Source organism: Cervus elaphus, chromosome 20, assembly GCF_910594005.1.
Source record: "Cervus elaphus chromosome 20, mCerEla1.1, whole genome shotgun sequence".
Classification (NCBI taxonomy): domain Eukaryota; kingdom Metazoa; phylum Chordata; class Mammalia; order Artiodactyla; family Cervidae; genus Cervus; species Cervus elaphus.
This window is the reverse complement of record NC_057834.1, coordinates 51,308,764-51,452,942: the sequence shown is the minus strand read 5'-3', so window position 1 is coordinate 51,452,942 and position 144,179 is coordinate 51,308,764. Positions and strand designations below refer to the sequence as shown.

General features: G+C 41.3%; 1 protein-coding gene, 1 long non-coding RNA gene and 1 pseudogene across 6 annotated transcripts; 2 read left to right on the top strand and 1 right to left on the bottom strand.

Moving 5' to 3' along the window:
- LOC122676733 overlaps window positions 1-17,272 on the top strand; it is a 23,753-nt pseudogene extending 6,481 nt beyond the window's left edge.
- A 15,688-nt stretch (window positions 17,273-32,960) lies between these two features.
- Window positions 32,961-41,416, bottom strand: LOC122677476. 2 transcript variants are annotated; one of them, XR_006335801.1, is made up of 3 exons: window positions 41,295-41,416; window positions 38,219-38,319; window positions 32,961-33,081 (listed from the first exon to the last, which is right to left on the bottom strand). It is a non-coding gene; the product is annotated as an uncharacterized LOC122677476 (long non-coding RNA). The 2 variants fall into 2 exon arrangements; XR_006335800.1 differs by lacking the exon at window positions 41,295-41,416 and adding an exon at window positions 40,414-40,621.
- Window positions 40,663-143,596, top strand: SLC22A15 (solute carrier family 22 member 15). 4 transcript variants are annotated; one of them, XR_006335798.1, is made up of 13 exons: window positions 40,665-41,324; window positions 58,358-58,570; window positions 88,793-88,925; window positions 89,571-89,735; window positions 98,277-98,406; window positions 102,909-103,124; window positions 109,200-109,340; window positions 116,351-116,436; window positions 130,736-130,856; window positions 132,362-132,434; window positions 135,090-135,278; window positions 135,820-137,102; window positions 137,487-137,647. XR_006335798.1 is itself a non-coding variant. In XM_043877521.1 (12 exons), exons 1-12 carry the CDS (start codon window positions 41,238-41,240, stop codon window positions 135,907-135,909), a joined length of 1,644 nt encoding a protein of 547 aa, XP_043733456.1. In that variant the 5' UTR covers window positions 40,665-41,237; the 3' UTR covers window positions 135,910-143,596. The 4 variants fall into 4 exon arrangements, 2 of the variants coding, with proteins under 2 accessions (XP_043733457.1, XP_043733456.1); XR_006335799.1 differs by having other exon boundaries at window positions 40,663-41,324; window positions 132,362-132,438; window positions 135,820-143,596; XM_043877521.1 differs by having other exon boundaries at window positions 135,820-143,596.
- Window positions 143,597-144,179: the final 583 nt, after the last annotated feature.

Sequence of the window (144,179 nt, the reverse complement as noted above, 5' to 3'; positions counted from 1 at the left end):
ATTCATTTCAACTCTAGATTGATTAAACTATTACTCAGATTTTAAAGCACACAGCACACACACGCACACACACACAAAGAAAAATTTATAAGATGGATGATATGAACTAAAATGAATTTTTCCATATTATCAATCTTTCCTAACTGCACAACCATCCTGACACTTCTTTGGATTTGAGTGGTAGGATGGTATATGTGTGTTGGGAATGCAAGAAAATTAATAGGGTTATGGAATTCAGGAATCCTCTTAGGGTTTATAAAGCGAAGGAAAAAAAAAAAAAAGAGGATCATTGCCCTAGGCAATTGTATGTAGAGAACTGAGAAAAGAAAATTTACTTTGGACTTGGAGTGTCTTGGGGTTAAATCCCAGTCCTACTGCTTAAATAGTTGTGTGACTGTGAGCCTTGATTTCTACATTTGTGGAAACAGGCAGAATATTAAGTGCCTTTTAGAGCTTTTGTGAAAATTAAATGCTACTACTGAAATTAAATGAAGCTATAAGGATTAAATGAATAGGGCTGTTCTAAAGAGTAAATGTACTCAGTAATAGGTGTTCTGTAAATGTTAGCTTCCTTCTGAAATATATAGAGCAGGACGTCAACTTATGCAAAGAATGTAAATTTGTTCTGGTCATAAATGTCAATGCACTTTCTGACAATGCCAGTGAATTTGTAGAGACTACATGGATTATATTTCACCTTTTTGCCTTATCCTGACGTTAATACCAAATAGGAAAATGACACATGTGGGCAATTTTTTAAAAAAAAGAAATAAGAATGTCTGGTAACATAGAAAGGATTGTTTAATATACCCACTCATCAAACATGATGTAAACAATTAGATACCATTTCATCTCTCAGGTTGGCAAAGATGAAGGATAAGAATGCCTGCCCGCCATTGGTAAGGGTGTGAGTGGAGGGGCATGCTCAAAACGTGGAAGGGTGTTTGTAACATTGTAGAAAACAGGAGAGTTAACCAAAAGATTATTACTGTATTTGGGAGAAATATGTGTGTGTGTGTGTGTGTGTGTAGATAGATAAACACATGTATTTTAACCAAATATAGTATGTGTATTTTATGTATACATTATTGATGTGCTCTCTAAACTCAGTTTCTGACTGTAAAATGGGGATACTAACGGCACCTATCTTATAGCATCGTTGTCTGGATTAAATTAAATACATAAAATAATCTGTTGTACACAGTGTTTAGCAGTGTCTGGCACATAAGCGCTTTATAAATACCCACCATTACGTTACTCTAGGATGATGGCTAAGTCTCCTGTTACCAGCACTAGCTTAACTGTTCTTTTCACCTTGGGTATCTGCTGACCTGATTATGACTTGTCCCTTTAAGAGTAAGTAGAACGCTGCTGGAGATGGGGTGGCAAGATTACCAGGTATCAACACAACCAGTCATCTGAAGGCCGGTGGAAAACCCCGTCCGATTGGGAGTTCCTCCTGAAAGCCAGGTCTCAGAGTTCTTCTACAGATGTGTCCAATTCCAACTGATACGAGAGCCGTAAGGACAGCCTTGTGAATGCCCCTCAGAGACCCCTGTGGCCCAGATTCCAGAGCATTCTGGGACCTGCAGACCCAAGGAAAAAGTGAGGACAGAGCTGGTTTGCTTTCTTTGTGCTTTCCCTCCTTCACTCGCTATGGAGATATATCGCACAATTGGATGTAGCTTCATTTTTGCATTGTGTCTCTTCTTTCCCTGATTCCTGCCTGCCTTGCTTTCTGTTTCTATTTCCACTCTTTTCCAGGATGTTCATTTCCAGAACTGCTTCTGTGCTTTCTTCTCCGGGCACCAGTCTACCCCAGTATCTCCTTTCTCCCCTCCTTCCTTCCCTTTCTCTCTTCCTTCGTGTCTCTCTTGAGACAGGTCTAGTGGCCTGGTTGCCATCTGCTGCCTTTTTTTTTTTTTATGAGGTTGAGATCAGATGGCATCTAATCGATCGTCATGGTCTCCATGGTTACCAGGGTGACAGAGCACTTGGGAGAGACACGTTCTCCAGCCTGGGGCTGTCAGACCATTCCTGAGAGGGAGAAGGAAAATAAAACCTCTTCCATCGTATTTACACATTTACATCTTTCTCAAATGCAGCAGAACACAGACCCTGTTTATGTTTTACATAGCTACCTAGTGGCTTGAGGCCAGGGAATGCAGAGTGACTTTTTTCTATCCAAAAAAAAAAATGAATGCACAAGGACAAAAGTAAAGATTTTTTTTTTTTAATCTCAGAATACTCCCACCCCAACTCCCCACACACAGATTATCACCTTTTTTCCTTTTGCTTTTTAATGTCCGGGCATTAATTTCTTAATTCTAATGAGGTGTTACCCTTCCAATAAATCACAGAGTAGTTTTAAAACTGACAATTGACAATTATTTGCTACAGAAAAAGGAAGAGCCACTTATAAAATCAGCATCACTCTAACCTTTGATTAAAATCAGTGATGACATTAGTTGTGACTTGTTCTTTGGCCAAGAATTATTTGTAGTGCAGGAAGCCATTCTTCCCACAAACAGCTGTCACATATGATGAAATGTAGGCAAAATAACCCTTCTTAATGCAAAAAGGTGCCGGGGCATAACTGGTCAGTAACGCTTTAATGCACAGGGGCTGGCCAATCCGGGCCTTATTATAATAGAATATGCTGGCGTTGACGGCCCAGGTCTGGTTGAAAGAGATGTGAGAAAGGTCTTGGTAATAAGGATGTATAACTAATGGAACAAAGGCTAGATTTTTGGAGAATCTGGGAGAGAAGAAAACAACCAATCTTCATATCATTAAATAATGTTAAAACTGCAAGTGGAATGCGGTCTTTGATTTATTCACACACCTTTAATGCTAGACACAGATGACCTGGGGCTATCGGCTGTTTTACTTCCTCTCCTGGTAATATTTTATGCTTCATAACACTTATTGGAAATTCTGCTCTTTTTTCATCTTTGTCAGAGAAAACTAAACTTAAAATTATGACACAGGTCCAAGGCCTATAAGTAATTATTCTTCATTTAAAGTAAAAATATCACCTCGAATGACGGGCAGTGCCTGCTTCTTCCCTTTGTCTCTGATGTCACTTCAGACCTCCTCCATCTCCTCTGTACAGTATCTTAGTAAGATTCAGATATATTCATCTGCAGTGCCTTTGGCTGTTAAGCAAATATCACACTGATATTTGAAATAGAAATGATGCCATCAATTGGAGGAGAGACTTTAATATAAAGGGGAAGTAATTTCTTGTGAACACAACCCCTCTTAACTCGCTTCACACTTCTGCCCGTCTTTGCTAATGCCTGCTTCTCTTCTCTCTTTGCAATTCTTCCCACCCTCCCCTTTTTCCTGGTGACCTCTATAGGATAGCCAGGGGAAATGCTTTTACTTGAAGTCCCACATCCTCAGAAAAGCCCTCCCCCCAGGCCCCAAGGCTCAGAGACCTGTCGTGGCTTACGGTCTTGCTGATGTGTTTGTTATGGATACTGCTGGTCTCTTAAGCTCTAGAGGGGCCCTTGCTTCTGGCTCTTCCCTTACTTTCTACCTAGTTAGCCCTCACTAAGGTTTGATGAAGATGATGGCAACCTGTTTTATCTACCATAGTTGGCTTTCCGTTTTAAGGCCTTGGATCTTAGCATTCTTGATCTGCAGAGGTTTCTCTTGCTTCCTGGCCTCCCAGACTCTGGCATACAAACGTGCTGCTCAGAGGTGTGCTACCCCTTGGAATGAAATGAGTCGCTTCTTCCCATCAGGGCGACTGCCTCAGCATGGTGTCAACTCACTCCTGCCTTTGGTAAATTGAGTTTGTCAGTGCTAAGCCACACAGCTGAGTGAAATGTTGTGTGATGTGGGCTGTCTCCTGGGAGAGAGAAACTGGCATAAACCACATCCTAATGGGATCCAGAAACAAAGAAGCGTGAATGAAGTGTTAATTGCATTCATAAAGACATTAACAAAGGAATTAAAATGGCAGCGGCTTCCTCCTCCACTCAAGATTCGCAGGAAAACATGTGACCCCAAAGAATGTTTTAACGATAATCATCAAAGTGTATTGTTTGCCCACTGCAGAGATGACTCTCCATAAATATTAACTTATCAAAGAACAAACATTTTTTGTTCATTATCTTGAGTACATTAACTAGCACGCAGTTTAACGTACCCCACCTCCAATTCTGCCCTCCCTCCTTGCTGCCTTTGTATGATTGAAGTTTCCAAAGAATCAAGAGGCATTTTCAATGCTGCTTCATTAACCATAAGGATGTCTGTTAACAGTTTGAACCTAATCAATCCTACAGTTCTTATTAGAGCAAAATGCTCATTATCTGGGAGATTTTTTGCTTTTTAAAGTAAAATGATGACTGGGGGTTTGTTTTGCAGTCCTTCTTGAATATTCCAGAGATCATCCGCAGTGTGGGCAACCTGGGGCTCCCTCCCTCTGCCCTTTGGCAGGGCCCCCAGCTGCTGACAGCAGGGCTAAGCTGCAAAAGGGCAGAAGGCTGCATTTGACTGAGGATGGATCACATTGATGAATATTGCGCCTGCTTAATGAAGTTGAGGCCACAGATTTGGGGCCTTTCATGGTTCTTCTCACTCAATTTCACCCTCACAAACCACACCACTAATCCCCTGTATGTTTGCAACTGGTGACTCAGGGACTAGATAAAAGTAAATGAATCTCATCTAGATGACAGTGACCAGAAATCTCCTTCTAAAATGGAAACAGAACTGGAAAGTGTGTTCACATAGAGCATCTCATGTAGTGCACGCTACTCCAGGAGACAAATACAGGAGATATTCCTACCCTCGTCCTGCAGATAAGAAAACAAAAACCCAAAGAAATTAAGTCAAGTCCTGGGATTAGAATTCAGGTATTTTCGATCATCTGACTGCTCTTTCTACTGCGGGAATCTAACTCTCTTGGGATCTCATTTGATTCTCAGAAGAATCCTGTGAAGTAAGGCAGGCTGTATAAACAAGGGAGTCGATCTGCCAGCAGCCATATTAACGCAACCAGAGGAGCAGGTGCTCTTAAACCCTTGCCTAGAATTTGGCCAAACAAGTGTATTTTTCATTCTAGCCTAAGTTGACCACATTCATAGAAGGTAGCAGATTTAAAAGTGACAAAATTCTAGTCTGTTGTATGTGTCCAGGCTGATCAACATGGGTCAATCAGAGGAAGAAGCTCAGAAGTGCAGACAGCATCTTAGGAGAGCGACATTCCAGTCATCAGAATCAGACCCAGTGAGTCTCTGGTAGCTTCTACCTCTGTTTTGAAGATATGGCGGGTATTTCTTTTTGGATATTACCTGTACATTAAATTTAAGGATATCACAAAATTCCTCGAATAAAAAATTTTGGATTCTACATTGCGTTGTATTAGTTGTTCTTAGTTTCATATCTATATTACCACTCAAAAAATGATTGTCTTTATACAAGAACACATCATCTATAATATTGAACTCATAATCTTCAAGCAAATTTCACTCCAGTGTAGACATACCACCAAGTTGTTCGGGAGTCTGATCCAAACAGCAGTTTGAATTAGTTATCTAGATGTTATTATTTAACAGTAAGTTATTAATTAATTATTTATTTGCCTAAAAATGTTGACTGAGAATGTGAGAGTTTGATGCTATTAATATAAGCATCTACTGATACTCAAAACACCTAGGTAATCATCTAGTAAAATACCTGGTTTTTATAAATTATTTTCCTTTCACTTTGTCATTTGGATATTGAAAAGACACACCCTGAGATGTCACCCAAATCCTGGAGGGGAGGGGGAGTTTCAGGCTTTTATTCATTCTATTTATGTCAAAATTAAAAGAATTAATTCATACTTCTAAACCAGAATTGTGTCATTATCATAGAGTGATCATTTTGATCATTCATTCTTTTCCATTCATGGAAATCCAAATGGATGAAGTAATTTTACAAGTCTGTACTGTCCATTATGTGTAGCTACTAGTCAAATGTGGCTATTTAAATTAAAATTAATTAAGATTAAAAATTAAGAATTAAGTTTCATATTCTAAGTGCTCAATAGCTACCTGTGATTGGTGGCTACTATATTGGACAGTGAAAATTTATAGAACATTTTTATCACCATGGAAAGTTCTATTGGATTAAGTTGTTCTATAGCAAAAGATTAAAACCCACACAGGCCACAGAAATACATCCCATACCCGAACATCTGTTTTGTAGAACAATATAGTTTCACTGGGTCTTCCCAAGTGGTGTTAGTGGTAAAGAACCTGCCTGCCAATGCAGGAGACAAAATAAAAGGGAGTTTGATCCCTCGGTCGGGAAGATGCCCTGGAGGAGGGCATGGCAACCCACTCCAGTCTTCTTGCCTGGAGAATCCCATGGACAGAGGAGTGTGGTGGGCTCCAGTCCAAAGAGTTGCAAAGAGTCGGACACGACTGAAGTGACTGAGCACACACACACGCATAGTTCCGCTGAGAGTGACTTGTAGGACCAGCCTGCTGGGGCCTGGGCATCAGTGAGGAGGTGGCCTGCAGCCTTCTTTCTCAGAGTGAGAACTGGCCATGAGTGTCATGGGAGAGGATGAGTCTAATCTCTAGAGAAAGGGCAGGTGCAGATGAGCCATTTCCATTTTCCACTCCTGCAACTCCCAGAACCTCCAGTCAAGACCTGCCGCCAAGTTGTGCTCGCACAGAAGCCCAAACCAAAGAGCATTTTGGATTAATTTTCTGGCCGTTACTTCTTTGCAAAATCTATCTTGTGCCTTTGATTAAGGATTTTCTTTCTTTTTGCCATGAATTTAAATGAGCCTAAACCTAACAGTGTTTTCCACCAGCCACGATATTTAGCATGGGCATTGACCAAAAGAAAGAAGGCTTTGGACAAGCCAGGATTATAAGAGACTGAACAGTACAGTCTGGTGTTCCTGGGCTGATGTCTTTAAGTGAATACCATTCATTGACTCTGCATCATTGTAGCAAGTAAACCTATGCATAGATTGAAATTCTTCCTCTAAGATGGAAAAATGGGAATAATCCCCAGTGTTTGCTGCATTAGCCACTTAACTTTGTATAAACTCATAAAACTTAAAAGTACTACATCACCAATCATATCCTTTTCTCTGATGTATGAGGACTATCTTTACTATATCAAGAATGAGATTGAGATGGGATGTCTTTTATAAGATTTTCAGTCATTTGTAAAAAAACACACGAGATAGACAATTCTCATTGTTTTAATCACACACTTCTTCAAAGTGGGCTTATTGGGAACATATTTTATATTCTTGGTAGACTCTAAGTCCCTTGAAACTGCTAATACATATTTGTATCCCACAAGTACCTCATACAGTAGGAGTTTCTCAGAACCTTGGTTCAATTCCATGAACAAATATTGCATTGGCAAAAAAGTTCATTCGTTTTCATTTACTGAACAAACTAATGAATGAATAAGAAGATTATGGATGACAAATTTGTCTTGCCTGGTAACTTTTAGCTAATAGCTGTAGGAAGTTGGAGGGCATGGGGAAGAGTTTCAAATTTTGAGAAGAAACACAAATCGTGAGCTTTTTGAAAGTGTATCACTTCAAAGCTTCCTTTGACTTTCCGTAGTATTATAAGGGGAGAGAAAAAATTTAAAGGTCAACTGTGCTTCAATTGATGGAGCAGAAGTTGGGTGATGTGCATCTAGCCTATTCTCTCCTTTACAGAATTTCCTTTCTGACATTTTTCCTGGAAGTAGGGAACCTAAAGGAATGTATGAATGTGTTTTGTTTTGATGGCCAAATGACACAATAATGGAGTTAGCTGACATTGAAAATGATATACATGATTGAGCCCAAGCCCACACACTTTTTTGTAAACTTAATGAAAGCAAATTCAGAAATTAAAGTGATCGCAAGAGAACCTTGAACTGCATCCCCATATTTCTAATCATCCTTGATAAATCGGAATCCAACCCTATCTTCAACTTTTCCAAGAAAACAGAACCACAGGTGTATGCTGAAGGCCATAGAAGGGACTTTTAAAAATATAATAACCTCTTTTGTGTTTTAACAATGCCAGTCATCTATGTAAACACATTTTGTGATGAAGCTTTCTAGGTCATGTATCTTTAAATCACCATGACTCATATTTGTCTCTTGTTCCAACTATTTTTCTGGTTCTCTCTTGCAGAAATGGTTTCAATTAGAGCCTGGAAAGGGTTGATGCAGAACTCTTGCTCGGTGCTTGCCAACATGGAATTGGTTTTAAACATGGCTGTTTCTCATCCAAAAAAAAAAAAAAAAAATCCCCCTTTCCTGCCCTGGAGTTAGAAGAGATTATTCTCAGACAGGCGTTTAGCTGATTTTTAATGTCAAAGAAACTTAATTTGCAAACTCGTTAGAAACTCTTTAGTAAAAGCTGCCTAGTAAAACAGATGATTAATATTGGTAAGCTCCTCATTTGCATATTAATGAGTCTCCATACTCAACTAATTAAAACTGCACTGCCTGTTTGAGGACTTCAAGACTGCTGGTTTTGCTTCCATGTACAAACATGTATTTTAATGAAAATAAGGGTTAGTAATCATGTCTGAACTTTTCTGATGTACTGTTTCCACCTGTGACACTTCGGACTCCTTGAGAGGTCATAGAACCCTCTTGAAGCAGCCATTTCATTGGCCCAAAGGTCACTTTTGTTCTGGGATTTGTGTGCTCCTTGAGGTTTTGATGGGAAGACAATTGTTGGATTATTCATGATTGAAATAATTGAAAACAAGTAAGAAAGGTGTCCCATTGTATCTCAATATTTGTTTTCCTGAAGTCTTACTCTATAAATATATCTTTCCAGTATGGTATTTTTTGATATTGAACCTTAGCTACTCTACAATTTATTCTACTTTTTAAGAATTCTAATAAAGAATTACTGGGTGGGGAAGTAGGCTAATCTGTTTCAGAAAATGATGCTTGCAGAAAGCCTAGTGGCTTGGTCACAAATCCCTAGCTCTCACTGTTGAGAATGCATTGCTATTTTCACTGTACACAAAACAAGGCCAACGAGATAAACAAAAATACCTGTGAAAATGAAACACCTCTTATTACAGTGCCTTCAGATGAGAGTCATGAGAAATTATATTAGGCCCAACAATCAAGTGACATTGGCCAAATTGCTGAACTTTTCACTCATCTGTAAGAACCAAAAATAAATATGCAATGAGTGTCTACTCTGTCCCCAAATTGAGCCAGGTGCCATTGCTAGGTTCTTCCACAGCACTCAGTGCTGACTGTCTAATAGACCACACCCTGTAGTTTTGTGATCATATTCTTATTTATTTATTTATGCTTTTTACTGGAAAACTCTCCATAGCAAGACCTCTGTCTGTTTCATTATTACATTCTCCAGTGCTTATCCCGGTGATAACTGTGCATGCTAAGTTGCCTCAGTTGTGTCTGACTCTGTGTGACCCTATTGACTGTAGCCTGCCACGCTCCTCTGTCCATGGGATTCTTCAGGCAAGAACACTAGAGTGGGTTGCCATGCCCTCCTCCAGGGGATCTTCCTGACCCAGGGATCAAACTCGTGTCTCCTGCATTGTAGGCAGACTCTTTACCACTGAGTCATCAGAGAAGCCCCATAAGATTCTTGATGACTTAGCTTCAACCAGTCAGATGAATACTATGAAAACTGACTTTAAAACTAAGTCAAGTGGGAAAATAGGCAGTAGCTAGAAGGGCAACAACATTTGCTGGCGTGGATAATAGCAGCTGTGGCATAGCTCTGGGGACAGCAGTCCTGGTTGGAGTCATGTCCCTGATGCATGGCTTTGAAGGTATGATCTCAGAGTCTGCAGTGGATGTGGCATTTTCTAGACTGTTAGCATGTAAACTGTAGCAGAGGGAGCAGTTCCCTTGGCAGACAGCTTCCAAGGTGATGTTTGGAGCCATTTTTCCTGAAGGTCTTGTCTGAGGCTTGGCCATCTAGCCCTTTCAGTAGTTTTGTAGGCATCAAATTCCTTTTCTTTTTAAAACAACCAGCATACTTTCTGTTTTCTATACTGAACCCTGATGGGTAGATTTCTTCCCAGGATTATTATGGCATTTCCATGAGACATTTTATGTAAGTGACTGGCTCTTAGTGAGTATTTAGTAAGAATTTTCTTCTCCCATAATTTGTATATATAAAATCACAGCTGAAACAGGTGTTTTGAAAGATTCTGATGACTGTCTCTTAGTTTTCAGTTGACCTATAGACACAATCTTCAATCAAAAACTTAAGAGTCACACCAACACATAAACGTAGAAATATAGAGATGCAAAATACATCCTTCTTTTATTCATTCTTTTAGCAAAACCTTATTGACTACATATTAAGATCAAGTGCCTGATCCTGAACTTGGACAAATAATTTTCTCTCCCTGAGTCTCAGTTTTCTCATTTAAAAAAATGAAAATGTTGGACTATATCATTTCTAAGTTTTCTGTCTTCTTTGCTTCAAAATTGTGTGTTCTTTATACCACTAAAAAATTAACTCTCAATTTGATCTATGCATATGCAATCTCAGTTTGTCTCAGGGTTGTAGGTTTCCCTAGTGGTTTGGAATTACGTGAGAAGAGTTGAACATGTGTTTTTAAGTACTTGTTATTTCTCAAATCAGCTAGGACCACCACCCCCTTATCAATAATAATACATTTTCTTGACCCAGTGAATCATGGATCTAACACTCTTAAGCATAATTCTTCCCTTGCTTTTATATTTAAGAAAGCACTGTCATCCTCGTTGGTAACATTTATTGAACAATTACTATTTATTATGTGCTTTGTATTTTCTTACGCCCATGACTTAGTGCCCATTTAACATCTACAATGCTCTTTATACTTTTTTGATATGATGAAAGTGAGGCTGAGAGAAGTAAAGCAAGTTGCCCAAGATCATAGAACTAGTAAGTGGCAGAGCTAAATCTTGGCTACGTTTATTTGAACCTAAGGTCTCTTTCTTAACTACTACAATAGATGACCTCTCGATAATAATAGTGATGATGATACTACTAATAATAATTAGTAGTAGTAGCTTTGAAAATACTGCTATTTTATTTATTACCTTTATTGAGTATTTAATACCTTTATTGAGTGTGTGCATGCTGTCACTTCAGTTGTGTCCAACTCCTTGTGACCCCATGGACTGTAGCCCACCGGGCTCCTCTGTCCAAGGGATTCTCCAGACAAGAAGACTGGAGTGGGTTGCCATGCCCTCCCCCAGGGGATCTTCCCGAGGCAGGGATAGAACCCCCATCTCTTACATCTCCTGCATTGGCAGGCAGGTTCTTTACCACCAGCACCACCTAGGAAGCCCACTGTACCCTAAATGCCAAATACTCTGCTCTTTTATTCATATTCTCAATTCATTCTCATAATTTACAACCTAAAACCTATCATAACCTCCATTTTATAGATGAAGAAATGGAAGCTTATGGTTTTAAGCACCTTGACCAAAGTTCAGCTAATCATTTGTGGAGCTGGGCTGTGAGCCTAGGCAATATGAAACCAGTGCCTTGAGGCCTCTGGTGCTTTATGGCCTCCTGTTTCCTGTATCAATGGGGTTGAGGGGAAAATCTTGACTTTGCCTTAATTTATGGAAGATGTAAATTGTTTGCATACTTGAAAGTCATATAAGTAACAAGTACCCATGGCACTCCCCACAACTGATTCTGTTCATCTGTGTGATCTGACACCACTAGGACTGGTGACCCTTACAGACTTGTGAGCACAGAAAGAATGGATCAAGAGGTGTATGCATGCAAGAAGTGCTATGCCATGGACATGCACTCCTGCTTCTCATATTGGTGCATGACTGCTTCAACAATCCTTTTAACTATCCTTCCAGAGCTTTAGAGTTTCTGACTCTGTTTCTATCAAGGTGATGGTAATTATGGGAAATCACTTTATATTACTGTTTTAAACATTATTGTTAATGTTATATAGATATGTGTTTAAAATGCACATTTTTGCAGGGGGGAGAGTATGACCATTTAAAAATCTGAATCAATCTTATAAGTGACCTAGATGCTGGCTAAGAATTTAAGAAGGAGAAAAATTGCAAATCCAAGCAATTAATTATTAAATATTTAAAAAGCCAAGTATAGTACCTATGGGCAGAGAGGCCCTTTCCTTTGAGGAGGTAAAAACTAATTGCAAACACAGAGCTGTTGAGCAGTCACACTGTGAAGCATGGGGTGCACTTAGCAGTTATCGTCTTCTGTTGGCTGAGCCACATGAAAAGAAAGGTGGAGAGCCAACAAAAATGCATTTCAAACCCCTTGGGAAATTTATTCAATAAGTCCACATGAAAAGGAATAGATGATAATGAGAGCCAGGGAGAAAGGCAGACGGGGGATGTTTACTCTGGGTTGCAGGGAGATCTGTGAGTCCTGAGGCTTTCAATCCCTGAAAGAGACAGACCTGGCACACAGTAGGTGCTCAAAAATTATTAAAATAACTAGCAAATCAATGAATGGATGGATAACTTTCCCCCGTATATTTGAGAAAAGAAGAAATTTTATAAATATTATTGAAAAGGATACTTGTGATGGATTGAATGTTTATGTCCCTCTCCAATTCATATGTTGAAGTTCTACCCGCCATCAACATGATGGAATTGAGAGAAAGCATTGGCATTCCGGAGGTAATTAGGGTTAGATGATAGCATAGGTGTGGGGCCTTGTTCTGATGGGATTAGTGCCCTTATAAAAAGAGACACTAGAGAATTTGGCCTTCTCTCTCTCCCCAGCTACACAAAGAAGAGATTATGTGAGAATGCAGGAAGAAGGGAGCCATCTGTAAGCCAGGAAAAGAGTCCTTCCCAGGAAACAAAAAGCCTGGCACCTTGATTTGGGACTTCTCAGCCTCCAGATTGTTAAAAATAAATGTCTGTAGTATTTGTTATGGCAACCTGAACAGACTAAGTCCTTATATATCTTTAAATTTTACTCTACTTGAAGTTTTAGTCACTCAGTCATGTTTGACTCTTTATGACCCCATGGACTATAGCCTGCCACGTTCTTCTGTCCATGGAATTCTCCAGTCAAGAATACTGGAATGGGGGGTACTCTTTTGCCCCCTTCTGATGCCTAGGTCAGAAGCTTTCTCTATCTCCTTTATACTTTAATAAAACTTTATTACACAAAAGCTCTGAGCGATCCAGCCTCGTCTCTGGCCCCGGATTGAATTCGTCTCCTCTGGAGGCCAAGAATCCCGCGTCTTATCATTCAGCAACAACCTTTCATCTTGGGGGCTCATCTGGGATCCTTCAGGACAAGATGGGCCTGATAATCTATGTGAGCCTACTTCTGCTGACTCCAGAAATCCTGAGTCTGCCGTTTGATCCTCAAGACAATGCCTTTCCTGTCCTGGGCTCACTCCTACGCTGCATTCCACAATCGGTCTAACTGCTGGGTCTGCGGAGCACTCCCCTCTTCATCAGTGGAAGGCTTCCCGTGGTGGACATCTCCACTTCAAGGAAAGGACTTTCTCCAAGTCTGCAAATACCTTCAACAATCGCATGTGATGCCTCTTCTTAAACTGATGACATCTAACAACCTTAAGATGGACTGATGTAACTATGGACATAATGTGACTTATTTGATTTTAACTTGGTTTAATGACTATTTTGCCTTACATCTGTAACTGTATAATGGGGTTTTCTAACCGTCTTTTAGTTTACAAATAGCTGTCCGAGCTCCTATGAGTGCCACAGCCTCCTCCAACTATTACTTGGAGCCCCTGGATCAGACATCCTCACTACTATGATTAGGAGAATATGTTGCCTCACCAATTTAGGGACAACGCCCCTTGTCAGCTCGGAAGCAGTATGGAATGAGAACGACGCCCCTTTTCCCTAGGCAACATAATTCTCCTAAAAGAAAAGGGGGGAATGAGAGAGTCATTTCCTAGGCAGGTTGATAAGAAGTCTAGGGGTCCCCAAGGAAAGAGGTCTGGGATATTCAAGGAGGAAGAAAAGACAAACTTTTTTACTTTTTTTCCTCTACATTCCTTAGGATTATATAACAATAATGTATCCCGCCTGAGGACAGTCTTTGGATTAAACCCTCTGGCTAATTCTGTTATCTTAAAACATAAATTATGGGAGTAGGTCTGGTCTTTACAAGGATGTATCCTGCTTGAGGACAATCTTTGGATTAAACCTTCTGGCCAACTCTGTTATCTTAAAATGTAAATTATGGGAGTGGGTCTGGTGAGGTCTTTGCAGCCTCCAGACATTCTTTGGATTCATTGGAGAGTATATAACTCCATTGCTAATATTAGCAAAGGGGGTACTCTTTTGCCCCCTTCTGATGCCCATGTCAGAAGCTTTCTCTATCTCCTTTATACTTTAATAAAACTTTATTACACACACACACACAAAAAAAAGAATACTGAAATGGGTAGCCATTCACTTCTCCAGGGGATCTTCCTGACCCAGGGATCGAACCCACATCTCTTGCATTGCAGGCAAATTTTTTACTGTCTGAGCCACCTTGTAACTTGTATAGTTATACAATAGTGTGTGTATATATATATATACACACATATATGTATATGTATAGATTGATCATTTTAATTTTTTTTTAATTAGTTAATTTTAAATGCGAAATAACTTGCCAGTTGAATGAGAATCATAGTATTTTCCATGACTCAGAAGTCCATGTCCAAGGAGAAATTGGTACTCAGATCATAGGGCCAATTCCAGGGCCCTACAGTCAATGTGGTGGCATAATACCAACATGTAGGCAGCATACCAAAGAAGAAATTCTAGTTTCTACACTATAGCTAAGACATAAACTCACGTTGCAGTCACCTTCTCTTCTTTTTCCTCTCTTTCTTTCTTCCTTGTATTGGGCCTTTGGGACACATAACAGACAGAAAAGCAAACAGAGGCCATGGGGCGCTGAGACAGGGGATGCTGGATACATGCTAACTGCCGCAATAAGAGATTTCAGAGGAGACTCAAATCCCTCAGGGCCTGCTTCCTGAGGTCAAGTTTCTGGGGTTGCAGAGTATCAGCAGACATATTTCTTTCTCTCTCTCTCTGTCCTCCTCACAGTGCATACAAACCATTCCTTAACTAGCAAAGTGCGGTACTAGCAAATTTTAGAAAGTACTAGCAAATCCTGGTTATGAGAGTTCTTGCTTCACCAGTGGGAGCAGTCCTTTCTTTGGGTATACATAGCCAGGAGCTGATAGCTTTTCCTAAAATTTGTCATAAAGATGAAAAAGGTATAGTAAAAGAGCAGTTGAATCCTGGGGACTAGGGTTAGATCTCATGTCTATTTCTTACTGACTATGATCCTTAGTACCTTGCTTAACCCTTCTGAGACTTTCTCCTACTCTGTAAAATGGGGCTAGTAATTTCTTCCCTACCTGCTTCAGTGAGTTGATCTCAGAAACAAATGAGGTACATTTGGACATATAAAAGTCTTTTGTGAAACATAATATTCTATGCTGGTGGTGGGCAAACTCTGGTCTACAGGCCAAATCCATACATCCCTCTGCTTGTTTCGTATGGCCCGCAAGCTATGGCCGATTTTTAGATTTTTAAATGGTCGAGAAGATTTTATGACATGAAAATTATGAGATTCAGTTTCAGTGTTTGTATGAATGAGTGTGTATGCTCAGCTGGTAAAGAATCCTCCTGCAATGCAGGAGATCCCAGTTCGATTCCTGGGTCGGGAAGCTGCCCTGGAGAAGCCTATCTCTTGATAGGCTACCCACTCCAGTATTCTTGGGCTTCCTTGGTGGCTCAGACAATAAAGAATCTACCTGCAATGTGGGAGACCCAGATTCAACCCCTGGGTCAGGAAGATACCCTGGAGAAGGGAATGGCAATCTATTCTAGCATTGGACAGAGGAGCCTGGAGAGCTACAGTCCACAGAGTCGCAAAGAGTCGGACACGACTGAGCGACTTAACACACACACACACACATTCTAAGAACAGCACATATGCCAGCTTGTTTAACCCTTAAACTGGACTGGTAACCACCACTGCACACTGCCTATGACAGAGGAGAACAGTCCATCAAAAGCTCAGCATGGAGCCTCACTAGAAACAAAAGCAGGTGAGATTGCAGTGTGGTTCTAGGAGGTAAAGTTTATTTTCTGAACCAATGTTTTGCAGATAAGGAAGCTGGTTTGAAGACTGGTCACACGTGACAAATGACAAATAACCCAGATCTTTGTCTGATAACCAAGATCTGACCAGATCTTTTCAGTGTACAAGGTCACTATTTTCACCTACTTATGCTATCAGAAATTAAAGTGATAGATTTGACCCTACCAAATCTCCATAATACAACTCAGCCATACTTGGCATTAATATCAAAAGCATCTATCTTGGAGTTCATCCAAAGGATTTTGTTCTGGAAGGACCATAAAGACATTGATCACTTTTTAATGTAGAGTAAGGTCAGTGGCACAAATGCTGAGATGACCTTTAAAGTATGTCTCCAGGCAATGTACTCATTTTAACTGAGTTTCACCTGTGTTGAAATGGACTCATTTATGAAGCTGGTCCACCCACAAGCCCTTGAAGAGAAAGACCCACCTCCATCTAGTCCCTGTAACTGAAACAGACACTTATTATATTAATTGCACTGCCAATGAGCCTTGGACGATTTGCTCGAAGGCCACAGGTTTGGAGACTTGCTTATGGCTTTTGCAACCTGTCTTAAAAAGATGGGCCATGCAGTCCCGCCGCCCAGCCGCCAGCTGCACACCCCAACGCGCTGAGCTAGAAGACCGTGGGGTCGGTGGCCGACAGTGATGCAGCGGTGAAACGAGATAATGCACATTTAAACAACTCCTTGGGCTCTCCAGTTCAAGCCCGACATGTACTTCCCACGACTGATCGTGCCATTTTGTAGGCACATTAAAGGTGGCATGAGACCAGGCAAGAAGGTGTTAGTGATGGGCATTGTAAACCTCAACGCAGTGAGCTTTGCCATCAGCTTTATCTGTGGTGATTTGAAATATCCTCCCGGCGAGGTGGCAGTTGAACTCAAAGCAGTGTTCACAGACCAGCAGCTACTCAGCAATTCTTGTATATCTGGAGAAAGGGGTGAAGAACAGTCAGCGATCCCTTACTTCCCATCCGTCCCAGACCAGCCATTCAGGATGGAAGTCCTTGGTTAGCACCCAGGTTTCAGAGTGTTTGTGGATGGACACCAACTTTTTTATTTTTACCACTGCATTCAAAGGTTATCTGCAGTGAACACCATAAAGATCAACAGAGACCTCCAGATCACTAAGCTTGGCTGATGTTTAAACCACATCTGTTTCAGAGCATCAGGTGCAACAACTGTCTGACTGTTGGTCTGAAAACTGTCCTAGCAAGTTCTGAAGACTTAAAAAGAAAAAAAAAAAAGGCAGACTTCACTGTCTCTTCTTTCTGTGCAGTTTAAACCCAAATGACTTCAATGGTGGTTTGCCCTTAGGAAGCGGTCAGAACTTAGACACGGAGCCATTATTCTCAGAACAAAGTAATACATTTCTACTGGATTTTATTCAGATTTAACTGAAATGGATTTGTGATTTGGTAATAAGCTATTCATCTTTTCAAAGCAAGGTGATATTTAGAACAAAAGTGCTAAAGACTTAAAACAACAACAAATATGGTACACAGAAATCAACTCATTTCTGCACTGAAGTGGAATTGTGTAGCATAACTAACATTTTAGTCAGGGTATTTAACATAGAATGTAGGTTGGTCAAGGTTGTTTTTTTTTTTCTTTTCTTTTTGCGCAGCATAATGTTCACTTAGATTTTTTTAAGCTTTCTTGTAGTTATTTCTACTCAGTGTATGTGTTAGAGAATGATTAATGTCTCAAGAACAGTTAGTTATGAACTTTTGAATGTACAATTATCTTAGGTCTGAGTGGGGAAATTACCTATTACGGTCATGAGAAAGGTGAATTTCTACCTTAAAGAGTTGAGTCTTATCCTCCTACCCCTAAACTTAGGATCTTTTGATATAAATTGCTGTAAGTGTTTTTGGGAAAACTTTGCAACAGTTCAGTAAGACTGCTTTTCTAGTTTTTGATGATTATGTAAAATTCTACTTACATTGTTTTTTCTCCTTACTGTGAATTAGCACAGTATTGGCTTCATTAAGACTAACAACTTTCCCCTAGATCTACATAATAGCTCATCGAGTTGTTATTAATCTAATTGAAAACAGATTAATAGGTAATTGCATTGACAGTTTTAAAAATGGACTGTTATATACATTTTTTAAGGTATAGTATGAAAATGATTCGGGAATGCAATGGAAAGCAGAAGTAAATGGGCCCAAAGAACTTACTTGGACAGAATTTATATCAACTTAAGCTGTGAGCTCATTGTGTCACTTTTATTATGTGACCCTCGCCCATCCCTAAGCAATGACTTTGGAGCTTCAGAGTAGAAGATGCTTCCTACTGAGTGGGCTCTGCTGAGATAGTATGATAAGATAGGATCCAACCTAGGAAATGATCCACTTAGCTTATCTGAAAAGTTAACTCCCAGGACTCAAGGTCTTTGAGTGTGAATGCTCCAGTGAAGCTCTGGGATTTTCCCTGTACTTGTGGAACTGATTAGACCACAGGGAGTCTCCAGGAAAGCCTGCAGTGATACACATGTCATCACAAGGCAAGGGATGGCTGGAGTCCTAGGTGCTGGATTTCATAAACTGCATTGGCCTTGGAGAGAAGGACCCTTGGCATTACTCTGGTCAGCTAGTGGTGGCAGGGGAAAGGGGTGCTGGGGTGGGGGTGTGAAGTCGCTCAGTCTTGTCCGACTCTTTGCGACCGCATGGACTGTAGCCTACCAGGCTCCTCTGTCCTTGGGATTTTCCAGGCAAGAGTACTGGAATAGGTTGCCATTTCCTTCTCCAGGGGATCTTCCCAACCCAGGGATCAAACCCAGGTCTCCCGCATTGTGGGCAGACGCTTTATCATCTGAGCCACCAGGGGTGGGGGTGTATTTATATACAGTTTAGGTTTTGTTTGTACAGCATACTGTGTCTTGTTATGACACGTCCTTGTCCTGCTTTACTTTTTGAGTTTTTTTACACAACATGCAGAGGCACTGATGTGGTCATGTCATTGTCACATGTCAAGAATGTAGACAGTGTTTCAGTACCAAAGTATAAGAAAAAGCAAACTCAAACTGTGAATTTTTTTAATAGGTGATATATTTGGATTCTTCTCAACTTTGAAACTATTTAGCACAGTTCCATTGCGTTATGTAAGAAGATGCTTTATCCAACAAGACTGGCTGAGCATTGAAAAGCTTTATGTCCCAGCTGACTTAACCAGCCATATTCAGCCAGAAGGGCCGTGCTCTGGCTCTGGGTATTTGGAGCCCATGACTAACCTTGTGCAGCCACTAGATTTTATCGTGTTTTTAGAGAGACCTAGAGGGCACCCTGAAATATATCGGTAAGGGTTTTGATTCTCCTTGTGGTAGAAGACACCCCCACCCCCAACAGGAGGTTTTCTTTGAGTGGGCATCCATTCCCACCCACTGCATAATTCAGCAGAAACTAGAGTTGGGAGTATAGCTGTTGGAACTGACACTCTTCTCTCTACCTATCAGGAACTGGTTGGCAGCTAAGCCCTTAGGCAGCTTTGTGTAGAGATACACTGTAAACCCTTCATTGTTCTGTGGGGTCAGTGAGAACCTCTCCGTTAAACCTATTGAAATTAATCTGAATGATGTGATGGTCTGATTTAGGTATAATTAAGTTAGTGGGGGGCGAATCCAGCTGTACTAATTATTACCTGTAAACTGGAAACTGTTCACATCCTCTCATCAGCATGTGAGGTCTAAGGTGGGAATTCAGGATGAAAAGTACAATTTTAAGCTTCATAGGAAAGCATCTGGGTGTGTAAGGTGTTATTTCTGACCAGAGCCCTAATTCTGCAATATGACCAAAACCAAGGGACATAAATAACAATCAGGCTCTGAGGGAATAATAGGCAGGCTTTAGACAATCTGTTCATTTCTACATCAAAATTGGAGTGAATGTATGTATTCTACTTAAAAGTTAATAGAAGTGACTTCTACTTTCTGGGCTATCCCAGAATTGTCTTAAAATTGTTGTTTTCTTTTAATTTGAAACCCCATTTCAAATCATGCCAATGTTAGTTCAAAACCTCCAAAGAGATTGCTCTTAGAATTGGTGATTGCTAAAATGGCAAATCCTTTCATTCGTATTAAAAAGAAAATATCCAAAAAGAGGGAGGGAGCCCTTTTGCCTCCAGAGAAACAGCCTTGGCATTTTCCATCTACATTATTAATGTAGAAATAATGTTCCTATGATGACATATTTTCAAAGAAACACTTTCTTATTTACTGCATGGTGTCAAATGTTGCTAAATGTTTTCTTTCATTATGATGTCACTGCTGAAAGTTATTTGCACTATAATAAAGGAATTTTCTACCCCCCGCCAAAAAAAGGATGGGCCATGCAAACAGCTGTCATGGGAACCAGAAACTGGGAAACTGAGAGACTGAGCAATGCAGTCACAGAGCTGAAGGGAAAGGGAGGCTCTGATATCAAACTGATTTTAAAAATCCCACTAAAGCTAATGCTAAAAGGAGGTAAAGTCTGTGCTCTATAAAACAGAGGACATGAAAATTGGCTGGTGGAGAGAAGTAGATGGAGTATGGACAGAAAGACACAGAGATACTCAGAGACACAGAAGAAGAAAGTGGAAGGGCTGAGGGATGGAGGGGAGGAAAGCAGAGATGCTAAGAGAGACCCAGCCTTCGGATTTCCTGGGTTTTCTGAATTTCCCAGGAAACTTTGGTGAGTCTCTATTCCATACAACTACAAGATCCTGTTTGAAAAACTCTTTCTTGTCAATCTTTAAAAAGGAAACTTTTGGGGGCTTCCCTGGTGGCTGAGTGACAAAGAATTTGCCTGCCAGGGCACTAACACAGGTTTGATCTCTGATCTGGGAACATCCCACATGCCACAGAGCAACTAAGGCCGTGGGCCATGAATACTGAGCCTGTGCTCTAAAGTCAGCAAGCTGCAACGACTGAGACCTGCATGCCCTAGAGCCCATGCTCCGCAACAAGAGAAGCCATCGCAATGTGAAGCCCATGCACTGCAACTAAGAAAAGCCTCCACTCACTGCAACTGGAGAAAAACCCGTGCAGCAACGAAGACCCAACACAGGCAAAAATAAATAAATTTTTTTTTTTAAAAAAGGAAATTTGTGAGTGAATTAGTCCTTCATCGTTTTAGTTTTAGGGGCTTCCCTGATAGCTCAGCTGGTAAAGAATCTGCCTGCAATGTAGGAGACCGGGTTCAGTTCCTGGGTTGGGAAGATCCCCTGGAGAAGGGAATGGCTACCCACTCCAGTATCCCAGCCTGGAGAAATCCATGGACTGTATAGTCCATGGGTCGCTTATCCCGTTCTTCCTCTTGTGACCTAACTAATCCAAAGCCTAGAACCAAGAGAAAAGTGAAACGGGAAGCAAGACGTCAGGGTATTTCATAGACAGAAGACTCAGACTCTGAATGGTGGAACCTGATTACATTGTGCTGAGACTTGGGTTTTTATAACTGCTCTGCTCCCCTCTGTGGATAAAGGCAGAATTGAGAGTATTTTTCATCCTATAAACTGTAAAAGCAGAAGCAAAATGCAATTCTTTTTTTCCTCCTTCCATTTCAGGACTATGAACCAAACACATCAATCCACTTCGTTACAAAAGATCTTTTTTTTTTTTCTTTCTGATTTAACAATTTGCTCTACTTGCGTCTAAGGTATTCTAAACACCTGGACTCTTCTAAAATGCCAGGCAGGCGGTTCTAGTAGGAGAAGCCACAGTGAGCAGTCACTTCGCTATACGTGGTCTAAAAGACTGCCTCGTTTCTCCTTCACACTGATTTGCTTCAGACCAAAGCCATGTCAGTTAACAATGCCTGAGGGGCCCCTCTTCCTTTTTGAGCCCACAGCAATAGTCCGCTGAAACAGCCCAGCTGATAGAAGCACTAAGGATAGTTTCATGTTAGGCTGTTTGGCCATCAAACCTCTGTCAAACAATCCACAGAGAAGGGTCTCCCAGGCTCCCCGCTGAGTTCTTTCACCTCCTACATGTTGTAGTTCTACTTTGCTTGGCAGAGCAGGAGTTAGTAAAGAAGGCCCGTGGTGCAGTGCTGCTCCTGGACTCTAGACTCGAACTACTAGGCTTCCAATCTTGCCTGTGCCACTTAAAAATAGATAGCGCTCTCTGAACCTCAGTCTCCTCATCTGTGAGATGTGGATGATGAGATTTGTTTCCACTGTGGGACTGAGGGATTTAACATCTATAAAAGGTTCAGGATAGTCCCAGATACATGATGCACCATGTGCTTGCTAAATCGTTAAACAGACATGCTCCAAGGAAAGGAGATGACTCCTCCCTGACACAACAGCCAGGCTAGTGAAAACAGAGCTTGGCTTGAGAAGAACTGAATTGTGTTTCAGGTTATAAAGTGATTTTTTTTCCCTCACAGGAAATTTCCATTTGCTAATTCATCTCTATTAGATCACTGAACATTTTTAAAGTAAGACAGTGTTTCAAATTACAGGCAACTTGTTTTTAGGGGAAAAAAAGGAAATTAAACACAGAAATGCACCATTTAAAGAGAGGATAATTAACTGGCAATTTAGAGCATGGAAATCAGCAACAGGGAAAAAGAATGGAGGACTCTGAGGTGGTTCTGCCAAAAGACCCGGGCTGCAAGCTTTTAACTGCTTGACCCTTGGCAAGACCCTTCCCCTTGCTTAACTTCAGTGTCTACATAATGGGGATACTTATCCCCGGCTGACAGGGTGGTCGTGAGGATGAAGTAAGAAACACAGCCTAGTGCAGGATATAGCGTGTGGCACATAATGACTGAAGCAGTGCTTGAACTTGAAAATAGTTTCCACTGAGCTCAGACACACAGCCCTTCAATGCTGGGCTCAGGACTTAATAACCTCTTCTTCAGGCAAAATTCAAACCAGGACACCAGACCTACAAAGGAAGAAACTCACTGGCAGGTGAGAAAGGAGATAGGGCTGAAAGAGATGATAAATACATAAAGAAGGAGAAAGTAGAACATTTTATAAAAATAAGACAAAATGCCGAAGTTTAGTAGCCTGAGGTCTTTTACTGTACATAAAAGTAGCTCTCCAGACCTAAGTTGCCTCTGAGGGATTCACTGTCTCATAGTCTCGTGTAATGATTAACATTGACATGTCTAAAGCCCCTTGGCAACACACAAAGAAACACAAAGAATATCTCTGAAATATCCTGTTAGGACTGCACGTGCCTGAACCCCAGGGGAAAGGGACGTGGAGGAGGGAATCGCTGTATTGTCTCAGGTAATTTGAAAATGAACCGCAAGACTAGGAAAGAGCCTGCCTGAGGTTCCAGCTCCTCATGACAGGACCTTAAAAGATTTGAAAAGCCTGGGAGGAAACCCTTTCGCTAACTGCATAAGGGAAGAATCATTCTGAGCTTAGTTAAGATATGCTCCCATCTCCTGTACAGGAAACAGTCAAAGAGGGAAAGAAGACCCTTGAGAGAACAGGCTGTCTGGGAAGGTGGGAATGGTCCCACCCCAGGGCAGGTCTCCAGTAGAGATGCACGGGACTGAAGGCAGGCAGCCCCTGGTCACAGGTGGCTCCGTACTTGGCTGCTGGAGCCAGGTGTCTGGGTTCCAACCCAGGTCACCCTCTTATTGCTTGCATGACCTCCTGCTTAATCTGACTTAAGCTGCTCTTTGTGAAATAAATATCTGACAGTACTGTTGTGAGAACAATTATGTGAAAGCACTTGAAAGACTGCCTGGCACACTGCAACAATTTAGCCAGTGTTAGCTACTGTCAAGGGAGAAGGCAATGGCACCCCACTCAGTACTCTTGCCTGGAAAATCCCATGGACGGAGGAGCCTGGTAGGCTGCAGTCCATGGGGTTGCTAAGAGTCAGACACGACTGAGAAACTTGATTTTCACTTTTCACTTTCATGTATTGGAGAAGGAAATGACAACCCAGTCCAGTGTTCTTGCCTGGAGAATCCCAGGGACGGGAGAGCCTGGTGGGCTGCCTTCTATGGGGTTGCACAGAGTCGGACACGACTGAAGCTACTTAGCAGCAGCAGCAGCTACTGTCAAATGTAACTGGTATATGTTTTACTTTTCTGTACTTCTAACAATGAATGATTGGGTTGCCTCAGCTCCTCTTATCAAAAACAATGTTGTGATGAACACCTTCAGAGGTCTGCTCAATATACATTTATTGAATGCCTAAGGTATGATAGGCAATGCTTTTCTTTGGTCCTATGTAAACTAAACTCTGGGAAACTAACTCTTCTTATAGCCAGGAATGAGTTACTTACCTAAATTCACTGAACGTTGGTCACCCGCTCACAAGTTCACACTGCCAGCACATGAGGGCTCTTGTGTTTTCTTTGTCAACATCCAGTGTCATCAGACTTTGAAAATTTTTGCCAACCTGATTGGCAAAAACAGTATTTTAATTTTCAATTCTGAAGAGAGTGAGATTGAGCACATACTTATTAGCTAATCCTATATCTTTTCTGAGAATTGCCTATAGGTACATTTTGACTATTTTTCTATTGGGCATCCTATCTTCTTGTGGTTGATTTGAAGTTGTTTCTTATATATTTTAGAGATGTAGCATTTATTAATGTTGGATATTGGAAATATCTTCTCTCAATTCATCACCTTTTTATTACCTATGTTTAGATTTTCTTTATTGAACAGAAATCCTGTGGTATACTCAGCCCACTTCCTGACTAGACTGATTAACCCTCCATATCTATTGGCCTATTGACATAAATACTACCTATTCCAGTCTCACCTGTTTTTCTACACACAATGTCCAACATCCGATAAAAATGATAGGATATACATCAGAGAAAGACAAATACTGTATGATATCACTGATATGTGAAGTTTAACAAGTACAACAAACTAGTGAAAACAACAGAAACAAACCAGCCTCATGGAGAATAAACTAATCATTGGGGTGAGAGGCAAATGGGGGAGGGGGTTTGAGATACAAACTATTGAATATGAGGTAGGCTCAAGGATGTATTGTTCAACATAGAGGATGTATATTTGGTAATATTTTGTAATAACTGTAAATGGAATACAGTTATTCCATTTTGTAATAAGTGGAAAGTAACTTTAAAATGTCATATTCACATTAAAAAACTTTTTTTAAGTCGTAGAACTAAAAAGAAAAAATTATAGGGCATACAAACATTAAGGGGGAGAAAAAACAGTGTCAAGACATAAGCAATCAAAGAATCTGACCCAGATATTCAAATTATCAGAAAGGGACTTTAAATAACTATCATTCATATGCTAAAGGATCTAATAAAAAAAAAAAAAGAGGACAAGAAGCATGACAGAATTTCAGCAGAGATTCTGAATCTCTGAATCAGAGACTGTAATAATGAGTCAAAAAGTTATACATTCTATTTTTATTCTCCTAGTTGTTTCACCAAATTATTAAGTATTTTTTCCTCTTAGTAACATGAAAGTCAGACATTATTTATTATGTCAATGGTCACTACCCTGAAATATTCAGATTCAGACCAGGTATTTTAATATGTACTGAGCTTCAGTTTTACTGCAATTTTTCCATAACTCCCACTTCCCTTCATTCATTCGTTCACAGTTTGATGTACTAGACTAGTTCTTTTAATATCCTAGCCACAAGGTAGGGATTGTGTATGTGTTCAGTCACGCGGTCATGTCTGACTCTTTGTACCCTATGGACTGTAGCCAACCAGGCTCCTCTGTCCTTGGGATTCTCCTGACAAGAATACTGGAATGGGTTACCATTTCCTCATCCTGGGGATTTTCCTGGCCCAGGAACCCTCGTCTCTTGCATCTCCTGCTTTGCAGGCGAAGTCTTTACCACTGAACCTTTACCACTGGGAAAGGCCATGATAGGGATTATTTAGGGTTAAAAAGAGTTTTTTTCTGAAAGAAATGGACAGTGTTGCACATCAACCAGTTTTGCTCCATCACATTCCATCATTGGAAATAAAGAAAATTGGACCTGTGGAGACAGGACATTGAGATGCCTTCCTCTGGGCTACTTATCCATCAAGCACTGAAAGGATTCTACCTTCAGCTTCTGAGTTTTTTCTGGACTTTCAGAAGTGCTTGAGACCTGAAAAAAAAAAATTCTCTCTCAAATACCAAAGGAAAATTGTGTGCTTGATATGCTATGAAGTAGGGTAGTGGGGCTCCAAAGGAAAAGTACTTAGAACATGTGCAAGTCCTAAGTCAGTCTTGAACCTCTTGGAAACGGACTTCCACCTACTTTGGTTTTAGTTTACAGCTTGTTGATTGAGACCACTGGCTGATAGAGCACAATGGAGAATAACAGAGAATTAGAATATTTAATGCTGAAAACTACAGAGGAGACCATCTATTCAGATTTTCAGATTTGCCTCAGATGCAAAAGAAAGGTTGAGAGAGTAGGGCTCTGATTCACCCTGATTTTGAACCTCCGTCTCCTACAACTCCCTGCCCTGACAGCCATCAGAGAAGCTCCACTTGGATCTGTTCAATGTACCAGGATTTGTAAAGTTTTGTTTGGAAAATGAGTTCACTGCTTAGTGTTAGAAAACCACTGATCTATTCTGACTCCCCCAGTTTACTAATGAGTGCTCCGAGACTCAGAGAATTTAAGTGTTTTCCAAGGTCTCCCAATAGTTAAGAAAGAGAAATGTCCAATCTCAACTCAGGGCTTTTTCTTTAAGCAGAGATTGAAGTGAGAAATGGAGTATTTCCTGCCATATCAGTAAGCAAGGATGCCATAGTCATCAGTGATTCCAGCCCTCCAAATGTGAATTTCTGAGCACTGAGGGCACCTGGGATGGAGAACAATACCTGCCATCTGGCAGCCACAAGGCTGCAGCCACTCCCTGTGGTAAACGCTGAGGAACTCAGGATGTGAAAAAATGTGAGATACTGGCCCCAGGCAGCTGAGATGCATATGAAAGGAATGATTACAGTGAGCCCAGACTCTTGCATCTTCCCGTACAAAGAAACTCAGGAGCTGAAACTCCAATACTTTGGCCACCTGATGCAAAGAACTGACTCATTGGAAAAGACCCTGATGCTGGGAAAGATTGAAGGCAGGAGAAGGGGACAACAGAGTATGACATGGTTGGATGGCATCACTGACTCGATGGACATGAGTCTGAGCAAGCTCTGGGAGCTGGTGATGGACAGGGAATCCTGGAGTGCTGCAGTCCATAGGCACACAAGGAGTCAGACTTGACTGAGTGACTGAACTGGATTCACAGGAAAGTGCTAAATTCCTTAACTTGAGATATCTGGATTTCTTCAGCTGACAATAATCTTTTGATGTTCAGACTACCTGCCCTTTGTTGTAAGACTTCTATAAAACCTAGCTCCTTCCCTCGGCTCCTTGGAGCAGTTCTCTAAAGGCGACTTGAGATGCTGTCTCCCAGGCTAAGTCCTAAAAGTTTCCACTGAGCAAAACTCTCAACTTTCAGGTTGCAACTGTTTTTTAAGTTGATAGAGGAATCCCAGATGTAACAAGTTTATTTCACAGTCTGGTCCTGACCTTGTGCTGAGAAGGTGTTACTGCCATCCTGGGAAGCACATACGGTTTGCTAGAGCAGCTGTGATATGGCTCCATCACCATTTCCCATGTGCGTCTTTCAGACCAAGGTCACATTCTAAGTCTTGGAGGAGATATTTTGAAGGGCTCAGAGAGCATCTGTGAAGCTAACCAGGGAAATAAAAATCATTTTATCTCATTTTTACTACTTTTGAAAGGCACCTCCAGTGAAACCAAACTTAAATAAATATTTATCTGATCAAAGGTTTGTTTTAGACAGGACAAAAAAGAAAACTTCCAGAGATTTCTGTTAGGCAAAGTCCTGAGCAACATAGGGGTTATCCTATGGTTTATCCTCCGACTTTCATTAAGAAGTTCTTGATTCCCACTGGGGAAGAAAAAAAACACACAATTTTTTTTCTAATCTCTAGAAACAAAGGTTTGTTTTTTAAAAATAAAGATTTACAGCTAATAAGAAAACCAATAAGCAAAACTACAACAAAATCAGAGATGTATATAAAGGAGTAAAAGAGCATGTCATTGATGGCAAAGAGCCACTATTGACTTGTTTTATTGTTCAGTTGCTAAGTCGTGTCTGGCTCTTTGCCACTACATGGACTGTGACCTGCCAGGCTCCTCTGTCCATGGGATTTTCCAGGCAAGAATACTGGAGTGGGTTTCCATTTCCTTCTCCAGGGGATCTTCCAGACCCAGGGATCAAACTCATGTCTCCTGCATTGGTAGGTGGATTCTTCAGCAATGAGCCACCTGGGAAACCCAAAGTTTTGTTAGTCATCCAGAAAGACTATCTAACCCACATAGTAGCTGCTGAGCATATTGACTACTGAACACTTGAAACGGGGCTGGTTCAAACTGAGCTGCTTCAGAGGTGTGAAATATACACCAGAATCAAGACCTAATATGAAAACAAAAAAGTTAAAAGAATGTAAAATTTTGTAATAATTATTTATTTTATTGATTGGTATTAAAATGATATTTTGGTATGTTGGGTTAAGTAAACTGCATCATTAAAATTAATTTCACTTACTTTGTGCTGTTTTTAACATAGCTGCTAGAAAAATGTCAACTACATATTTAAATAGAATGTATTATATTTCTATTTGGACAGCACTGGGCTGGAAGTAACTAATTCATGTCCATGGCAACTGAGCTGAGAAGTTGCGTTCTTTCTAGGAATAGCTTACTGATCTAGGTCTGAAACTAAGGGCCTCCATCAGAGAGTAACTCCAGGCTCTGCATGCAGGCGCTCAAATTATGTGCCTTCAGGGAGCTATAATTAAAACTATTTCCATTAGAAACTTGACTTAACCTGGGGATATGTGGTTGAACAGGTATTCAGGGTTATGAGATAGTGGTCTAAAGGGTAAATTCCACTTAAGTTGCTTTTTAAGCACCACAACGGTGAAGTCAAAACAGAATAGCAAAAACGTCCCTACCATAAATTTCTCCATTTTAAATAGGTGGGACTAGATCTGTTAAGAGCAGAAACATTAAAACCTATGTTGCTCAGGACTTTGCCTAACAGAAATCTCTGGAAGTTTTCTTTTTTGTCCTGTCTAAAACAAACCTTTAATCAGATAAATATTTATTTAAGTGTAGTTTCACTGGAGGTGCCTTTCAAAAGAAATACCTGACAGAAAACAAAGCTGAAGTGTTTTGTTGGTTTCAGATATACTTCCTCTTTCTTATAAAAACAAAGTTTTGGTCTATGAGAAATGAAGAAAAGAACAATTATGAAGAGCCTGAGTTATAAAAATAAAGCAACTCAAACAAACAAATAAAGCACTTGTTTTTTTAAAGAGATAACATGATAAAAAATTCAAATTTGAAGTGGACCCAGGAGAGACTGGGCTTCCCAGGAGGCACTAGTAGTAAACAACCTGCCTGCCAATGCAGGAGATGTAAGAGATGCGAGTTTGATCCCTGGGTCGGGAAGATGCCCAGGAGGAGGGCATGACAACCCACTGCAGTATTCTTGCCTGGAGAATCCCATGGACAGAGGAGCCTGGCAGGCCACAGTCCATAGGGTCACAAAGAGTCAGACACAACTAAAGCGACTGCGCACAAGCACACGTGATAGACTGAGTAATGGCCCTCAGAGATACAAGCATCCTATTCCCTGGAAGCTGGAAACACGGCCTTATATTGCGAGAGGGACTTTGCAGGTGTGAGTAAGTAAGGCTCCTGAGCTAGGGAGATGATTCTAGATTATTCAGACAGCACCTAATGTAGTCACAAGTGTCCTTATAAGAGATAAACAGGGAGATCTGATCACAAAAGAGAAAGTAATCTGACCACAGAAGCAGAGACCAGAGTGATGTCAGCAGGGGACAGATGACCTAGGGATTCAAGGGTAATGGCAGACATAACTGGTCCCTTTTCTCCTGGTGAACAGCCAGGAAGTATCAGGAGATAGAAAGCCTCTAGCTAAGACATATGCCAGTGATGGAAGCCTTACCAGTAGAGATACATTCCGTTAGGTTTGGAAATTTTGTCTGAAATCTTCCATCCTCCCTGAAGCATTTTTAAACCATTATCAATGAATTCTTCAGTTGTTTTTGTTGTTGTTCCATCACTAAGTTGTGTCTGAGCCTTTGCGACCCCATAGACTGCATCATGCCAGGCTTCCTTGTCCTTCACTATCTCCCAGAGTTTACTCAAATTCTTGTGCATTGAGTTGGTGGTGGGAATAAGTTTTCTGGACTTGTTTCTTTCATTGATTTCTTTCATTGCCTTCTTGTGCCAGACAGTTCTGCTTAGCGTGCTACGTGTGTGTGGAGGAAGGGGGAGAGCCTATCCCTGCTCTCTTGGAGCACAGTAGTGGTAAAGTGCTGTGAGGGAAAATCACAGGGAGCAAACAAGAGTGGTTCATAGGATTCCCCAGAATGATCTGGGCAAAAGAAGAAGGCTTTAGGGAGGAGGTGGCACTTAGGCAGGAAACTGAAGGAGAAATAGGAGTTGGCCAGTTAGTGTGTATATAGGGAGGAACTGAAGAGGTGTATTCCAGGTCTGTCTAGAGTCCTATGGAATTAGCATGCTAGAGGAACTACTAGAAGTTCAGTGCACAGAGGTTGAAAACGAGGATTGGTAACTTCCCTGGTAGTCCAGTGGCTAAGACTCTGAGCTCTGAATGCAGGGTCTTAGGTTTGATCCCTGGTCAGGGAACTAGGTCCCATAGTGTTATAACAAAGGGTTCACAGGTGCAATTAAAGATCCTGTATGCTGCAACTAAGACCTGGGAGCAGATATATATATATATATATTATACATATAATATATATATATATATATAAACATTTTTTTTTTTAAGTGAGGCTAAAGGAGAGAGGATCACATGGGTAGTAATCTTGGAGGCCCTGGTAAATGAATTTGGACTCTACCCTAAAAACAAAGAGAAGCTGTTAATGGGTCATAAGCAGAGGAGTCATAGGCTCAAGTTTGCATTTCAAAAAAATCATCCACGTTTTGGTGTAGAGAGAGGGATTGGAAGTAAATAAGAGTGAAAATGACAGAACACTCAGAAGGTGATTACTGGCCTTTAGGCAAGAAATGATAGTGGCTTGGATGAGGATGAAAATTTCGTAATTGCAGAGCCTACTTAATCTTTGCATTTACACTTATTTATAATTTACATTAAATATCAAGTCTTTATCAATGAAGTTAGCCAGATACTGAGTAGAACTTTTATTCCTTTGCAAAGAAGTAGCATAATATTTTTATATAAGTGAAGTTAATTTCAGTTTCAAGCTGCATTCTTATAGAATTTGTAAGTTTTACTTCAGTCGCTTTAGGGGGTCTCGCCATCTCTTCTTTGGTATGGATCTGAACATGGGGGGATGGTATGCTGAAATCTTGCACAGGTGAACAATCTTGTCCCCTTGACGGTGTTCTGCTCTGAGACCCACCGACACATCCTTGGTCTCATCTGACCTATGGTCAGAGGTTCACCCAGGCTTCTGCTGCACCCTCATGTCCGTATCACTTTGCAATGCTGTGTTGGTTTCTGCTATACAACATGAATCAGCCATAAGTACACTTATTTCCCTTCCTCTCGGGCCTCCCTCCCATCTTTGTCCCATACTGATACCTCCTTATGTCCACTGATTCTTACATGTGTCTAAACTATTCTCCAAGGGAAAATGTTCTGTTTCTTCCCAAACAATCTGGCTGTGGACCATACTCGGAGGCCATCTCGGCCCTGCTACATCAACATGCCACGTATCTCTCTTCTGCTCTAGAGTCATGCTTAGTGTCCAGGACCGATCGTTTCTGGTTAGCTATTGGGAACAGATTCGAAAGATATTTAGAAGGAAAAATGTTTGTACTTAATGATTTATATACGTTGAGAAAGAGGCTTCAAGAATGACTCCTAGATTTTTTTTTTGCACAAGAAACCAGATGGTGCCTTTCAATGAGGCAGGAACCTTGGGAGAGAAGCAGGTGCAGAGCAATGGGCTGGAATCACACGGTCACTTTAGAACATGGTATGTTTGAAATATTCAAGATAAGAAGTGATTGGTAGTGAGGAGTCTGGGAGTCTGGAGCTTGAAAAAATTCTGGGGTTGAGAAAATACACAGTTGACTCAGTGGTAAAGAATCCACCTGCCAATGCAGGAGACCTGGGTTCGATCCCTGGGTCAGGAAGATGCCCTGAAGAAGGGAATGGCAATTCACTCCAGTATTCTTGCCTGGAGAAGCCCATGGACAGAGAAGCCTGGTGGGCTACAGTCTGTGGGGTTGCAAAGAGTTGGATATGACTGAGTGACTGAGCCAGCCGGTCACTTGCTGGCAGGGCCAGAGGAAAGCTCCAGGACTAAATCCATCCTTACCTTCTATATCCAGCTTCAAATAAAACATATCCATCAGCACATCTTCTCTATGTGCAAATCACTTCACTGAACAGAAAACTTCTCTGCTTAAGTGATGTCTCATTATCAGCTTGTATTTTGATATCCAACAAACTAAAAACTAAAGTTTTCAGTCTGGTGCAATAACTTTCCATTATATGTTATTTCAAGAGACATCCGTCTCCTTGCGACAGAGTGTGTTTTTATATCACAAACATACAGCTGAAAAGAGCAATGATAAAAAATAAAAACTTAGGGACTTCCCTGGTGGTCCAGTGGTTAAGACTCTGCACTTATAATTCAGGAGGCACAGGTTTGATCCGTGGTCAGGGAACTAAGATCCCATATGCTGTACAACACAGCTTTTTTAATTAAAAAGCAACCCCCCAAAAAAAAACCCCAAAAACATAAACACAAAACAACTCAGGTATTTTTTATCAAGTATCTTTATTGTTCATTATATTATTTTATACCATAAAGACATTTTGCTCCTAAAATGTCTTCTTTCACTTACTTTAGTTCATCATTTAATCCTCAACGGCCATAACTCATGCCTCCACCCTGGGAAGAAGATAGTGAGGAGAAGGCAAGCTGGTCACTGGGATGCTGTAAATGGCAATGACACATCATTAGGAACACAGTCATGTAACAGACCAGGCCGAGAATACATCATTAAGAACCCAGACAGAAGATCATCATCTTTCATCATCACGTGAAATTAAAAAGTACCTCCAAAGGAACTGTTTACTGCTTTGTCTGCAAAAAGTGCTCCAAATAGTAAACCAAAGAGACAAAACATCCTTTAGCGGATTGTTAGAGCACTTAAGGAGGTGTAAATTGTAATTAGCCATATGCTAGACTTTCACAGCCCAATAAGAGAGATGCCTGATGGTGTAAGATCTCTGTGGCCCAGTTTTTCAGGTTAAAAGCAAAGTGGCTGTTGAGTAAGGAATAATCCACTAAGGAAAGTTACGGCGCTATTCCATTCTCTGGCTTCAAACACAACAGATGAGAACTCCTTTTGCACATGTTAGAGATTGCAATCACGTTGCTGAGTTATTATCTATGCCCAACTAGAGTGTCTGGCCTCGGAGACAGGGAGGGAGGGCCCTATTCAGTTAAAGCCCCAACCTTAAAATCATGGATCCGGGGACACATTTATTCTGTTTACAAAGGAATCAGAGTGCAAATGTGTTAACAAAGATAATATTGTTCTGTATTAACATTTCCAGGTAAGAAAAAAGTGGTTCTGAGACGGGACCTGTACCAGAGAACAGCTTCTGTGAATAAAAACAAACAAACAAAAAAACCAAAAAAAAATAACCCACTAACTTTGGAGAACTTTGTTTCTTGTCCTGCTGTGCCAACTACGTGACTTTCAGTGCGTCCCTGAACCATCTTAAACCTATTATCTAACCTCCCACAGCCCTAATTTAACATTTTTATAACATGGGGAGTGGGCTCAGTGATTTCTAAAAAATGACTTTCAAAATCTGTGTGTGTGTGAGTATACCTTCTCCAGTACTCTCATTTTCCTGAGAAAAACCATTAATTTCATTGGGTTTGTACAAGGTCCTATGACTAAAAAAAAGGTAAAGGGAAAAGAAAAAAATAATGCTATTTGCAGCTACATGGATTGGCTCAGAGATTATCATACTAAGTAAAGTGAGTCAGAGAGAAAAAGACAAACACTGTGTGATATTGCTTATATGTGGAATCTAAAATATGACATAAATGAACGTATTTACAGAACGGAAACAGACTCACGGACATAGAAAACAAATGTATGGTTACCAAAGTGGAAAAGGTGCTGGGGAAAGATCAATTAGGAATTTGAGATTAATAGATATACACCACTAAATAGAAAACAGATAAACAACAAAGACTACTGTATAGCACAGGGAACTATATTTAATATCATATAACAGCCTATAATGGAAAAGAATCTGAAAAAGAATATATATATATATGAGTCATTTTGCTGTACACCTCAAACTAACATAAAATTGTAAATAAATTATAATTCAATTTGAAAGTTTCTTTATTAAAAAAAGAAAGGTGAAGGGGGTTTCCTTAGTTGAAGAATCCACCTGCCAATGCAGAAGACACAGGTTTGATCCCTGATCCAGGAAGAGCCCACATGCTGCAGAGCAACTAAGCCCATTCGCCACAACTACTGGGCCTGTGCTCTACAACCCACGTGCCACAACCACAAAGCCTGCATGCTACAACTCCTGAAGCCTGTGTGCCTAGAGACTGTGCTCTGCAACAAGAGAAGCCAGGGCAATGAGAAACTCATGCACCGCAACTAGAGAGTAGCCCCTTCTCTCCACAACTAGGTAAAGCCTGTGCAGCAACAAAGACCCAGCTCAGCCAAACAAATAAAATTTTTTTTTTTTTTTAAAGGTGAAGGAAGAATCCCAGGGCTAGCGAGAGGGGCAAATAAAACTGACAATACTCAAAATCTTGTGCCGGAACAGATAATTAACAGGAGGATTTGATTTGCTCTGTTTGGCTGAGAATAATATACTCATCTCATTCAAATGAAAACTGATGAAGACTTATTCATATAATTTAAGATGCAATATGATCTTCTGGCTCAAATAGCTAGATGCCAGTAATTTAAGGATTCACTTAGTTCTGAAAATCATGTGAATTTATGCACTAATGTAACTTTCTAAGTGACTTTCACTACTGTAGGGAGATAATAAGATTTGGCTAATTCTTCTTAAGGCAGATAAACATAGGGAGAAGAGCCTTTAGACTGAAGAAGACATAATGAATGTCATCATTCTTTATAATCTATTTGGTTCACATTGTTATCTTTTGATTTGGAGTCCATCTCATGATCAGATAGTAAAGAAAGCAAGGATTCAATTTCCATAGACTACAATTCCTCCTCCTTACTCTCACCTCAACCATCCCATCCAGTACAGCAACCAAGAATAAAGTCTTCACCAGAAGGCAAGGGCCACTAGGGAGAGGGAGAGGCTTTGTTGGTTTCACACTGTATTCCTCACACCTTGAACAATGTGCCCAATACAGAGTGGTTGTTCAGAACGCATTAGTTGAATGAATTCTCATGCTTAACAATTTTCAGAATGGTTTCAGGATTGGTGACTTCTTTCTGAGACTGAGTAGATCCAGTGGATCAAACTTGATTCTCTGAAATCTACTTTGGCTTCCTACTTTTTGAAGACAACGTAAATTTCTGGTTTTAATTTAGAAAGCCCCGTTGGGGGTTCAGACTGTTAATCTGCAGGTTACCATCATGTTTTTGTGATATTCAATCAACTCTAGTGTTTCAGGCAATTCCAATAGCATCCAGACTTCAATCCTGGGGAACTTTGGGGCAACTGGCAAATTTTTCTCCCTCCTACTGAATCATAGCCTCAGCTGATCGATCCCCAGGAGTATGGCAAATTCATCATTTCAGTCTGTATTGCCTTGCTGTAGAACTCGCCTATGTAAGTAGCAGAGCGACAATAACAGCAACAACAACCCCTGACATTTTCATTAGAGTTGGGCACTCAGGAATGAATCTGTTGAATTAAATGAATGTCCTATTATCTAAGCTCAGTGCCTCTTGGGACAGCATGTAAAATTAGACTCTTAGCAAGCAGAACACTCTACGATCTAAATTCAAACATAATTAATGGCTAATTTCCCTCATATTTCATCTTTCTCTGCTGTAACCTCCTGAATTTTAGTCCTAATTCTATTCATATTCTTTTATTGCTAAGGTTTGAGACATGGAAATGGCCAACCCCTCCATATTAAATTTAGATCTATTTTACTATACGCTTTCACCCACTTATGGATGATTTTTGAATGATAGCTGTTGGTTTGGGAGGCCAGATGACAGAGACACGTCCATCTCACTGCTAATTCCGTTTTCTTTTTGCTTTTCCTCGCTTTGTCTTCTTGCTCCTTCCTCCTAGACAACTGCCCTCAAAATCTGGATTCCTTGTGATCTGGTCACTCCCATCACATTCGCTGTGTTTATACCAACTTAATGTTGACAGAGGTATTTGCCCTTTGGCTATCTTTATTAAGGAATGTTGCTGTGCAATACTAACATAGTTATCCAGCATGAAGGTCTATGTAAAAGGAAAAATGTTCTTCAGATTTTAAAAAAAGACTCATTCTGGGTACATTTAGGCTGGTAAACATTAGGCTGGCAACACTGATACCAAGGATTTGAAGCAACACTTAACACACCTGAAGCCTACTATCTTGCAAAGCAAATTTTAGTAGTCTTCTGGGACATCAAATTACCAAAGAAGCAAAAGCCATGACAAAAGCCATGGTTAAGTGTAAGAAAAGAAAGAAGATAATAATATCTGGGTATATTTGCTTCAAGGCTTTCTATAATTTACCAGATAAGTTACCTTTCTTCCTCACATCCCAACAAGTGTATATTTGATAGACACAGTATTTTAAACATTATTTTAATTTTTTATTATTCAAAAAACCCCAGATGTTCATTACTTCTGAGTTATAAAAGGAAATGCAGGTACTATATAAAATTATGGTAGAAAAGAACTTGAGAAAAAGAAAAATGAGTAAAGAATGGTCAGATGGGGAAAATACGCTCTCAAAATGGAACTCTTTGCTAAGAGCCACAGATGCAATACCTTGAGCCTCAGGAGAGCCTTAATTAGGCCAGCTCTTCCTTCAGCGCATGCTCAGAAGCTCTGGCACAGACTGTAAATTAGGGCAAGGAAATCCAGCAGGGGCCTTGGTGGGTTAACGCGGGGGAAGGGCAGGATCTTAAAGGGGCAATGGCCATTTAAACGAGCAATGCCTCTTGGCCCCACCATTTGCCTGAGGCCCTTAGACCTATCACCTCCGTCCAACTCCACCTTCTGTTTCCCCTACCTCAGTTAATAATACTACCTCCATTTTCCCAGTTATTGACTTCAAAAACATAAGAATCATTGATGATTCCTCTCTCACGAGTCTGCAAAATGAATATCAATTTTTGCAGATTTTACCTTAAGTTTGACTTCACTTCTCAATCACTATTATCACTGGGTCCTGCCTGGGCCTTTACTGCATGCGTGCTAAATGGCTTCAGTCGTGTCTGACTCATTGTGAGCCCACGGACTGTAGCCCGCCAGGCTCCTCTGTCCATGTGATTCTCCAGGCAAGACTACTGGAGTGGGTTGCCATGCCCTCCTCCAGGAGATCTTCCCAATCCAGCAATCGAACCCACATCTCCTGTGTCTCCTGCACTGCAGGAGGATTCTTTACCGCTGAGCCACCAGGCAAGTCCCTGGGCCATCACTACAGTAATGGTGTTCTGTGTTCCCCACTGGTGTTCTGTGCATTTTCCACTGCTGCCAATCATCTTTTAAAAGTCACACCACTCAACCTTAAAGAACACTTCAGTGGTGCCCATCACCTGTAGGAAAAAGTTAAAGCTCCTTAGCACTGCATACCTGGTCTCTATCAACCCACAGACCTCATTTCTGATGCTCCCTAGGTTGTATCTTCTTTCCTCACAATAACCAATTGCTTTTAGCATATATGTTCCAGTATAATGTGAATTAACACTGAATATATAGAAAAGTTTCTGACTCATTTAAAATATATAAAATTTAATTAAGATGAAATAACCCAATTTTTACTTAACAATTTAATTTAGCTATGTATCATAAATATTGCTTTATAATTTTTCATTTTCACACATCATAATCTCAAAGGAAAATTTCAAAAGTTAAAAATATGACTCTTGTACCTTCATAGAATGAACCCTTGTCAATGATTTTATTTTAATTGTTGAAAGAACAGGTAGGATGGTAAAGCTGGTTCCAAGAGCATTTGACAAACTGGTCATTTCTAGGGGAAAAAAAAAAATATCGCTAGGTTAGATATAAAACAAGTTAATGTTTTACATGGCAATGAAATAATAGATTATTATCTTTCCTATTAAACATAGTTATTTACATCTCTACCAAACAAAAATCTACAAATTTACATGTAACTGCACAGTATCTTGGAGAAGGAGATGGCAACCCACTCCAGTATTCTTGCCTGGTAAATCCCATGGACAGAGGAGCCTGGTGGGCTACAGTCCATGAGGTTACATAGAGTCAAATTCATAGCAAATAGCCAGGTCAAATACAGGTAAATTTTCCTACTGAATTAAATACTTAAATAATTCCGGGGGTGGGCTTGTCAAATAATGCTTCATTACTGCACTGAAGGGACATGCAGTTCTCTTCTTGCTTTCTTATTATTTCTGAATGCAGGATAATTTTCCTTAACAATAGCTTTTTTTAATTAAAATACAAACACTTCACATTAGTCTTCTTTATCAGTGTTTTGGCACCACAATAGTTACTTCTTGAGTCACCTAACAAAGTTTTCCAGAACATAACATTTTATGTCTCCTATGTTTTCTCAAATAAACCATTCTTGGAATCTCGGGTAGTTTAAAAAGAGAACAGATATATTAAACAACTATCGACATGGTAGAACAGTATTTCAGTCCTGTAGATGTTAAAATGTTGAGTAACTACGAAAATAATAACAATAACAGTGCAATCTGTAGCTCCCAAAAGTAGCAGAAAGAGAGAAGGATCATATAAAAATGTCTTTAAGACTCCAATAGATGGCCAGGAAGCAAAAAGAAAGAAGATGGTAAACATTAAACAGGAAATACTAGAAATGAGTCCAAATGTATCATTCACAATAAATATACATAGACTTTTAACTTACCTGTTAAAAGACAAAGATTACAAAATTGTATAAACAAATTGAAAAAGCTTTCCTTTCATAAACATGTCTAGAATATAAAACTGCAAATATGAAATAAATAAAAGGATTACAAGGTAAATAACAACAAAACCCTGATACAGCAATATTAACACTAAACAAAAAAGACAAAAAGCATTAAAAGTAAAAAGAGGTATTTTATTATGATTTAATAGGAATAATTCAATTGGTACTTTTATAAACTTTCACAAATAAAAAGACAACTTGATAAAAACTCAAAAATGATAATGTCTAGGTCACAAGAAAATTCAATTTCCAAGATTTCAGATCATCTTCATGGTTAAAAAAGAGCAACAACCTTTAACTGGAAACTAAAGAGGTATGAACTAACAAACAGCTCATTGGTTAGAGAGGACATTACAATGTCACGGAATATTTAAAACTAAAGACAATGAAAGCACCACATGACAAAGTTGTGGGATAGAGCAAAGCAGTACTGAGAGAGAAATGCTTAAGTCTTATGTATAATTATTCCTATAAAAGGAAAATTGAAGGCAAAAAGCTAAACTTTCAAGTCACATGGGTAGTAAAAGAATTATAGACTAGCAAAAATAAGTAACAAAAATAATTCATATAACCAATAAAACAGAAAACACATAAATTTTTAAAAATCACAAAATAAAAACTGGTTCTTCAGAAAATAATAAAGTAGACAAACTTCTAGCAAGACCCATAAGAAAAGGACAATAAAAACGACTAATAAAAAAACAGGGCATAAATACAGCTAGAGCATAATTAAAAACCCTATGAAAACAAGATGAACAAGTTTATTCCCAAAACAATAGAAAAGTAGATAAAACAGTAACACTTCTAGAAAAAACTAAAAGTGATTCAAAAACAAAAGTCCAAAACATATGTGACAAAAATCTCCTTATATCTTTATCCATCTCTGTAATAAAGAGGCTCCCCCTGCAAAACAAGCCAAGCCTAGATGGCTTGAAGAGTTTTACCAAACAGTTGCAACTCATTTTACTAGGCTACGATAATCTTCCAGCCAAACCTAGACAAGAACTGTAACAAGAAAATGATAGGCCTATCTCACTCTCTTATGTGTAAAATTCTAGATAAAGCATTAGCTAGTCACCTTTTCTGTTCAATATCGTATTGGGCGGCATGGCCTGCAGAGTGGAATACTATGCAGTTGTTAAAACCAACCTAGGGTGGTGGCGAAATGAGGGGACTTAAGCCAGGTGGCCAGTGTCTCCAGGTCCTGCTGCATTTTTCTCCATTGCCAGCCTTTCAAATCGCTGTTTATCCTTCAAACATTTTAGCAGCCATCACGTCCTGTCCCACAAATGAAGCTTTCATATTTTTAACCTCGTGCCTTTTTACATAACCAAGTTTATCTCAGGGTTTTGCAAGAATTTGGTTACCTGTGGCCTGACCACATAGCTAGCAGGGAGCAGGAGGAAAGAAATGTTAAACAGCATTCTTCTCCGAAGGATCTAGAACCCACTTCCACTTCCTGTATTTAAACGATTTGTACAAAAGGACAAATTTTACCAGCGGTCACCGGGTCTCCCAACTGTCATTGCGCCCCAGAGCCCCCAAAGCGGGGGGCGGGCAGGCCGTGGTTTAGACGAGGAGGCCGCCCTTCGCCTTATTTCTCCATCAGAGAGGATGTCTACACCGGAACCCACTTCCTCTTTCCTCTCGTTTTAAGCCGCTTTAACCTCCGTTTTAACCCACCCTCTCAGAAGGAAATTAACAGATAGCTCCGAGGCCCGGGGAACCGGCGTCCCGCCCCAGACTCGCGAGCTAACGCGGCCCTCGGCCCCGCCCGCGCCAACGCGCCGCCCGCCCCGCCCTGCCCGCGCTCTCACGCCGCTCCTCGGGGCTCGCTGGCTGGGCCGAGCGGGTGCCTAGCGCACCGGGCCGGCCGGGGAGGGCCACGCCGGAGCCGGGCTGGCGGAGGGCGGGCCGGGGCCGCTGCCAGGATCCAGCTGGGTGCTGGGCCAGGGCCAAACGCTCGGCCCGCCATGGAGGTGGAGGAGGCGTTCCAGGCGGTGGGCGAGATGGGCATCTACCAGATGTACCTGTGCTTCCTGCTGGCCGTGCTGCTGCAGGTGAGTCTCCCGCAGCTCCCACCGCTCCCTCTTCCTGACCACCCAGCTTGGGGCGAGGCGTACCCCCCCCGTCCCCGGATCCCCAAAGCCCGGCCCAGATGCCAAGGCTCTGCAAACCCCCAGGTGTGGCGAGCCTCCCCCGCCTCCACCTCCACCCCGCGCCAGGGCGGCGTTGGGCTAGACGCCACGCTTTGGCCTGCGCCCGGGAAAGCCAAGGTCGCTGGCCGGCCTGTCAAGCTTTGTCCCCGCCCAAGCCTCGGATCCTGGCCCCGTAGGCGCCCTGCTCCCCTCACCTGGAGCAGAGAAGGAATGTGTGGGGGAATGAATGCTTAATCTGGCGAGCTGGTTAGTAAGAGATGCAAAATACCCTTGTTAGCTGGAATACGCTGTGGTTACGGAAAGGGAATTTCTAACCTGTGGCGCTGTCCCCTTGAAATCTTGAACAGAGAGGGTGCCCTGATCACCCGCTGACCAAGGCCCATCCTCTAGCTTCTGGTGTCGACTTACTATCTTTTCCTAGATTTGAGCGGGCTTCCTGTTCCAGGGGCTTTCAATGCATTGGGTTTCTTTCTTTCTTTCTGGTTTAAGTTCTGCTGGGTCATTCTGCCCAGAGCCACTTTGGGCTTGACACTATTTTAAGTCCATAGTACCATCTACAACGGGTGGTGTAAAAGGGAATCAGTTCTTCATGGTACAGATTTCTCCCAGACTGCCTGCACACCCCAGCCTAGAAATGTGAGTTCTGTATGCTCAAGGTCACTACAAATACACTTTGCCATGCATGAGTTACTCTTCTTTGCTTTCTTAAATGGCCCTTTTGACATTAATCACCACTTTTATTCTAGTGGCATTTTATTCATAGATCCTTTTTAGTATCTACTATGGGTTGGCCATTTTAGTTTTTCCTTCATTCAGCATATATTTAGTGAGTGCCTACTGTGTGCCTAGCAGGGGCTGCAATGTTTTATAAATTGAAGTCTCTTTCCTGTGAAGTTTGCATTCTTGTGGCAGTGGGGTGAAGCAGTGTGTGCTAAGTTGCTTCAGTCACGGCCCACTCTTTGCGACCCCATGAACTGTAGCCCGCCAGACACCTCTGTCCATGAGATTTTCCTGGCAAGAAGACTGGAGTGGGTTCCCATGCCCTCCTCCAGGGCATCTTCCCCACCCAGAGATTGAACCCTCTTCTTTCATGTCTCCCACAGAAGGCAGGCAGTTAAATAATTATAATTAACCTGTGATGGTTAATGGAATTAGTTATTCTGAGGTAAGGACAGGGTGGTCATGGATATAAGTACCAGTCCACCAGTTGCTTAAACCTTGCATAAGTCAACTGCTCAACAGGAAGATTGGGAGGGTTAGAGGTGAGGATTGACAAAGTGATTCTCTTTTCCATTAAAATGTTTGAAAGTTCAGTTGATTTCATCATCAGGCAGTAGAACCATCTAAATGATGCACTCATAAATTAAATCAGTTCTTTCTCTAGCAAAACAAGTTCTCAGTTCACAAATATGCAATTTTCTGAAGTTCCTTTAAGTGTGTTGTTTTAGCTTTAAATGCAGTTTACTGTGGAGAAAAAGTGTTTGTGCCAAATCATAAAAGAGTATTTAATGCCAAAAACAGAATTGTAAGCATGATGCCTGATGGGTGCTTACTGGGTTGACCAAAAAGCTTGTTCAGGTTTTTCTTAGCAACTTGTGGAAAAATCCAGTATAATATTTTCTCTTTGAGAAAATTCTTTTCCTATTCTAATCAGGAATTTCAGGAACATGACCCCCTCTCTGAGTAACCTTACCTCCCCATCCCTGCACTCTACCTCCTGTGTATTATCTTCTCACCTGACTAGCCAGGTATTCACTGACCTTGAATAACTTGTCTTGAGTGGAGTGTGACATTAAAAACGCCACTATTTTGTGTTCAGGACCTGTTAAATTTCCACCACTTACCTTTTTTGGGGGGATTCCCTGGTGGCTCAGACGGTAAAGAGTCTGCCTGCAATGCAGGAGACCTGGGTTCGATCCCTGGGTCTGGAAGATCCCCTGGAGAAGGAAATGGCAACCCACTCCAGTATTCTTGCCTGTAAAAACCCATAGACAGGTGCACCTTGTAGGCTACAGTCCATGGGGGTTGCAGAGTCAGACATGACTGAGCAACTTCACTTTAACCTTTTTTTTAGTGGTTGACCCAGGTGGTTAGAGTTTGGTACCAGAGTGATCTAAGCCCATGACTGTTCATTGAACCCTACTTGTTGTGTGGTCAGCATTCATCATAGAAGAACTAGCTCTTAGAGTGTTAGACATGAGTACCTGTTTATCTTGTGGGTATGGGCTGGGAAGGTACCCTGTAGCTGTGCTGATCCCAAAGGACATTAGATGCCCATCCAAGCAAAAGTGAACTCTTCACAGCTGTTACCTGTTTGTGAGGACTTAACTACCCCATAGAGCTATATCATCCAAATGGTCCTAGGGTCACTCATAGCTATCCTGGATATGAGAGTGGAGCTTCCCAGAGCCCATTCTACCAAGTCTAGTTGGTAGGCTTGATGATTTGGGCTAGGGGAGCTGGCCTGCAGAGTGTGAGAACTGGAGAGCCCCATAACACAGTTGTAATGCGATGCTTTCATCATTCATGTGGGGGTCGCTGTCTCTACCAGAGGGAAAAGTAGCCATTTTTAGAGTTGATTGACTTTAATGGAAGGAGGCTGATGGCTTGTCTGCTTTTAAAACTGAAGCCCTTGTCTTCCAGTGCTCAGTGAGGGTACAGACCAATGGTTTAGCAGCCCTGCCCGAGACGGGGAGTCCTGCACATGAAGACTGCATATTGTGGACTGCCAGGGAGAGGGACTGGGGTGGGGTTGGGGAGAGGGCCACTGCCTCAGCAGGAGTCTTTTCTGTGTCTGTGGTTTGGTGATGACCAGCTCCATCCAAGAAGCCCCAAGCTAGAGGGACAAAGATGGAAACCTTGCAGATCCCTTTGCATTTTCTTCTTTCTAGGATCATTTTTTTTTTTTTTTAAATGAACTCCCTGTACTTCAAACACATCCAAGTTAAAACTGAGAGGACAAAACCAAATTATAAACCACCTCTAAAGGTCTTTAGGTAAACTGTTTTCTTAGATTGTAGATACCATCATGTAATTCCTCAAACATTTTCTCAATATCCAATTTCCTTTGGCTGGGAGACCTACCTTCACTGGCTTTGCAAACACAATCTCTGAAATCCCCATAGTGGTCAACTATCCAATACATAGAGAATAAAAGCAGATTTTGTAGATTTCTTATCATCATGATGGGATCACATGCCCTGTCACAATAAGGATACTTGGTTTTAGTGTCTCCTGCATTGCAGATGGAATCTTTACCCTCTGAGCCATCGGGGAAGCCCACTTTTTCATAAGCAGAAATCTAGAGGAGAAAAATTGCTTTTTGTGAAATTAGTTGTGTTATAAACAAGCAATGAGATTTCTACTTTTTTAGCTAGAAAAATTCTTACCCACCCCCGAAATATACAAATCCTCCTTTGTGTGCGCTCAGTCGTGTCCAACTCCTTGTGACCCCATGGACTGTAACCCACCAGGCTCCTCTGTCCATGGGATTTTCCTGGCAAGAATACTGGAGTGGGTTGCTATTTCCTACTCCAGGGGCTCTTCCCAATCCAAGCTGCGTCTCTTATATCTCCTGTATTGACAGCTGGATTCTTTACCACTGTGCCATGTAGGAAGCCTCGCCTTCCTTTGGGTAGGCGGTAAATATTTGTAATATTAAAATATGAGTAATTCTATTTACTTTATTACCATTTCTATTTTCTAATCATGATTCAAAGTTGATGTTGTCATCACTGTTTTTGTGTTTGTGTGTGCTTATTTGCCAGACCATTTAGAGGAAAGTTGGAATACAAATCTTTGCTTCTTGATCCCTTTGGACATAAAGTAGAAAAGGACCCTACTTCTTTGTTCTGAGTCAGAGATTTCAGCTCCCTCGTTTTGCTCAGGATTATGAATCATAGGTTGTGGTATAATTTGCACAGAATTTAAAACACCCATTAATCAACAGGAACATGTAACCTGTAATAAGCCTTCGTTTCACCTGCAGAATTGAGATGCTGCTGTGAACCTCAGCTTGAGATACAGTACTCTGGTGTTTTGGAGTGCATTATTTTTATATAAACTCTTGATAACCTCAACGATACTTTTCAGCTCCTAAAGCTGCCAGTATTTTCATATCATTCATGCAATAAATATCTTTTCATGGTGCTTTAGAAAGTGGAATGACTGAACAGATATTTTGCAGAAGAGGAAACTATAATAGTCAACACATAAAAAGATGTCTACCTTCATTGGTCATCTAGGACAGGCATATTAAAATAACTATAAAATATGATTTCACATTTATCAGGTTAGCAAATATTTAATAACCTAACAATGCAAGTGTGATGAAAATGAGAAGTAGAAAGTATCCCACTTAGAGAACAATTTGGCTCTGCTTAGTAAAATTACAACCAGCGTTGGACTCCTTGGTATATGTGTGATAATATCTCTTGAGCTTGTGCATTAGCAGATATGTGTAGGATGTTTATTGCAGCACTGTTTGTAATGATAAAAACTAGTAACCACCTAAGTGATTGGTGGCTCAGAGGGTAAAGCATCTGCCTGCAATGCGGGAGACCTGGGTTCAATCCCTTGGTCGGGAAGATCCCCTGGAGAAGGAAATGGCAACCCACTCCAGTATTCTTGCCTGGAGAATCCCATGGATGTAGGAGTCTGGTAGGCTATAGTCCATGGGGTCTCAAAGAGTTGGACACGACTGAGCGACTTCAAAAGGAACTGGATAATTAAAATGTGATTTAAATTTGATAGAATATAACAGGTAAAATGAACACACTAGGTCTACACATGGCCACATGGATGAATCTTTTATTTATTTGTTTTTTTTGATGAATCTTTTAAAGCACAATGTGAAATGAAAAAAAAAAAAACCAGTGTGATATATACAGTGTGAAACATACTCTCATAACAAATTTTTAAAAATTAGGAAACAATACTCTATGTGGCTTATGAATGTATATGAACAATGTAGAAGCATAAACATGAAGTAGAAAGATCAACACACAATTCCTTCCCTCTTGGGAAGGAAGGGAGGGGATGTGAGAAGGGATGGATACAAAGGAGATTTCCTCTGTATCTGTAATATTGTATTATTAGAATCTAAGACAAATATGATAAATTGCCACTAGTTAATTGTGGTGGTGGGTTCATGAATCATTTTTATTTGTTCCACTTTTCTGTGTTAAAAATTTTTTTAAAAAATTAAAATGGTAAAAGAAGATCTGCATATCTAGGAGAGGATGTGGCAATATGAGAATAACAATTCACTCTTTTATTGCTCTTCCTTTAACCCATTATGACTGTGAGTTGTGGTCATTTACTACTCAGGAGTGGGGCTTCCCCTGTGGCTCAGTGGTAAAAGAGTCTGCCTGCAGTGCAGGAGACCCGAGTTCGATCCCTGAGTCAAGAAGATCCTTTGGAGGAGGGCATGGCAACCCACTCTAGTATTCTTACCTAGAGAATCCCATGGACAGAGGAACCTGGTGGGCTGCAGTCTGTGGGGTCACAAAATAGTCTGATGTGACTAAAGCAACTGAGCAAAAAGTAAATACTCAGGAGGAAGAGTGGGTTTTGTTCAGGATGCTTTATTGAACTTTTGTGTAGAACATCATCCCATCTCATGGCTCCTACCTGCTAGTATTATCTTTATGTCCCTTCTCCCCAGGAGATTCATAGGAAGACTGCCTTTCCATGAGGTGTCACTGAGGTGGATAGCTTATGGTTCTAACCTCTCAACCATAAGTGAGTGATACAGTCCACGTCATAAACCTTAGGGAAGACCTTATTGGATTGCAATCACTAAAGACCATCCCTTAGGGCCCAAGGAATTCTCACCACCCCCTGGTGTTCAGCCATGATGAGAACCTGTGGCATTAGAGCTTTTGTCAGGACTCCTAAGACATGGGACCTTCTACCAGAGATCTCTGCTAGTCTGAGCCAGTTTTATGCCACACTTACCCTCAAATTTAGTTCTGTCTGCCTTGAGACAATGGCTGAGAGCTTGGATGATAATCTAAGGAACTTTGCCTGGTGTTCCTTCCATCAGTTTGGGTGAATGGGTGATGGTAGGTCAAGGAGACCATAGTTACTCTTGTCCCCAGTATGAGTTCATGAAAACTTGTCTACAGACAGACACTGCCCCCTGGTGTAAAGCAGAGGAAGCTGCCGATTATCAGACCCTCCTGTTTCCATTTGGGGAGGATGTGGAGATACCAGGAGGCCTCCAGAAAGCGTGAAAGTGAAGGTCGCTCAACTGTGTCCACTCTTTGCTACCCCATGGACTATAAAGTCCATGGAATTCTCCAGACCAGAATACTGGAGTGGGCAACCTTTCCTTTCTCCAGGGTATCTTCCCAATCCAGGGATTGAAACCAGGTCTCCTGCATTGCAGGCGGATTCTTTACCAGCTGAGACACAAGGGAAACCCAAGAAGACTGGAGTGGGTAGCCTATCCCTTCTCCAGGGGAACTTCCCAAGGGAGCTCCTTAGAGCCTGGAGCATCTCAAGAGCTAGGATGCGCCTTGGGAAGCAACTGACATCATTGTAGCACCCAAGCCACCAGCAGCTTGCTGGCCAGGGCTACTTGCAGCTGATTGATAGACGCCCTGAGAGAAGGTGTTATACTCTAAGACAGCACAGAAAAGTCATTTAAACTATGAAGCCAGGCAGTGTGAATATGACAGTATAAACACTAGACTTAAAGGCTGTGACACTGCCGAGAGGTGGCTGAGCCAACTCATGCCGTTGACCCCTCAGCTTTCCTTGTGCTCTTGGAAATGGCTGGGTCATGAAAGTTTAATTCATTTGTTTTGCAAGGTCAGAACCTCTTAAAATTGCCCTCTGCCCATCAATTAGTTGGCTTTGTGTTAGTGTTGACTTTGGGATTGTCAGAACACTGGCTTGATTCATCCCCACAGCTAGAGGCTGCCTTAGAAGAAGTGAAGTGAAGTGAAGTAGCTTAGTCGTGTCCGACTCTTTGCGACCCCGTGGACTGTAGCCCACCAGGCTCCTCCGCCCATGGGACTCTCCAGGCAAGAATACCTGAGTGGGTTGCCATTTCCTTCTCCAGCCTTAGAAGAAGGAGCCATCAAATCCAAAGACACACACAGCTTAGAAATCTCCTTTCTTGTTTCCTTGACCAAACACTTAGCAGAACCTAACGTCTGCACTAACGGGAATTGTATGGTGCTCAACAAATAGTATATGGTGGCTGTAGAAAAAAGAGAAAATGTAGGAAAAAAATTACCAGAACTTCTGCCACCCAGAAGTAAAATATCCTTACCCTTTGGCATATAGATGAGCTTCCTGACTTTGTATTATATAAACATGTACATTTGTCTTTTGTGCAAAAAATTTTATCTGGACCTGATTTTGTCTCTCAATAATGTTGTGAATGTCTTACTGCACTCACAGATGAACAACCCCGTATTTTTTAATGGCTGCAGCATGGTGTCCCAATGTGTGGCCATGTCATAATTTGCTTATTCAGTTCTCTTTTGTTGCAAATGTAGATTGGTTGGTTTCCTTTTTCAGTGTTCTGAAACTCATGACTTTTGGGTCATCCTTTGACTCAGGCCTTCACTTCTTCCAGTCAGTTTTACCACTCTTTTTAAGCCCAAATTTCTGATGATTTGGTTCCTCTCATTTCCCCCAGATGTTCTTTGTCTCAGCTTGATGGATGAGATGGAGGTTACGGGTGTAAACTTCCTAAACATCCTTTCCTTTAACTTCAGAATTAATTTTTTATTCTTGTCTATGTTTCTCCACAGTGTCCAAGAGGGAAACATACCTCTGCCTTCTTTTCAGGGATATCCTCTCACTTCTGTTCTTGATTCTGTATTACTCTACATCAGTTATTTTTTTTAGCATAGAATTATGTAGACTTTATTTTTTAGAGAAGTGTTAGGTTCACAGCAAAGTTGAGCAGAAGGTACAAAGGTTTCCCCTGTATCTCCAGGCAAGAATACTGGAGTGGGTTGCCATAGACATTCCCTTCTCTAGGGGTCTTCCCATCCGAGGGATTGAACTCAGGTCTCCTGCACTGCAGGCGGATTCCTTACAGTCTGAGCCACAAGGGAAGACCTGAATGTATACAGCCTTCTCCGTTATCAGCATCCCCCATCAGAGTGGTACATTTGTTACAACTGCTGAAACTAAACTGATACATCCTCACCCAGTATTTCCAGTTTACTTTAGGTTTCCCTCTTGGTGTTGTACATTTTATGAGCTTGGACAAATTTATAACGACATGTATCTACTATTATAGTATCATATTTAGTCTTTCTACTGCCTTAAAAATCCTTTGTGCTCTGCCTATTTCTCCTTCCTAAGCCCTGGCAACCACTGTATCATTTATTTCTGATCTTCCAGCTTTCTGCCTTCTCTGACATCCCAAGGAATGGACTGCATGGTAGATTTAGGTGGTATATGGAAATATTATTAAAACCATTAATGCATAAAATAAGAGGGTTACTCCCTTTTGAATCCTTGAATCCTTTTGTTTATTTAAGAATAAAGTGGTAGCACTTCTCAAAACATTAGCAAATACCTCTTTTAACAAAGGGACTGAACCAGAATTAAGAAATGTTCAGACTTTGTATAAAAACATTACCTAGTTAGGATTGTAGAGCATTATTCTGTTTTTATTGCATTTATTATTCATTTTCTTTTTTTGTTTTTGGCTATGCCATGGGCTTGCAGGATCTCAGTTTCCCATCAGGTATTGAACCCAGGCCACAGCAGTGAAAGCCTAGGATCTTAGCCACTAGGCAACCTGGGAACTCTCCTATTACTCATTTTTTGTAAAAAAAAAAAAAAAAAATTTAAAAATTATGAAACATTTCAAATGGAATACAGAGAATAATATCACGAACACACGTATACTTACTTCCAGGTTTAGTAAATGCCTGTATTTTGCCATGTTTGTCTAAGGTTGTGTTGGTCATAGTTCAACCAGAGAAACAGGAAACAGGACTCCTAAATAGGGATATATGTTTGTATATATGCGTGTATCTGTGTTGTATATATGTATACGATTATATATGTATCGGTGAATAATTCGTTCTGAGGATTTGACCGTATACCATTGTGGGAGCTGATTTGGCAGTCTCTGTAAGGCTGTTGTCTCTGTGTTTGAAGCTGGAGCTTGAAGTCTGCAGGGAAGGCAGCCTGGAGCCCATCAGAATTGATTGGAATCAGTGTCATTCTCACGGCCTGCAACCTTGATGAAGCAAATGCTATCATGGAACGAAACACACGTCTGGCCCAGGAATCAGAGCAGCTGAAGGAGGGTCCAGGGGAGTATAGATCAGAAGCAGGTCCAGATGAGGCAAAGACGTGACAGTGGATGTGAGGCACAAAAGCACTGACCCCAACCTTCTGAGCATGAAAACCAACGGCCGCTCCTTTGCCTTCACCCCTCCCTGGCAACACTTGCCCCCAAATATCTCTTGTGTCCTACCTTAAATAAAAATATACTAGCTAACACTTACATTGTAACAGGGTGTTTATAGTTACGTCTGGATGGTTATATTTGTATTGATATGCAATTTTATTTCTCTGTGAGTTTACTTAAGTTAAAAAATTTGAGTCACTTTAAAAACAGACCCTTAAGTAAATAATAAAAAACAGAAATGGTCAGGTAGCACTCTTGCAGCTGGGGTTCCTCAGATGACTGAAGTTTGGCAAAAGCTGAGCCTGCCCTGTACTACTTCTTCAAAGAACACTAAGAATACGTTCTTTATTTTCCTGGCTCTGATTGGACTTCTTCTTTGGCTTAAGGATTATTTTCCTGGTTTCTAAAAAGTAATTTTATTTTTCATTTTGGCTGTGCTGGGTCCTCACTGCTGCTCGGGCTCTTCTCTAGTTTCGGCACATGGGCTTATGAGTTGTCGCTCCCAGGCTCTGGAGCGCAGGCTCAGGAGCTGTGGCCCTTGGTCTCAGCTGCTCTGAGGCATGTCGGATCTTCCGGGATCAAGGATAGAACCTGTGTCTCCTGCATTGGCAGGTGGATTCTCTACCACTGAGCCACCAGGGAATCCTTCTTCCTTGATTTTTGTTTTGACTAAACCCCTCCCAGTCTTTCCCTGCCTAGCTCGGATGTCACATTTGCAACCTTTCTCTTATTCCCTGAGTTAGAATTCACATCTGCTTTCTTTGTGCTCTCATTAATTTCATTTCTACTCTAGCTAATAGAGCATTTGCTAGATGTGCCTTGTATTTATATTTTTGGGCATGTTTGTTGTCCTCACCTGAATGTATGTGCTCAGAAGAAAACAACTGTTTCTTATTCATCATTGTGATCACCCAAGGCTCATCATGGTACACTGTGTTGTGAAGTGTTGGTGCTCACTAACATTCTTTTAAAAAGTAAACTAAAGTAACAGAAGGGAGTTGGTCAGGTGGTGGCATTTCCATTTAATTTGGGAGATTGAGAGTGAAGCAGATGCATATCAAATATGTGTCCAAAATCTTAATTAGTGGCTGGTCTCAGAATTACTGGTTTTTAACCCACTGTCATTTTCTATGCCACATTATGCAAGGATTTCATTAGCAAAATATATCTTAGACTGTTACACACACAGTAGTGTGTTGGTTTTTGTTTTCTTTTTTGTGTGTGTGTTGGTTTTCTTAAAAGGATATAGAAGTACAAGTCAGGGTTCCTTTTCTTCAGAAGATGATCAATCATTAGCAAAGGGAAAGGTAACTAACTATACTGTTTTTAAATAATGATGCAAAATAATATTTTCCCAGTAACTAATAGAGCCATTGAATGCTTTAGACATTAAAAAAAGAAGGGGACATATGTATACCTGTGACTAATTCACATTGATGTTTGGCAGAAAACAACACAATTCTATAAAGCAATTATCCTTCAATTAAAAAATAAATTAATTAAAAAAAAGACATCAGTGTGGTCCAGAGTGATTTGTTGAAACTTCAGGAGACTGAGCTCAAGCTAAACTTTGAAGGTTGGGTTTAGAGAGAAGCAGGAAGGTCATTACAGGTGGGAAGACATAGCTTTGGAGAAAGTATAGAAGAGGGCATACCCTAGACCCTAGACCCCTAGACCACCTACACAAGGTGTGGCCCAAGCCATCAACACTGATGTCACCAGAGCTTGTTAGAAAAACAGAATCTCAGGTTCTTTCCTGGCCTACAGAATCAGTCTCTGCAAGGTAGAGTTTGGGAGGCTCTGATAGGTGCTATTTGGATGGAGCTATATGATTTACTCTACATTGTTGGCTAAAGAAATATCCCCTTTGACCTTCAGAATAGGCTAGCTAGATATGAATGAGTTAGATAAAGATGTACTGCCAGTGTCCAGTCTTACCAGAAGGAAACATGAAGTTTAGAAAGGTTTTGATTTGCTGGAAATTTACGAGAGCTGCAGTTCAGACTCAAGTGTACAGATTCCATATACTTTTCACAGCACACCATGAAAAGTCCTATTTGGGGAATTCAACAGGCTAGTTCAGAAAGCTCGAATGTGGGCAAGGTAGCAATTGTGCAAAGTGGTGGAGATCTGGATGCTCGGACATCTATTATTTATCCATTAATATGATTTAACCAGAAGAGTTTCATGAAGACTGTGTCAAGGAGACCAATCTGATGGCATTATGTAGATAAGCGTTGGGGAAGAAATGGGACTTAGAGACACCAGTTATTTAGAGCATAATTAAAATTTTTAAACACAAAAAATAGTGTCAGTGGGACTTCCCTAGTGGTGTAGTGGTTAAGAATCTGCCTGCCATTGTAGGGGACACAGGTTCCACCCCTGGCCCGGGAGGACCCCATATTCCTCAGGGCAGCTAAACAGGTGCACCACGACTCCTGAGCCCGCGCTCTAGGGCCCACACTCTGCAGCAAGAGAAGCCCCCGTAATGAGAAGCACTCATGCAGCAATGAAGACCCAGTGCTGCCAAAAAATAAAATAAACATTTTAAAAAATAGTATTAGGAAATTCCCTGGTGGTCCATTGTTTATGACTCTCTGCTTCCAGTGCAGGGGGTACTGTTTTGATCCTTGGTTGGGGAACTAAGATCCCACAAAGCTGTGTGATGTGACCAAAAAAAGTATTATCAGTAAGCCACCCCACAGATGTTTATTGAACACCTACTTTGTGCTGGGCCATGGGCATTTAGTGCTGCCTTCGTGATGTGGTCATGCTCGTATAATGCTTTTGGTGGAGTCAATTAGATAACTGAGTACTAAGTGCATAAAATATTAACAGTGATGACCACCATGAAGTCACCTTTGTTTCCCCTCTCCCAACTTTTTCTCTGAAAAAAGTTCTGGCCTCAAAGTTGGGTGGCTCCCAGTCTCATCCTGGTTTTGCCATTAGTGTGTTACATAATCGTCCTGTGGCTCATCTTTCCTACTTAGAACATAAACATCACATTTACCATGACATCACAGCACAAGATATTGTGATGAGATAATTTATGGGAGACATTTTTTGTTTCCTGAGCATGATAAAAGCTTATAATGCTGTTAGTATAAAATTACTTCTAAAACGTTCACTTTTTGAAACTTTTAAAATTTCAATCCCCCAGTGCATCTTAGTCACTTTTCTAATTATAATTATACTGAGAGGGAAACAACAATCCTGCCATCTGTGGCACTTGTTTTCCTTCCCTGGAGGTAGCACTAGTGAGGATAATGATTTATTTGAGATGTTGTTAGTCCCACTCCGAGGGAGAGTGGATGGTGGTTTTTCATCATGGCCTTAAGGCCCATCTGTAGATGGGTGTGATTCTCTAGACAAGGCTATATGGTGAATGTGCACCGTGTCACAGCAGAGGGAAGACAGGAGAGTGTTTGTCCCCTGGGGAAGAAGCAGGATGAGAGCTCTGGGACACTGTCACAGCTGAAGAAGGCAAACCGAGGAAAACCACTCTGTGTTCTTGTGTAGGTGGCACATCCCTCTGAATAGCTAAGGGCTAAACCATCGTTGACTTCATAGGACCATGTGTCCCATGTCTGTGGCTCTCTTGTAAAGGACCTAACAGTAATCTACATGCAGAGTTTAGGCATCTCCACTTTTACCTAACCCTTGTATCCCTGTCACCTTTCATAGTTAGCATGCGTCATGCAGTGTCGTAGCTGCCAGGCTACTCGGTCTCTTTTACTCAGCAAAGCCAGGTGGCCATCTGTGTCAAAGACAGAAAGGCTGATACCGTGTTATACATAAGTATAACGCAGTGAAGCAAATGATACGGGTTCTAAGAAGGGCCTAGATGCATCTTTAGCGGGTGAGCAGAAGCAGGAGGGGGCTTCTGGAGGAACTGGAGCGGAGAGAAGGTGGTAGGAGGTGGGGTGGAGGAAGTGGCACCGGAGGAAGAGCTGCATGTTTCTGACCCTCTGGTGACACAGAGCCGTGGCCCTGTGTGTTCCCTGAGGGGGGGTGTGTGTGCGCGTGTGGGGGTGACGAAAACATTGTGGAGAGGTAGAAGGAGGGCAGAGAGAGTGAGAAAGGGGGAAGTATTTCATCAACCTGCAGAATGATAAGAATGATACAGATAATACCAGTTAACCAGGTTTTACTGCCCCCTGTGTTACATCCCTGTGTCACGTATCCGCTCCACCTCTTTTGTTTTTTAAGTCTTTTCTGCACATTGTAGTTTCTTCCAGGAATGATAGCCTCCACAGTGAAATGTGCCTCAGATTAGAGGACCCTTTGGAGGATTTCCTCCTTTACCTGGAACATTACTTACCCTAGAATAATCTGGATAAAAATAAGATGCATTAATGTATTTTCAACAAGCACTTAGAATGGTGCCTGTTATATAGTTAGAGAAGTGCTTGCTGCTATTATTAGTGTTCCCATTCTGGTCATTCATTCATCCATTGACTTGTTGAATGTGTGATATCATCTATTTGGGCCCTTAGTTTCTTGCTTCAGGAGCCTGAAGGTGAATCTGATGTAGATCCTGCCCTCAGTGTATTTCAATAGAAAAAACTAAAGCAAGCAAATACATAAATATATAGTGCAGTGAAGAAAATGATATGGGTTCTAAGAAAGGTCTCGATCGAGTTTTCAGGGTGAGTGGAAGCAGGAGAAGGCTTCTAGGGGATTGGAGGGAAGGTGGTAGGAGGTGGGGTGGAGGAGGGGTATCTGAGTTACATCTCAGAGGTGGGGAAAGATTCAGACATTGACAGCAGGAGAAACTGCTTTCCAGGAAAAGTCAGTGGTACAAATCAAAGCAGAAAAGAGCATATTTAGAGAGAAAATACCATTAGTTAGCTTTGCTGGATTGGAGGCTGTGCATTACCAGAACATGTGTTTTGCCTCATCTCCTGAGTTCCCTTTGCTGTATTTTTTTCATTTCTTTACCCATGAATTAAGTTTCAGCAGGTTGTAATCAGGAAGGGCAGTTACTAAAACGGGTGCAAGTGGCTTTGTAATTATAGCTGCTGCTAAATGCGTAATCTGTCTGTTCTTGCAATTATTAAGGTTTTCATTTTTGTAAGCTGATTGCCTCCTGTTCTGAAAACTTCCTTAATAATATGCAAATAGGGGCCAAGAAGCAATATAAGTCTAGAAACGTGTTTTCCTCTGCATTTACAGTAAGTCACACACAGGCTGACCTGTGGCGGCTTTGTGCATCTCCAGAGGCCCACAGTCATTGGACTCACGATAGGCTGGGACTGCTTGCATCCTCGCAGCCTTGGCAGGCAGGGGAAAAATCACATCTTGGGTTTTAGCTTTCTGTTATGACACACACACTGTCATGACTTCTTTTCTCTTTCCTTGACAGTAATTCCATCATCTGCTTGTGATAAATTACTCTGCCTTTGGTGCTTCAGCTTATCCACTTAACAGCTGAATATGCCCCTCTAGAATGGTGTGGAAGGAGCTGGGAGTTCCCTGGCAGTGGAGATAAATCTGTGAGCAAGTCTCTCCACCTTTGTATGCCTCGGTCAACTCATCCATCCAGTTAGGGGTTACTGTGTGCTATACAAAAATCACACGCTTTTGTTTTTTAAACACTTAATCTGTTTAAAGGTATTTTAAGACTTTAAGTTCTAAGTTAATAGCAGTAATTTTTTAGCTTAAACTTTTTTTTAAGTAGTAATAATTACTACTTATTCTAGTAGTATAATACTAGTATAACAATCTACTAGAATAAGATTGTTTCACAATGGAACAGACTTCCTGTATTTTCCTAATAAAATTTAAACTTGAAACAATCATCACAAGAGTAATATAAAATGGATCTATAGTAAGTCAGGTAGAGAAGGAGAAATATAAGACAATCCTTATATGCAGAATTTGAAAAGAAATGATACAAATGAGCTTATTTACAAAACAGAAAGAGACTCATAGAGAATGAACTTATGGTTGCCAGGGGGAAGGACTGGGGGGAAGGAACAGGGAGTTTGGGATGGACATGTACATGCTGTGATATTTAAAATGGGTAACTAACAAGGTCCTACTGTATAGCACAGGAACTCTGCTCCATGTTATGTGGTCTCCTGGATAGGGGGACGTTTGGGGGATAATGGATAGATGAATATGTATGACTGCGTCTCATCCCTGTCCACCTGAAACTATTACAACACTGTTCATCAGTTATACTCCAATATAAAATAAAAAGTTGTTAAATGGAAAAAAAAATGGATCTATAGCATAAAAAGGTTGCACAGGGCTAAACAGCTTACAGACCCAATATGGCTTTCTGAATAGCCATAAAGCCCAAAACATTCAGTGACAAATCTCATATATGCTCAGTAAATAATCATTGATTGAAGGAATGAAATATTTTTTCTTTAGAGGGAAGCTATGTTTAGATTAAACAACAATTACAGCTAAAAGCCTGGGTGAGTACCTAGGATTTTGAGTTGTTTACATCTTGTAAGTTGTGTAGGATACTTTAGTACCTACTCAAGTGCATATAATGCTTCCCTGCTTTAATCGAGCATGTGTCCTTCTCCCCCATGTGTGTGTATGTGTATACACACACACACAGACAATGGCTTATGGTGAACGGTGATCAGTGCTGCCAGATTCGTGGTCTCCCACGGAGAAGATTTAATGCCGGGACCAAAGGCAGTCTCAATCACTCAGAGCTTTGTGCAGATTTTATTAAAGTAACAGGGATAGAGAAAGATTCCAGTAAGAGGCCCTGGAAGTGGGCAGGAGAGGACTCGGCCTCACTAATTTAAGCGGAGCCTTCTGTACTTTTCTGGTAGCTGCTGAGAATAGGAAAAAAGTACCTTAAGGCTGTGAAAATTTTGCCCAGACCTTCTCTCATAGCGTACATCCAAAGCTCAAAAAAAGGCATGTCCTTGAACAAGAGATACTGCTGCCCATGAGGCCAACTTGTCTAAGGCAAAAGAATGTTTGCGTCCTCCTTAAAGGGGCCTTAGACTTGGACTTCTTATCAACCTGCCTGAGTTAACTCTCTCATGTATATATGATCCGCCTGGAGCCACTGTGTGGTCTTTTTGATTTATATATATGTACACACACATACAGTTTTTGGAAACATTAACTATGCCACAACATGTTTTCTTGTTTAGATCATGAATCCAAGACCAGGACACTCCTGTGCCCTGGTAACTGCTTATCTGGACTAATGTGTGGTGTTGAGGAGAAAATAACTAGAATGTTAGTCTAAGTCAGAGCAGGTGATATCCCTCCTCCCCTCCTCCCTGTGAGTGTGGAACCATCCTATGCTGTGTCCTCACATCTGATGTGTCTCAAATGCAGGAAAAAACCCTTGGAGGAGGTACAGGGTGCTTTACAGATGGGATAGCTGACGGTTCCGTTTGTAGTAGATCAGGAAGCTTCCTTCCATTTTCTCCTTTCTTTCTAAAGTGTCTCATTTCTGTAGCTCCTATAGACACAGAAGCAAGACTGCTCATTCAAGGTTTGTCAGCTTGCTAATTGCATTTTCAGCCTAGATGGTTCTGTGTGTTTCCTCTTTCAGCTCTACGTGGCCACGGAAGCCATCCTCATTGCGCTGGTCGGGGCCACACCGTCGTACCACTGGGACCTGGCGGAGCTCCTGCCCAACCAGAGTCACAGCAACCAGTCGGCTGGTGAAGACCAGGCCCTTGGGGCCTGGCTCCTGACGGCCAACGGCAGCGAGATGCACAAGCATGTGCACTTCAGTAGCAGCTTTACCTCCATCGCCTCCGAGGTAACTGCAGGAGGTGGGAACAGGCCCTTGTGACCACTGAATGGTCCACCAGGAGCCACTGTGTGGTCTGGTTGATTTAAATTTTAGCCCATCTTCAACTCGCTTTCTAGTGAATTGGAGAGTTAAAGAACATCCTTTGAAAACACGTTCTTCTTCCTTCTTACTACAAATGGGGAAAGTGTGAGTCCTAACCAAACTAGTTAGATTAAGTAAGACATGAACAGAAGGGGCCTGCCAGGTGGCACTCGCTGGTGGTGAAGAACCCAGCTGCCAATGCAGGAGACATAAGAGATGTGGGTTTGATCCCCTGGAGGAGGGCATGGCAGCCCACCCTGGTATGCTTGCCTGGAGAATCCCCATGGACAGAGGAGCCTGGCAGGCTACAGTCCATAGGGTCACAAAGAGTCGGATATGACTGAAGTGACTGAATACACACGCATGAACTCTAGAAGAACCCCATTTTGACTAGCGTGTCTTTTAAAAAAAAGTGAATTAAAACTTTCATTTCTTTTTCTTACATCAACAAAAATCAACAGAGTAAAGAGAGAAGTGTAATGATTCACCTTCAATATCAACAGTTCATGTTTAAGTGCAGTCCTGTGTGTGCAACACCTGGGGCTCCTTGACTGTACAACAAACAAAAATAGATATGGTACCACCCAGTGTGGGCAGGAAGCCTTATCTTCAAGGGGATTTTGATAGCGAGGAGGTTCTGGTAACAAAAGCGCCGTCTGGGCCAGCCTGAGGTAAATAAGCTGAGTCTACATAGTTGGGTGAGGGCTTCCCTGGTGGTGCTAAGTGGTAAAGAATCACCCAGCCAATGCAGGAGATGCAAGAGATATGGAGAAGGAAATGACAGCCCACTCTAGTATTCTTGCATGGAGAATCCCCATGGACAGAGGAGCCTGGTGGGCTACAGTCCATGAGGCGCGAAGAGTCGGACATGCCTGAGCAACTGAGCCCACAGTCTGGTGCAGAGAAACTTTGGAATAAGAGGCGCAGGGCCAGGACACAGCTGGTTGTTAAAATGTTGAAATCCTCAGTGTCCTTTGCCTGGTCGCACAAGCTATCCATTTGCCTACTGACACTCTGGCCCAGTGGGGTGTTCATGACAACAGTCCAGCACCCCTTATCCCAAAACCTCCAGTGGTTCTCCCACCACACACAGTGAAACCTTATATGTTGCATTCAGGGCCTTTAACCTCCCCAGCTTAATGCTGAGTATACTTTCCGGCCGCATTCTGTATTTCCCTCCGCCTCCCCTGCTTGTCACACATGCCCCAAGCTCTCAGACTGCACCTCTTACCTCGGTTAGGACAACCCCACCATTCACGCGCTCCTCTGCCCGGTGACATCTTGACTTACCCTCTCCCGCTCACATGCCATCACCTTCCCTGGTGAGTCTTTTCTGACCAACTGCTCAGAAGTAAATGCATTTTTGTTTCTGTTCCAGTAACATTTTGTTTGCACTTACATGACACACTCTAGTTTATGGTTCAACTCTATATTTTTAAGTCCTCTGAGCTCAGAAGCCTTATTTTGGTCACCTTTGTGTCTCCATGGCTTACTCGCCACCACAGCAATGACTGCCATCACCACGCATATCACCGCTACTCACCTATAACAATAGCAAGTAGCCTTGTGCAGTGACAACAATGGGCCAGGCATTGTAACATTTTACAGCCCTTGTTTCATCTAACTCTCAGTTTATGAAGTAAGCATTATTTCCCCCATTTTATAGGTGAAGAAATTGAGACATCTTGAGGTCAGCTAGTAAGGGCAGAGCTAGGATTTCAACCCAAATTTGTCTTAACCCAGAAGCCTATGCTCTTAATATTGTGCTTTTTAGGGGCCTGTCCAATCTAAATCACTGCAGATGGTGACTGCAGCCATGAAATTAAAAGACGCTTTCTCCTTGGAAGAAAAGTTATGACCAACCTCGACAGCATATTAAAAAGCAGAGACATTACTTTGCCAATAAAGATCCAGCTAGTCAAAGCTACGGTTTTTCCAGTAGTCATGTATGGATGTGAGAGTTGGACTATAAAGAAAGCTGAGTGCTGAAGAACCGATGCTTTTGAATTGTGGTGTTGAAGCAGACTCTTGAGAGTCCCTTGGACTGCAAGGAGATCCAACCAGTCCATCGTAAAGGAAATCAGTCCTGAATATTCATTGGAAGGACTGATACTGAAGCTGAAAATCCAGTACTTTGGCCACCTGATGTGAAGAGCTGACTCATTGGAAAAGACCCTGATGCTGGGCAAGATTGAAGGTGGGAGGAGAGGGGGATGACAGAGGATGAGATGGTTGGATGGCATCACTGATCCGATGGACATGGGTTTGAGCAAGCTCCGGGAGTTGGTGATGGACAGGGAAGCCTGGTGTGCTGTGGTCCATGGGATCGCAAAGAGCCAGACACGGCTGAGTGACTAAACTGACTGATTCAATCTAAATTAGTATCCACATCTTACTTCTTTTTGATTGGTTAACAAAAGCTGAAGGACTTTAAAATTATTTTATGTGGAAATAATTTCAAAATGACAGAAATTGCAAGAATAGTTTAAAGACTACTCTTATATCCTTTAGTTTCCTCTGTTGTTAGTTGGTGTTGGTAGCACCAATTTTACCTCATTGGTGCTATCTGCTTTTCTTAATTTTTAAAAGCTACTTGAAAGCTGCATGCATTGGTGTTTTTTTACAACCAAATGCTTCAGTATGTGGGCTTCCCAGGTGGCTCAGTGATGAAGAATCTGTCAGCCAGTGCAGGAGACACAGGTTCAATCCCTGGAGAGGGAAATGACAACCCCCTCCAGTATTCTTGCCTGGAAAATCCCTTGGACAGAGGAGCCTGGTGGGCTTCAGTCCACGGGGTCATACAGGAGTTGGATATCGGATACAACTTAGCAATTAAACAACAACAACTTCAGTGTGTATTTCCTAAAAATAAGGACATTCTCTTTCAAAGCCGTAGTACACTTATCAACTTCAAGAAGTTTAACATAGACGCTGATGTTTTATCAAATCTACTATCTAGACACTGATGTTTTATCAAATCTGCTATCCATCCCCAGTTTTCCCATTTGACCCAGTAATATCCTTGATAGTACTAGTTTTCCCCTCTTCCACTGAATTCAGTTTAGGATCACATACTACATTTAGTTGTCATAGCTGTTTAGTATCTTTTTATCTTTAGCCCTTCTTTCAGTTTTATGATATTGATACTTTTGAAGAATACATGATACCTTCCTTTTAAATAGAGTGTTCTTCATTTTCAAACTGTCTGATGATTCCTCATTCAGGGTATGCATCCACAGTTAGAAAAGCACATAAGTAATGTTGTGTCCACAGGGGATCACGTATAGAGATACACAATATTCATCTGCCCTTTTGGGGTGATGTTTGACCATCCATGCCAGATATTACCTGATTTCTCCCCTGTACAGTTACTGTTTTTTTGTTTTGTTTTGTTTTTAATTTCAAGAAGTAAGCAATCTATGGGGAGTTGAGTCACTAAGATTACGCTAATTTACTATTGTGTATCAGAACCCCCTCCATCCAATTTAGCCTCCGTTGATCGAGCTTCATAAACCAAGCTAGACTGTGATGGTTACAAAATTAACTCTAGTGCTTCTTCCATCTTTGCCACTTGTTTTTTTTTTTTTTTTTAATTGAGGTACAGTTGACATTTAACATTATATTAGTTTCAAGTGTACAACATAATGATTCACTATTTCTATCATTGTGAGATCACCATAAATCTAGTTAACATTCCTCACCATACATGGTTACAGAAAAATTTTTTTTTTCTTGTGATGAGAACTTTTAAGATCTATTCTCTTTGGAACTTTCAAATGCACAATAGGGTATTAACTGTGATCACCATGCTATATGTAACATCATTGTGACATAATTATTTTATAATCAGAAGCTTATACCTTTTGACCCCTTCTCTCATTTCATGTGTCCCCTCACCTCCCACCTCTGGCAACCACCAGTCTCTTCTCTGTATCTAGGAGCTTGGGTTTGTTTCTTGTTTTTCATCTTTTTGGATTCTACTGTAAATAAGAGCCATTCTCTTCTTCCTTGTCCATCTGTCTGCTTGTCTATCTCCATTTTTCTCTCTTTCTCTCTATCATTAGTATATACTAATGGCTTCCTGAAAGAAAGGGAAAGTGATAGTCACTCAGTCATGTCTAACTCTTTGCAATCCCATGGAGTCTTTTCAACTATTTATAATTTATTATAGCCTTCAATTATTTTGGTGCTCAAATTATTCCCAGTTTACCAGTAGGAACCTCTTTGAGTTGGCTCTTTAGTAATTACAATTTTTGTTTTGAGATAATTGTAGATTTACATGAAGTTGCAGTAAATAATACGGAGAAATTCCATGAATGCTTTACCCAGTTTTTCTCAATGGTAGCATCTTTTAAAATCATAATATAATATCACAACCAGGATAATGATGTTGATATGGCTAAGACACAGAACATGTCTATCACCGCAAGAGTCTGTTGCCATGTATATTTATATATAGACATACCCACTTTCCGCCTTCCCAAACGCTATCCAATTTCCCTGGTAACCACTGATCTATTCTCCTATACTTTAATGTCCTCATTTCAAGAATATTATAAAAATGCAATCATGCATGTGGCCTTTCAGGATTGGCTGTTTTTCACTCAGCTTACTTCTCTGCAGACTCACTAGGTTTAGTTATATTACTTTAGTTATATGATAAGTCTTTTATGCAGATAGATTGGTTTCTCTCACTTTATTCTTTTTCAAGATTGCTTTAGCTATTTTAGTTCCTTTGGCTTTCCATGTAAATTGTAGGATAACTTTTTTTCTGTATCTGCAGAAAATCTTGCAATTTTGATAGGAGCTGCATTAAACCTATATATCAGTTTGAGGAGAAATGGCATCTTTACTCTGTTACATCTTCCAATACATGAACACTGTATGTATTATTTAGGGATTCTTTGATTTCAGTGTTTCGTAGACTTTAGCTTTTAAGTCCTGTACATGTTTTGTTAGATTTATCCTAAATGCTTCTTTTTTTGTTGTTGAGCGATTGTAAGTGGTATTGTATATTAAATTTTGGTGTTCGTATGTTCATTGCTGGTTTGTAGAAATACAGTTGATTTTTGCATGTTTAATCTATGTAGTTATGAACTCATTAATTCTAGGAATATTTTGAAGATTCTTTGGAAATTTCTAGATAATTTTATAAAAAATAAGGACAGTTTTATTTTTCCCTTTGTAGGCGGCATGGCTTTTGTGTTTTGTTTTGTTGCTTTATTGCTCTGCCAGAACTTCTAGCACTCTGTTGGAAATATGGCATCCGTGCATTGTTCCCAGTCTTTCAGGGAGGCTGCAGCCTTTTATCATTAAGTTTAATGTTAGCTGTTCATGTTTGTAGATATTTTTTTATTATGTTGAAACCCCTTCATTCCAATATTATATTAGTTTTTATCATGAACATGTATTGAATTTTGTCAAATATACCACTTTGTAATATTCTACATAAGTTATGGTGATCATGTGGTTTTCCTTCTTCACCTTGTAACGTGGTGGGTTGCACTGTTTGATTTTCAAATACTGAACCAGCCTTACATCTCTGCGTGGTAGGTACTTCTTTTTGTGTATTGCTGAATTTTAACTGCTAGTAATTTGTTAAGGATTTTTGCTTCTGTATTCATTAGGGATATTGGTCTCTAGCTTTCTCTTGTTTTATACTTTGTCTGGTGTTGCTATCAGGATAATACAAGCTTCATAAAATGAATTGAAACACATTCTCTCCTTGTTTGTTTTCTGGAAGTGAGTGTGTAGAATTAGTGGTAGTCCTTAAAGCATTCGGAAGAATTCTTCAGTGAAATTATCTGGGTATTTAGTTTTTTTTGGGGGGAGTTTTAAAATTATGAATTCAGTTTTCTCAAAAGATATAAGACTAATTAAATGATCTACATTGTATTGTGAGTTGGGGCAGTCTGTGATTTTCAGAGAATTGATCCATTTCATCTAAGTTTTCAAATTTATGTGTATAGAGTTCATTGTATTACTTTATTATCCTTTTGATGTCTGCAGAGTCTGAAATGATATCCTCTTTTGTTATAGTATTGGTAACAAAATACCAGTACTGGTGATTTCTGTCCTTTCTTAATTACTTGTCATGATAGGATTTTGTCAATTTTATTGATCTCTTTAAAGAACCAACATTTTGTTTTATTGATTATTTTTTTCTGTTTTCACTTTTATTAATGTATATTCTTTTGTTTGCTTTGAGTTTCTCTTTTTTCGGTTCTAAAGGTTGTAGTCTGTTGATGAGAGTCTTCCTCTTTGCAAATATAGGCAATTAGTAAAGGAAATTTCCCTCTCAGGTCTGCTTTAGCTATGCCCCACAAATTTTGATATTGTATTTTCATTTTTATTTAGATCAATGTGTTTTTTTTTTTCTTCTTGAGATTTCTTCTTTGACCCAATGATTATTTAGAAGTATGCTCTTTAGTTTCCTAAATGTTTGGAGATTTTTTTGTTAGCTTTCTTTTTTTGATTTCTAGTTTGATTCCTTTATAGTCAGAGGACACTCTCTGGATAATTTCTGTTCTTTTAAATTTGTTGAGTTTTCTTTTATAGCCTGGGATTTGGTCTCTCTCTGGTGTATGTTCCATTGGCACATGAACCAAATGTATATTCTGCTGCTTTGGGGTGGAGTACTTTATAAATATTATTGAGATCCCGTTGGTTGATGGTATTGTTGAGTTCTTATGTATCCCTGCTGATTTTCTGTTCTGTTTTTCTATAAACTGTCAAGAGAGGAGTGTTTATGTCTTCAATTATAATTATGGATGTGCTGAGTTCTCCTTTTACTACTCTCAGTTTTTGCTTCATATATTTTATAGTTCTGTTGTTTGTTGTATGTATGTGGATTTATGATTGCTATGTCTTCTTGAATCCTGACCTGAACGATTGACCTTTTTATTATTTTATAATTCCCCTGATCATTTTCTTGTTCTGAAATGTGGTTTATTTGATATTATTATAGCCACTCCTGCTTTCTTTGATTAGTTTTGGTATGATATATATTTTTTCCTCCTTTTACTTTCAATTTGCCTATATCATGATATATAAAATTGGTTTCTTATAGATAGCATATAACTGGATCAAGTTTTAAAATCCAGGCTGTCAATCTCTGTCTTTATTTGTGTATTTAAATAATTTACATTTAACGCAATTCTTTGTATGTTAGGGCTTACCTCTTTCACTTTATTATTATTTTGTTCTCTGAGTTTTTGTTTATTTTTCTCTTTTATTTTCCCTGCCTTCTGGTAGATTACTTGAACATTTTTTAGAATTCTGGCGACTTATCTATAGTGTTTTTTACTGTATCTCTTTGGCTAGCTATTTTAGTGATTGCTGTTTGCATTACATTGTGTGTGTGTGTGTGTGTATGTGTGTGTGTATAAAAAATTATCACAGTCTACTAATGTCAAATCACCAGTATGAGTAACAAACAGAAACTTCACCTCATCTTATGTCCCTTTTCCCTCCCGTTTATAATTGTCTTAAATATTTTTCTATATATTTTTAGAACCATATTATAGTTTATAATTTTTGCTTCAACCATGAAACATAATTTAGAAAACTCAAGATGAGAAGAAAAGTCTGTTATATTTATCCCCATTTTTTGTTACGTTTTTCTTTCTTCCTGATGTTTCAGAATCCCTTCTTTTCTGTTTTTTTTTTTTTTCCTTTCTAGAAAATTTCCATTAGCCATTGTTTTAGTGTAGTTCTGATGGTGACAGATTTTTTTTTTTTTAGTTTTTCTTTATCCAATACTATCTTTTTAAAAAAATTTATTATTTTTAATTGAAGGATGATTGCTTTACAATATTGTGTTGGTTTCTGCCGTACATCAACATGAGTCAGCCATAGGTATACATCTGTACGCACCCCCCCGCCCCCCGCCACCTTTGAACCTCCTTCCCATTCCCACCCACTCCTACCCCTCTATGTAGTCACAGAGCCCTGGTTTGAGTTCCCTGAGTCATATAACAAATTCCTACTGGCTATCTATTTTATGTATGTTAGTGTAAATGTTTCCATTCTACTCTTATTCAAGACTATCTTGATTTCTTCTTCATATCGTATTTTCACTGATTAGAAAACTCTTGGTTTAGAATCTTTTTCTTTGGCATTTAAAATTTCCTGTTCCACTTCCTTCTAGCCTTTATGGTTTGTGATGAAAAATATGGTATTATTTGAATTATTTTTTTCACTCCTGTATTCAGTTCAGTTCAGTTGTTCAGTCGTGTCTGGCTCTTTGCAACCCCATGGACCACAGCACGCCAGGCCACCCTGTCCATCACCAACTCCCAGAGTTTACCCAAACTCATGTCCATTGAGTTGGTGATGCCATCCAACCATCTCATCCTCTATTGTCCCCTTCTCCTCCTGCCTTCACTCTTTCCCAGCATCAGTCTTTTCAAATGAGTCAGCTCTTCTCATCAGGTGGCCAAAGTATTGGAGTTTCAGCTTCAGCATCAGTCCTTCCAATGAACACCCAGGACTTGCAGTCCAAGGGACTCTCAAGAGTCTGGGTTTATCTTGCATCTTCCTACTCTAACTGTGGGACTAGGCATTTCTCTAAAAAGCTCTGGTTCTATTTATTGCCCCCATAGGATTTTGAAATGGGTGAAAGCCATAAGTCTGCTCTCCAGCAAATCCATTAACCACATTATAGTGAAAGTAGATTTCAGACCAGATTCCACCACAAGTATAAGTGAACTTATTAACTTATTAACTCAATTCTTATTCTCAGAGAAGTTCAAAATAATCTTTCAGGCTTTAGAAGTCTAAACTCTGGTTTTATAAGTGTTCTGTACATTGCTTACATGGCAGGTCACTACAGGCAAACCCCCATTTTCTATAGTCAGGGTACAGATACCTACCTTCCCACAGCTTCAAACACAGAGAACTTTCCAGAGTTCATATTGGCTCAAGACCAAAGAGGGCTTTTAACCTAGGGCATCTCCTCTATAGAGTACAAAACATACTGGGTTATCTGAAAAATTTATGGAAGCTGTGAGTATCTTTCAAATATGTTGAGCTAATCTGTGTATCTTGACTGTCTAATTTCACTAGGGATGGCCCATTTTTTTATATTCATCATTGCTAGTCAGCAGGCCACTATTTTAATCAAGAATAAGCAAAGCATCCTTTGTTGATGAGACAATGATGGAGAATGGGCTTTCAGAAGAGAAGGCCAGCTGACCACCACTGGACAATGCAACCTTGATGAGAATGCTTGTGGTACCAGGGCGAAGGCTTGACCTAAGTAATACTGATGCATAACGTCCCACTGGATGTGCTTAATACTTTAAAGTGAATTAGATAACACAGTGACGCCATGCTTCAGCATCGTAGACACACAACAAATTTCAGTGGGATTGAATTAAATTAATACTTCGGAAATCTTTAATAGGAGCCCTTTTAGATATCACTTGAGGGACACCACTCTTAGCAAATGTCATTGAGCAACCACTGCATGCCTGATGCCAGAGGAAGCCTTGATACAAAGAAGGAGAGTACTGTTAGACCTGTCCTCTGAGACAGCAGCAGTGGGCACTTGGTCAACAGCTGGTCCCCTGTGGCTGGCACCTTGGTTCTTGGGAAGCTCGCCTATAGCACAGCTTGACTAGAGACTGAATAAGAAGGGAAGGGACCCCAGAGGGCTGCTATTCCCAAAATAGAGAGTTGGTAGATGCAGGAGAAATGGAATTAAATATCTTCCCTAGCAAGTGCTGAAGGTCTTTAGAGCAGCTTGGAGAAAGAGGAGATAAAGAGCTGACTGAGATGGCCCTTTACCTCACCTTCCGGTGATAGTAGCCTCAGATCCCTCTTCTTATCACTGCTTGTGTCTGTGAGTCATCATCTCTCCTGCCATCTGTCTTTGTCACACTGCAACTCTGTCTGCTTCCCTTCCTTCCCTTCTCCTTTTCTTTCTCCTGTGTCCTGTATCCCTCTGTCTCTGTCATTTGGTCTTTCTGAGTCTCTATCCCCGCCTTTCCCATCTCAGTTTCTGTCTCTCTGTATTTATACCATTTCTTCATCTCTGCGTCTGTCTGCGTCTCTGTCTCATGGGCTGTCTCTAACTTGTCTTTCAGTCTCTTTCTCTGCTGTCTCTGTGTGTATCTCCATGTGTCTTCCCCTTTTTCTCTCTTTCTTCCCTGCCCTCTCTCCCTCTCCCTGGTTACTCACCTGTCCTCTTTCCCATTCCCACCTGTGTAACTACACTGAGATGTACATACTTGCATATACCATTATCCATCCTGATTATACATATATCATTGTAGATTTATAGACACACAATACTTTCCCCCATGGTATAGAGGCATATATTTGTGCCCATGCTCTTGCCAAGCCGTCAGAAGCTCAGAACAGTTCTCCACCTCAGAAATGTGTCTCAAGGACAAACATCCCCTGTGCAGAAAGTCACCTTCAGCCTCCACCTGGTGGTCCAGAACTACTGGGGGGTGGGGCAGGAGATCTAGGCAGCTGCGCAGCTTGTTGATACCAATATACCGCTCCGTGTGATTCCCAGGGGGTGTTCCGTGGAGACAGTGGGGTCATGGTTTAGGATGAGTTCTCTGAGAGCATCTCAGATGCTCAACCTATGCTCCTAGCCTGTGTGAGTTTGTGATGCTCTCAAGGGTGGCTGTGGCCTGCCCGCCCTGCTGATGGAGGGCCACACGTGGCATCTCTGGCTGCACAGTGAGACAGAAGTCCACGCTCCCCACAGGCTCCTCAGCTGCAGCAAGACTGTTCATGCTTTGCAGGGAGTTTGTGGGTGAGATGACGAGTCTTACAAGGTTTAGTCGGTAGAGGGGAGTCACGAGGCAGATGACCCCGACTGCTTCCCGGCGGGTCCTCAGAGAGGCTCTCCCCCAGGAGCCTTCCCTGTGTGCTGCCTGCTTACTCCTGCCAGCAGCCCCACGCTGTGTGCATTCAACAACTGACTTGAAGAGAGTTTTTTAAATTAGCCCTTTTTAATAAGCCACTGATCTGGGACTCAGTGAGCCAGCCCATGTTCTTCCCATTGTACCAGTGGTCTTCAGACTCCTTTTTTTTTTTTTCTTACAAAACAGAAGGCTTTTGTTTTGAATGGCATCTCGGTTGACATTTCAATATTGAAAAGAGCCGGGTGCTGTGCTGTTGCATTGCAGAGGAGCAGAGTCCAGGGCCCAACGCTCTGCCGCCGCCAGCCAGCCCCGCCAGTGCCACAGCAGTGGGAACAGGGCAGGAGCTTGGCTCTGTCTGGGAGGAGGCATGGGAGTGTGGGTGTGTGGGGCGGGAGAGAGAAGATGCGTGGGGGGACCGTGGGTGCACACGTGTTGGACTGAAAGCAACATAGATTCTCATCTTCCCCAGCTGCCAGTCGCCTGCTTGAAATTGCTTCTGACAGAGTAAATTCTAGGGGAGAGAGCAAACAATTGTAATGTTTGTATTGTGGCTGGCAAATTAAAAATGTAAGAGTGCACAGGTTCAGAGTAGCAGGACGACTTGGTGTCACAGTGGCGAGTGGAGGTGTGTGGCCGCTGATTTCCGTGGTCTTTCTCCAGTGGCATGTGACAGAGGCAGGGAGTCAGCCCACTTCGGAATCTGTCCTGGTCCGTCTTCTCTAAAGTGATGTGGCTATCAGGATATTTGTATCTAGTTCATGAGGAGCCTGGCAAGTGGTCCCACACAAACAAATCACACAAGTACTACAGAAGTAGTAATGATTCCATTCAGCCTTCATAATTGTCCAGCCCCAATAAACTTACAGGTGTCCTGATCTAACAAAAAATCACGAAGAATCAACTGAAATGAGCAATAACTCCCGTGCCGCTCCGCCGTTCACCTGCATACTCAGAACTCAGCGCCTGCTGCCCTGGTGTTCACAGGGTCACCCCATCTCTTTGCATGTGTCCATAGAGTACCAAGATGGGGCATGTCTGCTGTGTATTTTTAGTGCAGAATCTCCTATTTTCCCTGAAGTCATTTATTTCGAGGTCCAAAGAAAATGTCCCCCATGCACCCTCATCTCCAGCATTCAGAGTGTGTGAGTTCCATGTGGGTTCACAGGCTCCACTTCTGCCTTGGGCCCCGGAGCCCAGGTCGGGGGATGTTCCAAGTTTTGGAACAGGAGCAGGTGGTATGGGTGGCGTCCAGTTTTGTTGCTGCCTCTACCAGCGTGACGAGAGTTAGCGGAGCAACAGCAGCAGGGGCAGAATGATGAGATGATGATCAGGGGGCAGCGGTGCCAGGAAGGATGGTGGTGGTGGCCACTCTTCAGCCAGTATCCTTTAGAAACTGCTGCTCTGCACTCACTCCGAGGTTCATCCACAGTTACAGTGGTGGAGTGCAACCCCAGCCAAGCGTTCCGCATAAAGGCTTAAGATTCCTTTTTTTTCTTGACTGCCGCTTGGCATGTGGGATCTTAGTCCCCCTCTTTAGCTTTTTAGTTACTTTAGTTTTGATTACTACTCTGGTTTTGCAGTTATTCTTCCCAAACTCCAAAGTGATAATATTAAAAGCAGCACCCAAACTTTGCCAGTAAGTTGGTAAATATCCTTGGTATACAGTCTGTGTTTGTAGACAATATATAGTACATATTGAAATTATTTGATATAAAATGAGAGTTAAAAAAGCAAGTAGAGGGACTTCTCTGGTGGCTAAGTCCAGTGGCTAAGACTCTGGGCTTCCAATGCAGGGTCCCCCGCAGTTCAATCCCTGGTCAGGGAACTAGACCCCATATGCCGCAGCTAAAGATCCTGTATGCTGCAACAAAGATCAAACATCCCGTGTGCCTCAACTGATACCTAGCTCAGCCAAATAAATAAATAAATAAAAATGTAAAAAAGCAAGTATAAAGTCTTTTTGTCTTCTCATATAAAGTACTTGAAAATAAATATCAAGGTAGAGTCTGCAGAACTCGAGTTTAAGGAGATTGTCTTAAAAACACGCACTTGAAGACTCCTACCCTTATTACATTCAGGTCAGGCTTTGCAGAAGTTATTCATGGAGGGTTTTGAGGAAGGGTGAATAAAAGGTTATGTAGATGTGATTAACTTGGTATTAATGCAAAAAAACCCCCCTCTAATCTAGGAGTCTTGACTACTTTAAAATGAGCTAATAGCCATTGGGGTGAATTTATGTAGCAAATTGCTGTCTGCTGTATTCAAATTATTCCCCGAGCTCTGACTCGTTCAGAAAGCACCAAATATCACAGAGACACACAATTATCATGCTTAATTAATGTTTGCCACCAAAAAGAGTAAGGTTGGAATCTTTAATATCATTGTGGATATTGAAGAACTGAAATTGACTGATTATTATCTGGAGATTAATATATTTTCCCCAAGCCATACCCTGGGGTCAAAAGACAGAGTGTTAAAACTATTGGAAAAATTCACTGCAATAATTGCTTTAGGGGCTAATTTTTTTTTAATGTCTTGCTTCCTTACGCCTGTACTACTGATTGTTATCGGCTACACACTTCACCCATTAAGTGGTAATTCAGAGTGACAACTACATTGAAATGAAGCAAGTTAGTTAATCACCATGAAACTGTTCCTGAACTACCCTGTCCAAGCACTCCCTAATCACAGGAGGCCCCTGAGGACCTGACTTTCTACTGAAGGGAGATTTTCCTGTGTACAAAGCCGTAAATATGATATTTTCGTGGGATATACAGGACAGCGGAGGGCTGAAGTTTGGTTGGAATTGTTACCAGAACCGTTCAGAATTTTTCTCGGCATAGTACCCAGCACACCAGTTGTGCCGAGCCCTGGGGACGTGCTGTAGTGGTGTAGGGGAAGCCGCTGTCTGATTCAGCCCCAGAGCCTGGAGGTACTGACAAGTGAGGAGCCAGTCTGGGGGGGGCTAAGGTGCTGGTAATCTGACTTCTTTGTTGCTGTTGTTCAGTTGCTAGGCTGTGTCCAACTCTTTTTGACCCCATGGACTGCTCCATACCAGACTTCCCTGTCCTTCACTATCTCCCAGAGTTTGCTCAAACTCATGTCCATTGAGTCAGCAATGCCATCCAATCATCTCATCCTCTGTTGCTCCCTTCTCCTCCTGCCTTCAGTCTTTCCCAGCATCAGAGTCTTTTCCAGTGAGTCAGCTCTTTGCATCAGGTGGCCAAAGTGTTGGAGCTTCAGCTTCAGCATCAGTCCTTCCAATGAATATTCAGGGTTGATTCCCTTTAGAATTGACTGGTTTGATCTCCTTGTAGGGACTCTGAAGAGTCTTCTCCAGCACCACAGTTCAACAAATCAGTTCCTCGGTGCTCTTCTTTATGATCCATCTCTCACATCCATACATGACTACTGGAAGAAACATAGCTTTGATTCTATGGACCTTTGTCAGCGAAGTGATGTCTCTGCTTTTTAATACGATGTCTTTTCACCAAAGCAGGACTTTGGGTGACAGGAGCTTAATCAGTAACACATGCCCAGTCTTGTTTGGCCACCCAGTCAGCCCATGGAAGCTGCTTTAGTCTTAGTTTTTCTTTATGGTCAGGCAGGCTGTGTCCCCAAGTAGCCATGGGTTCATTTTCCTTTCTGGGGAAGGCTACATTGGATTAGTGATCTCCTCTAGGCCAGTGAGTGAGTGTGCCTTTTGAAAGGGACACAGCAGGTGGGGGGCTTGAGTGCCTCTCTCTGTCCTGCTGAGGCCCCTGCCTGGCGTGTGGGCTCGTTGACATTCTGTGTATTATATTCGGCACTGTCCTTACGGCTGTGTGATCCTTGTGCTTCTCTCAGGGGGTATCTGTGGACAAGGGAAGGTGCTTTCAGGGCCATACTGCTTCAGTCACTGGGGCATTGGGAAGTAGATGTTTCAGTGGCAGATTTTGCCTTGACAGCTTTTTCAGCCAGGTTTCCAGTACGCTACCATACTTACATTTCTTCTTAGCTTTCTTTCTCATTGATGTAGGACTAAGCTGGAACCAGAATGTTCCATGTGTTAAACTGGTGCTAGGAGAAAAGAAAACCCCTCAAATCCCAAATCTCTCTCATACATCAAATCTTTTCTCATACAAGAAAGCCATTCAGTGGCTCCAAGGAAATGATGACAAGCTAGGTGGTTCCCTGCCTGTCCATCAACTTACAACTTGATGCTTGAAGTCATGACTTTGAGATAGTGTATATGAAGATGGCTGTAAGACTATAACATTTCATGAGATAGTGTATATAAACTCCTATTATATAGATAATTCATCAGATACTTAATTTGTGCTGGTACTGTCAGTTAAGCACTTGGGATATAAATATGCGCTTAGGAGACTCACAGCATCATAGGGGAGAGACAAGTAAGCCAGTAACTCACCATACATCCATCACATGCTAAGTTGCTTCAGTCATGTATGACTCTTTGCGACCCTATGGAACAGAAGCAAAAATAGGAAAGAGATGGCAGAAGGACTAGAGTGGTCATCCCTGCTCCTACAAGTCAGGCAGGACTTCCCAGGAGAGGAGGAGAGATGAATAGGAGCCCACCAGGGGACCAGGTGGGGTTGGGGGTGGGTATGCGAGGCTGGGGCACAGCCCGCCCTAACCCGCCCTAAGGGTAGTCAGTTTCTCTAAGGTGGCAGGCTTCTCGGCAACAGTGGAGTGAGTAATGTTTGTTTTCCTTTGGGGAGCTCACCTGCAAGGCTCGGTCCTACATTATTCATGTGTGGCTAATGCAGAGTCATTCACCCACCGATGGCAAAAGCAAGGAGGACCAGAAGGTCACAGCCTCCTCGGGGAGGTACATGACCCACGCTCCAGAAAGCTTAGGAGAAAGGGCTTTTGTTTACCGTGCACCACCCCTTCCATTAGAGTGGTCTGTGGCTACAGCACGTTTCTCAACCCTTGTTTCATGAAATGTCACCATTCATGAGTGGGGAGAAGGGGGCAGCTCAGGTCACAGGAGGAAACTGAAGCAGAGGCGGACAGACTCGTGACGTTGACAGCCAATGAGAAGTCGCTCAGAGCAGGGGCTGGTTGTGTGTCTGAAGATCCTTCTTGCTCTAAAGAAGTCTTCCTAATATGTGTAACCAATTTAAGAAATATCTCTTATAATCGCATTCTAGGCCAGTGAGGAAGGTTAAGGCAGCACAGCCCTATTCACAGGAAGGAAGACAAGAAAGCAACCTGGGGATGGTTTGTTTGTATCCATGTGGCTATACCAGGGTGTCAGACAGTGTGTAAAGGATAAAAGTTCAGTTAAAAGTTAGAAATTTTATTAAGTATCTGTATTTAAAACATGCACTATAGAACGAGCTAAATCTACTCTTAAAAAAATAAATGAATAAACAAAACCAACTTGGAAGTTGACTTTCAAATGAATTATTCCTATCTCCTCACCCCCAGCCTTCTTCTCATTTCCCAAGTAGCCAGGCCACAGAACCTCCACTCCAAATCTGACATGCCATCTTCCTTTTCTACCTTTTCCCTCTCCTTTCTGCCAACCCCTGGTGCTGTTACCCTAAGCCACAAGGACCTGCTTATTTCTAGTATTCCTTCTAATGATCAGTTAATTTTTTCCCATAGTTTCCTGAATGGAACACATGCTAAAAAATAGCCTTCACCCAGCATGTTGTAGTCTCTGTGCTTGTCGTTTAACACACTCAAATATACCGTTTTATCACTAGTTAGCTCCAGAATTCTAAAACTTTTAAATAATTTGAGCATATAATGCTCAAGGAAGATTTTGAGGCAGATGTCTTGGCATTAGGACCGTAATCCACTGCCCTCTCTAATGAGATTGTGTCTGAGCTGCAGTTGGGTCATCTATAAATTGGAAATAGCAAATACCTATTTTGAAAGGTGGTTATTTGAGATTAGAGGAGAATATTATATAAAAGTTGGATGGTTACTCATTATCTGGTTCTAAGCAGCATACCTCCATTTGATACATCTTTTTTTAATTGAGCTATAATTGACATTCAACACCATAGTAGTTTCAAGTGTACAACGTAATAATTCAATATTTGTGCAATAATATTGTGAAAATACAACCACAGTAAGTCTAGCTTGCATCCCTCACCATATATAGTTGTAAAAATTTTTTTTCTTGTGGTGAGAATTTTTAAGATCTAGTCTCAGCAACTTTCAAACGTGCTGTCTAGCATTAACTATAGACATCATGCTATATATTACAATCCCATGACTTATCTATATTATAACTGGAAGTTTGAGCTTTTTGACTCCCTTCACCCATTTACCCCCCCTCCTCTGCCCTCTCTGCAACCACTAATTTGATCTCTGTATCTATGAGCTTTCTTTATTTTTTAGAGTCTGCATATAATTGAGATCATGCAATATTTGTCTGTCTGTCTTTCTCTGTCTGACTTACTTCACTTAGCATAACACCTTCAGGTCCCATCCATGTTGTTGCAAATAGCAGAATTTCCTTCTTTCTCATAACTTAAATAATATTCACACACACACATATATATATAAGATTTCCTTTATCTGTTCATCTATTGATGAATTTTAGGTTGTTTCTGTATGTTAGCTATTATAAATAATGCTGCAGTGAATTTGGGGGTGCATGTGTCGTTTCTGGTTGGTGGTGGTTTAGTCACTAAGTCGTGTCTGACTCTTGTGACCCCATGGACCGTAGCCTGCCAGGCTCCCCTGTCCATGGGATTTCTCGTTAGCGTTTTCATTTTCTTCAGAAAGATACTTAGAATTACTGGGTCATATAGTAGTCCTGATTTTAATTCTTTGAAGAACCACCACACTGCTCTCCCCAGTGACTGTACCAGTTATATTCCCAGCAAGAGTGCATAAGGTTTCCCTTCTCTTCACATCCTCACCAACGCTTGTTTCCTGATAACAGCCATTCCAGCAGGTATGAGATGATAGCTCACTGCGGCTTTGATTTGCATTTCTAGCACCTTTTAATATACCTATTGGCTGTCTGTCTGTCTTCTTTGGAAATTTGGCAGATTGTCTGCCCAATTTTTAATTGGATTGTTTGGGGGTTTTGCTATTAGTTTGTATGAGTTATTTATATATTCTGGATATTAACCCTTTATCAGATATATGCTTTGCAAATAATTTCTCCTGTCTAATGCATTGCTTTTTCATTTTGTTGATTGTTTCCTTTGCTATGCAGAAATTTTTTGGCTTGATATAGTCCAACTTATTTATTTTTACTTTGGTTACTTTTTTTTGGTGTCAAATCCAAAAAATTATCACCAAGACCAATGTCCAGGAGCTTAACAACACTGTTTTCTTCTAAGAGTTCTATGGTTTCAGGTCTTATGTTCAAGTCTTTAATCTGTTTTGATTTTTTAAAAGATCTTTGTATATGTTGTAAGATAGAGGTCCAGTTTCATTCTTTTGTATCTGGTTTTCTCAACAACATTTATTGAAGAGCCTGTCCTTTCCCCATCATGCATTCTTGGTTCCTTTCGTAAATTACCTGACCATATACATGTGGATTTATTTCTGGGCTGTCATTCTGTTCCGTTGATCTGTATGTCTGTGACATAGCTTTGATATATATTTTTATTACTCAGGTATTAATTTTGTTTTTAGGATTATATAAGCATGCAATCCATTTTAAAGCAATTATTTTTTCAAATTATATTGCTGCCATGTCAAAAAAAAAAACGATTGATTTGATTTGTAATGGTCCCTTAAGACATAAGGTTTGATGATATCAAGGGAATTTCTTAAAACATATTTTGTTACCACCTTTAAAACTTATCTCTAGTTTCTTTCAATTTGAGGTTGATCTCATCCATACTAATGGTATCAGATAATACTTGTTCATGGATGAGTCAGCCTAAGTATTTCCAGCTTGAATCTGTTCTCTTCTCTGAGGTCTCCACCTTGTCCAGACTGGCCTGGACCTCTGCAATGACCTTGACAGGTCTTTCCATACCCATGCTTACCATCACTCTTCCATTCTTTGGATTGCAGCTAAATCAACTTTAAAAAAAAATTATTTTCTTGAAGTATAGTTTATTTACAAAGTTGTGTTAATTTCAGCTGTACAGCAAAAGTGATTCAATATGAAGGAAAACATGCATATTCTCCTTTATATTCTCTTCCATTATGGTTTTTCAGAGGATACTGAATATAGTTCCCTGTGCCATATATAGTAGGACCTTGCTATTTATCCATTCTGTATGTAAATAGTAGTTCAACTTTTCTTGACATACAGTAATACTTTATCCCTTTTTGAAAGATGCCATTCTCAGTGTCTAATCAGTGAGAATCCTAATATTAAACAGAAACCTCCCAGCCGCTTCCTTAATACCCAGTCAGTGGTTCTGTCTCAGCTCTTCACTTCTGTGTACCTGCCTCTTTACCCTCTTTGAGAGCTTGGAGGCCTTGCCTGCCACCTGGCCCTGCACTCAATCTCTTATTTACCGTATTTTTGTTCCTTTCAAGATGCCTGCTTTTGGGGTCTGTTCCCAGGTGTGCCCAGTTTTCTCTCAGGTCTGCCCTCTTTAGAAGAGTGAATGATCGTACCAGTGCTGTTAATGCCAGGCCCCTTAAATCCTTTCTGAAAATGCAGTGTTATTAGCTTAAGAACACAGTATTATTAACTTAAGAACTCAATACAGTGATTGTGGTAAGCATATGAATAGAAATACAGATGTTGGTTATGAAATGAAAATAGATAGGTCAAACTGATGAACTGAAAATATGTTAATTTTACATTCTTTTCTGTATGAGAAAAGTAGATTTCCTGCCTTTTCAATTTGCAAGTGATTTTTCAATTTGAAATGAATTAGTATAGAAAGGAATATTCTGTAGCTTTAGAATTTGGCTTGTCATTAAAAATGAGAGGAGAGTCATCACTTATAATCTCTAGCCAATTAAGGGTTTGAGTGACTTATAAATTTATGACTTTTAAAATTTAAAGCCTCATAAAGAACACATTTTTCAAGACTGTCACAGTCATCATATTTAGGTTTCTTAGCATTTAATTTCTGATACCCTGGTTTGGGTTTTGCCTTGGTGCTAAGTATTGGCCAAAGGGCAAGAAAATTATTTAGTAATTTAGTCTAACTTGGTGGGTAATTTAGTCTAACTTGGTGGGTGACCTCTTTCTAAAACTGTAAGGGCTTCTTTTGTGGCTCAGTGGTAAAGAATCCACCTGCCAGTGTAGGAAACACGGGTTCCATCCCTGATCTGGGAAGATCCTGCATGCCATAGAGCGGCTAAGCCCATGTGCCACAGTCCTGAGCCCGTGCCCTAGAGCCCAGGAGCCACAACTCCCGGGGCACCGCCGCAGCTGCTGAAGCCCGGGCATGCCGGAGCCACTGCTCCACTGGGGCAGCCAGCACAGTGAGAAACCCGAGCATCGCAACTGAAAAGCGCCCCCGCCCTCCACAGCTGGAGAGAGACGGCACGGCAGCAAAGACCCGGCACAGCCAAAAGCAAGTAAATAAACAAAACTGTGAAAATAGGTCATCTCCTGATAAATTTTCTCAAATACTGTGGGGATCGCTCTCCCAGTGTATTGTGTCTGCGCTTTGACAAAATAAAACTCTTTAGATTATATAGTAGGTATGTGATAAGCATGTAAACTATATTTGGAAAGTTTTTAATATTGAAAACAGGACAAAACATTCAAACCAAAATTGCATAAGTTCAGGGGACAGGGAATGTGGAAAACTGACTTGTAAACACATTTTCCTAAGCACTTGACTTGGTATTCCTGAGTCAGCCATCCCTAGTTCCCCTAGATTTGTCAGTGGGGTCTCCCAGGTTCCAGTTGTCACATTCTCTAATTTGCTTTTTAAAAATCTGGCAGTGCTTTTCAATTTTTCTATCAGTTCTTAACTGTTTTCCAGAGATGTAGGAAGATGCATTAGCCCAGCCGGCATTGACCTGAAGAAAAATTACAAGAAATTACTTTGACACTTAGAACTAGCAGCCTGAGAATTAGAATTTGAAATTTGCTGGTGAAACATCCCTTGGGCCATGTCTTCCTAAAACTGCCATCCAATCTGATAGCTGTCCAGTGGCTGGAAGGTTAGTATTACAGCCTTTTTGATGAGTTTGAGAAGTTCTGCAAATGTGGTTCACAGGATAGTTGGTGATGGAGCAGCCATGTTGGTCTCTCCTTACTGATTAAACGCAAAACTGATCAATGCAAGTCTGAACCTCTTGGCCATGTAAACAGAACAGCAGAACTGAAGTGCAGGATAATCAAAGCTAAACTTGCAGGCCAGATTTTAAAGGCGTGAGAGCACCAAAACAAACATCGAGCATATGAAAGACATAAAAGCATGTGTTTGAACTCCGGGGTGTTAACAAGACCTGATTGCACTTGTTTTCTATTGTCCATTGTAAGAGAAGGGATATAGCCCTGTGACAGATACAGCCCTTTCTTCTCTAATAAACCAACCTGATATTTAATATTCGATTCATTTTTCAACCTGAAAATTGTCCCCCTATGCATTCCTTGTAAGTTGAGAACTATCCATACATTGAAAATAAATTAATTTTTCACAAAACAGAATTTCTCCTTCAAATTCCAAAACTTGTAATCTATTTTATGTGAAGTTTAAAATGTACTTACTCATTCCTTACAGATCCTTAAATCAGTTTCTTAGCATCACTTAATTTTTTTGACCACTCAGGCCATGCTTCCTGAAGTATCTGGTTAACTGGAGGTCTTGAAGAGGTTGAATAATATTTGGAGTAGGAGCCCTGGAGGAAGTGGGTGGGAGTCTGGGGAAAGGTGGTCTGAGAGTGGAATGTGCATAATCAAGATTTTAGAGGTGATGCTGTAGTTGAGGATGACATGGTCCAGAGGAGGGGGTTAGGGTATTCTTAACCTATTCTTGCCTGTGAGAATCATCTGGAGAACTTAAAAACATGCGGTGCCTGGGCTCTACTGCAGTGTGGTCAGGGATTCAGCCTTTGACTTTACCATCACTCACATGCGACCCTCTTCATCATGGACTCAGGTAGAGCCCCAGCTTTCCTTTCTTTTTCTTCTTTTTTTACATAGACACATTACCTTTTCTATCTTTAATTTTTTAATTATAGTTGATTTACACTGTTGTGTTAGTTTCAGGAATATACCGCACAGTGATTCAGTTTTATATATACACATATATATATGGGCTTTCTAGGTGGTGCTAGTGGTAAAGAACCCCCTGCCAATGTAGGAGGCGTAAGAGACATGGATTTGATCTCCGGGTGAGGAAGAACATTTTTAGATTACTTTCCCTTATAGTTATAACAAAATAACTATCATATATATAAGCATCCCCTGTGTCATACAGCGGATCCTTGGTTATCTGTTCCATATACAGTAGTGTATATATGTTAGTCCCATCTTCCTAATTTATCCCTCCCCCTTCCCTGGCAGCTCAAACAGTAAAGAATCTGCCTACAATGTGAGAGACCTGGGTTTTATCCATGGATCAGAAAGATCCCCTGGAAAGGGGCATAGCAACCTACTCCAGTATTTTTGCCTGGAAAATCCCATGGACAGAGGAGCCTGGCAGGCTGCAATCCATGGAGTTGCAAAGAGTTGGGCACGACTGAGCAACTAATGCTTTCTTCTTCCCCTTTGGTTACCATAAGTTTGTTTTCTATGTCTGTGAATCTATTTCTGTTTTGTAAATAAATTCATTTGTATCTCTTTTTTTTCTTTCAGATTCCACATATAAATGACATCATATGGTATTTGTCTTTGTTGACTTACTTCACTTGGTATGATAATCTCTGGGCCCATCCATGTTGCTGCAAATGACATTACTTCATTCTTTTTTATGGTTGAGTAATATTCCATTGTATTTATATAACACGTCTCCTTTATCTATTCATCTGTCAATGGACATTTAGGTTGCTTCCCTGTCTTGGTTACTGTAAATAGTGCTGCAGTGAACACTGCGGTACACGTGTCTTTTCAAATTATGGTTTTCTCCAGATATATACCCACGAGTGGGATTGTGGGATAATATGATAACCCTACATTTGTTTTTTTAGAGATCTAGCTTTCAAATGACATTCTAAGTAGATTAGTGGAAATAAAGAAGGGAGAGAGGACAGATCAGCCATCTCTTGAGACCGTTTCCTGGACACAGCCGCGTGATGCTTCCAATTAGGTTCATTGTGCAGAACTTGATAGTGTGGCCATCCTGATTGTCAGGGAGATTGGGAAATTTAGCCTTTATTCTGGGGAGCCATATGCCCAGCTAAGCATTCTATTTCTATGAGAGAAAGGAAGAGTGGCTGTTTCAAAGCAGGCTAGATTTTCTGCCCCAGAAAGCTAGTAGGTTACAGTCTAATGATGTGGTCTTCAGACAAGCTGATAATTTTGGAGTTTGGTTATCTGCTCGCATCTCAGGTTCTCAGGTCCTTGGATAAAAAGGAAAAGCAGCTTCCAGTTGAGAGGGACCTGGTTCAGTGAGTGAATTTCCTCTGTGCACAGTCAAAGTTCAGTAAGAGCGAGAATGGAAAGTTCAGAGGAGTTAAAGAAGTAGGGGATTTCCTGCAGGTGGGACATTGTTTCACCACCCACCATCCCCCTATGCCTTCCTTTTCTCAGCATCGATTTTGTTATTATAGTAAACACTCCTTTGCAAATGCCCACAACTTCCTGGTGCCTCCTTCCCTATGTAGTACTCCTGGGAAACCCCTGACTCCTCCCCACCTTCTCTGCACAGAGTGAGTAAGTACAGAACTCAAGTGTGCAGTCACCGTGCCCTGTGACATTTCCTTTGAATGGGCCATGTCCCCTTTTGAGAAGGGCCTGTCTTCTTCCTCCTTAAACTTTAAGCTCCCCTTCCGCTCACACTCCCTTCAACCATCAACCTCACTTGAGATTTCAGTGAAGAACTGAAGCAATCCAGCAAGGTCCCTTTACTGCCTGCTTCTGAATCCACGTTCTGTCTTCCTCCCATTTGCACGGAAGTCCCTCACGTCTGTGAGAGGCTCCCTTCTCTACTTTGTGCACTCAGGACCCTTCCTTTTGCTTCTCCAGGTTTGTTTCTCCTGAAGGTGGCGCCAGTGGGAAAGAACCTGCCTGCCAGTGCAGGAGACATGAAGAGATGTGGGTTCCATCCCTGGGTCTGGAAGATCCCTGGAGGAGGGCATGGCAACCCACTCCAGTTTTCATGCCTGGAGCATCTCACGGACAGAGGACCTTGTGGGCTATAGTCCATGGGGTCACAAAGAGTCAGACATGACTGAGCATACCCTCTCTACTTTGTACCTTCAAGCCCCTTCCTTCTTGCTTTTCCAAGTACTTTCCTACAAGGATATCTTCTCTACTGTCTCTCATTAATGCGCACACATGTCAGTTATCTCTGACCCCCACCTCCCTGTCCAAATACTGTCCTGTTTCCTTACTCTTCTTCACAGCAAAACTTAATGGAACCCATTCTGTGTACATCTGTTGCCTGCAGTTCCTTAAGCTTGTCCAGTTCTTCAACCTTCTCCAACCCAGCTGCCATTAGCACTCTACTGAAATTGCTGTTTTTTAAGTGTCCATTTTGTTTCCAAATATAACTGTACACCTCTGTCCTCATCTTAACTTGACCTCTAAAGCATAATTGGATATACTTGATTACCCGCTTCCTCCTTCAATCACATCTCTTCTTGTAGTGATTGTGACACCACCCTCCCCTCTGTTTCTTGCTCTCTCTGACCCCCTGCTGCTGCTGCTAAGTCGCTTCAGTCGTGTCCGACTCTGTGTGACCCCATAGATGGCAGCCCACCAGGCTCCACCGTCCCTGAGATTTTCCAGGCAAGAACACTGAAGTGGGTTGCCATTTCCTTCTCCAATGCATGAAAGTGAAAAGTGAATGTGAAGTTGCTCAGTCGTGTCCGACTCTTTGCAACCCCATGGACTGCAGCCCACCAGGCTCCTCTGTCCATGGGATTTTCCAGGCAAGAGTACTGGAGTGGGGTGCCATTGCCTTCTCCGCTGATCCCCTACCAGTAGTGAGTTTTCTGTGGTAGTTCTCTTCTACTCAGCCACCAAACGTGGACGTGTACTGGGCTCCTGTCCTGCGCCTCCTCCTTCATCTCTGTTTTCATAAGCTCTCATTTCCTCTCCCTTGAGCTCAAGACACATCCAAATGCTTGATGAGCATTTCAGTATGAATGTTTTTATAGGCACCTCAATCTCCATCTCATCCTCAAAATGTGTCTAAACAGAGCTCTTACTTTCCCACTATGTACCTGATAACCCTTTTGCAGCTGCCTCTACCACACAATGTCACCACCACATATATACAATGGAATATTACTCAGCCACAAAAGAAATGAATTGGGTCATTTAATAGTGATGTAGATGAACCTAGACTCTGTTATACAGAGTGAAGTAAGTCAGAGAAAAACAAATACTGTATATTAACACATATATATGGTACTGATGAACCTATTTGCAGGACAGGAGAAGAGGCACAGATGTAGAGAACGGACTTGTGGACATAGTGGGGGAAGGAGAAGGTGGGACGAACTGAGAGAGTCGCATTGACATGTATACACTGCCGTGTGCAAAACACAGCTAGTGGGAAGGTGCTCTGTAACACAGGGAGCTCAGCTCGGCGCTCTGTAGAACCTCGAGCGGTGGGATGGGAGTGGAGGGAGGCTCAAGAGAGAGGGGATGTATGTATACTTACAGCTGATTCGCATTGCGGTACAGTAGAAACTAACCCAGCTCTGTAAAGCAGTTGTCCTCCAATTTAAAAAATATATATCCTCAATATAAAAAAATAAAAATTTAAAAAATGTCACCACCGTCTACTGAATGGCTACAGTTAACAGCCTGGGTTAAATCCTTCACTCTCCCTTTCTCTCCTCCCCGCTCCGCATCTCATTCATCAGCAAGTCCTGCCAGTTCTGCCTTCAAGATCCCGCCCACGTCCTTGTGATTCATGTAGATCCATCACTCTTGCCTCCATCCAAGCCCACATCATCTCCTGGACTGTTGTAGAAGGTTCCCTGCTCCCACTTTTCCCTGTTGTGTTGCATTCTTGAAGTGTGAATGCTGAGCTTTAGAAACGTAAGTCCAGGAATGGAATGTCTTCCCTGTGCACGGGACTGAAATCCCAGCTCCTTACTGTGACTCAAGGGTCTGCATGACCTGATGCCTGCCCAGCTCTCTGGTCTCATTACATCCCACCCTGCAAAAGGCACTCTGGCGTGTCTTCAAGGACCTTATGGCCATTGCACTTATCCTCATGTTCCCCAAACAGCTTTTTGGTGTTGATCACTTCCTCATCATTCAGGTCACAAATGTCACCTCTCCAGAGAAGCCTTCCTGGATACCTTACTTAAAGAGATTTTTCTTCCAGTCTGTCCCTATATGTTTACTTGTTTAATGTCTCACTCTACTAGAACTTACACTCCATGGGGGCAGGGACAAGTCTAGCTCATTTGCATCTGTATTCCCAGTGTTTGAAGGGAAGTGAAGTGAAGCCGCTCAGTTGTGTCCGACTCTTTGTGACCCCATGGATGGTAGCCACCGGGCTCCGCGGTCCTTGGGATTTTCTAGGCAAGAATACTGGAGTGGGCTGCCATTTCCTTCTCCAGGCAATCTTCCCAACCCAGGGATCGAACCCCAGTCTCCTGCATTGCAGACAGACGCTTTACCATCTGAGCCACTAGGGAAACTATTCCCAGTGTTTAGAATAATTTTATTAACCTTTAGTAGAAACTAATCAAATACTTATTAAATACTGAGATGGAAAAAAACCTGGCGTATAGTTCAGTTTTTGGTCATAGAGCTTCCATCACTCTCTAACTTAAAGTACGACTGCCACCGAGAGCAGTAACTGCCTGATTACTATTTTTAAGGGCAGTAGCACCCTAGGCTATTGTTTCTAATCCATGAAGGGCTAGGAAAATAGTTAATTAATCTTGTTAAGAACTGCATATGAAGGATAGAAGAACTCAGAAGTAGTAAAGCGCAGCATTAGTGAGGGGCTTCATCCTTGTTTATTTTCCAGTGCCTAAATGTTTGTGTGTGTTGTTGTTGCCTAAAGATGTCTTGTCAAGATCTTTATCCGTCTGGTCTTGCAGGAAATACAAGAGAAGGAGAGAAGTTAGATATACTTTGGGCCATAACGACGGGTTGTCAAAGCATGGGATAGGAGCAGTTTGAAGGATAGATAAGGGACAAGTAAGGGGTGTCTCCATGCGAGTTTTCGAAAAGGGTCTTTCTTAAACTTGTCTTTGCTGAGCCCAGGAAAGGGGCTATGGAGGGGAGAGATGAGCAGTCTCTTGGTTCTGAGGTCACATCTGAGATACAAGTTGGCTTTCATCTCTGTAAGCAAATGTCACTGTAACAGGTCACTAGCTAGGTCTAAAGATAATGGCATTTTAAGTAGAAGGTGATTACTTTCTCTTTGAGCTTGTAAGTTTCCCTAATGGTAAAGAATCTGCCTGCAATGCAGGAGACCCAGGTTCAATCCCTGGGTTGGGAAGATCCCTTGGAGAAGGAAATGGCAACCCACTCCAGTATTCTTGCCTGGGAAATCCCATGGACCGAGGAGCCTGGGGGGCTACAGTCCATAGGTAACAAAGAATCAGACACAACTGAACAACTAACACACACAGTACTCCAGGGATTATTTTTTCTATTGTGACAAAACATACATAGCATAAAGGGTCATTTTAAAGGGTACAGTACAGGCACATTAAATACATTCACATCCTTGTGCAAACATCACCACTATCCACCTCAACAACTCTGTCATTATCCCAAACTAATAGGTAACTCCTCATTCTCCCAGCCCCTGGTAACCACTGTGCTACTTTGTCTCTGGGGATTTGACTAGGCGAAGGAAAAACACTCCTCCAGTGTCTCCTCTGCTGGCAGCTGCTTCCCTTCAGACACTTCTGCCAACAGATATGTGTGGGTGGGAGTTGGGGGCAGGGCGGGGCTCACATCAGGCTGTTCTGCCATACCAGCATGGTGTACTACAGTTTGGTTCAGGTCTGATACCGTCTACCTGAGTTGACATCAGGTCCCACAGGTCAAGGTTTCATCCCACAGGACTGCCCCCACTGTCCCCTTCAGACACCAGTCACAAGTTCAGGCTGTTTCCTGTGCTTCTGATAAGCTGATTGTAAATCAGAGGGTCCTCTGACCTCCTCCTTTGGATTAATTTGCTAGGGAGTTTCACGGAACTCAAGCGTTTTATTTACTAGATTACTGATTTATTATAAAAAGCTGTAACTCCAGAGCAGCCAGGTGGAAGAGGTGCACAGGGCAAGGTGTAGATGGATGGAAGGGAACAGAGCTTCCATGCCCTCAGAGCTCAACTGCCCTCCTAGTACCAGCACAGGTTCAGTGACCTGGACGCTCTCCAAACCACATCTTTTTGGATTTTTTGGCAGCTTCATTATGAAGGCATGATTGATTAAGCCTTTGGCAGTTGATTCAACCTCCAATCGCTCTCCCCTGCCCAGAGGCCTGGAGGGAGGGGCTGAAAGTTTCAACCCTCTGTGTACATGGTTGGCTCCCCTGACAACCAGCCCCCATCTGTGCTGCTGCTGCTAAGTTGCTTTAGTCGTGTCCGACTCTGTGCGACCCCATAGACGGCAGCCCACCAGGCTCCCCCGTCCCTGGGACTCTCCAGGCAAGAACACTGGAGTGGGTTGCCATTTCCTTCTCCAGTGCATGAAAGTAAAAAGTGAAAGGGAAGTTGCTTGTTCGTGTCTGACTCTTTGCGACCCCATGGACTGCAGCCCACCAGGCTCCTCCGTCCATGGGATTCTCCAGGCAAGAGTACTGGAGTGGGGTGCCATTGCCTTCTCCACCCCATCTATGAGGCTTTCCAAAAGTCACCTCATTAACATAATAAGCTCAGTGTCATTGAAAGGGGCTTGTTATAAATAATAAAAGACACCTGTTTTAGCTTTATTGCTCTGAAGCTTTTTCAGGAACTGTAAAAATAAATCTTATAAGAAAATATACCCCCTGAGGGGAAAGTTAGGGAGTTTGGGATGGACGTGTGCACACGGCTATGTTTAAAATGGGTAACCAACAGGAACCTACTGTACGGCACGTGGAGCTGTTAGGTGTTACATGACAGCCTGGACGGGAGGGGAATAGGTACATGTACATACGTGACTGAGTCCCTTCGCTGTTCACTTGAAACTAACACAACATTGGTAATTGGCTCTACCCCAATATAGTATACAAAGTCTTCTTTTTTTAAAAGATACCCCTGTAATTCTTACATAGGAAATTACAAGGGCTTCAAGAGCTATGTTATAGGAACAATGGTTGAAAACCAAATATATATTTCTTATTATAAATTGCAGTATCACACTCATAAATGAAATCATACGATATTTTTTCTTTTTGTCTGTTTGTTTCACTTAGCATAAGGTCAGAGTTCATCCATGTTGTAGCTTGCTAGCATTTCATTCCTTTTTAAGGCTGCATAATATTCCATTGGATGTATATACCACATTTTGTTTATCTGTTCATCTGTGAATGGACATTAGGGTTCATTCCCCCTTTTGGGTGTTGTAACTAATGCTGCTATGAACTTTAGCACACAAATACCTGTTTGAATCCCTGCTTTCAGTTCTTTTGTGTTTATACTCAGAATCACTGTATCATATGGTTTGTTTTTATTTAATTGCGAAGTCATGTCCAACTCTGGGGAATCTTTCTGACCTAGGGATCAAACTCAAGTCTTCTGCACTGCAGGATTCCTTAGCACTGAGCCACCTGTGAAGCCCAATCAAATTGTTATTGTGTGTATAGTTTTTCAAGGAAAATACTCAAGGGATTTAAAATCCATTAATTTATTGGAGAAAAGGGCCATTCATTTTTGGCCTCATATATGTCATATAGTATGTTAGGTGTCAGAGAAATGGAAACTAATGGCATACAGCTCTTCCTGTCTGGAAATGCAGGGACTTGGAGTGAAGGCCATAGTCAACAGATGGGTGAGTAATTAGCTGTTACATACTGTACTGTGTTCAGGGCTGTAACAGGGTGTTTGTAGACTACTGTGGGAGCACATTGCAGTAACAATTTCTGGGGTTTCTGAAGACAGAATCTCCTTGGGTGTTGTCCTGGATGGATGTTCTGTTGAATTCTGGTTAGCAATGGTAATGCAGTGGAGAAATTCTAGTATACAAGTTTCTGTTGTACATTTGCTTTTTTTAAATAGCTAACTCCATCCATCCATCTTTTCTGTGACTTAAATGTCTCCCCTTTGTTTTTTTCTTCCTCTAGTGGTTTTTAATTGCCAACAGATCTTACAAAGTGAGCGCAGCAAGCTCTTTTTTCTTCAGTGGTGTGTTTGTGGGAGTTATCACTTTTGGTCAACTCTCTGATCGCTTCGGAAGGAAAAAAGTCTATCTCACAGGTAATCTGTTAGTATTCATGAACTGAATAAGAGAAGTTATTTTCCTAAGGTTCCCAGAGAAATAGTAAGGAGACCATTTCCTTAAGTTTCTCAGGGAATTGTCGTGTGGACCCAGAACTGATTTTTATTTCACTGGTGAGAGGCCAAGTGCTTCTGGCCAAGCATTTTAAAACATACCTGAGGAAGGCCAGGTATTTGCATTATAAGCATTTCCTAGTGGTGCCTTCTACAATCTGTGAATTTTAATTCATGCCATGTTTCTGAGGAGAACAAAGATTGAGGCAGTTTGCTAGATCCATTTCCTTATATCCTTTTACTTATATCTTGTTTGTTGATTCATTTCAGATGAGCTCCATAGGACTCAGCATCGTCCATTTGACAAGCTGAGTACAAGCTAGGATTTTTCAATTTTCAGCATTATTGGAAATAGTTGAAAACTGCACATGAGGACAGAAATCAACTTGTAACAAAGAAAACCTCAGTTTTTCTTGATAATCTTTAAGAGAAACTGATTTTTTAAAAAAACAAACCATAGCTTAGAAAATTTAAATTCACAAAGATTTTTCTTTACAAATTAACACATATATTACATTCATCAAGTGTGTTTTGCCTCTGGACTATTGCATACTGTTCTTCTCTTTCTAGGTTTTGCTCTTGACATCTTGTTTGCTATTGCAAATGGCTTTTCCCCCTCCTATGAGTTCTTTGCAATAACTCGCTTCCTGGTGGGCATGATGAACGGAGGGATGTCGCTGGTGGCCTTTGTCCTGCTGAACGAGTGTGTGGGCACCGCCTACTGGGCACTCGCAGGTACTGCTTCAATCCCCGCAGACTTGGAGATGGGGAGGGGCTCCAGAGATCTCTGCCGGAACCAGCTAGACTGGAGGTGCTCTATCCAAATACTAGATTTGCTTGCTTTCTTTCTGGCCTTCTTTTTTTTTTTTTAATTTTTTGACCACATGAGCTCTTAGTTCCCTGAGCAGGGATCCAACCTGCACCCCCTGCCTTGGAAGCATAGTCTTCATCATGGGACTGCCAGGGAAATCCCTAGATTTCCTTTCCTGAGTTCTGTGTGGCCTTGAATGAGTCGTTAGTCATTTTATTTCTATTCCCCTATTGGTAGTCTCCCCTGGGGCCTACAGATAGTGACCTTGTCCCTAAACTCACAGATTGCCTGAAGGTATTCGTTAACTGCTTTTTACCATAAAGTGAAAAATAGTGCAGAGGAAACACTAGAAACTCTTTTCTCAGTGCCTTGGTATTGTATTTTATTAAATCTTTGTCTCATAGACCTTTTTAATGTTCTCTTCAAATCAGCGGGTAGTACTCTTGTAGTATTTCTTTAGTGATGTTTAAGTTTCCAAATGGAGGCCATGTTCTGTATTATTTTTAACCATCCCATCATCTTCTCAAGAACTATAAATGATTTTAAAAGCATCTTTGACTTAATGTCTTGGGAGGGCGATTGCACAAAGATTCTACTTTGTGGACTATAGGTTTGCAGTGAGAACTTTGTTTTGCTTTCCATTCATTTAAAAGTTATTGAGTACTATAGATGTTCTTGTACTAATGTGGGAACAAGTTGATTGTACAACTGTAGAAATGTGTCTGCATGAGGATGTAGGTGAGAGAGTGCCAGCTACCATTTGCTGAGCATCTGTTATGTACCAGCAACCAAGCTTCGCATCTGGCCCATGCCTCTAATCTTCCCAGAACCTACAAGTTAAGAATTTCTACCTTCATTTTACAAATGAGGACGCTTCACCACTGAAAATGTTGCAGGAAGGGGAGCCCTTCTAGAACCGGAGAACGGGCTCTTGTCTAACACTCAGAAGTGAACTGTCGGAGGAGACACATATGCTAACAAAGCTAGAGACTTCATTGGGAAGGGGTGCCCGGGTGGAGAGCAGCAGAGTCAGGGAATCCAGGAGAGCTACTCTACCACGTGGCTCGCAGTCTCGGTTTTATGGTGATGGGACTAGTTTCCGGGTTGTCTTTGGCCGGTCATTCTGACTCGGGGTCCTTCCTAGTGGCACGTGCGTTGCTCAGCCAAGATGGATGCCAGTGGGAAGAATTCTGGGAGGTGGTCAGACACCAGGTGTCTCCTTTCGACCTTTCCCAAATTCTTCTGGTTGGCGGTGGCTTGTTAGTTCCGTGTTCCTTACTAGGAGCTCGTGTCATAAAATACTGCAGATGGTTACTGGTGCCTGGCCAGAGTGGGTGGTTTTGGTCAGTGTGTTCCACCTAACAAAAGGAGAGGTTGTGTGCCTGTTTTCACACAGCTCATGACCGACAGGGCCAGGATGATGCCAGGCCCATGCCATCCCACTTTTCCCTGAGGACTCCCCTCTTGTAGCTTCCATTTGTTGTTGTTTAGTCACCCAGTCGTGTCCGACTCTTGTGATCCCATGGACTGCAGCATGCCAGGCTTCCCTGTCCTTCACCATCTCTCAGAGTTTGCTCAAACTCATGTCCCTTGAGTCTGTGATGCCATCCAAGCATCTCATCACCTGTCGCTCCCTTCTCCTCCTGCCTTCAGTCTTTCCCAGTATCAGGATCTTTTCTAATGAGTCAGCTGTTCACATCAGGTAGTCAAAGTACTAGAGCTTCAGCTTCACCATCGGTCCTTCCGGTTAATATTCAGGGTGGATTTCCTTCAGGACTGACTGGTTTGATTTCCTTGCAGTCCAAGGGACTCTCAAGAGTCTTCTCCAACACCACAGTTCAAAAGCATCAGTTCTTCAGCACTCAGCCTTCTTTATGATCCAGCTCTCATATCCATACATGACTACTAGGAAAATCATAGCTTTGACTAGACGGACCTTTGTCGGCAAAGTGATGTCTCTGCCTTTTAATATGCTGTCTGGTTTGTCATAGCCTTTCTTCCAAGAAGCAAGCGTTTTTAATTTCATGGCTGCAGTCATCATCCGCAGTGATTTTGGAGCCCAAGAAAATAAAAACTGTCACTGTTTCCATTGTTTCCCCATTTATCTGCCATGAAGTGATGGGACTGGATCCCATGATCTTAGTTTTTTTGAATGTTTAGTTTTAAGCAAGCTTTTTCACTCTCCTCGTTCACCTTCATCAAGTGGCACTTTAGTTCTTCTTTGCTCTTTGCCATTAGGGTGTTGTCATGGGTCACCTCATATGAATACTGGTTGCTTGGCCTTTTTTTGTCACTGGTCGTGTCTCCGGAGTTGGTAAAGGGCCCAGAGACAGGGGAGCCTGGTGGGCTGCTGTCTCTGGGGTCGCACAGAGTCGGACACGACTGAAGCGACTTAGCAGCAGCAGCAGCAATGTATTGAATTGGAAGACAGAGGCAAAATAAGCTCTGCTGTATTCATATGTCCACCAAGCTGAAGGACACAGAGGGTTGGACAAGTTATAACTAAACTGGGGAGGAGGAGACCCCAGCTCCATCCTTGCAGGATAGACTTCTTGCCTGCCTCTTACACATCATGCTTCATAATTCACTTTGTCTATAATAGCTTTCAGAAAAGCCTTTAGAGATGGGCTTGTTTTCCCCCCTAGCCCAGGTCCTAAGTTAGGATCAGTGAGAAAACATCCTTTGAGTCTTCAGTTTGCATTGAAACTTTTAAAGTCATTTTTGCAAGTAGTGGGTTCAGACTTGCTCAGACTTTGCCAGAAATGAGTGATGATGGTGTTCATGACCGCTCACATTATCCAGGGGAAGACACAAAAGCACCCTCTCCTGGGGTTTTGGTTTCCCTGAGTCCAAAATCTTGCTCATGCAAAGCATCATGAGTACATGTTTTTCATGTTCCTGGCACATTCCTCTATTAAAATATTCACATTTGACTCTAGTTGCTCCATGAAGAAGATGCTTTCTTACAAGACATGTATATTTCCCCCATCCTACCAAGTTCTTTAGGATGATTCCTGTCCTGTTGCATATCTTCAGCAAAAAGAAAGACCTCTTAGTCTCTTGCTCCCTTTCCAGTTGCCTGAAGCCAGTGAAAAGATTTCTGTTAAAGCACTTTCTCCTTCTGTTCTTGTCCTTGAGGCTGAGTTAAAGTAAGGCTATTAAAATTTTTATAGCAAAGGGAAAAGGGAGATAGGGGAAAAAAAAAAACCTGCAACAGTGGTACCAGATGGTTTCCAAATTCAATGTGAAATTCAAAAGGAGCTTGAGAGAGTTCCTGGAAGGCCAGTGCACTTGACCTGCACCCAGGACAGAAATAAGTTTCTGCTGCTCCTAAAACTCTTTTGTGAGAAGCTTCCTCCTTCCCTCTCCCATGAGTAGTCTTCCCGAAAGTTTTGTCCTTGACCTTTCTTTCCAGGCTGTTCTCTGCAGCACAATTAAAGAAAACAAAACAAAACACTTTTTTATTTTGTTTTGAGGTATAGCTGATGAACAGTGTTGTGATAATTTCAAGTGAACAGCAGAGTCTCAGCCATACATTTACATGTATCCATTCTCCCCCAAACTCCCCTCCCATCCAGGCTGCCACATAACATTGAGCGGTGTTCCATATGCTATATGGTACATCCCTGTTGGTTTTCTGTTTTAAATGTAGCAGTGTGTACTTGTCCATCCTAAACTCCCTAACTATCCCTCCCCCGCCAGCAGTCAGACATTTGTTCTGTAAGTCTGTGAGTCTCTTTATGTTTTGTAAGTAAGTTCATTTGTATCATTTCTTTTTAGATTCCACATATAAAGGATGTCATAAGATCTTTCTCCTCTACCTGACTGACTTCAGTCAGTATGATACTCTCTAGGTACATCCATGTTGCTCTCCACAAATCGATTTTTTATACTCCCATAACTTCAGATACGCTCAGACTGAAAGAAATTGAGGGGGAAAAACCTAAGTGGTTAGCAATAGGGGATTAATTGGAGGAATCCCATGGACAGAGGAGCCTGGCGGGTTATACAGTCTACGGGTTGCAAAGAGTCGGACACTACTAAAGTGTCTTAGCACAGTACAGCACCCTGATTGTTTAGCAGTAAAAAAAAAATTTTTTTTGAAAAATTGTGCCTGATTACAAATAAAATTTGCAGTATGTATAAGATACTAAATAAAGTATATATAACAAAATATACGTGCAAACTGAAAACATCCATTTTTAACCAGTTGCAGTGTAGTGCTTAACAAGAATAAGTATAATTGATTGAAAATTATTGAGAGTAGAAAAGATAAAATACTAAAGCTAGGAAAAATGTCATATTAATATATTTATTTTTAATTTTATTATATAAATACCTTATATCAAAAGTTATTGATGTTCATTGTAAAAAGAAATAAAGAAGCATATAGACGTGAAACATAAAGAACACATAATAGTCCTGCTCACCCAAAGACCACAGCTGTAAACAGAGTGCTGTGTGTCCTTCCAGAGCTTCTCCTTTGCATATCTGTTCTGAAACATTCATTCATTAAACAGACCTTGCCGTGGACCAGACACACTGCTTTTTAAAAAACGTTTCATGGAAATATAGTTGATTTACAATGTTGTGTTAGTTTTAGGTGGACAGCAAAGTCAATCAGTTATATGTGTTCATATATCCACTCCTTTTTTAGGTTCTTTTCCCATTAGGCCATTGCAGAGGACTGAGTCAAGTTCCCTGAGTCAAGGACACAGTAGGTCCTTGTTAGTTAGCTGTCGTCTGTCAATCCCAATCTCTTAAGTTGGCCTTTCCCATTTATTATTTTTTTATTGGAATATAATTACTTTATGATGTTGTGTTAGTTTCTGTTATACAACTGAGTCAGCTGCATGTACAGATACATCCCCGCCCTCCCCCCACCTCCCACCCCACCTCTCTAGGTCATCACAGAGTACCCAGATGAGCTCCCTGTGCTATATAGCAGCTTCCCACTAGCTATCTATTTTACACATGGTTGTGTATGTATATATGTTAATGTTATCCAGATACTGCTTTTATAGACAGACACTTGGGATAAAAGAGTGAACACGCCAGGCCTGGGGGTGGGGAAGGTCCTTGCTCTTAAGGAGCTTATGTTTTAATCAGGAGAGGCATAACCAATATGAAGTAATTTCTGAAAACTCTAAGTGCAGTGAGGAAAATTAAACAGGATAATAGAGTAGGCAGTAAGTGCAGGGGACAGTTACATTAAATAGGATAGTTAGAGAAAATTTTGATGTAGGTATTTAATCAAAGATGTGAATGATGCAGAAGACTTAGGGGGTGTGATTTTCTGAGCAAACATTCCAGGCAGATGGAGTGGCAAGAACCAGGCCCCTGAGGGCAGGAATGAGCTTCTCTGAGCACCTTAAAAGATGCAGTGTGGAAAGGCAGGAGGAGGCTGGGCTGAGATCAGACTGGACGGGCTGAGTGATGTAGGGTGCATGATGGGCCAGATTAGGGATATTTTTTTTTTAAACTCAAAATGCAGTGAGTAGCCAGTGACTGAATTAAAGAGAGGAGCCATAGAATCTTACAGAAAGATTACTCTGGTAGGTGTATGCAGGATGGATTGTAGAGAAGCAAGAGCAGAAATTGAGGGGCCATTCAGGATGCTGGTGCGGTTACCCCTGTGGAACCTGCAGATGTTTTACACCAGGTGGGAGTAGTGGAACGGGAGGAAAGAGCATGCGTGGTGACCTGCTGAAGAATCAGCAGAGAAGGCAAGAGAAAAAGGAATCAAGGGGGCTTCGTGGCCTTCTGCTTGAAAGCTGGATGGATCATTGGTGCTACTTATAAAAATGAAGTCATCACTGTACATTATATTCTCACCTGCTGAAATTTGACTTTTACTAGTGCAAACTGACCAAGGGTTGTAGACTTGAAATTAATTAAAGATAAGCAGAAAAGAAATCTGAAAAATAGACATAAATAACCAAAGACCATGGGTGTGTGTGTGTGTGCTCAGTTGTGTCTGACCCCATGGACTCTGCCAGGCTCCTCTGTCCATGGGATTTCCCAGGCAAGAAAACTGGAGTGGGTTGCCATTTCCTCCTCCAGGAGATCTTCCCGACCCAGGGATGGAACCCGAGTCTCCTGAGTCTCTTGCATTGTCAGGCAGAGGTGATTTGAAATGTTCATTTTTTTAAATTAAATTTTTTAACCAAATAGCCTAGAGCATCTTTATCTCCTCACCTTATTCCTGTTGTCATTTCCGGGTATATGTGTGCAACTTCTGGCTGGGTATCACATACAGATGTCTGTTGACCCCTCAAATTAAAGGTATTGCTTTTTTTTACCTAAAATCTACATCCTTTTCTGGGACTTCTATCTATGGCCATGTCATCATGGTATTTAAGTCATGAAGCTAGAAACTTTGAAGTCTTTCCTCCTGTTTACCATATCCAGCTGATACCAGGTCTTTCTGTGACAGAGATTCAACTGTGATGAGCTTAGATACAAAGGGAAGTCATTTGGTTAACACAACCAAACCAAGAAGAGCCAGGCCTTGGCAATGCTTAGAACCAGGAAGGTAGATGCATCTCATTTCTGTTTCCCGTTGTCTCTGAGAAATTTCCCCTGCTCAGTCAGGGATGAGGCCCAGCAGGTCATTGGTTTCACGGCCAAGTTCAGTATTTGAAAATCCTGAAATACTGGTAGGAGCTCTGATTGTCTCAGCTGGGGTCACCATGGGGGAACCACGATTGACGTCTCCCCCTTGAACCGCAGGGATGAAATATGGGGAGGTCATCTTTCCAAAAAAAGGAAAGGATTCTTGGAGTTAGAAAGGAGTGCTAAGTAGGCAATATTTTATAACAGACACTCACCAGAGGAGGCTTCCAGATGGCGTTTGTGGGGAGGTTAGTAGATAAAGGGGCTATACCCTTTTTACAGTAGGACCATATAGCTAATGTTTGTACAGCATGCATTGTTTCATTTGAAACTAATGACTATACTTTTTGAGGTTGGTATTATTATTTCCTTTTCATTTATGAGGAAACAGAGACTCAGATATTTAGTGATCTTCCCCAAATCACATGGCAGTGTATAGAAGAACTGGGGTCTGAACTTGGTCCCGCTGAAGTGGTCCCATCCTGTGGCCCTTTGTCTTTTTACCCATGTTGTTGTCAATGGATACCGAGTACTCGGAACAGTTCTGAGCAATGACAGAAAGCCTTGTTCTTGGAAACCAGGTGCCATTTGGTGTACTGTAATGAATCTGTAATAGCTATTGATTATCTAAGTTTCCAGGGAAATCACAGGGAATGGAAATCCCATTCCCTTACTTACCAGACCACATGCCCTGACTGGTTTTCTGTTGGTGCTGAACTTACTGTCACATTAGCCTTCCCTTCTGCATCCCCCTTTTCCTCACTAGGGCAGACGGCAAACAAGTCATTGTGTTTTGTTATAGGTTGATAATCTGTGGACAGCAATAAGAGAAATGTTTGTCTTGCAGAATTGTTGTAGAAAATTCCTGTAACAAAGTCATGTTTCTGTGGGATGCCCACAGGATCCCACCTTTCCCTAGAAGGGTGACGGGGACAGGAACGGTACCAAGTGCAGGCTGTCCAGTCAGACCGGGGGACAGCGCCTCCTGGTTGGGCCACATGCAGCCCCATGTCTTAGACCACAGCACCTAACTTTCTCTGAGCTATTTCCTTCCTTTGTAGATAGTTAATAGTGGTACTGGCTTTATAGGGCAATGTTTGTAAAGTCTAATACTTAACAGATAGTAGCTGTTATATAAATAAATAGTGATAGACTTACTTTGCTACTAATAGTAGCAGTTATAGAAAGCATGTCAGAGGTACAGAATTTGCAAGTATACTGGGCAGCACAGTGGGTTTGTACTCATTCGTTATTTATTTCAAAAATCACAGGATCCTTAACAACCCCATGGTTAATGTTTTTACTGTCAGTGTGCTGACAACAATTCATGCTTTGTGGAACTTACATTCTACTTGGAAGAGAAAGACAAGAAACAAATATAAAATGTCAGGTATCTGGTGGTGATAAATGGGGAAGGACAGTATGGAGAACTGGGGAGTAGGCTATGATTCAGGATAAGGATTCCAGGGACAGCCTCTGTGATGGAGGTGCAGCCCCACCACTGCCATAGTCTCAGGACCTAAAAACCTCCCACCATGCAGCAAGCAATATTTCCAAACCTCAGCCACAAGTTCAGGCAGATGTCAGTGTAACATCAATGCAGAAAGCACTTGGGCAGCCCTTAAAATTTATCTTGACCACGTGTGGTTTGTATTTTTCATCCGTCCTTCCTTCTTTCCCACTGATTTCCTGGCCTCTCTTCTGGTTTTATCATCTGATCCTCGATGATATCTGTGTAGGTTTTTCTTTCTGCTGACATCTCACAAAGAAAGAATTGGTTCCATGACCTGGGTTGGAAATGGGTTGCAGATGGTTCTTTCTCCAGTAACAAGTCTCTTTTCCTGAATTAGGGTCAATTGGTGGCCTCTTCTTCGCAGTCGGCATCGCCCAATATGCCCTGTTGGGATACTTCATCCGTTCCTGGAGGACCCTAGCCATACTGGTTAACCTGCAGGGAACAGTGGTCTTTCTCTTATCTTTGTAAGTAGTTTTTCCTCTTAGACTTTTAATTTAATAAGCAGAAGGAATGTCTTAAGAGGATGCGGGTCAATGAGCAGCATTATTCCCTTTCAGGAGTTTGCCTGAACTGACTTTGGTGAAGAACTAAATTCCGCAAGCGCTCCAATGCTTGGCAGCTCCTGGGAAGAGAGATGCTTAATTAATTCAGAATGCAGGTATCCCTTGTTTAAAGTAACCTCTCAACCTCTGCATTTTAACCTTCAAATTCTCAAGGGAGGGTACCAGTTTCTTTTTTAACCTAATGCCTTAAGCTTAAACATCTTCAGGCTGGATCAGATAACGTACTAGGGGTGTGACCGAAGTCTAATATTATAGACCAGTCTATGCACATTGAATATGTAGTGATACCTCCTCATTCCACAGATGACTGTCATCTCAGGGCCTCTAAAGGTGGACATAGGAAGATGCTCAGATATGGGAGAAATCCTTAGAGTGCATGGATTCAAAGCAGTACAAGGATGATGCCCTGGTCACAGCAAGATATCACACCATGCTCCTGTTAAGGCTATAAGATGAGCCGCCAACTTAGGCCTGTTTCCCCAGAAGTTTTACTGTGCTTATGAAAGGTTTTCTCCCCCCAAATAACAGACCTTTAATCCTAAACATCAAAATCTTTGGGATAAATAAAATTTTCAACTAGTGGTGCCACTTTCTTCTGTACTGTAAAGTGAGATACCTGTAATAGTATTTTCATTGAGGTAGCAATTCAATTTAGTAATTCTTCATATAAGTTCTACTAATTGAGATTTGGTGGGGATTGAGCTGAAATCTGTTTTCATTCTGTCTTTGAAATTAGGAGAATTGTTAAGTGCAGAAATGAATATAGTAGAAATAGTTAACTTATATTTATTGATGTTGTTGTTTAGTCTCTTAAGTCATATCTGATTCTTTTGCAACCTCATGAACTGTAGCCTGCCAGGCTTCTCTGTACATGGGATTTCCCAGGCAAGAATGCTAGAGTGGGTTGCCATTTCCTTCTCCAGGGAATCTTCCCTACCCAGGGATCGAACCCATGTCTCCTGCTTAACAGGCAGATTCTTTACCACTGAGCCTCCAGGGAAGCCCCCAACCTATATTAGAAAGGTAAAATTTATGAAATGCATTCAGTTATGTGAACTAGAGTGAGATAATTTTATTAGAAAAGAAAGCTAGCCGTATTTTATTATACTGTATATTGTAAATTTTTGGAAAAAAACGATTCCTTGAAGTAATAAGCATTCTTGTTCATATTAGTAAATAAATGAATTTTATTTTTAAATATTTAATAAGCTGCATACTCTTAGAGCTTTCCATGTGGCACAGTTGGTAAAGAATCTGCCTGCCAGTGCAGGAGATGCAGAGACCATGGGGTCGCAGAGTCAAACACCACTGAGTGAATGAGCATGCAGGCATCCTTTTTAATCCATGTTGGTTCTCACCCACTCTTCTATAGTAGAGTGACTTCACTGGTTGATCTGAGACATTCTTTTAGTTTTCAGAATGTATATTCTGTTTGTTACTGCTTAGTGCTCGGTGGGGACTTTGACTTGATGAGAGATTAATCCTGGTCGTGAAAAATGGGAAACAGAAGAAAGCACGTAAAATCACACTGTGTGTTCCATCAAGCCTGGAAAGCGAGGCTTGCTGCAGTCAGCCTCCAGTTTATCTCCTGTCCCGTCTTGTGTTCCCATCAGCATACTAAGCTGCTCACTGTCCCAGTTTACCCCTTAGGTTGGTCTGCCTCAGCGCCTCCTGCTCAGTGCTGTGGCCAGCTCCTTCAGGGCCCTCCTCACATTTCTCTTATTTATTAGTAGCCTTCCCAGTGTGCTTAAATGCCACCCGCTCCAAGCTTTTCCTGGTCAGATACCCAGTCATTCACTTTCTTGTCTGAATCCTGCAGTACTTACCTGGCGCCCTTCCAGTGGTCCCTTATTTCTGCCTCACACGGAGCCTAACCTCTTTCTAAAACGAGCTCTGAACAGCCCCGACTCTTTGCTCAGCTGCACTTCCCAGCACCAAAGCCCTGGGCCCTTCCATAGACCAGATGCCTCCTGTCCATTGGACAGATGTTGGCACAAAAACCTTTAGAATTAGCCTTCATTAACCAGCAGCAACATCAGAAACAGTCATGTCATTTTAGAGACATACCTTGTTTGTTTTTCTAGAGACCTCGTTACTTAGCTCAAAAATTCCTCGTTTTCACAATACTTGAATTAGAACAGTTTTATTTTAGAAATCAGTGCCCCCTTAATTTAAAAAGGTTTTCCACCTTGAAAGAAATTCACAGGACATTTTTGAGCAGAGGCCTCAGTGTTAAATCAGCAATATAGCTTCTAAAAGTGATCAGGACACTGTGTAGAGGGCAGCATATTCAAGGGCCCCCTTTTCCTTTTAGAAACATGCCCTGCCATTTTGTGGGAATAATCAGCTTGCGTTAGAACTCGTATTCCTAAATCTGTCCATTGGCAACTGGGTGGGGCTTCATTGTTGAGAAGCTTATCAGCTTCTCAAAATGTGGAGAAATGTCAGGTCCTAAATTTAAATCATCCAGATAAATCCAAGTAGAAATAGTTTTATTAACACAGAATCAAATTTCTAAAACCTGAGTATCTCTCAAATACCATCTTTAAACATGATTTATAAGGTTTAAAAAGTGACTTTATTGCTTGTAAACAATTCTGAAAACACAGAGAACCTTAATAGGAAGGAGGGAAATAAATTAGTCAAAGGTATAATAATAGTGACTGCTAATATGTTGACTATTTCCTTGTTGGTCCTTTTCCACTCCTTTAGTCCTCCTCAGTTTTAATTTTTACTATAATATATAGTAAAATATATATAGATTTTCTGTTATTTCAGTCATATTTCTATCCCACGTATACTCTCCATATTCACCCCCCCAGTCTTACGTTCTTTTTATTTGTATTTAGGCTTGAACAGATAGTTTTACATTGTACCTCATATATGGCCCTGTGGATAGGACCAGTTGATCTGATGATAATCATCGACTGGCCTAACATCCAACAAAATGGCATTTTACTTGATTATTTACTTGTGTATTAGTAACAGTAATCAGACAGCAGTGAAAAAATGGATAAAGGAATTTTTTCAGGAGGTTATAGAGGCCTTTGTTCCTGCTTTTGTTGTTAACCGAATGTTGTGCCTGAATAGTCTCTCCCCCAGAGCAGAACTCCTGGGAAAATGCCTGCCTTTTTTTGTTTCCATTGTCTTTCCTCTCAGCACCTATTACATTGCTCAGGCAAAATGAACGTGCTCAAATGGTTATTGAGGAACTGACTCTCCATGAAGTTACAAATTGTGTGGGGTTTGTTGCCCTTCACTCTGCTTACTGAAAGGCGTGGAGAGTTCTAAAAGGCACTTTAAATATCCTTCAATTAAAAACAAGTAAATCAAAGAAAAGGAAATGCATACAAGTTTCATTTTAGTCAAATAATATCAAATTAGATCAAAAGGTTTGATGCTGTGTTTTATAAACAAGGTGTCCATGTTCCTGCCCCCATTTGGTTTTTGAAAGGTCCCCTAAAAATATGCAGAGCTGTGAAGAGGAGAAAAGATGCATAATACCTGTCTTGAAACTGATGAGAGAGAGCTGTGGCAATAGAAATGTTCGCTACTTTATAGCTACAGTAAGAAATAACTATTGTTTTTTGGAAATGAAAGTTAACCAGAAAGTAAGCTTTGATTCTTGAAGGACTTGGGAGATCAGGAAATATCCTCAGGACATGTTAAAGTGCATGTGTCAGCTGACTGGAGAATATTAAAGCTTTAAAAGCTCTAAAGCTGCTAAAATGTGATCACTTCTTTTTCATTTTTATATGTAGTCTTAAAATAATCTCTACCTTTTAAATAGCATCACTATGTTAAAAACACTTTAAAAATTCTTTTCTGATGTATAATAGAGATTTTAATCTTTGTGAGGCTTTTTCAGAACTTTAAAAACTCTATATTATGTTTATTAATATTATTCTAACAATACCTGACCATGATTTGGAGCCTCATCTCTGATGCATGTTTTATGATGAATTACTCAGTATTGTATTGCTATTTATATATTACTTATATAATTTATAAATTATAAATTGCTATTTATATATTAAAATTTGCTGAAAAGTAAATGCATCATGTTGATGTTTGGTAGTAACCAACACAATACTGTAAAGCAATTATCCTTCAATTAAAAATAAGTAAAAAAAGTAAATGCATAGTCTGCTTTTTTGGCTGCAGCTTTGGAAGCATGTTTTTGGTTTCCATTCGTAGAAGAGGCCATTATTAATGTTGGCAGCTCTTGACAACTGCCCTGTGTAGCCCTCTCTCTCTTCCACGTGTCATTGGGAGAATCAAGCTTTAAACCTAACATGGAATCCACTTGTGGTTTGGGGACCATGTACTGCGTGGGGGATCTGTCTCCTTCTGGCGCATATGTACCTATATGAATATACAGCCTTTGATGACGTCTCTTTCAGATTCATTCCTGAATCACCTCGTTGGTTATACTCCCAGGGTCGACTGCGTGAGGCTGAAGCCGCTCTGTACCTCATCGCCAAGAGGAACCGCCAGCTCAAGTGCACCTTCTCACTAACACACCCGGCCAACAGGAGCTGCAAGGAGACCGGCAGCTTCCTGGACCTGTTCCGTTACCGGGTCCTCTTGGGGCACACTCTGACCCTGATGTTCATCTGGTAAATCTCTCTAAGGGCTCTTCTATTGATCTGCAACCCAGGTTATTGATAATCTCTTCTTTCTTCAGAGTTACAGAAAATTTCACTCTTTCGTTCAGCATGAGATTGTTTTTCAAAAAAACAAGCCTCCCCTGCCTCCCTTAGGCATTGTACTCACCTGAGCTTTCTCAGCATCCTCCCTTTCAAGGAGGAAATAATGGTGCCTGCCAGGAGGTTTACTGAACTTATAGATGTCAGAAACACATCTTTGCTTATGAAGTATCTAATGTAAATTTTAAATCCCCCAGTTCAGTCCAGTTCAGTCGCTCAGTTGTGTCCGACTCTTTGCAACCCCATGAACCACAGCACGCCAGGCCTCCCTGTCCATCACAAACTCCAGAGTTTACCCAAACTCATGTCCATTGAGTCAGTGATGCCATCCAACCATCCCATCCTCGGTGGTCCCCTTCTCCTCCTGCCCTCAATCTTTCCCAGCATCAGGGTCTTTTCCAGTGAGTCAGCTCTTCCCATCAGGTGGCCAAAGTATTAGAGTTTCAGCTTCAACATCAGTCTTTCCAATGAACACCCAGGAGTGATCTCCTTTAGGATGGACTGGTTGGATCTCCTTGCAGTCCAAGGAACTCTCAAGAGTCTTCTCCAACACCACAGTTCAAAAGCATCAATTCTTCTGCACTCAGCTTTCTTTATAATACAACTCCCGCATCCATACATGACCACTGGAAAAACCGTAGCCTTGACTAGACAGACCTAAGTCCCCAAACCCTCCTCCAAAAAAGAAGGAAAGCAGCAGGCACACCAAGGACAAGAGTTTCTAAGGAGGACTCTGAAGCACCTCCCCTTGGTTTTGGCTGCAGGCAGGTAGCACATTCTAATTGAACATTCCCACTCACTGACTCAGCAAGTGAGCTGACTGTTGTCCCTCCTATGAATGAGATCCTCGGGGTGTCTTGGTGCCACATGGCAGCCTCAAAAAAGCCTCAAAGCCCGGGTGCCAGTCAGTGAGTGAATGGGTTAGCACTTTCCAGACGTGATTTTCTAGTTTGGCTGAGTCTGACCTGCCCTCAAAATGTTCTTAGCATTAATGTAGATTGCACTGAATGGTTCAGAATGGTTCCATTGAAAGAAGAAAATTGTGGAAAAGGGAGAAATGGATAATCCATATGTAGAATTTGTAGAGTACCCATGTGTTTTAATATTGTTCATTCCATTAAAGTGCCATAAGTGTAATTTGGTCTAGGATTGGACACGAACATCATATCTACTGCCCTAAAGGATGATTGTGCTGTGGTTTGCATGTATTTGGCAAGAAGGCTACATAGATGGGGAGGGAGGTAGGAGAGGGGTTCAGGATGGGGAACACATGTAAACGCACAGCTGATTCATGTCAATGTATGGCAAAAACCATTACAATATTGTAAAGTAATTAGCCTCCAACTAACAAAAATAAATGAAAAAAAAAGATATGAAAATAAGTAAATAAAAAAATAAACAACAAAAAAAAGGCTACGTAGAAACTTGTATTTTTCACATGGGAAGTAGAGGTGAGTCATTTTATATGAAGTTAATCATATATATATAAAGCTAAAAAGAATAGTAGATTGAGAATAAGAAGCTGCAAAGATAGTTTTCTATAGCATGATTCTCTTTTCCCACCCAATCAAACCCTGGCTACCACCTCTGTGGTTATGGGCCAGGTCACACCAGCTCACTGAGCCAGTTTGCTGCTGGAATATCACGGATCCGTAAGAAATGTTGAATGAAGGACACAAGCTCGGAGGCGTGGGGATTAAGGGAGTAAGGGAACCTGTTTTTTAAATAATCAGTTGATTAATTACTGTTACATTTTTATTGGTATACAGTTGGTCTACACTGTCGTGTTAGCTTCAGGCGTGCAGCAAAGTGAATCAGCCATGCTTATACATATATCCTTTTTTTTTAGATTCATTTCCCATATAGGCCATTGTAGAGTTTTGAGCAGAGTTCCCTGTGGTATACAGTAGCACAGAGAAGGACTGTTAGTTATCTATTTTATATGTAGTAGGGTATGTATGGGGGCTTCCCAGGTGGTGGTAGTGATATAGAACCTGCCTGCCAATGCAGGAGACATCAGTTCGATCCCTGGGTTGGGAAGATCCCCTGAGGGAGATCCCATGGCAATCCACTCCAGTGTTCTTGCCTGGAAAAGCCTGTCGACAGAGGAATCTGGAGGGCTACAGTACATAGGGTCACAGAGAGTCAGACATGACTTAGCAAATGAGTTTGAGCACACACTGCACCCTCCCCCCACCTACACACACACACACACACACACACACACCATGTATCTACCAATCCCAGTCTCACCCCCTACACACACACACACACACACACACACACACACACACACACACACACACACACACACACACACACACACACACACACACACACACACACACACACACACACACACACACACACACACACACACACACACCATGTATCTACCAATCCCAGTCTCACCCCCTACACACAGGAATCTGCCTGGAAAAGCCTGTCGACAGAGGAATCTGGAGGGCTACAGTACATAGGGTCACAGAGAGTCAGACATGACTTAGCAAATGAGTTTGAGCACACACTGCACCCTCCCCCCACCTACACACACACACACACACACACACACACACCCCCCATGTATCTACCAATCCCAGTCTCACCCCCTACACACACACACACACACACACACACACACACAGCGTGTATCTGCCAATCCCGGTCTCTCAATGTGTCTCACCCCCTTACGCATGATAACCGTGTCTGTTTTCTACATCTGTAACCCTCTGTTTCGTAGATAAGTTTATTTGTACCCTTTTTTTTTGATTCCACACATAAGCAACATCACATGATATTTATCTTTCTCTGTCTGACTCACTTCACTCAGTATGCCAATTTCTATGTCCTTCCATGGGAGCTACTAATTTGAGGTTCTATCAGTTGCAAAGGAAATACTTAAAAAGTATGTTCAGGTACTTAAGGCTCCATAAAACTGCATTTGCATGTCATGTAGATAGTCAGTCAAACCCTCTGCCTTGAAGGAAGCATCTACTTTCTTAGGAGTTACTTACTTACAGTTTTTAAGGTTTTTTCCCAGAATATTAACTTTGGGGTTCTGGACTTCAGGGGATTAAAAAAAAGGAAAGACAAACTAGACCCAGAGTCAGGGAGAATATTCCTGTTTCATTTTATGTTTTACACAGCCAGAGGAGCTCTTCTCAAATAAACTTCTTGCCCCAGGGCTCAGAATGTTAAAATACATGATAACAGAGACAATGTCATTCCACATAGTGCCATTCTTTTTGAAGATGCTATAAAATTCTAAAATCTTTTCTGTGCATCTGTCATTGAAGAAAGCCTTAACTGGGGAATGAAATTATACCTCTGTGTTTAACATCTGTTCCTTTGGTTATTTCCCACAGTAGTGTCTTTTTAAATAATTCCTTGGTGCCCTAAGTATGCTGTTAAATATTATGCAAGCATTTAAAATTTTTGTTTGCGTCCCATAAAGAGGATTGAAATGATTTTAATAGCTATAATTATGCATCCAAATGACCAACTCTTCCATCAAGGAAATTTGTAGGCGGAGTACCCGTCTCTGGACCAGAGGCCTTCCTTGCCTGTTCTCCCCATTTTGTCTTACCACCAGCTGGTAACTAAGCTCCTCTAGTGTCTTGAACTGGCTTTGTTTGTTTGTGCCCTTCTTACTACCTTCACAGCATGAATTAAATATGCATGTGTATTTCTGTGTCTGGAATACTTCACTAGGATTACTATTTTAAATGCAGAATAGATACATACCGACACATACAATAAATACATTAGGAATAGCATTAAGTAAGAGGGTCTCTACTGCAGATGGAAAGGATTTTTAAAATATTTTAGGAAGGGGATTCCCCTGGCAGTCCAGCAGTTAAAACCCTGTGCTTCTGATACAGGAGGCACACGTTCAATCCCTGGTTGAGGAACTGAGATCCCACAGACTGTGTGGGGTGCAGAAAAAAAAATTAGGAAAATATTTCAGTTTGCTTAGCTTGCTGCTCACAGCAAAGTATTAATGGGCAGGGAAAACAGACAATTCACTGTTGCCTTGCATCCTTACCCGTGATGTCCGAGCTGTGACTCTGCTCATCATCCATAGTTTATGAATGACAGCTCCACCTAGGACGAAGTAATGGGAAGTAGCTGCTGCCGGAGCTCATTTGCCAGAGAGGGATGACTCACTAAGCAGGCCATCTCCAGGGACCTCTCTTCCCGCGCCTGCTCTCTCCTTGGTTCCTGTGGCCCATTCTTAATAATAACCTAGGGCACTTGGCCCCCCTTACTTTTTTGGCAGAGATGGAAAGAAAGCTTTCCCTTTCCTGTTGATCTCTTCATAGTTGTAGCTTATTGGACGTTTTCTAAGGAAAAGGTATGAAAGTGGGAGTTTCCTCGTAATTAACACTTGTCAAAATGAACTGTAGAAACATAAAAACTAATGAATTTCCAAAACCCAAGTGTTTTACTGTTGTACAGAAGTTTTTGGTTTACAAAATGCATTCATGTTTAACAAAGCCTAGTTTCAGGGTTTATTTATGTTCTGTTCTAGTTCATTTTATTTTTAATAATGCAGTTTCCTAGGCACAAAAGGTTTTGTTTTCTGTGGTTTCAATTACCTGAGGTCAACTGCAGTCTGAAAATATTAAATGAAAAATTCCAGAAAGTAAGTTTAAATTGCATGACATTCTAAGTAGTATGATGAAATCTCGTACCCTCCCACTCCATCCCACCTAAGACATGAATCATCTCTTTGTCCAGCACATCCTGCTTGTTAGTCACTTAGTCACTGTCTTACTTATCAGATCGACTATCCGCATCCCAGTGCTTGTGTTCACATCACCCTTATTTTACTTAATTATGACCCCAAAGCATAAGAGTAGTGATGCCAGCAATTCAGATGTTCTCTTACTGGGCCTAATTTAGAAATTAAACCTTATCATAGGGGTGGATGTCTAGGGCAAAAAATAGTGTATAAAGGGTTTGATACTATGGATGGTTTCAGGCATCCACTGGGAGTCTTGGAACGTAGCCCCTGTGGATAAGCAGAGAGTGCTATATTCTCTTCACTCTGGAAGAAGTTCCTATTACTCCCCAGTTTGGAGTTTCAAGATGGCCCTTTCTCCTGCGTAGCTTCAGGGCTGTTAGACATAGGCTCCATGCCCGGCACAATATCTGCCACGCAAGGGGTGCTGCCTCGATGTTTCGGCAATGCTGCGCAGAAATCAGTGCCGGGCTTTGATAGTCCTAGAGGAGCCTGCCTCTGCCATGGCCTCATTTTCTCTTCCCTGTTCTGGCTGTCTGCAGCATATGCACCTGCTGAATGCCACCAGGGGTTAAGACTCTGGCCTGGTATTAGAGTCCCTGTCACTCTGGCCTGCAGGCCACCCACTGGCAACTCAGGCACTTATTAGCATGTGTTCTCAACACCATCCCCTGTTGGCTTGCTCCTAGGGTTTCTTTTCTAGAGTCATTTTCATAATATCACAATGACTGCTTAGGGCAAGTGTTTATAAATAGTTGAATTAAATAAATTTAAAATTGAGTCTTTGTCGTCTAATAAATGCAGAAGTGTGTAATGAGGGCACTAACGACACGACATCTCCTCTGCCAGGACCTGGCCACTCGTTTGCTTTATAGAGCATCTAGACGTAGCTCACATCATTTCTGGGAGGAGGAAATGGCAACCCACTCCAGTACTCTTGCCTGGAGAATCCTGTAGACAGAGGAGCTCAGAGGGCTGCTGTCCATAGGGTCACACAGAGTCGGACACGACTGAAGCGACTTAGCAGCAGCAGCAGCACATCATTTCCAAGGCACCCCCCCCCTTTTTTTTTTGTTTAATTTTGTCCTAGTGTAGAAATTATATTAGGATAGAAAGCCTAATGAGAGAGTCACACTTACTCTTTGAGACAGAGGGCATTATTTGAACCAGTGTTTTAACTTTTCTGGCAAATTCGTATGGACTTTTCCGTTGTCTGTCTTGTCTTTCACCCCCAATTGCAGGTTTGTGTGCAGCCTGGTGTATTATGGCCTCACCCTGAGTGCAGGTGATCTAGGTGGAAACATTTATGCCAACTTAGCCCTGTCTGGCCTCATAGAGATTCCATCTTACCCTGTCTGCATCTACTTGATTAACCAAAGATGGTGAGTATGGGTGGATATGAAATGTACTGTGTGGAGGACACATACACTAACATGCATGAATACCTAAATATTACTGTCTTTGTCCATATGCAGTATCTGCTAAGTGTTCCATGGTGATTAGAATTCTTTTCAGACCAAACACAGTGAGAATTCATTTTTCAGTGTGTTATTCCTTGCGTTTCAAGTTTATGAGTTATTGTGTAGATTTTTTTTTAATTGAAGTATACTTGATTTACAGTGTTGTGTTAGTTTTTGGTGTATATCAAAGCCACTCAGTTATACATAAATATATATATTCTTTTCATAACTTTTTCCATTATAGCTTGTTACAAGATATCGAATATAGTTTCATGTGCTATACAGTAGTGAAAGGTTGTTGCTGAGTCATGAAAGACACCAGGATTCTTGGCCTCTGGAGGAGAGGAATTCAATATGGGGCCAGTGACGAGGCTTGATCACTCAGAGCTTTTGTGTGATAAAGTTTTATTAAAGTATAAAAGAGATAAGACAAAGCTTCTGACATAGACATCAGAAGGGGGCAGAAAGAGTGCCCCACCTGCTAGCCTTTAGCAGTGTAGTGTGTTATATACCGATCAGCAGGCTGCTAATTAGAGAAAGGAAATGTCTCAAAACTCAGAGTGGCACCAGGTCCCTCACCCACAACATACATTTTGAAATAACATTGGCACAAAGTGAGTCAGTTCAGTTCAGTCCCTCAGTCGTGTCTGACTCTTTGCGACCCCATGGACTGAAGCATGCCAGGCTTCCCTGTCCATCACCAACTCCCGGAGCTTACTCACACTCATGTCCGTTGAGTCAGTGATGCCATCCAACCATCTCATCCTCTGTTGTCCCCTTCTCCTCCTGCCTTCAATCTTGCCCAGTGTCAGGGTCTTTTCTAGTGAGTCAGTTCTTTGCATCAGGTGGTCCAAGTATTGGAGTTTCAGCTTCAGCATCAGTCCTTCCAATGAATATTCAGGACTGATTTCCTTTAGGATTGATTGGTTTGATCTCCTTGCAGTCCAAGGGACTCTCAAGAGTCTTCTCCATCACCACAGTTCAAAAGCATCAATTCTTTGGCACTCAGCTTTCTTTATAGTCCAACTTTCACATCCATACATGACTACTGGAAAAACCATAGCTTTGACTACATGGACCTTCGTTGGCAAAGTAATGTCTCTGCTTTTTAATATGCTGCCTAGCTTGGTCATAACTTTTCTTCCAAGGAGCAAGTGTCTTTTAATTTCATGGCTGCAGTCACCATCTGCAGTGATTTTGGAGCCCAGAAAAATAAAGTCTGTCACTGTTCCCATTGTTTCCCCATCTATTTGCCATGAAGTGATGGGACCAGATGCCATGCTCTTAGTTTTCTAAATGTTGAATTTTAAGCCACTTTTTCACTCTGCTCTTTCACTTTCATCAAGAGGCTCTTTAGTTCTTCTTTGCTTTCTGCCATAAAGGGTGGGGCCATCTGCATATCTGAGATTATTGATATTTCTCCCGGCAGTCTTGATTCCAGCTTGTGCTTCATCTAGCCTGGCATTTCGCCTGATGTATTCTGCCTATAAGTTAAATAAGCAGGCTGACAATATACAGCCTTGATGTACTCCTTTTCCGGTTTGGAACCAGTCTGTTCCATGTCCAGATCTAACTGTTGCTTCTCAACCTGCATACAGATTTCTGAGGAGGCAGGTCAGGTGGTCTGGTGTTCCCATATCTTTAAGAATTTTCCACAGTTTGTTGTGATCCACATAGTCAAAGGCTTTGTTATAGTCAATAAAGCAGAAGTAGATGTTTTTCTGAAACACTGAAAGATGAACTCCTCAGGTCGGTAGGTGTCCAATATGCTCCTGGAGATCGTGCAGAAGTAACTCCAGAAAGAATGAAGAGATGGAGCCAAAGCAAAAACAGCACCCAGTTGTGGATGTGACTGGTGATGGAAGTAAAGTCTGATGCTGTAAAGAGAAATATTGCATAGGAACCTGGAATGTTAGGTCCATGAATCAAGGCAAATTGGAAGTGATCAAACAGGAGATGGCAAGAGTGGACATTGACATTTTAGGAATTGGTGAACTAAAATGGACTGGCATGGGGGAATATAACTCAGATGACCATTATATCTACTACTGTGAGCAAGAATCCCTTGGAAGAAATGAGGTAGCCATCATGGTCAACAAAAGAGTCCAAAATGCAGTACTTGGAGGCAATCTCAAAAATGACAGAATGAGCTCTGTTCGTTTCCAAGGCAAACCATTCAATATCACAGTAATCCAAGTCTATGCCCCGACCAGTAATGCTGAAGAAGCTGAAGCTGAACGGTTCTATGAAGACCTACAAGACCTTTTAGAGCTAACACCCCCAAAAGATGTCCTTTCATTATAGGGGACTGGAATGCAAAAGTAGGAAGTCAAGAAACACCTGGAGTAACAGGCAAATTTGGCCTTGGAGTACAAAACAAAGCAGGTCAAAGGCTAACAGAGTTTTGCCAACAGAACACACTGGTCATAGCAACACCCTCTTCCAACAACACAAGAGAAGACTCTACACGTGGACATCAGATGGTCAGTACCGAAATCAGATTGAGTATATTCTTTGCAGCCAAAGATGGAGAAACTCTCTACAGTCAGCAAAAACAAGACCGGGTGCTGACTGTGGCTCAGACCATGAACTCCTTATTGCCAAATTCAGACTGAAATTGAAGAGAGTAGGGAAAACCACTAGACCATTCAGGTATGATCTAAATCAAAGCCCTTACGATCATACAGTGGAAATGACAAGTATATTCAAGAAATTAGATCTGATAAAGTGCCTGAAGAACTGTGGACAGAGGTTCGTGACATTGTACGGGAGACAGGGAGCAAGACCATCCCCAAGAAAAAGAAATGCAAAAAGGCAAAATGGTTGTCTGAGGAGGCCTTACAAATAGCTGAGAAAAAAAGAGAAGCTAAAGGCAAAAGAGGAGAGGAAAGATATACCCATTTGAACATAGAATTCCAGAGAATAGCAAGGAAACATAAGAAAGCTTTCCTTAGTGATAAGTGCAAAGAAATAGAGGAAAACAATAGAATAGGAAAGACTCGAGATCTCTTCAAGAAAATTAGAGATACCAAGGGAACATTTCATGCAAAGATGGGCACAATAAAGGACAGAAATGGTATGAAGCTAACAGAAGCAGAAGATATTAAGAAGAGGTGGCGACAATACACAGAAGAACTATACAAAAAAGATCTTCATGACCCAGATAACCACGATGGTGTGATCACTGTCCTAGAGCCAGACATCCTGGAATGTGAAGTCGAGTGGGCCTTAGGAATCATCACTATGAACAAGCTAGTGGAGGTGATGGAATTCCAGTTGAGCTCTTTCAAATCCTAAAAGATGATGCTGTGAAAGTGCTGCACTCAATATGCCAGCAAATTTGGAAAACTTAGCAGTGGCCACAGGACTGGAAAAGGTCAGTTTCATCACAGTTCCAAAGAAGGGCAATGCCAAAGAATGTTTAAACTACTGCACAATTGTACTCATCTCACACACTAGCAAAGTAATGCTTAAAATTCTCCAAGCCAGGCTTCAACAACATGTGAACCATGAACTTCAAGCTGGATTTAGAAAAGGTAGAGGAACCAGAGATCAAATTGCCAACATCCACTGGATCATTGAAAAAGCAAGAGAGTTCCAGAAAACCATCTACTTCTGCTTTATTGACTACACCAAGGTGAATCATCCCATGCCATAAAATGATTGATATGAATCTTGAAGAAAGGCAGGTTTCCAAGCAAATATATAGTTTCATTAACATAGATTAGGAGAATAATTGTATGAGTCAAACATACTGGTTTGTTGAGCTCTTATCTGTTCTGAGTCTTAAGTAGAACTGACTTGAAGAAAGACAGAGTCTAGGGTAAATATGTAGTTCATTAACATAGCTTAAGAAAAACATTTACATAAGAAAAACGCATAGGTTAGCTCAAGGTTTGAGAAATGTTAAGTTCAGGTGGAACCAGGTGTCATCATGGCAACACAGAATTTTAAGAGAAACCTCCTTTTAATTTTGTATAGAGAAGGGAAAAAAATCTGAGACTTGTAGTTTGTTTCCTCCTGACACTTAAGAGAGAGATAAAACATGTCTGACACTTGCAGCCTATTTCCTCCATTTGGAGACCCCTAGCCTTGGTGCCCAGAGAAGGCGATGGCAATCCACTCCAGTACTCTTGCCTGGAAAATCCTGTGGACGGAGGAGCCTGGTAGGCTGCAGCCCATGGGGTCGCTAAGAGTCGGACACGACTGAGCGACTTCACTTTCGCTTTTCACTTGCATGCATTGGAGAAGGGAATGGCAACCCACTCCAGTGTTCTTGCCTGGAGAATCCCAGGGACGGGGGAGCCTGGTGGGCTGCTGTCTGTGGGGTCGCACAGAGTCGGACACGACTGAAGCGACTTAGCAGCAGCAGCCGCCTTTGTGCCTGTTACTGTCTCAGTAGGACCTTGTTGTTGATCTATTTTATATGTAGTAGTTTGTGTCTGCCAGTCTCAAACTCCTCTAATTTATCTCTCCCCACCCTTCCTCTTTGGTAACCATAAGTTTGTCCTCTATGTCTGTGTTTTGTGGATAAATTCATTTGTGTCATATTTTAAATTCCACATGTAAGTAATATCATGATATTTGTCTTTCTCTAAGTAACTGGCTTCACGTAGTATGACAATATCTAGGTTCACATTTTATAAATATGTTCTTTGGATCATATTTTAGATTACACATATAAGTGATATCATATTTGCCTTTCTCTAAGTGACTTTACTTCACTTAGTATGATAATGTCTAGGTTCATCCATGTTGCTGCAAATGGCATTATTTCATTCTTTTTTATGCCCGAGTAGCATTCCATTGTATTTATGTACCACATCTTTATCCATTCATCTGTTGATGGACATTTAGGTTCCTTCCATGTCTTACCTATTGTAAATGGTGCTTCTGTGAACATTGGAGTGCAGGCTATCTTTTCTGTTTTTCTCCAGATATATGCCCAGGATTGCTGAATCATATGGTATCTCTATTTTTACCTTTTTAAGGAACCTCTATGCTGTTCTCCATAGCAGCTTATACTAATTTACATTCCCACCAATAGTGTGGAGGGTTCCCTTTTTTTCACATCCTCTCCAGCATTTATTGTTTGTTGAGTTTAAATGATGCACATTCTGGCTGGTGGGAGGTGATATCTTGTTGTTTTTATTTGCACTTCTCTAATAATTAGCAATGTTGAGCATCTTTTCCTATGCTGATTGGCCATCCGCACGTCTTCTTTGGAGAAATGTCTATTTAGGTCTTCTTAGATTTTTAATCCAATATTAAAAGACGTTACCACCCGACTGTTTTTGAGCAGGCTGTGTGTAATTCATTCATCCCAACACCTGGGAATATCAGCTCGACCTATATAGAACTCCATGACCCAATCAGAATTTCATGACCCTGTCATGGTCATTTAGAAACTCTCACACAAGACAAAGAACTGGAGGAACAAGAAAGACTTTTCTTTCAAGTCCCACCGGACTTTGTTGACGGGAAGAATAGATCCTCCTTTTGCCAATCATAGTCAGTGAGCACAGTTTTGAAATATTGTTTAATAGAGCACTCATTCCTTGGCTTTCTCAGATGCCTTCTAATACTGAACCCCTGACCAGGTCAGTTGGAAATTGTGAGCTCGGAATCAATTGGCTTATACCATTTCTCATTTTCTAGAAGTCATCATTTTTATTAAAAAAACAGCATTCCTTTAGCATGCACTGGATGCTGTCATCGTCGGTCAGCTTAGTTTAAAGGGCAGTTTTAGATTCCATTCAGTTGATGGGCTTTTCTCTGGGGATTGGTCCCAGATGCCTCTGCTGACCCCTCTCTTCATGACTGTACTCACATCATGGTCCAAGGGCTGAGTGAGGCAACGTATTCAGAAATCTGTCCCAACATCCTCAGGGGGCCAGGCACCCCTCAGGTGTTCTTCCTGTTGTTAGCTTCCTGTGCCCCCCTCTGACGCCCATGTAAAGTGTCACAAGGACATAGTCCATGGGGTGTCCTGTATGTCTTTGAATCCCTAATGCCTGCCTTGAATGATGCCTGTCATTTGAGGGACATTGGATACTGACTGTTAAATTAAGCACAGTAACCTGGAGAGTAGCATCCTTCCCTGTCCCCCAGCCACCACCACTGGAGTCAGGATTAAACCTGAAGCAGAGGGAAGGAGCACCGCATTGGGGGTCAGGCAGACCTGTCCTAGCCACGTGTTAATTTAATGACTTTGAGAAGTTAACGTTCCTCAATGTATTTATCTTTAACCAGGGATTATGAAAGTCCCCTGGAAAAATTATCATAAAAGTACCAAGTAACATTGAAGCTCCTCACAGAAGACCTAGCACATTGCCTAGTAAAGGAAGGCTTATGAATGTTCATATCTTTCTTTCAAGTCTAGAGCTCTTATTTGAAAATTATTTCCCTTGAGAAAGTGTGCAATGAATTTTACTTAATTCTGATACACTAACAAGAAATTTCCTTCTGTTTGTCTTTTTAAGAGAGAAAAAGGTATATAAAATTTTGACTGCTTAAGATGCAAATAACCAGAAAATGAATAAGTGAGCTAAAATTCTCCGTGTTTCAGTTTTCTTCTCTAGAAGATGGAGAACCTTTAAGCACATGTCTTAAAGGTTGATTATTAGCATTAAGTAAGATGATAAAGACAGAAAGCATTTCCAATAGTGCCTAGAACATAGTAAGCACTCACAAAAGTAGATGGGAAGATTCTCTGTTCTTGTCCCACACACATCATTTAATCCTGCTGGTTTTCCTTTGCTTTGTGATGGTTACTTAAGTCATGTCTTAGTCAGTCACACTTACTACCCACTCCTTAAGAAAAGATGAACATGTAATAAAAGTGGGGACATTTAAAAAGGAAGGTTAGGGGGATGGAGGAAATGAATGTGTAAGTTTCTCGAGAGAAACATGAAGTTCTTTGTTTTATTTAGGTTTGGTCGGAAGAGGACATTGGCAGCATTTCTATGCCTCGGAGGATTGGCTTGTCTCATTGTCATGTTTCTTCCAGAAAAGAAAGGTATGCCTTTCCAATTTCTACATGAGGGTTTTGAACAGCACTTTTATTACAATGAATCTCAATATAGTGGAGAGATTACCATATGCCATGCTTCATTTCTGTGATTGCATATTATTTAGCAATTGTATGGGGTATAATGGGCCAGATTCTTTCCATTGCCTAAACTATTCTCTGGGTGAATAATGTGCTTAGAGGTGCACTATTAATTCTTTCAGGCGATTAAGCTACCATCTGGGGTGTCTGGACTGCAGTACTGGTGTTGTTAGAGTTGTTTATTTGATGATGATGAGGGCCATTTAGTTTTGCACAGAAGGAAACTCTGTCCAAGGCTGCAGATTACCCGCCTCGGTCCAGCCAATCACAAGACTGGAGATGAGAGGCACTGGTCCTCCACGGTGGTTTTGGCACCCCTCAGCGTCTCCATCAGTACTTCCAAGGCACCCTGATAATAGCAAGAGCAGAATAAGAATATTATTGGTGATGATTGACCTTCTCTCAGTCTTTTGTAAAGTGTGAATAAAACATCCTTAGGAAATGTCGCTATTTTTATATTTGTCACATTGTTATGTAAACACAGCTTTAAAGAAAAGTCCCTTTGGCATTCATTTCTAACATGATTTCTACTCTTCTGTAGAAATTCTATTGATAATGCTGTTTCTCAACTTCTTTTCTGCAGTAGCACACCTGAGGCATGCCCTCTATTGCATCAAAAACTGTGGTTTTAGCAGTGATTTTCGAAGATAAGAAATGGGTCATAATGAACTCTCTGTTTCTGGGGCATAGGGTACAATGAAAACCCTGTTTTAGAGGCTTTTGGATTTTGTTAGGACTCCATCATGGAGCTTGTTCTTTAGGTGAGAATCACTGTGAAGTAAGTGGTTTAACATAAATGTTTTTAAGGGGGTGCTAAGCTGGGCAGCTTATAGGGTCTTAGTTCCCCAACCTGGGAATGAACTCAGGCCCAGCAGGTTGGGCTTTCCCCGTGGTTCAGCGGTAAGAATCTGCTGCAGTGCAGGAGTCACAGGAGACACGAGTTTGATCCCAGGGTCAGGAAGATCCCCTGAGGAAGGGCATGGCATCCCACTCCAGTATTTCCTGGAGAATCCTATGGACAGAAGAGCCTGGAGGGCTCCAGTCCATAGGGTTGCAAAGAGTCGGACACGAGCCACTTGGTATACAAGCACCAACAGTGAAAGCTCTGAGTCCTAACCACTGGACTGCCAGGGAACTCTCTAACCTAAACTTTTTTGTGTGTGATTATTGCTTGAAAGTAATTTTATTTTCTTTTTTAAAATCTTTTTATTTTATATTGGAGTATAACTAACTGACAAAGTTGTGATAGTTTCAGGTGGACGGCAAAGGGACTCAGCCATACATACATATACATGTATCCATTCTCCCCAAACTCCCCTCCCATCCAGGCTCACCCTAACACAAAGAAATGCAGCTGAAGTATTCATTTCCTGTCAGAGCATATCATGTATTAAGTGCTGCTTTGGTGATGGCTTGTCTTCAAGGGTCACTGAAGTCCTAGTTCTGTAGCCTCCGGTACACCTGCTGTGCTGTTGGCTGTTGCCTGAGGTTCTGTGCCTTAAAACCAGAGCACTGTTGGTTCTAGCTAGGATTTTACTCAGTGTTTAGAACAGCCTTATAGTGATTTTCATGGAATTCAGTAAGTTTGCCTACTTCTCACCTCTAAGAAAGTTGTCACCTGTGCTACTGCTAGCAAAAGGAGAAACTTCTCTACCGTTGCCCTGCCTTGAGCTTGGAGAACTAAGTGCCCAGTTCTGTTTGTCTGGAATGAGACACTGATGGGCTTCAAATCATTGCAGTTTTCAGTTCAACAGATTCTGTTTCTCATAGACAACCCGGAAATTCAGGTGTTTTCTACCTGTAATCATCTCTTATAGAGAGAAACTTTTCCTTGTTACTCTAAATGTATCTATAAACTGTCACACCTTTGGCAAGCCTGGCCACTTCATGTCTTTCCTCGCTCCCACATATCTGAATTCCAGGTAGCCCACACGGTGGGACTCTACACACAGCCCTTTCTACACAGAGCCAAAGGGAATGCAGGTTTGTGGTCTCCGGGTTAGACTGGTCGTCACTGTCTGCTCACTGCCTGTCTGTCCTAAGAGAGCAGCTGAGCCCCTCATGGATCGTGCCCTTGGTGGACGCTGAGTAACAAACATAGCAGAGTCTCACACACCCACAGATGTGCCCCGGGAATAGGATTCCTCTGACATACTTAGAAAAGTGGATGCTGTCTATTTTTGAAGATTTCCAGAGAAAGACATTCCATAATGTTCCTTAGCAAATTGTCTCTATTTTTAATAGCCATTACAGTGTTAGAATGAGCCTCTTCCACTACAACTGAGCCCATTTCCTTTCATTTTATTCATCACTAGAGATAGTGAACATATGGTCACCCCTTTTTTGCATAATCCTTTCTGTCTTTGCAGGGAGTCATCTAAGCTATTCCTGAGTCTTCTCTACTTTGAGCTAAAAATATTTGTTCTTTAAACTTTCTTTGAACCTTTCATATTTACTCTTTAAAATATTCTGATGGCTTTCTTACAAAGCTCAGTTTTTTTCAAAGGGCCGAGGTTTAGGCTACCTGTTATGAAAGTTCCAGTAAACGTATATGAAGAAAGAGACCTGGCTGTTCAAAATCTTGTGTTAACATCTTGTGCGTGAGCTTGGTGACCGCTCACTGTCTTACTGCTTTTATGCTCATTTGCCCTCACTTTTCCTTATCAGGCATACATTCACTCTTTCCTTTCTGCCAACTTAGGTGGCCCTCTACCTCCCAGCTCTTTTTTAGCATCTGCGTATGATCGTGGTGCTCAGTGTCTGAGGCACGGACATAGGTATGCCTGTAGAAGAGACAGCCAGTAAGCTAGAAAATAGATTGCTTGGCATTCCTTAGCCTGTGGTTGATCATCATTAGACAGAAGTGTCTGTTCAGTACCTATTTGCACCCTGGTTGGCCTCTAAGTAGATGTTCTCCTCTGGGGGCAGTGTTAGCAAGTAGTTACTAATTTCTTCCACAGATTGGTCGTCATACATTTTACTGGGTCTCCATCCTTGATTAAGGGTTTCCCTGGTGGCTCAGACAGTAAAGAATCTGCCTGCCAAGCAGGAGCCAAATTGAGAAGATGGGTAGTAAAGCTTGGAAGGCCAATATGGCTGGAATTCTCTGGGCAAAATCCTGGAGAGGAGTAAGATCTATTTAGGGAGAACCCCAGAGATCTGCAGAAGATCTCTGAGCCCTTGGCTGCTTTCTGGTCTGGGATGCATTCGAGGAAGCACCTGAGGCTGGAACAGAACGGACAAGTAGAACAAATCTTGGAACATAGGGCCGTGCCTGGTTTGTGTTCTCTTTAGCCAGATGTGGAGCATTGGGTAGAGACTTCCTGGGTCAAAGCAGGCCAACATTATAGGCTATTCTGCTGTAGTAGAGCCTGATCTAAAAGTACTTAAAACACTCAGAGTATAAGGTGATTCCAAGTCACTTAACTGCATTCTAAGAAGAAGAGCATCAGTATGTAAAGGAACATGATACAATCTAGCACTTAACAGTGTAACATTCATAACCTATGGCATTAGTCCGTGTTTACCAGGTGTGCAAATAAGCAGGAAAGTATCTCCCACAACCAGGGGAAATGTCAATAGAAACAGAATCAAAAATGGCACAGATAATAGAATGAGGAGGCAGGAACCTTTAAACAGCCATTATAAGTGTATGCCATGTGTTTACAAAGACAGAAGAAAGCATGATCATAATAGGCAGAGAAATAGAAGACAGAAAAAGAGGCGCACGTTACATCTAGAGATGAAACATACATTATATAAAAATAAAAGCAGTGACTGAGATGAAAAACAGAAAAAAGATGAATGACGAGGGGACTTCCCTGGTGGTCCAGCAGTCAGGAGTCTGCCAGTGCAGGGGAAATAGGTTCAACCCCTGGTCTGGGAAGTTCCCGCATGCTGCAGAACAACTAAGCCCATATACCACAGCCACTGAGCCCATGAGCTGCAACTGCTGAAGCCCACACACCTAGAGCCCGTGCTCTGCAGCCAGAGAAGCCACCACGATGAGAAGCCTGTCACCACAACTAGAGAGAGCCCAAGTATCGCAATGATGACCCAGTGCAGCCAAAAATAAACTAATTAAATTTTTAAAAAAATCAGTGAGGAAGTCATAGCAAAACACACTCCACAATGAAATAAAAGTTACAGGACAACACCAAACCCAACATGTAAGCAATTGGAACCTAAGAAGGAGAAAGTTAGAAAAAAAGAAGAAGAGATACTTGCAAAAATTATGGTCGACTACTTTCCAGATTTGATGAGAACTATAAATGCTTAGTGGAAAAAGTGGTCAGTTCATCAGAAAGATGTTACAGTCCTGATTGTGTGTGCATCTGATAACAGAATCAAAGTTCAGGAAGCAAAATGGACAGAACTGGGAGGAGAAATAGACAAATCCAACATTACAATGGGATATTTGTAATGACTCAGTGACTGATAGAAAAAGTAGACAGAAAAGAATTAGGATATGGAGACTTAAACAGCCAACATGAGCTAATTGACATTTGTCAAACACACATCCCTAAAACGGCAGAACATGCGTTCTGTCTGAAGTGCGCCCAGAACAAGTACCGAGAGAGACTACGTTCTGGGCCATGAAACAAGTTTCAGTAAATTTAAAAGGATTGAACTCTTACAAAAATGAGTTCTTTGACCAAAGGGGAATTAAACTAGAAGTCAGCAGTAGAAAGATATCAGGAAATCCTCAAATCCCTGGATTTTAAAAACTATTCTTCAAAAAAAATGGGTCAAGGAAGAAATCGCAAAGGAAATTAGAAAATGTTTTAAAATAAACAAAGTACAGTGTATCGAGTTTGTGGGGTGCAGTAAAGCAGTGTTTGGAGGGAAATTAGTGTAGTTAAAAAATGTATCAGAGCGGACTTCCCTCATGGTGCAGTGGTTAAGATTCTGCCTGCCAATGCAGAAGTCATGGGATCAGTCACCGGTTTAAGAGGATCCCACATACCGCGGGGGTACTAAGCCCGTGTGCCACAACTAGCTAAAGCTTGGCGTGCCTACGGCCCAGGCTCCAGCCAAGAGTTACCCCGGCTCACTGCAAGTAGGGAAAGCGCACATGAGCAGTGAAGACCCAGCACAGCCAAAAATAATAAATTTTTTAAAAGGAAGTTTTCAAATCAGTTATCTAAGCAGCTCCCTTAAGAAAATAGCAGGCAAGTTAAAAAAAACAAAAAAAGACTGAAAAATTAAACACAAAGAAAGCAAAAGGAAAGAAATAATAAATATAAAAGTAAAAATCAATGAAATATAAACAGGAGAATAATAGAGAAAAACCAATGAAACCAAAAGCTGTTTTTTTGAGATAAATAAAATCAATAAACCTTTAGCTAAACATCTATTTCTGCTTTATTGACTGTGCCAAAGCCTTTGACTGCATGGATCACAATAAACTGTGGAAAATTCTGAAAGAGATGGGAATACCAGACCACCTGACCTGCCTCTTGAGAAACCTGTGTGCAGGTCAGGAAGAAACAGTTAGAACTGAACATGGAACAACAGACTGGTTCCAAATAGGAAAAGGAGTACGTCAAGGCTGTATATTGTCACCCTGCTTATTTAACTTATATGCAGAGTACATCATGAGAAACACTGGGCTGGAGGAAGCACAAGCTGGAATCAAGATTGCCAGGAGAAATATCAATAACCTCAGATATGCAGATGACACCACCCTTTAAACTACCAATTAGATATCTTTACTGGATAAAGTAGCTATTCAGCTTATCTTTGTTTCTGTATAATTTGGTAGTTTGCATCTTTCAAGGAATTTATCCATTTTGCCTAAGTTGAACTTATTGGCAGAAAGTAAAGAGGAACTAAAGAGCCTCTTGATGAAAGTGAAAGAGGAGAATGAAAATGTTGGCTTAAAGCTCAACATTCAGAAAACTAAGATCATGGCATCTGGTCCCATCACTTCATGGCAGATAGATGGGGAAACAGTGGAAACAGTGGCTGACTTTATTTTTCTGGGCTCCAAAATCACTGCAGATGGTGATTGCAGCCATGAAATTAAAAGACGCTTACTGCTTGGAAGGAAAGTTATGACCAACCTAGACAGCATATTAAAAAGCAGAGACATTACTTTGCCAACAAAGGTCCGTCTAGTCAAGGCTACGGTTTTTCCAGTGGTCATGTATGGATGTGAGAGTTGGACTATAAAGAAAGCTGAGTGCCGAAGAATTGATGCTTTTGAACTGTGGTGATGGAGAAGACTCTTGAGAGTCCCTTGGACTGCAAGGAGATCCAACCAGTCCATCCTAAAGGAGATCAGTCCTGGGTGTTCATTGGAAGGACTGATGTTGATGTTGAAACTCCAATAATTTGGTCACCTGATGCGAAGAGCTGACTCATTGGAAAAGACCCTGATGCTGGGAAAGATTGAAGGAAGGAGGAGAAGGGGACGACGGAGGATGAGATGGTTGGATGGCATCACCAACTTGATGGACATGGGTTTGGCTGGACTCCGGGAGTTGGTGATGGACAGGGAGGCCTGGCGTGCTGTGGTTCATGGGGTCGCAAAGAGTCGGACATGACTGAGTGACTGAACTGAACTGAAACTAATAAAGGAAAAAGAAAGAGGACACAAATTACCAATATCAGGAATGAAAGAGGAACATCACTATAGAAATTGTAGGCTTTTATAAGGAGATATTATAAACATTTTATGCCAATAAGTTCAACTTAGGCAAAATGGATAAATTCCTTGAAAGATGCAAACTACCAAATTATACAGAAACAAAGATAAGCTGAATAGCTACTTTATCCAGTAAAGATATCTAATTGGTAGTTTAAAACATTTCCACAAAGAGAATTCCAGGCCCAGATGGCTGGAATTATGAAACACATAAACACTGGTAAATTATGAAACACATAAGGAAGAGATAATATAATTCTACACATTCTTTCAGAAAATAAAAAAAAGAATACTCTTCCAGCCCAGTGTGTGAGGCCAGCAATTACCCTAATACTAAAACCAAAGACGTAAGAAAACTACAGATCAATATCTCTCATTAATGTAGATACAAGAATCATTACCTAAATATTGGCAAATTCAATTCAGCAATAAATAAAAAGGGTTATGCATTATGATCAAGTAGGACTTATCCCACAAATGCAATGTTGGCTTAACATTCAAAAGCTCATCAGTGTTATTCACCATATTAAAAGACCAAAAGGAAAAACAAACCATATGATCCTTTCAATGCAAGTAGGAAAAGCACTTGTCAGACTTCAACACCCATTCTTTACAATATGGAAATAAAAACAAAAACAAACAAATGGGACCTACTTAAACATAAAAGCCTTTGTACAACAAAGCAAACCATAAACAAGATGAAAAGACAGCTCTCAGAATGGGAAAAGATAATTGCAAATGAAGCAACTGACAAAGGATTAATCTCCAAAATGTACAAGCAGCTCATGCAGCTTAATATCAGAAAAACAAACAACCCAATCAAAAAATGGGCAGAAGACCTAAACAGACATTTCTCCAAAGTCATACAGATGGCTCATAAATACATTAAAAAAATGCTCAACATCATTTATTATTAGAGAAATGCAAATCAGAACTACAATGAGGTATCACCTCACACTGGTCAAAATGGCCATCATCAAAAAAATCTATAAACAATGAATACTGGAGAGGATGTGGACAAATGAAACCCTCTTGAATAGTTGGTGGGAATGTTAATTGATAAACCCACAATGGAGAACAGTATGGAGATTTCTTTAAAAAACTAGGAATAAAACTACTGTATGACCCAGCAATCCCACTGCTGGACATACACCCTGAAAAAACCACAATTCTAAAAGACACATGTACCCCACTGTTCAGTTCAGTTCAGTCCAGTCGCTCAGTCATGTCTAACTCTTTGCGACCCCATGAACCACAGCACACCAGGCCTCCCTGTCCATCACCAACTCCCAGAGTCCACCCAAACCCATGTCCATCAAGCCGGTGATGCCATCCAACAATCTCATCCTCCATCATCCCCTTCTCCTCCTGCCCTCAATCTTTCCCAGCATCAGGGTCTTTTCCAATGAGTCAGCTCTTCGCATCAGGTGACCAAAGTTTTGGAGTTTCAACTTCAACATCAGTCCTTCCAATGAACACCCAGGACTGATCTCCTTTAGGATGGACTGGTTGGATCTCCTTGCAGTCCAAGGGACTCTCAAGAGTCTTCTCCAACACCACAGTTCACCAACTCTCACATCCATACATGACCACTGGAAAAACCATAGCCTTGACTAGATGGACCTTTGTTGGCAAAGTAATGTCTCTGCTTTTTAATATGCTGTCTAGGTTGGTCATAACTTTCCTTCCAAGCAGTAAGCGTCTTTTAATTTCATGGCTGCAATCACCATCTGCAGTGATTTTGGAGCCCAGAAAAATAAAGTCAGCCACTGTTTCCACTGTTTCCCCATCTATCTGCCATGAAGTGATGGGACCGGATGCCATGATCTTAGTTTTCTGAATGTTGAGCTTTAAGCCAACTTTTTCACTCCCCTCTTTCACTTTCATCAAGAGGCTCTTTAGTTCTTCCTCACTTTCTGCCATAAGGGTGGTGTCATCTGCATATCTGAGGTTATTGATATTTCTCCTGGCAATCTTGATTCCAGCTTGTGCTTCCTCCAGGCCCAGTGTTCACTGCAGCACTATTTACAATAGCCAGGACATGAAAGCAACCTAGATGTCCATCAACAAATGAATGGATAAAGAAGTTGTGGTACGTATATACAATGTAATATTACTCAGCCATAAGATGGGACAAATTTGAGTCAGCTCTAGCGAGGTGGATGTAACTAGATCCTGTCATACAGAATAAAGTAAGTCAAAAAGAGAAAAAAAATCATATATTAATGCTTATATGTGGAATCTAGAAAAAATGGTACTGATGAACCTATTTGAGGGCAGCAATAGAGACACAAACATAGAGAACAGACTTGTGGACATAGCAGGGGAAAGAGAGGGTGGCACATACTGAGAGGGTAGCATTGACATGTAGACATTACCGCATGTAAAAAGGTGCCGTGCTTTGCTTAGGTGCTCAGTCGTGTCCGACTCTTTGCCACCCCATGGATTGTAGCCTGCCAGGCTCCACTGTCCTTGGGGATTCTCCAGGCAGGAGTACTGGAGTGGAAATTTGCCATATGAGGCAGGGAGCTCAACATGGTGCTCTGTGGCAATCAACCTAGAAGGGTGGGATGGGGTGGGATGGGGGCGTGGGAGAGAGGCTCAGGAGGGAAGGGACATATGTATACTATGGCTGATTTATGTTGATGTAAGACAGAAACCAACACAGCATTGTAAAGCAATTATCCTCCAATTAAAGATTTTAAAACATGAATAAAAAGACAATAGTATGGTGCAAATGCAAGGGAAAAAACACAGAAACTAGAAGCTTCCTTAGCCTGATAAAAGAAAACCTATAGCTAACATCACACTTAATGGTAAAAGGCTAAATTATTGTTCCCTAAGGTCAGGGAACAGGCAAGGATTGCCACTTCTCTGGAGCATTTTACTGAAATTACGGAAATTGCTAGTGAATACAGTGAGGCAATTAAAAAGAAATTAGGGGGATTCAAATTGAAAAGAAAGAAGTAAAATTGTCTTTATTCATAAGACTACATGATTGTCTTCATAGAAAATCCTAGAAAAAAAATCTTATTAGAATAAATAAATGAATTTAGCAGTCTTTGGTGCAGTTTTATTTCTGTATATTAGCAGTAAACACGGAGAAGGCACTGGCACCCCACTCCAGTACTCTTGCCTGGAAAATCCCATGGACGGAGGAGCCTGGTAGGCTGCAGTCCATGAGGTTGCTAAGAGTCGGACACGACTGAGTGACTTCACTTTCACTTTTCACTTTCATGCATTGGAGAAGGAAATGGCAACCCACTCCAGTGTTCTTGCCTGGAGAATCCCAGGGACGGTGGAGCCTGGTAGGCTGCCATCTATGGGGTCGCAGAGTCGGACACGACTGAAGCAACTTAGCAGCAGCAATAAAAAAAAAAAATTGAAACAAAAACAATGCCATTTTGAAAAAATAAAAATATTAAATATTTAGAAATAAAATTTTTAAAATTTGTATAAGACCTATATAAAACTATAAAATATAAAACATTGAGAGAAATTAAAGAAGACTAAATAAATGAATTGCTGGTAATGGTAATAATAAAATAAATGAAGAGTTTACTGTACTCAAGGATCAGGAAATACTGTGTAAGATGTCAAGTTCTCCCTACATCAATCTATCTTTAGCAGAATCCGAGTAAAATTTTTATCAGGCTTCTTTTTGTTGGTACATATTGACAAGTTAATACTAAAATTGCTATGGAAATGCAAATTATATCCAAAATAATTTTTTATCAAGAAAAATTAAGTTGGAGGATTTTATCCTACCTGATTTTGAAACTTATTACAAATTTGTATTAATCAAGACAACATGGGGGATTCCCTGGTGGTCCAGTGGTTAAGATTTAGCGCTTTCTCTTCAGTAGCCAGGGTTCAACCCCTGGTTGGGGAACTAAGATCCCACAAACCACAGAGTGTGGCCTAAAAACAAGAAAAAGGAAAAAAAAATACTAAGTATGGTATTGGCATAAGAGTGTATGTATAGGACTTCCTATATACTCAGTAGAAGCAGAAGCATAGATCCACGAAAGGACTTTGATTAAAATGTTCATAGTCTGTAATAGTTCCCAAATGCGCCCCAGCTGAGGAATGGGTAAACCAATTGTGTTATATCCATACAATGAATTACTCACCAACAACAAAGGAGGAAACTACAGCCTTCTGATACATGCAGGGTCGTGGATGAATCTCAGAAGCATTGGCGCTCTCTGATAGATTTTTAATATATTCACAAAATAGATTTTTAGCATATTCACAAATAGTAGAAATTTACTGTAATCACCCAGTGAATGAAGTGGATGATAAAGTTGAACTCTTACTGTTTGGGTCAGTGCAATGTGACTATAATATGCCAGATATGTATTCTGGTGACCCCAACAGACTCTGAGAAAACTTCAGATAACTAGTTCTGAAAATGACATCCTTAGTAGCTGCATCATTGGAATCAACTTAAAGCCTTTTAAGTTCATTACTTTGAAGGATATAAATGTTTTGAAAATTCTGGTTTTTCCCCTCACAAAGATAATTGAGCTTAATTTTTCCTTTTAAAACACCCTTTTTTCTCAACAGTCACATTCATAAATAGCCAATAATGTATGATTTCATTTTCGGATAAAGAGCCAAGGTCAGAAATCCGGGGAACCAGCCCAGTGGCTGCAAAGCCTACCTCATCATTGACTTATGATGACCAATAGCCCAGCAGCTCCACAGGGAAAAGTCTACGAAATCATTTTGTAGTAATCAGAGCTGTCTCAAATTGACATGGGCTACCTTGGGGAAAGTGAGCTTCCCCACACTCAAGTGGCCACTGCAGACTCCATTGGCAGGAACATAGCGGGGAAGTTTCAAGCAGCAGATGAGGTGTCAGGCTGATGGGAGCACTCTGTGGGTATGTGGCTGGAGCCGGGCTCCCCAGATGGACCATGGCTGAAAGTGTCCTGAACCTTGCCAGGGAGACGTCGTCCAGCTTGGGATCTTGTGGGTATTTAGATGTCGCCTTCTGCAACAGACATATTATTTGAATTTAATTTTCAGGATGACAATTCCCTAACCTGTTTTAAAGATGTTGTAGGGTGTCTCCAGCACTGTTCTGAAAGATGCCATCCTGTGTGGGTTGAAAACAGTCCCAAAGATCATTTGCAATCAAGCAAATGTGCACATTTCTGTTTGCTTCAGTGCCACTCAAGACCACTTCCTGACTCGCCCGGTTTCCTGAAAAATTACCGATGAATTTAATTTGCCCTCATTATTGGTTTACTTGAATTTTTTAGATATCACAGTCCAGTCCTGTACCTTGAACATGATTCTTTTTCCAGAAGCAAGCACCTCATGGCTTGAAATAATATATTCAGTACTTAAAATCGCTGACATAGTCTTCCAAATAGCCTGGCAGAAGAGAAGCAGGCCCCAGATGGTCGAGTTTGGCAGTGTCTGGGCCACTGCATTCAGAACATCATCTTTAGAACGCCATCTTTAAAGTAGATGAAGATTTATTTCATAGTCAAACTGGGAATGTGAAACTTGTATTTTGGAATGGGGTATATTATGTGCCTCCCTCTTCAGATATTGAGAGAGCATGAACACAGATGCTCTTCACTTAAATTAATCCCTGTCATAGTCTTTACACTTATCCATTTATTAAATATTTAGTGAGCACCTCTGTGCATCAGACTATGGGAGGTGCCATGAGAGTAACAGATACAAACGAAGCCTTAGCCTCAGAGAAGTCAAAATATATTTGGGGCAGGCAAAATGGAAAAGTAAGCAACTACAAGAGTGTCTGAAACACGCCAGTTGTGTGGGTTGGGAAATAGGGACCATGAAAGTCAAGGGCAGGAGAGGATATTGCGTTTGAGTTATTTAAGGGAAGAGCTGTTTTGATGAGCCACGTATGCAGTCCCAAGGAAGGGACAGGCATGTTCTATTACGCAGAAATGTCAAGGAGAATGAGAAGCAATTACTTTGGTGATCAGGACATTGCTGCTGACCTTCAAGAATAGGAGTTTCAGGAGAGGATGGTATTAGAAGGCACACTGTAGTGGGTCACAGGCAGATGCATTTAAGGAAAGGGAAGGTCAGTCATTCATTGGAGATGTTTGATTGTGAAGTGAGCAAAAGTGCAGTGGAGCCAATGAGAATTTTTGGTATTTTTGTAGAAGGAGAAAAGTGTTATTTTGAAGGTGGAGGCTAGTGGGTTGCTGAAGGAAAGAGGTTAAATATTTTTGAGGAATAATTACATTGTAAGATCCCAGAGAAGATAGTATTAATAAAAAGAAAGAACCACTGAACAATTGATAGCATTTTTGATAGGGAAATGAACTGGCATAAAGTGTATTTTTGCATTCTGTGTTTAAAAAAAAAAAGTTACATTAGGAAACTCAAATATCATTATTGATTAGTAATCCAAGTAAGAAGTTGGGGAGGAGGAAGGATGAAAAGTAGTTCCATATTTAGAATCTTGTTCTTTAAGGAACGTTAATGTATATCTTCTGGTAATAGTTTAGTGGGATTATTCCTTACCTTTGCAGTGGAACACCAAGGAATACAAACTGAAGATAGGAGTTTGGGGGAACTTACTCCTCTCATGTATCAGGGCTTGTCATGCTGATCAGCCTTTTACATCACTGATTGCTGAATAAGGTTGGGAAGAAAGGAGAGGCAGGTAATACCTGTACATAGGTGGAACTTACGACTTCTGTGAAGCTTACTCGACTCCAGTACAGACATTTTCAGGGAGCTCTGTCGTTCAGGAGTGAGTGCAGTTTTTTTTTTATTTAATTAACATATAGTTGATTTACAATGTGTTAATTTCTGCTGTATAGCAAAGTGACTCAGTTATACATATATATTCTTTTTCATATTCTTTTCCATTATGGTTTATCACAGAATATTGAATATAGGTCCCTGTGCTATAGAGTAGGACCTTGTTGTTTATCCATCCTCTATATAATTGTCTGCATCTGCTAATCCCTAACACAGCTGAGAGACTGAGCACATACGCAATCCCAAACTCCCAATTTTTCCCTCCCCCCAACCCCATGCTTGGAAACCACACGTCTGTTCTGTATATATGTGAGTCTGTTTTTCTTTCGTAGGTATGTTCATTTGTGTCATATTTTAGATTCCACATATAAGTGACATCATATGGTATTTGTCTTTGTCTGACTTAGTATGATTGTCTCTAGGCCCACCCATATTGCTGCAAAGGCATTTTTTTTACAACAAAGTAATATTCCATTGTATATGTAAATACACACACACACATATATATCTTCTTTATCTATTCATCTGTCAATGGACATTTAGGTTGTACAGGTTTAATCACCCATCATGATAGCCACTGTGAAAGATTTCCTGGGGCTGGCCAAAATGCTGAGAAATTTTGTGTGTGCTGTTTGTGATGACTGAACCTTTTGCATGTGTGTCCAGTTATACGACCTCTTTGCTGCTTGAGATCACCAGGAATGTCTCTTACTCCTTCAGAATTAAGTGTGTCGTTCAGAGAGATTCAGGGTCCTCCACTGAGGACCTCACAGGTATGGCCCTTGTCTTCCTCAGACACAGGTGTGTTTGCCGTGGTGAACAGCCATTCCTTGTCCCTGCTGGGAAAGCTGACCATCAGCGCTGCCTTCAACATTGTGTATATCTACACCTCGGAGCTATACCCCACAGTCATCAGGTATGCCTTGCACTCAGCCTCCTCCTTCCCATTTCCTGCATTTTGTTGTAGATTTTTGCATTGACAGAGGCGTGGTCCTCACTTCTAGAGCACAGCCAGTGTGGGCCAGCAGCAACACAGTAAGCAATCATGAACCCAGGGCCTGTGGAGCCTCAGTCTTGCCCTATTAGCTGAGGAAAATGTTGCTTTATCTTTGGCTGAATCCCCTGTCCATCTTGTGAGAGAATGACTCTGCACTAAGGGTATCCCATCGCCCAAATGGTGCTCGTATGTTGCTTTTATTTCAGTCTGAGTTACTCAGACACCCCTCCCTCCTGTATCAGGCACGCAGTGGACCAGAGAACAAGGTCCCTGTTAGCATAGAGTCTGTATTTCGGCACAAAATATACATGTTTCAAAAAAGATAATCCTTTATAGTTATAAGTGAACATTATACTTACGTGTTAAAAGTAATTTTTAATGAGAAGGGCGTGCTTATATCAAAAATAACATATTCAAAAACAAACCGAGAAAAGCCTCAGCATATTTCTTTCCAAGTTTCCCCTCATAAAATAAGTTTAGAAACAAGAAACCAAACCTAATTTGAAGGGAAGAGATGCAGCTTAGTCTTTGCAGAACTGGCTCTGTGTGCTGGGTCTTGGTTCCCCATTTAGCATTTTCCCAGTCTTTTTTGAGGATCATTCCAAATGGATCCTTCTGTTTCATTCATCCCTGCAAGAAGCCCAATGGTTCTGTCTATCTTTTTCCCAGTAAGAGATCAGATCGTCCGCAATTGGCTTGTCATTCGCTGGTTATTCCCAGAAACTGCTTTCTCTGGCTATTGCCTATAAAACTAGGATGGCCATTTGGTTCCAAACTGGGATACTTTTTAGAGTGAAAGTGGACTTATTAACAATTCAGCTGGGATAACAGGGTGCTGTATGATTACGCTACTTATAATCATTATCATTTTCATTTCCTCCCCTCTCCTTGATACACACACTCCCAAAAAGGTAACCAAGGTGTTCTTGGTTTCCTGAGAATATATGTTCAGCCAATTCCTATTTATATACCTGATCCTTCTGTAGCTAATTAGTTGAGTTTAAAAGAATGGACAGACTTTTCAGACCATAAAGCCCTGGCTTTTCTTTGACTATTTGAACTAATAGGAGACCTAAAACATGAGAACATTTAACAATAAATATTCACATGCTTACTTTTTCACCAGCCTCTATAGCTGCACTGTCCAATCTTGCATGTGGCTATGTACGTTTAAATTAATTAAAAGTTCGGTTCCTCATTCTTACTCACATTGGGCATCCAGTAGCTGCATGTGTCTGGGGGCTTCCATGTTGGACAGGGAACTTACAGGACATTTTCAGCATCATAGAAAGTTCTAATGGGCAGTATTGCTTATAGTATCCTGTACTTCCAGTTTGGCATTTGTTATTCTGAGCCCACTATCTCTTAGAGCCTTAAAATTGTCCCCCTAGAACTGATTTTTCTTTTTTTCTTATACCTTCCAGGAATGTTGGGCTTGGAACTTGCTCCATGTTCTCCCGAGTTGGTGGGATCATTGCTCCCTTCATCCCCTCACTGGTTGGTTTGTACCCCCTAGTTTTGTTTTTCTTGATTCTCTGCTTTGTCAATGTTTGTGCTCTTGTGTAGAAAGACACTTGTGTAGACAGACAGCTGCCGTTGAAGATTAGCCTGATGCAGATGTGAACCCTGTGCCTTTTAGATTAAGGGTCTGTCAGTGCAGATGGACCCTTCCCAGGGATTGACTGTGTTCATTGCAGTCAGCTAATGCCAGCCTGAACCTTCCTGTCCCTATTTGTAAGTTAGCAGATTAGCGAGCATTTCCTAAGTTTCTGTTGTGTGCTGGGCTCTGGGCTAAGCCTCCTACATACATCATCTCATGCAGTCTTCACCATAACCTTATGTGCTAGGCATTGGTACCCTGTATTAAATAATGAGGAGAACACAGCATACCACTTGGAAAAGCAGGTTACAAGAGAAATGTGTGAAAGGGAGATATGAATAGTGTAAATTCCATCCCATCTTCAAATGTGCATGTTCTGCGTAAGATCCCATGGAGCCCCCCGGGCACGTCTCTGTTGGTCTCCTCTAGGACTTTCCCAGCCAAGACTTGCGGAAACGTGACTAGGTTTGACGTGAGGCTGTGAGCCTGTTCTACAGACAGCCACTCATCACTCAGGCTACGATTCACCCTAGATGCCATCACTCACCCTACGGTTCATTCACGATGCCCTAGAATAGGATATTTCTGAAGCGCCATTGTGGCCTTTTCTTTTCTTGAGGAAGCAGGATACACTTCCTTTTTCTGAGTATCTCTGTTACTGAGTCCAAGCTCTCTCTGCTTGCTGAGTGACAGGCCAATTAACCACTAATGTCTCAATAGAACCATCTTGTCAGGGTCTGAATGCTAGGTTCTTTCATGGAACACAGAGTCGGGGGAGACGAAGAAATAAAATAAAAAGGCCATTAATCTTGCAAATATCTCCCAGAATGGCCAGCCTGGAGATGGGATATGCTAATCTCTTCTTTCTTGCAGCAGTTCACAGGTGGGCAGGGTCAGATTATCTTTCTGTGAGTTGAGTGAAGGCATTTTCACCCTCGGGCAAGGTTCTTTGTGTGCTGCATGCATGCTAAGTCGCTTCAGTCCTGTCTGACTCTTTGCAACCCTGTGGACCGTAGCCCGCCAGGCTTCTCTGTCCTTAGATTTCTCCAGGCTAGAACACTGGAGTGAGTAGCCATTTCCTTCTCCAGGGGATCTCCCCGACTCAGGGATTGAACCTGTGTCTCTTACATCTCCTGCATTGGAAGGCAGGTTCCTTAAGGCTAGCGCCACCTGAGAAGCCCAAGGTTCTCTGAGGCAGGCCATTATGTATGATTACAATGACAAAAGCAATGAAAAGCAAGTCAAAGAAACAGATCCAACATGAAGTAAGAATTAAGTCTTCCCTGAAACATCTCTCCATGTTTCACACTCAATTTTAGATCACAAGACCCTTCTTACGGGTCTTACTAGTTCCATTCTGCAAAATGTGTCCAACATTAGGTGTTTATCATTAAAGACGCCCAATTTTGGATGGCTGTCCTAGAATGTTATAAAACCCAACATGGTGTTTCCCCTGAGTCCCGCTAAGTTGAGAAGAGGCGAGTGTTCCCCTTGGTTCAGTCACTCATGTTAGCATGCAGAGGGCTGGAGTCCCCCTCTTCTCCTCCCCATGCCTCCCTCTCCTCCCGCATTATGTCATCACCTTTGAAAAATCAGGAAAAGATGACCAGAGCAGACATTCTAACTAGCCACAGAATTTGGAAGCCCAAACCAGAGATGACAAAACTAGGTGGTTCCCATGCAGGAATTCAGGAATGATAATCAGTTCAGGATGATAATCAGTTCCTGGCGCCAAGTCCTGCAAGGAGCATGATGTTATCTTTGAAATGATATGTTTGTATATAAATTTTCCTGAGAATGTCTTTTGGATCAGCCTGCTAGCATATCGAAACCATCTGCGTAGGTTTCTCTAGGCTTTTCTCTTCCTTTTCAGGGTGTTCAGTTCAGTTCAGACTCTCAGTCGTGTCTGACTCTTTGCGACCCCATGGACTGGAGCATGCCGGGCTTCCCTGTCCGTCCCCAACTCCCGGAGTTTACTCAAACTCTTGTCCATTGAACAGCAGGGAGATCCAACCAGTCCATCCTAAAGGAAATCAGTCCTGAATATTTAAGGGTGTTTACACCTTTGACCCCTGAGCCTCTCAGTTCTGGTGCTTAGGGAATCAGCACTCGTGTATGAGACTGTTTGGCCAGTTCCAGGGTTGGGAACTTTAAAAGTTCATTTGCAGTGTTGCCTGCACGTGGAGATCCCCCCGTGTCACAGGCCACTCGCCTGAAGTGGAAGCTGAGTGTCTGGCTCAGCATGCGCCCTGGCCATGTGTCTGCGTTGCCCCCACCCCACAGCCCCCACCCTGAGCATAAGACCCTCTGCTGCTTCTGCTGGACACCAGAAGTCCTTTTTGTCTGCCCGGTTGCGTCTCTGTGCCTGAGGACTGGCTCTAGTTTCCCCCGGCAATTCTCTGTGGGAAGAGGAGGGCTGCGTGGTATATTCTAGTGGGAAAGCAGGGCCTGGACAGTAAACGGGGCAGGTCCTCAGTCATGAGACTGCTGATGTCATCTGCTAGGAAACTAACAGTTTTTGTTTGTTTTCATTCCACTCCCTGCCCCCATAGAAGTATGTGCAGTGGTCTTTACCCTTCATTGTCTTTGGAGCCACAGGGCTGACCTCAGGCCTCCTGAGTTTATTATTGCCAGAAACCCTTAACAGCCCATTGCTGGAGACATTTTCTGACCTTCAGGTATACTCATATCGGAGGCTAGGGGAGGAAGCATTATCTTTGCAGACCTTGGATCCCCCTCAGGTATGACACAATTGTTCTTAATCATTCTGGTTTACTACATGATGACAGTTTTGGGGGGAATAAAAAGAAAGAATGTCTGGTTAGAGTAATGTGTGTGTGCTCAGTCACACAGACTTTGCAGCTCCACGGGCTGTAGCCCGCCAGGCTCCTCTGTTTCTCAGGCAAGAATACTGGGATTTCTCAGGCAAGAATACTGGAGTTGGTTGCCATTTCCTTCTCCAGGGGATTTTCCCAACCCAGGGATCCAAGCTGCATCTCCTACATTGGCAGGCGAATTCTTTACCACTGAGCCACCTGGAAAGCCACCTGGTTAGAGTAATGGAACTGAGCAAAAATGCTGGAAAACAAAGGTGGAATCTAATTGCAGCTGATTTTCGGGGAAATAAAGATGATTCATTAGCTTTCTTAGAACACTTTAGGGACTAATTCTTAGGGGAATAAGTGTCATCAGAGTACCTTTGTCAGTTGAATGCTAGACAGTAATTTATTTTAGAAATGTCATGACACCATTTCCCTGCCCTTTTCTTCTCTCCTGCTTTAGTCTGTGGACAAGGAGAGCCCTTTAGGGAGCGAGAGTGACGAAGAGGAAGAGTTTTATGATGCGGATGAAGAGACTCAGATGATCAAGTGAGGAACCCCCAGGTTCCTCCTCAGAAGCAGAGGATCATTTTCTGTGCCTCTGTCTAGGGCAGGTGCTCCTGGGAAATTGCAGAGAGCTGTGGAAAGAAAGGCTTGAACAAACAGAAGGTACTCTGTGTGGCCTGATGTTTTATAGGCACCAAGGAAGTTGGAGAAGAGATTTCCATGAACCGGACATCACTGCCTTGAGTAAAAAGCTATTATTTGCCTACAATTGAGGTATAGTGCAGAATCATGACCTTTGGCCAGATTGCTCAATTCTGCATGCCAGAGTGGTAAGCTCAGTTGTTTCTAGAAGTTTGATTATGTTGCCTTTCAACTTCATTGTGACCTAAAGGCAAATATGTAAAATTTCTTCTCACCGTTAAGATGGAATCTGTGTACCAGAGTTGGCATCTGCCCCTCTAGCGGTTGCTCCTCACTAGGAATCTTTGGAGGCAAGTTGATGTTAGCATTGCATTCATTTTTGTGCCAGAAGAAAAGCATTGAGAAATCATTTGTATGACCTGAGGCCCTCCAGCTTCAGCCCAGGAGATGAAATCTGGGCCCTCAACTTGGTCCCTGGTCCAGTGATTGGTTCCAGCTCCTTGTGTTAGTCTGACAGATGACCCACTAGAAAAATCCAGCTGCACCAAAGTAACGTTCAGAGTCCGAGGTGTGGCTGCACCCCCTCCAACCCCCCAGCAGCTCCCTCTGATACTCAAATTTCCATCTCAGATTCTAGTACCAGCAAAACTTCCAGACATGCCCAGTAAATGATGACATTTTTATAAAGGGGAAGGGCAGTTAAAAAGTGACATGTCGAGCCCTTCTTTTGAGCCCTTGGATGCTTAAAGGGGAGAAAAAAGATGTCGTTTTTAATAAGGAAGAAAAGAAAATGATCTTTCACAATGTTATGTTTGTTTTGTCTTTAGTGTTGTGCAAGGAGGGACTTGGGCAGCCTTTAAGGGCTTGAGCTCCTTTAGTCCTAGGTCAGCCCCAGCCTACTGAGTTTAGCTAGAATGGAAGGCACAGGAATTTCCTAGGAAATGTTGGTTTTCTTTAAGTACTACCAGCTTTCAAATAAAATCTGTCGTACTCTGTTTCCTTAAATCATGTGCTGGAAGTGTTTCCTGTGAAACTCGAGTGTTATCTCAAAAAGAAGTGTTATCTTGGAGTCAACAAGCTTAGACAGCGTTGCTTTAGGTCAGTTTCCCAACTGGGACCGTTTCTGTGTTTTCAGAATTTCCATTTCTGCTAATCTCTTGGAGAAAAAGAAATTTCATTAGAAATAGAAGTCATCACTGTGTCTGTTTCTGGAAATCTTGGAGGACTCACCTCGAATTGGCTCCAACCCTCTCCTGTCTTCTTCCATTTACCTCTTGGTTTGTACTATACTAGCCTGAACCTATGTATTTGTTAAAGTGTTTTATATCCTTCATGCCCTTATGTATGGGGTTCTTTATAAATAAGAAGCATCTCTACTGCTGTTTATTTCTCTCCGCTGTGCCCAGAACACAATATGTATTGCTGTTTCTAGCCGTCAAGGAAGTTGTAGAACTCCTGTAGTATCGTTTTTGTCCATCACAGGCGAACCTGACCCAAACCCCCAAGCTGTGGAATCTTGGCATCTTTCTCTGGGAGATGGAGACCCTGCCCACCATCAAGAGAAGAAGAAAGGAAGAACTTACAAGGACACTTAGAAGCTCTTTGTTGTGAAGTTAAACGTAAAACAACAAGCTAACATATAGGTGATTCTTGGCTGGTTGTCAGCCTCTTTGCATTATAAGAGTAATAACCCCATTATCAAAAAATGTGGAAATTAGAGGTTAAAAGATGTATTACTCATAGACTCAATACCCAGAGACAGCCGGTGCTGTGGCTTTGTTCTCTTTGAAGACTAACTGGTAATCCATCTTTTTTGTTGGCACTGGGGTTCCCTCTGCCTCTGACTAGATAAATAAGGACTCCATTAGTTCTGTCCCTGGGTATTCTCTTCTTCCAACTCTAGGATAGAAGAAGGGAGGGAAGGAAATACAGTTTGAATACATGTTGCTAAGGCTGGACTACCAGCTGCTCATGTCAGATGTGTCGCTAAATTTCTTTAGTGTTTCTTTCTTGATGATCTTTTGGCAAAGTTTAATAATTTGCCTTTTGTAAAAACAAATTTTGTTTCCTTTTGCTGTTAACTGTGGAAAAATAGTGATTGTGGAGATTGTGCACATGAGTACATTTGTGTTGATTAAATTATTGGAAAACTTAATTTATAGGTAACATATGTTGTTTGCTCAGATGATTTGTAAAAGGTTTTCTTTTAAATGTCTTTATTGTATTCAAAAGTAAATTTCTTTTCTCCAAAAAAGCAACAAGAAAAATGTAAGACACATGAGAAATCCCAGGGCTTCCAGGATCTAAGGTCTTATCAACAGCTTGTCCAGAACTTAAGCACCACACAGATGTCTTGAAAGAAACTGTGCTATAGTTTTTTGATCAGTGAATTAAAAACCACTGCCCATTGAAAATGCAGTATTTGTCATTTGGCTGATTTCAAGTGATAACAGACATTCTTTAGTATCTAAAAATAAAGAAATAAACACAAATACAATAAGTAAGAAGCAAATAAATTTTCCTGGGACACTGCCCAAGTAAATGTGATCTGGACAAGTATTTTTGTAGAGGTCAAATTGATAAAGATACTTCTCATAGATTTATATTCTTAACAAAAACATTGCAATAATTCTCTCTACTAAACCAGAATTAAAATGCGGCTTTCTAATAGAAGTGACTCCTCCATTACAATTTTTTATTATATCATTAGTTCTTAAATTGGATATCTAGAAAGGATTTTTTTTTTTCAGTACATAAAATGCAGCTTTTTTGGCTTCTTGTGAATATGATAGAGAATTGTAAAACATAGGCTTTTTCTTATGTTCTTACAGAATATGTCAGAGTGTATATAGTAGCATCTTTGACAAATTGAGCAAATATAGAATATGTTAGAAACTATGGGTGGTTTGTGGGACAGGGGCTATAGCAAGTTTAGGGAGTTGGTGGATGCAGAAGATAACTATAAAAATATATCTAGAAGGAGAAAAAGGCAAAGATAGGGCATGGTTAGAAAATTTATCTGTGTAGTATGTTAGAGGGAAAGGCCTTATGGTTATCTCAGTGGATGTGCTTAGTTGCTCAGTTGTGTCCGACTCCTTGCGACCCCATGGACTGAAGCCCGCCAGGCTCCTCTGTCCATGGGATTCTCCAGGCACGAATACTGGAGTGGGTTGCCATGTCCTCCTCCAGGGAATTTTCCCATCCCAGGGATCGAACCCAGGTCTCCCACATTGCAGGCAGATTCCTTACCATCTGAGCCACCAGGGAAGCCCATCTCAACAGATACATGAAGATTACCTGACAAAATTCAACACCTATTTAAAATAAAAGCTACTAGCAGACAAGTAATAAAAGGGAACTTCCTTCACAGGATAAGGGGTATTGTAGTACATAAGGTTAATTGGGACATAAGATCTTGTCACTTTCCCAGAACTTTGGCCTTCAGACTTTATTGATAATGACCACAATAAGAAATGGATTCTTTCTCGTCCTTCTTCTTCCACCTCTTTCTAATCTCTGTTTCTATTTCTCTTTCTTCTTGCCTTACAAATACCTACTAGATGAAAATGTTTAAAATACTTTAAAATATGTATATAAAACTTTCATGAAACATGTTTGTTCTTAAGATAGTTTATATTCTGTCCCATTTTGTTTTTTAAAATGCCATTTGTGATCCACTAAACCAATGTCATGACCTACTAGAATATAAAAATCCATGGTTCTTCTCTGTCTTCTTGTACTGCAGAGGCTTTAAAGCTAAGATGTACATTTCCCAAACACCCTTTGCAGCTAGGCTTCTAGGTGCAATGAAGTTTCCGTCACTCAGATTCAGATGGAATTGGGAATGTGGGAGTGGGCTGGAGACTGTACTTGTGGTGGATTATTTTTTCCTACTGGGGTCTACAAAGATGGAGGCATTTGGTTTTGCTGAGGCAGTTTCAGCAGAGATGTTGACAGTCAGGGGCAACACATATTAGAACCTTAATAAGATTTTATTTTTTTTTTTTAACACAGAACCTGGAAAAATAACTCTGGTTAAGGAAAAATAAAGATTCAAAAATACTCAACAATCCCAAAAACATAAGACAAGCAAGAGACTTGACTTCCCAGATATTAAAACTTTTTGAAGCTATGGTATGAGTGTAACAATAGATAAGCAGATCAGTAAAACATAATAGAAATCTCAGAACAAGGGAAAGGATATATAACGGGTTTGGCATTTTTTGAAGATGGTATAACAACTCAGTGGGGAAAAAACTGAACAATTATTGTTGTGGCAACTATTGGGTTTCCATATCAAAAAATAAAATAAAATTATACCCTTTCTACAACCATAAAAAAAGTTCCAAATGTGTTGAAGAACTTAATGGAAAAAGGCAAAACTTTAAAAAAAATTATAAAATGATATAGGAGAATGTTCTTATGACCTTGAGGGACAGATGGATTTTTCAGACAGTAAAAATCACAAATCATTTTTAAGAAGATGGGTTGATATGTTTCACTACATCTAAATTTAAAACTTCTTTCTATATGACTAGACACACCACAAAATTAAAAGCAAAGCAATAGATTAGGAAAAGAATATTGGCAACTTCTGTAAAAGACAAAGATCAGTATCCAGAATGTAGAAAGAATTAGTGACGATCAGAAAGAAAAATAAGGAGGAAGCTTATAAAATATATTTTTAGGTAATTTACAGCCTCACTAGAGGATCAGAGAAATGCAAATTGAAACAATGTTAAGTTATTCAAAATCCATTAGATTGGAAGAAAAGAGTTCTAAAACAACATTTTAAAGATACAAAGAAGAAGGAGTTTCTCTACATTCTGATAGAAGTATAAATTTACTTATCAACTAGATTGTCAATAGCCAGTGAGGTTGAAAAATGTAAACGTTCTGTGACACAGAAATTCTACTTCTATATCTATTAATGTGTCATAGAAGAGTTTTCAGATATTTTGAAGAAAACTGTTTCACACCGTGCCACACATAGTACACAAACCTACATATCCATATCCATATGTACATATATATCACCAATAATTTTTTATACAATAATAGCATTACTAGATGCATTGCATTGTATTTTATATGCTATTATATTTTACTTTAAAATGAATATTGGTGAAGACACACAAAAATGATTTCACAATTCATAAGCAAATAAAAGCATGCAATTGCAAGAAGTGAAACATAATACCTTTCATATTTACCTTAGTACTTGCCTAGTGTGCTTGTCTGCAAGTAGACATGTACAGAGATGTCCATTATAGTTGTAATGAAACAATGGAATTAAATACCTTCAGTAGGGAAATGTATGGATACCATTTTATATTCAGGAAATGGAATTAAACCTGGGACTTCCATGCACAGTGGTGGATGGATGTTCAATGTTGAATCAAATGTTAGCTAATCTTTTCTAGACCAAAGTTATTTCATGGTTAAATTCTTTAGTGAGTGACAGGAGAATTTGCCAGTTAAAGAGATCCAAATGCTTTTTAGGCCATACTTTACAGTCAAGACTGTTGTTGTTCTGTTGCAGAAATACAAGTCTCACCATTATCCCTACCCAAATGAAGAGTTATCCCCCTTCCCTCTACATCTGAATTTCTCTTGGAAAAGAGCTTCGCATCTCTGAAAACATTTAGACCACTTCTCAACCGAGACCCTAGAGCTCTGTAATATAAATCTTAGAAGAGATTAGTTATTTATTGAAAAACATCAGGGGCAGATGTAGCCAAATGAATATTAAAATAACTTCAGTCTGGACCTTGCAGAACAATTGATTTTGAATAGACTAGATTCTGATGGAATTGCTTTGCTTCAAAATATAACTGGGTGAAATGATTGTGTAAGATAGGTAAAGATGCACACTCAACTTGGAGGTGAATTTAATAATAAATGAATGATTTACCAGTATGTGGGCAGAGTTTCCAGAAACCACAGAAGAGAAGGCAGTATGCAGAAGGAAGCCCATTGATACAGTCTGCACAGGTCAGCCTCCTAGGCCCAGCACAGGTTGAGGACTGGATCTACGGAGGTAAACTGTTCAGCACTGGGAAACATTTGAGAGTTGGTAAATATATGTCACACCAGATTATGGTTTTTAAATTGTAGAAGCTGCGATATGCTTGCTGGTGATGATACAATAGATTCATTTGCTTCCGAGAGCCACTTTAACTATTATAGGTACATTTCACCATGTATAGGATGTTTGCTTTCCTATTTGCTATAGCAGGTGGCATGCATCCATTTAGTTGTGTGGCAGCATCCAGTTATGTGTGTGTGAATGTAACAGCGGAGGGACTGTAAAGCAGCGATTCACTTTCAAATAAAATTATTCCCATACTGTGTATTATCATTATGTTTTCCACTGTAGTTTTCTCTGAATGTGTACTATAACCAAGAGAGAAGACAAAGAGTATTTTGCTTCTACAGGTAGAATAGCAGCAGAATACACTGGTGGTTAGGAGATGTCAATCAAACTAACTTTTCCATAAAGATTCCCAAGACTCCTTTAAAAAAATTTATTTATTTATTTATTTGTCTGTGCTGGGTCTTTGTCACTGCATGGACTTTTCTCTGGTTGTGGCGAGCAGGTGCTACATTCTAGCTGCAATGCCCGAGCCTCTCGTTGTAGTGGCTTCTCTTGATGGGGAGTGCAGGGTCTCGGACACACAGGCTTCGTAGGGGCAGCACATAGCCTCAGTAGTTACGGCTCCCCAACTCTAGAGGACAGGCTCAGTAGTTGTGGCCCACGGGCTAGTCGGCTCCATGGCATGTGGAATCTTCCCAAATCAGGGATGGAACTGGTATCTCCTGCACTGGCCAGCAGATTCTTGACCACTGAGCCAGCAGGGAAGCCCCCAAGATCCTTTTTAGTTTACATAAGTAATTGGATGCTGTATTAGTTTCCGATTGCTGCTGTAACAAAATATCACAAACTTTAGACAACACAGATTTGTTCTATTAGATGTTTGGGAGTCAGACGACAGAGTGAGTTTTAAGGGGTTAAAATGAAGATGTCAGCAGGGCTGTTTTTCCCCCTGAGTCTTCAGGGGGAAATCCGTTCCTTTGTCTCCTGCAACTTCTAGACAGTGCAGCATCCCTTAGGCCTGGCCACAGCACCCCAGCCTCTGCTCCTGTTGTCTAACATGGCCTTCTACTTGCTCTGATCTGCCCCCTTCTTATTAGTACCTCTGTGGCTACATCAGGCCCTCCCAGATGATTCCAACTCATCTCTCCATTTCAAGATCCTTATCTGCAAAGTCCCTTTTGCCGTAAAAGGTAACATTCACAGGTTCTGATTAGCATGTGAATATCTTTGGGGGCCAGCAGTCAGCTTATTACGGGTGTCTTAAGTGCATGTCACTGAAGTTTTCTAAGTGGACAGGACCTGCTGGCATCATCAGTGTATACTTGTAAGTTTTATGGGAAAACCTAGTCATCATCAAGATAAGCTGGACTCAGACCATGGGCAACCGCCACAAATCTACATTTATTAATGAGTTTATAGACACAGTTGGCTAAACCTGAAGTCTCCCAGTTATTGTTTAAAAGAATAAAGTGCTTACAAAAGAATTTAAGCCTACTAAGACTTTGTCTCTGAGTTTTATTTGTTGCTGTCTTAACTTCCAGTAGTTTTCTTATCAAAAACAGTTGTTATCTCTACCTTTGTTGTATATTCTTAAGCATCTTGTACTTTTCCATAATTATAGTATTTATTGAGTAATCTAATAAATGATGATGTCTTCCCTATTAAGCCATGAGCTGTATGAAAACAGGGTACATGTCTGTCTTTTTTCCTACTAAATGTCCGTCCGTAGCACTGGACCCAGTGTTATTAGGCATTCGGGTACTTTTTTTTTTTATTGGAGTATAGCCGATTATAGCCCAGGTGGCAATAGTGGTAAAGAACCTGCCTGCCAGCACAGGAGATGTAAGAGATGTGAGTTTGATCCCTGGGTTGGGAAGATCTGGAGGAAGGCATGGCAACCCTCTCAGTATTCTTGCCTGGAGAATTCCATGGGCAGAGGAGCCTGGTGGGTTATGGTCCGTAGGGTCACAAAGAGTTGGATATGGCTGAAGCGACTTAGCACACATAGCGGATTAACAATGTTGTGATAGTTTCAGGTGAATAGCAGAGGGACTCAGCCATATATATACATGTATCCC

Coding starts and splice junctions, on each gene's coding strand:
- SLC22A15 (XM_043877521.1), top strand. CDS start 41,238: ATGGAGGTGGAGGAGGCGTTCCAGGCGGTGGGCGAGATGGGCATCTAC. Junction 58,571..88,792: donor TTACCTCCATCGCCTCCGAG/GTAACTGCAGGA, acceptor TTCTTCCTCTAG/TGGTTTTTAATTGCCAACAG. Junction 109,341..116,350: donor TACTTGATTAACCAAAGATG/GTGAGTATGGGT, acceptor TGTTTTATTTAG/GTTTGGTCGGAAGAGGACAT.